The sequence below is a fragment of the Triticum aestivum genome, chromosome 2B, assembly GCF_018294505.1.
Source record: "Triticum aestivum cultivar Chinese Spring chromosome 2B, IWGSC CS RefSeq v2.1, whole genome shotgun sequence".
NCBI classification, from domain to species: domain Eukaryota; kingdom Viridiplantae; phylum Streptophyta; class Magnoliopsida; order Poales; family Poaceae; genus Triticum; species Triticum aestivum.
In genome coordinates this window covers 655658132-655802310 of record NC_057798.1, presented here as the reverse complement: position 1 = coordinate 655802310, position 144179 = coordinate 655658132, and positions in this window count along the sequence as shown.

Genomic DNA, 144179 nt, shown 5'->3' with positions numbered 1-144179 from the left:
TCCGAACAGTGTCAGCCGGGAGGCACAAGACGGCCATCAAGCCATCCGGCGTAGATTGGACAGTACCAAAATAAAATAAAATCGTGTGACCCCAATTTAGTCTTCAGTCAACACACGTGTGACCACTCTCGTACCTTGCTATTGATCTCTTAGTGTATTTCTTCAGATCAAAGAGATATGTCATTCTTAACATTATGTGTTACCTGCATCTTCAGATACACCGTCTTCCGACTCACCGCAGTTGCTCCAAGCATACACCAGAAGGGAGCTACAGTCCCCACTCAATAGTTCCCTGCATCGAATGCGCGTGCCCGACATGGACAACCACAACAACTGCAGGGCCATCGACAAGTCAGCACATGATGCTCACTCCTATGGATGGCAGCCAGATAGGTTGTACCCTCATCTTACTTGTGTTCAACATTTATGGCTTTGTTATTCATCTAAGCACGGAAAATAGATCATCACATTTCACTGTATATTCATGCTGATCTCTTACGGGTCTTGTTCAGGAGTTCACGTTGTTCCATAGTTTAGCTAAGATACTTGTTCTTTAGGTAACGCTATTCCATAGTTATCATCCATCAACCAATGTTATCCCACAGGCTGGTGATTATAGTATTATACCACTTCTAGTATTACCTATGTTGTTCTTTAATACTTTTGTGTGCCATCTAGTTAATCTCGAGTACAAACGATACATATCTATAGCTTTCATCTGTGTTCTCCCTTTATTTTATGAGACCTGTTGCTACTAGTTAACCCCAGTCCTACTATTTATGTCATCTCCTACAGACACTCATTTACATAAATCTAACTACTAGTTGTCTTCCATGCATGTCAGATATAATTGCACACACTGATATATCCACAAGAACCTCATGGAGCAATGTAAAGGCCAATAAACTTGATGTCAATGATACCCAATATGATGGAACATGTAAAGGCAGTTCTTCAGAAGACTTGTAGAAAGATGATGAATCCTCTTCACCCCACAAGGTCCTTGCTCTAACTTGGCCTGTGATATGGGTACAACATGCATATAATGTCATGGACTCATGGAGTGTATCTACACTGTTGCAATGCCATGGGCTTAGCATGCTGATCATGCATGTAAATATGTCATGCCTTCCTGTTTTTCAGTACCTATTCCATTCATGATAACATGTTTTCAAATTCAAATACTGTCATTCTACTCTATCGCAATGCCATCTGCTTAATTTGGACATCATGCTTCTAAATATCTTATGCATTGTTATTCATCAGTATGTACTTCATCTGTTTGCCATACCATGTTTTTTTACATTGAAGTGCTGTTCTATTGCTCTGTTGCAATACCATCTTATTTTCCCAATCATACACGTGTATGTTGCCTTAGTTATTTCTGTACGTATTCCGCTAGCATATAGTTTTACATTCAACTAGTGTTTCTTTTGTTGTGTTGTCCTGTCGTATCCCTAGCTCTTACACCATACTCCCTCCGTCCGGATTACATGTTGCCGAAATGGATAAAAAAGGATGTATCTATAACTGAAATACGCCTAGACCCACCCATTTTTTCTGGATGGAGGGAATACATGTCAATATGTCATGCCTTTCTATTCTTCAGTACCTATTCCATCTCTCTGCTGTCGCATGTTTTATAATTAAAGCACCATTCTTCTATACAAGGCATGCAAGGGGAAGACGACTATGTTAGAATCTGAAGGGTTACAAACAAGGCCTTTGCAAAAGATCCAAAGGCCAGGAGATAATAAACCAACTCCAGTTTTTATAGATACTGCTCCAGCATAGAGAAACCAAACTCCTACTGATAATAAGCAGATTCCAGTGGCCAAAGAACTAGTCCGCTCCAGTCTAGCAAAAATATGTCAACTCAATTCTAAGAAGCGTGTGCGTATCCTTGCATCATGAAATTTTATAGCATGCTGATCATATTTTCTACATGTTTCTTACCCATCTCTCTTTTAGAAAATAAGCTTAACAGATAGAAGAATTTCTGCAATGGTATCGTTTATGAGGAAAGATTCTTGCAGGAATTCTCTGTGCTCCAATGTAGATGTAAGTACCTGTTGTATATCACTATATTTTTACATCAGCATGTATTTTGTTAATCAGCGTGAATCCAACCTTTATCTGATCTAAATTTAGTTGTAGCAAAATGTATGATTAAAGGCCACAATGTTGATTTTTGTAAGGAAAATTGCCTGGTAGTTTTGCATCCTGAGCTGCATGAGTGTACTATCTCATATCAGTGGGTTTGAATACTTTGGTTATGCAGTGGGTTTTTCAGCGTTTTTTGTACTGTGTTGTCCTGTCGTATCCCTAGCTCTTACATCATACTCCCTCCGTCTGGATTAAATGTCGCGGAAATGGATAAAACTAGATGTATCTAGAACTGAAATACGCCTAGACCCGTCCGTTTATTTCCGGATGGAGGGAATACATATCAATATGTCATGCCTTTCTATTCTTCAGTACCTATTCCATCTCTGTTGTAGCATGTTTTATAACTGAATACCATTCTTCTATATAAGGCATGCAAGGGGAAGACGACTATGTTAGAATCTGAAGGGTTACAAACCAGTTCTTTGCAAAAGATCCAAACGCCAGGAGATAATAAACCAACTCCAGTTTTCATAGATACTGCTCCAGCACAGAGAAACCCAACTCCCACTGATAATAAGCAGATTCCAGTGGCCAAAGAACTAGTCCGCTCCAATCCAGCAAAAGAATGTCAACTCCATTCTAAGAAGCGTGTGCGTATCCTCGCATCATGAAATTTTATAGCATTATGATCATATTTTCTACATGTTTCTTACCCATATCTCTTTTAGAAAATAAGGTTAAACGATAGAAGACTTCCTATTCGAGGAAAATATCTTGCGGGAATTCTCTGTGCTCCAATGTTGATGTAAGTACCTGTTGTATATCACTATATTTTTACATCAACATGTATTTTGTTAATCGGCGTGAATCTAACCTTTATCTGATCTAAAATTAGTTGTAGCAAAATGTTGAAGGCGCCAATGTTGATTTTTGTAAGGAAAACTGCCTGGTAGTTTTGCATACTGAGCTGCATGAATGTACTATCTCATATCACGCACATTACTGAATTGTAGTGCTTCTCTGGTTGCCGATTCATTCATTGTGTCAATGTTGCTTTCGTGCTACCTTACCTGGCTGATGATAGCTATGCCACATTGTGTTAATTTGGTGTAGGCTAGTTGCCCAAACGTTCGTTGTGTCAATGTTGCTTTCCTATTATCTGACTTGGCCAATGATAACAATGCTAGTGTGTTAATTTTGTGCAGGCTGCTGAAGATAAGAAGACAAACTCTGAAAACAGCAAGGCAACCCCATTGTTTCTTTCCAGTAAATCTAGGCCAGGTAATATGGCAATAACTCATGATTAATCTGTTTGGTTCCCGTTCTAATTTATGTTATGATGCAGTGGTCGAGACACTCTCCACTATTAATAATACAAGCCTGCCAAAATCGCCATCTGAATCTGTTCAGTATCCTCTGTCTCGAATGCAATGGAATAAATGTACGTTTGTGAACCAATTAATGGCTGAAGCAATGATAGAAATGGTGGATGAATCAGAGGTGCGGAGTCGTGTGACACAACAACTTATCAATGTTTTCAGAGACGGTGTAGCAAAGCACAAAGAACTTGCCCACATGCTTATGGGCGTCATCTGTGCTGAGGTTGCAGATTGTGATGTTGTAGATGGTTACGTTCTGCTCATTTCTTTGCACTGGCATCAATCTTTGATTGCCCAGTGGATGTAATTTCCTGTAATATATGCTGGATGTGCAACGTTATTCCCTGTATGTCGTACCTTTGCTTGATCGATTTTGGTCCTGTGCATAATTGCTTGTCGTAATGGGCTCAAATTATCTAATTTGTCCTAAAGACATGTATGAACTTTAGTGGGCCCATTAAGTTAATGGGCCGTTACTAGGCCGAAAGTTAATGGTCGGCCCTCTTACCTCCTGGGTCGTTAACATGCCGACATCGAAGCGGGCAACAGGTGGCCCCAATTTATTTCACGGGCCGTTAACAGGTCGTTACTATGTTTGGGCTACATATGGCCCAACTATACTGTAGGCCTTTAGCAGGCCGAAAGAGACAGTGGGCTTGTACTGGACCATGAAGACCATGGGCCGCTAAAAGGCCGAAAGTCAGGTTGTATTGTAAATGGCCCAACTGTGTTGTGGGCCTTTAGCAGGTCGAAAGAGAAACCGGGCTAGTATTGGACCATGAAGGGAATGGGTCGTTAAGAGGCCAAAACTAAGGTCCGACTGCAAATGGCCCAACTCATTTATGGTCCGTTAACAGGCCGAAAGGCACACAGGGCCGGGAATTGGCCCAACACTTAAATGGGTCGGTAAAAGGCCAAAACTCAGGTCCGACTACAAATGGCCCAACTGATTTATGGGCCGTCAACAGGCTGAAAGTGACACCGGGCTAGAAATTGGCCCAACGCTTAAATGGGTTGCTAAAAGGCCGAAACTCAGGTCTGACAACAAATGGCCCATCAGATTTATGGGCCGTCAACAGGCTAAAAGACACACCGGGTCGGAATTAGCCCAACATTTAAATGGGTCGCTAAAAGGCCGAAAGATGTACATCCTGAAAATTGGCCCATCCATTAAATGGGCCGTTAACAGGCTGAAATCTCATCGGGCCGATATTGAGCCCTAATATATAGCGGGTTGTTAACAGGCTCGAACTGACGATGGGCTGCAAAGGTGTCAAATCTTTAACGGGCCGTTGACGGGCCAAATTGGCACATTCCGTATGGGTCGTGGGCTTAAATGGACCTGACACAAGTAGGCCTTATATGGTCTGGCCTACTAATTTTTACTGGGCCGACCTTTTCACAGGAATGGGCCTCTGTTGGGCCGTGCCACATGTCGACGTATCATAGGCGCCTTCCATCCAATGAGTGGATGACATCTGTCCCAACGATGAGCCGACACGTGTTTCCTCCAGCCAATGATGATTTTACACGTGGAAAATCCCCACTGGTCGGGGCTGTTAATGGGTTATCGGATGCAAAACCTGACCCGATAGCTTAACGACATTCCATTACGGTGGATGCCACGTGTCTGTCACCCTTGACGAAAGCTCTTCTGTGACGCGTGATTTATCGTCATGGAAGTGGACACTTCCGTGATGATAATTTTGGTAATGTCATGGAACACTTCTACGAAAGCACATGTATGACTATCTTGATTCTGTCATAAATTTGTCATGGATGTACATGCATGACAAAAAACGCGACCTACTGTGACAAACACGTATCATCACGGAAGTGTATTTTTTTGTAGTGGTGATGAGGACTTCGAGGTTGTAGAAGGGTCCGATTCTGTTTTCATTGGCTTCACGGGTGCCATCATCCCGAGGAGCAGAAGGACCTGGGTTGAAGTCAAGTCCAAATGCCTTCTTGTTCTTCACAGCAGAGTCTTTGGCAAACTTGAAGTTGCGCTTGAACAGATTGTCTTCGCGACATCAAAGCAAAGAAGATGGGTGAGCATTCTCTAGTTGTGGGCCGCGAACCATGCACGGATAGAAACCTTGATCAATAGCTTCAGACAGAGACTGGGGTGGAAGATTTTTGTATAATATATCTCCCCAGGGCTGATAAGATGGTATTCTTCACAGCATACTCAGCCGTGACAAATATGTACTTGTACTACTCTTCATCCCAATATCTGGATTTGAGTTTTGCGTTCACCATAAGTTTCTTCAGGGTCTGTCTTGTACATTTCATGCAGATCTGGTGGCAAATCCTTGGATGTATTCCCACAGCGCTGTTTGCCGCCCTTTCTAGCTGACTTTTCAGTTGCCATAAAGCTTAAACTGAATGGCTTCAGAACTTGCAAAGGCTTCCGACGACTGGTCAGACAAGAACTGGCTTCAGGAGAATTTATGTGACTCTATAAGAACTCTGCAAATGAATGCAGACTATGAGAACCAAGGGATTCTCCCACGGACATGTACATGTGACATCATTAGAGGTGCGAGGGAAGGGGAAGAGGTCATATGAATTCTTAGAAGATTTTGAAGATAAATCAGTTTGAAGACATTAACCTCATAACGCGAAGACATTCACTTATTTGTTGTGAGTTGGTTCCAAATTTGTATGAATCCAAGAATAAGTACAAGTGAGGAATCTAACTTGTAGAGAAGCATAAGTGAACAGACTAGGCATAATATGAGATGCAGAACGGGATAGATTCAACCTGGAAGTATGGAAACCACTTTCGGTAAAGAAAGATGAATCTGTCAGATCAAAAAGACGGTAAAAAGGGGTTTTAATTACCACACATAGAACTTCTATACAGAGCAAAGGTGGAGGCCGAGTAGTTCGATCTCCCATGCCCTAACTTGGCGACTGAAGATACCTACGGTGGTGGCGGAGAAGATGAGGTCCGCGGCCGGCGTGAGGACAGCATCGGTGAGGTCGCAGCAGCTAAGCGCTTTGTCACCGGCGTCGTTGAGAGCTAGCGGTGGCGCCAGGGTTTGTGAGAGGTGGCGAGGTGGAAGAAAGATTTTGACCATGATGAGATAGGTATTTATAAGGAGAGGGATGACACAGCGCAATTACGCAGGTGCCCCTTGATGAAGCCATGTACCTAGGGTAGGGTCATGGACCCGTCCAAGGTACCCTCCCCAAGGACATCTCTAGAAGAAATTGTCTTTCAGTCTACCTGGAAGAATTCCACTCGACGGACTCGAAGACACTCGACCATGAAGACTCACTCGACCACCAGAAGATCTAGGGTCACTCTGCATCCAAACGGTCTGTTATTAAGTAGTCTTTATGGCCATGATATCACTTTATGTAAGACGTTACCAGTAACGTCTGGCCTTTATGTACATTGAACCAACCGCTACATGGGCTGGCTGGGGTCCTGGCGCACTCTATATAAGCCACCCCCCTCCACAGGTAGAAGGGTTCGCACCCCTGTAACTCACACGCATATAATCCAGTCGACCGCCTCCGGGCACCGAGACGTAGGGCTGTTACTTCCTCCGAGAAGGGCCTGAACTCGTAAAACCCTTGCATCTACAACTACTCCATAGCTAGGATCTTGCCTCTCCTTTAGTACCCCCTACACTACTGTCAGACTTAGAACCACGACAGTTGGGGCCCACCGTGGGGCAGGTGTCTTAGCGACTTATTGGAGAAGTTGCATTTTTTCCAATCTTTTGGTTGAGGGCCGCGAGATCCGTCTTGGTGCGCTCACGTTCATCGCGGACGACTCTGCCTGGCTTCAGGAGGCCCCGCTCGACGTCGACGCGCTCCCAGTTCGCGGAGCGACGCACTTTCGCGCGTGCGTCCGCGACATCCTCTTGCGGCAACCGTCGATCCAGTATCGACCGGTTTTTGTGTCATCCTCCCTCCCAGCTTCCCGCCGGTGCAAGCGCTCCGGTCGGTCGAGGCTTCAGCGGTGGGTGAGGCACGCGGTGGCTCGCCAGTCGACCACCGCCCAAGTCATGGCAACCGAGCCCGACGAATCTCTCTACGGCCTGTTCGACCTGTCGACTGGCTCTGCAAAGACTGCATCCGAGTGCGACAGCAGCGATCCAGCAGCGGAGGTCCTGATGGTCAATGGACCACACGGTCCCCCCGGCTTTCCCAGTGCCGAGGGAGGCGACGGCGGAGGCGATCCGTCGCACGTCCACGAGGAATACCTCCCCGAGCCCCTCAACTCACTGCAGAGGGAAGAACTTCGCCGCCGGAACATGGATGCACTTCACACTCCTATCGTTGGAGAAACCCCTAAGGCTCGCGCCTTAGAGGACGCGCACTTGGCAAACCTGGCTGAGCGCACTCGACTGGAGAACCTTCAGTGAGCACTCGACGAGCGTGCGCGGCAACGGGTCCCGGACTCCAGTCGACGTCAGCTCTTTCCACCTCCGACTCAGGTATATCAAACTCCAATTCAGAATTTAGCAGCTGCAGCCCGTATAGCAGAATCAATTCAGCCTTCCCAGTCAGAGGCTGGCAGAGGATTGATGCAGATCAGAGATTTTCTCCGGGAAGCAGGAGATCAAAATTCAGCTGTATCACAGTCGCAGAACAGGATTCACAGCAAATCCGTGGCTGCGCATACAGTCCAGTCGGCTCATAGCCCCAGATCGCCCCCGAGGCGTGAAGGGCGTGGAGACCGGCACGATCAGTACAGGAACCGTGAGCAGTATGATCACCGATTCGATCGCGATGATCGACGTCGAGTGCCCACCCCTCCCCCTAGGGGTGGATCCTACGTACCCCGACAGCAAGATGATAGATGCCAGCACAGTGGCGGGCGAAGAATTCCAGTCGACCCCAGGGAACCAGGCTTTGATGCAAGATCCATCATCGTTCAAGGTCTAGTCGACCGGAACAAAGCTCACGGAGAGGGTCACGATAGAGATGTGCCCACCAGCAGCCGAGTGCATGTCTCCGGACCAGAGTGTTTCAGCAGAGCCATCAGAGTCGCAGTGATTCCTCCCAACTTCAGGTTGGCGACTGGAGTCAGTAAGTTCAACGGTGAGTCTAAGAGTGATACTTGGCTTGAGGACTATCGAGTGGCTGTCCAGATCGGCGGCGGAAATGACGAGGTGGCCATGAAACATCTGCCTCTTATGTTGGAGGGATCAGCCAGGGCATGGCTGAATCAGTTGACACCCGGCAACATTTACACGTGGGAAGACCTCTCCCGAGTGTTTGTCAGAACGTTCGAAGGAACATGCAAGCGACCAGCAGGACTGACAGAGCTGCAATCTTGTGTGCAGAAGTCGAATGAGACTTTGAGAGATTACATCCAGAGATGGATCATGTTGCATCACACAGTAGAGAATGTATCTGATCACCAGGCAGTCTGCGCCTTCAAGGAAGGCGTTAAGTACAGAGAGCTAAGCCTGAAATTCGGTCGAACCGGAGACATGTCTCTGAGTCGAATGATGGAGATAGCCAACAAATATGCCAATGGTGAAGAAGAGGATCGGCTCCGGAGCGGCAAGCACAAGTCAGTCGCCCAAGAAACTAGAGGAGGGAACTCCAGTTGGAAGCAAAAACAGAAAGCCGAGCCAGCTGCTCCTAGAGAAACCTTGGCCGTGACTCAAGGAAAGTTCAAAGGAAAGCCCAAAGGGCCTTGGAACCCCAAGAAAGTGAAGGATAAAGAAGGAAATGACGTGATGGATTTGCCGTGTCACATCCACACGAAGAAAGATGAAGAGGGCAATTTCATTTACCCGAAGCATACCACTAGAGAATGTCGACTTCTGATACAGCAATTCCAGGGGAAACAGTCCAAGGATAAAGAAAAGGAGTCAGACAAAGTTGAGGACAAGGGGGATAGTGACGAGGAATACCCTCAGGTCAATTCCACTCTGGTGATTTTTGCTGACGTTGAAAGCAAAAGTCGACTGAAAGTTATAAACCGAGAGGTGAACATGGTTGCTCCGACGACACCAAATTATCTGAAGTGATCTCAGACGGCCATCACATTTGACCAGTCTGATCACCCGACGCACATAGCCACCCCTGGGAGGCAAGCTCTGGTGGTCGACCCAGTCGTCGAGGGCACTCGACTGACTAAAGTGTTGATGGATGGCGGCAGTAGTTTGAATATACTGTACGCTGTGACGCTGAAAGGGATGGGCGTTCCGATGTCCAGACTCAGCACAAGCAACATGAGTTTCTACGGAGTCATTCCTGGCAAGAAGGCCGCATCACTCGGCCAGATTGCTCTCGATGTGGTTTTTGGTGATTCCAAGAACTTCCGCAAAGAAAAGTTGACATTTCAAGTTGTAGATTTCCAGAGTGCCTACCACGCTATTTTGGGCAGGCCAGCTTATGCACATTTTATGGCTCAACCATGTTACGTGTACCTCAAATTGAGGATGCCTGGATCTAAAGGCGTGATCCCTGTTATAGGTAATCGCAAGAAGGAGGAAGAGTGCTTCCAGAAAGGGTCAAAGATCGCTGATGCTCAAATGGTGGTAGAAGAGTGGCAGGAACACCAGAGGAATGCAGACCCGGGTGATTTGTTGCGAGCCAAGAAGCCCGCTACGGAATCAGCGTTTCAGTCGTCTGGTGAGACAAAACCAGTTCACATCCACCCGACCGACCCCAACGCTGCTCCGACTAATATCTCCACAACACTCGGCCCCAAATAGGAAGAAGCGCTCGTCCAGTTCCTCCATGAGAACTGGGACATCTTTGCATGGAAACCATCTAACATGCCAGGTGTACCCAGGGGGCTGGCTGAGCATTGTCTGCGAGTCGATTCAAAGGCAAAACTTGTCAAGGAACATCTGCGACGGTCCGCCGTCCAGAAAAGGAAGGCTATTGGCGAAGAGGTGGCTCGGCTCTTAGCAGCAGAGTTTATCCGAGAGATTTACCACTCCGAGTGGCTCGCCAATGTTGTCATGGTCCCCAAGAAGGACAACTCACTTCGCATGTGCATTGACTTTAAACATATCAATCAGGCCTGCCCGAAAGATCATTTTCCTCTTCCCCGCATCGACCAAATAGTCGACTCGACTACGGGATGTGAGCGACTGTCTTTCTTAGATGCCTATTCCGGGTACCATCAGATCCGTCTGTATGGACCCGATGAGATCAAAATAGCTTTCATCACCCCATTTGGGTGCTTCTGTTATGTCACCATGCCATTCGGCCTCAAGAATGTCGGAGCCACGTTCATGAGGATGATTCAGAAGTGTTTGCTCACTCAAATCAGTCGGAATGTGGAAGCATACATGGATGACATTGTGGTCAAGTCACGGAAAGGTTCCGACCTGCTGACTAACCTCGCTGAAACATTTGCCAACCTCAGGAGGTATGATATCAAGCTTAATCCATCCAAGTGCACATTCGGAGTTCCTGGCAGAAAGTTACTCGGTTTTCTCGTTTCCGAATGAGGAATCGACGCAAACCCAAAGAAAATGGGCACTATACTCCAAATGAAACGACCTGTGCGTGTGCACGATGTTCAGAAGCTTACTGGTTGCTTGGCCGCTTTAAGTCGATTCATCTCTCATCTCGTTGAGAAGGCATTGCCTCTTTACCGACTGATGAAGAAGTCAGACAAGTTCGAGTGGACTCCTGAAGCTGATGCAGCGTTTGCAGAGTTAAAAACCCTGCTTTCCACCCAACCGGTGCTTGCTGCCCTGATCAGCAAAGAGCCTTTGTTGCTTTACATTGCAGCCACAGGACAAGTCGTCAGTACAGTACTTACGGTCGAGCGGGAAGAAGAAGGGAAAACCTTCAAAGTTCAGCACCCAGTATATTATATTTCTGAAGTCCTGACCCCATCGAAGCAAAGATACCCTCATTATCAGAAGCTTGTATATGGGATTTATATGACCACGAAGAAAGTTGCTCACTACTTCTCTGAACATACCATCACAGTCGTCAGCGACGCCCCCTTATCAGAGATTCTGCACAACAGAGATGCAACTAGTCGAGTGGCAAAATGGGCGATTGAACTCCTTCCCCTTGATATCAGATTTGAGGCAAAAAAATCTATCAAGTCCCAAGCAATAGCAGATTTCCTCGCCGAGTGGACTGAACAGCAGTTACCGACTCAAGTTCACTCGGAGCACTGGACTATGTTCTTTGATGGCTCTAAAATGCTAAATGGTTCCGGTGCCGGGGTAGTGTTGGTTTCCCCCCGAGGAGATAAGCTCAGATATGTAATCCAGATTCACTTTAACTCCTTCAACAACAAAGTAGAATATGAAGCACTTTTGTATGGGTTGCGTATGGCCATTTCACTCGGCGTCCGTCGCCTCATGGTCTACAGTGACTCGGATTTGGTGGTTAACCAAGTGATGAAGGAGTGGGACGTTAGAAGCCCAGCTATGACTGGTTACTGCAACGCAGTAAGAAAGTTGGAGAACAAATTCGAGGGGTTAGAGCTTCATTATGTACCCCGACTGAAAAATCAAGCAGTTGATGACTTGGCGAAGATAGGTTCCAAAAGAGAAGCCATTCCCAGTGGCGTGTTTTTGGAACATGTCCACGTACCGTCGGTTCAAGAGGATCCTTTCACCGAAGAAGCCCCGCAGCCAAAAAGTGCTACGGATCCGACTGAAGTTATGGTCCCAGTTGTGGTCGACTTAATCATGGAAGTTCTGGTTATCACTCCCGACTAGACAGTGCCTTACATTGCGTATACCCTAAGGAAAGAGCTCCCAGAGAATGAAGAAGAGGCTCGGCAGATCGTTCCTTGACCCAAGGCCTTTACTGTCATGAAGGGACAGCTGTACAGAGAAAGTGCGACTGGAGTCAGCCAGAAAAGCATAACGTCGAAAGAGGGTCGAATGATTCTCAACGACATCCACTCGGGGACCTGTGGCCATCATGCGTCCTCTCGGACCATCGTGGCTAAAGCATACCGAGCGGGTTTTTACTGGCCCAGAGCAAATGAAATGGCGAAAGAGATAGTCGACAAGTGTGAAGGATGTCAGTTCTACTCCAATATGTCACACAAGCCCGCCTCAAGCTTGAAGACCATTCCAATCGTCTGGCCTTTCGCTGTTTGGGGGTTAGATATGGTTGGACCACTGAGAACTGGCAGGAGCGGCTTCACCCATGTACTGGTGGCAGTCGACAAGTTCACTAAGTGGATCGTAGCCAAGCCCATTAAAATCTTGATGCTGGCACTGCCATCAGCTTCATCAGAGAATTGATATTCAGATATGGAGTTCCGCATAGCATCATCACTGATAATGGGTCCAACTTCGATTCCGATCAATTCAAAGCCTTCTGCGCTTCTCAAGGCACGCGAGTCGACTACGCTTCAGTCGCCCACCCCCAGTCGAATGGACAAGCAGAAAGAGCGAACGACCTAATTCTCAAAGGACTGAAACCCCGGTTGATGCGTGACCTCAAGCATGCAGCAGGCGTGTGGGTTGATGAACATCCGTCAGTTCTTTGGGGATTGAGGACTAGTCCAAATCGGTCGACTGGGAGAACTCCGTTCTTTCTGGTCTACGGAGCTGAAGCGGTTCTGCCAAGTGACCTGCTTCACAATGCACCGCGAGTCGAGCTCTACTCTGAAGTCGAAGCAGAACAAGCCCGGCAGGACGTAGTCGACCTTCTGGAAGAAGAAAGAGAGATGGCCATGATCCGTTCGACCATCTATCAGCAAGACTTGCGCCGATTCTACGCCAGAAATGTGAAGAGCCGAGCCTTCCAAGAAGGAGACTTGGTCCTCCGAGTGGACCAACAGAAGCCACACAAACTCGCCCCTACTTGGGAAGGCCCCTTCATTGTTACCAAAGTTCTCCACAATGGAGCATACCGTCTTTACAACGTCGATCGCCAGATTGACGAGCCACGAGCTTGGAATGCGGATCTGCTCTGCCCCTTTTATACTTAAGTATTCACTCGGATGAGTTGTAATAAAAGTACTTCTGTAGTTTATTTATCAAAGACAAGAGTTCTATAATTTTCCCGGTGATTGTTGTTACTTTTGTTCACATAAATCAGTCCCCCAGTGGGTGGCTTAGCTGCGAATCCGTTTCGCCTAAGTTTGTAAAAAAAATCCTTACCGAGTGGTGAGCCAGCCTCCCGCTCGGAGGCTTAGCTGCAAATCTGTTTCGCCTAAGTTTAAACAAAATCCTACCGAGTGGTGAGCCAGCCTCCCGCTCGGAGGCTTAGCTGCGAATCCGTTTCGCCTAAGTTTAAACAAAATCCTACCGAGTGGTAAGCCAACCTTCCACTCGAAGGCTTAGCTGTGAATCCGTTTCGCCTAAGTTTAAACAAAATTCTACTGAGTGGTAAGCCAGCCTTCCACTCGGGGGCTTAGCTGCAACCTAGTGTTTGCCTAAGTATAAATACAACATGCGATCCACAAGGAGGACGAAGCGCAGGTCGACTGCTACCTTCTCCTTCCGAGCTACGCCACAAATACAACGTGCGCTCCGCAAGGAGGACTAAGCGCAGGTCGACTGCTACCTTCTCCTTCCGAGCTACGCCACAAATACAATGTGCGACCCGCAAGGAGGACGAAGCGCAGGTCGACTGCTACCTTCTCCTTCAGAGGTACGCCACAAAAATCCTACCGAGTGGAGAACAAACCTCCCACTCGGGGGCTTAGCTGCAGCCCAGTGCTCGCCTAAGTTTTTGAAAATCCTACCGAGTGGAGAGCAAACCTCCCACTCGGGGGCTTAGCTGCAGCCCAGTGCTCGCCTAAGTTTTTGAAAATCCTACCGAGTGGAGAGAAAACTTCCCACTCGGGGGCTTAGCTGCAGCCCAGTGCTTGCCTAAGTTTTTGAAAATCCTACCGAGTGGAGAGCAAACCTCCCACTCGGGGGCTTAGCTGCAGCCCAGTGCTCGCCTAAGTTTTTGAAAATCCTACCGAGTGGAGAGCAAACCTCCCACTCGGGGGCTTAGCTGCAGCCCAGTGCTCGCCTAAGTTTTTGAAAATCCTACCGAGTGGAGAGCAAACCTCCCACTCGGGGGCTTAGCTGCAGCCTAGTGCTTGCCTAAGTTTTTGAAAATCCTACCAAGTGGAGAGCAAACCTCCCACTCGGGGGCTTAGCTGCAGCCCAGTGCTCGCCTAAGTTTTTGAAAATCCTACCAAGTGGAGAGCAAACCTCCCACTCGGGGGCTTAGCTGCAGCCCAGTGCTCGCCTAAGTTTTTGAAAATCCTACCGAGTGGAGAGCAAACCTCCCACTCGGGGGCTTAGCTGCAGCCCAGTGCTCGCCTAAGTTTTTGAAAATCCTACCGAGTAGAGAGCAAACCTCCCACTCAGGGGCTTAGCTGCATCCCAGTGCTCGCCTAAGCATGATGAGGTACAAGTCGATTGCAATTTGTGATTCGTCCCTACCTGCAAAAGTGCATCACAAACACTAGTATATATTTCGAGTGAAGGACAATGATCATTCGAAGGTGAATGCAAACATATTCAACAGCAAACCCAAGTTCAGATAGCGTCCTACGGGTCCAGAAGTGCTCAGGCACCAAGGCTGTTAAAGTTTATCGGTTACAAAAACCACTCGGCATTCCGAGGCAAATTTAAGGCATCAAGCATAGAAGTTTTTTACTCCTCCTGCGGAGGACTGGATGGCGCAACGAACTCGTCCAGGTCGATTCCATCTGCGATCCGAGTGGCAGCAGCAATGAAGGTCTCCATGAAAGATCGGAAGTCATGCTTCTTGGTATTGGCCACCTTGAGAGACGCCAGCTTGTCCTCTCGCGCGTCCTTGTAGTGAACACGGACCAGAGATAGAGCAACGTCGGCACCACACCTGGCAGAAGACTTCTTCCATTCTTGCACTCGACTAGGAACTTCATTCAGTCGAGTCATCAGAGACTCGAGGTCGTTCTGAAGTGTTTCTCCTGGCCAGAGTGCTGTATCGATGCACGATGTTGCAACCTTCAGTCTCGCAACATAGTCGACCACAGCAGCAACGCGAGACTCGAAACGGAGCACGTTCATGGCGGCTTCATCCTTCACAGGAGAGTTGATGGGATCCAAGCCAGTCTCCACTCGACTAGTCTCCTCTTCAAAGTTTTGACAGAATTCTGTGGATACGATCCAAGGATGAGCTAACAGTCCTACAATAAGTCAATTATTGCAAGTCAGTCGGATATAAGGGGTTACCTTCGAGCAAGAGGAATAACTTCTTGGCAAGTCCTCCCAGATAAGCCTCTAAGTCGTTCTTCTTTCCCACCAGTTCGCTAGCCTTGTCACTCAGGGCTATCTTGTCATTCTTGAGTCGGCTGACCTCCTTGTTGGCCGCGTCGAGAGCAGCTTTCAGATTGGTATTCTCCTCTTCAAGTTTGCTGATTGAAGCCAACTTTTCTTCTGCGAGTTTCGTCTTGTCCGAAGCCGCTTTCTGCGCCTCGGCGAGGTCAAGGTCCTTCTTCTTCAGAGTACCCCTTAGTTTATCTGCAAAATGACAGTGAGATCAGACTCGGGAATGGACAAAAAATAAGGACAGTCGTCAAGGTTATCACCAAACATACCTTTTGCCTCCTCCTTCGCCTTCGTGAAGTTCTCCTGGACAAGCTTCAGATCAAGTTCGAGCTGGATATGCTTGTTCTCCAACTCAGTATAACGTCCACAAGCTCGCAAGATTTCTGTGAAAGATCAGTCGACAGACATCAAAGACAGGTCACTTCCGAGTGACTAAGAGAAAAATCGTAGCACTTCTAAGACTACAGCCGAATCAAAATATTCAATTGTAGTCTCGGGGACTACACCCAGTGGGTGCACTCAGCGTGCCCCCACTGGTTCTACCGGCTCAAGTCGATCAGTCGACCGAAAGAAGCGAACTGCCAATAGTTAGACATAGTTTCAAAAAAAAGGGGGGGCAAAGTATTCTTCAGATCATAGCCGACTACCAGCAGTCGACCATGGTCTCGGGGACTACACCCAGTGGGTGCACTCAGCATTCCCCCACTGGTTCCATGATTCCATTTGACCAGATCGAGTGAAGAAAGTAAAGGAGAAAAAAGTTCAAGACATAAAGACTACAGTCGACTGCCAGGAGTCCACCGTAGTCACGGGGACTACACCCAGTGGGTGCACTCAGCGTGCCCCCACTAATCCAGACATTTCAATCGACACACCCAGTGGGTGTATGACAAATTAAGATTTTCAGAAAGAAAAATTGTCATGTATCATATCCTAATAGAACAGCCGGTGGTCAACTAACCTGGACATTGCTCTGAAGAGCTGAACTTGCATCATAAGCTGCTTGGCTGGCATCTCGGATCGCCTTCACCTGCTCCATCATGACTCCCGCCTGGCGTATGGCTTCCTTGGCAGCACCTGCTTGGTCCTCTAGGACGTGGTGTGTGGAGAAGAGGGAAGGTGGATCAACACTTGACAACGGAGGCGGGCACTCGTCAACGGCACCGCAAAGGACACGGTAGCCCGAGCAACGTTGCCCCCCTCCGGAACCAATGTCTCAGGTGCTGACGCAACCTGAGCAGTCTTGCCAGCAGACGTTTTCCTGTTCCTCCTTTGCCTCAGTGGCTCCTCATCGTCATCGTCAGGGAGTTCAATGATAATGCTAGGTGGAGCTACAGAAAAGGTTCAAAGTTAAAAACGAAGATCTGATCGACCAAAAGTGAAACTGCACACATCATACCAGGATTGGAAGTGGCAGCATCCTCCATTTCTTGATCTTCGTACCTGGCTGAGGTCTCAGAAGTAGCAGCACTGCGATTTCAGAAATCAGTCGGTCAATGATCGGGTCGACAAAGAATATATCCATGTTAAAAGAGAAAACATGAGTTATGCCATTACGCAGAAACAGTCGGAATCTCCATCCTCATCTTTGGTAGGGCCTTCGTCGGTTTTGACGGTGCCGCTCGGGGTTGCTTCAACACTTTCTCAGTTGGCGCCAGAGAAGTCGTCCGAGGGCCCCGATATTGAAGTGGCTGAATACGCCGCCGAAGGAAAACCTCTAGAAGATCCATGCCTGTCACTCTATCGTGAATGAGCTGGACTACGCGCTCCACCAACATCCTAACCTGAGCCTTCTCCTCCGGAAGCACCTTCAAAGAAGATGGCTTGTTCGCTCGGTCCATGGAGAACGGGGGGAGGCCAGTCGACTGGTCTTGGCAGTAGAACCAGGTCGATTGCCACCCTCGAGCTGACTCGGGAAGGGTCATGGCTGGAAAGGCACTCTTACTTCTCATCTGAACTCCAAGACCCCCACACATCTGGATTACTTGGGTTCTCTCGTCACTCTGGCTAGCCTTTTTCACCGTCTGAGAGCGACAGGTGAAAATGTGTTTGAAAAGGCCCCAGTGCGGCCGGCAACCCAAGAAGTTTTCGCACGAAGACACGAAAGAGGTGAGGTAGGCAATGGAGTTGGGTGTGAAGTGATGGAGTTGTGCACCAAAGAATTTTAGAAACCCCCGAAAGAAAAGATTCGGCGGCAGAGAAAAACCGCGATCTATATGGGTGGCTAAGAGGACACACTCACCCTCCTGAGGCTGCAGCTGCCACTCCTTCCCCGGAAGCCTTGCTGACCCATGGGGGATCAGTCCTTCGTTGGCCAGGTCGTCGAGGTCCTTCTGGGTGATGGTCGAGTGGATCCAATCTCCCTGGATCCAGCCTTGCAGCAGGCCGGACCGCGACGAGGATCCGCCCCGGCTAGTCATTCTCCCCTTCGCCTTCGCCGTCGCCTTCTTCACCCGCTCCAAAGCCACCGTCTTTTCCTTCACCATCGTTGTCGGTGAGGTGCGCAAGGAGTAGCAGGGCGGAGGTGGAAGCGAGCGCAATGGATGAGTTTGAGGAAGAGGGAGAGGGCAATGATGGCGCACTGTTCGAAAAACCCCTGTCCGGCGCCATATATGAAGTCTCCTCCGAGTGGCTGACTGGTAGGCCCGGACGATCCTATCAAATCCCGCGACACGCGCGCGCGATACGTGGCGAAAAAGATGGTGCGGAGATCGAGGCGTCTTTGCCTTATCCCGTCCGAGTACTGCGGCCTCCTCCGCTTCGTGCGCTTCCCGAAATTTGGATCCCGTCAAATCCGCGGATAGCAAAGCAACCTATCAGACAGCAGATTTCCTTCGATCCGTCGCCCGAAAATCTGCAAGTTCATAAAGTTCACTCGGCAGATGCAAAGAATGGATCAAGGTGACTGAAAGAGAAGTTGACGCCATCACTAAAAAGTCATTGATCCAGAGTAAGACACTCTCGCAGCACAAAAAGTAGGTCGGAAGAATTCTCAACTCCTTCCGCACTCAAACCTCGATCCCATTCGGGGGCTAATGATGAAGCCATGTACCTAGGGTAGGGTCATGGACCCGTCCAAGGTTCCCTCCCCAAGGACATCTCTAGAAGAAACTGTCTTTCATTCGACCTGGAAGAATTCCACTCGACGGACTCGAAGACACTCGACCATGAAGACTCACTCGACCACCAGAAGATCTAGGGTCACTCTGCATCCAAACGGTTTGTTATTAAGTAGTCTTTATGGCCATGATATCACTTTATGTAAGACGTTACCAGTAACTTCTGGCCTTTATGTACATTGAACCCTCCGCTACATTGGCTGGCTGGGGTCCTGGCGCACTCTATATAAGCCACCTCCCTCCACAGGTAGAAGGGTTCCCACCCCTGTAACTCACATGCATATAATCCAGTCGACCGCCTCCGGGAACCGAGACGTAGGGCTGTTACTTCCTCCGAGAAGGGCCTGAACTCGTAAAACCCTTGCGTGTACAACTACTCCATAGCTAGGATCTTGCATCTCCTTTAGTACCTCCCTACACTATTGTCAGACTTAGAACCACGACACCCCTAGTGGTTCACATCTGAAGGGCACGTGGCAAGCATGCAACACCTTGGAAGTTGTTCCATGTTCCCACGCACACTTAGATTGTCGGGGTGGTCGTTCCGAATTCTTCGGCTTTCAAGTAATAAGAATATAGCATTAAAAGCAGATATAAATGTTTGTCAGATTGACTTCAGCTGACAAGGTCTCAGTGAAGACAATCGACAACTTTCAATAGAATGCATATGATTTGGACAGATAGAGTTGAGGTAGAAGCATAGATAGCTTAGGGTCCGATCACATTCACTTAGATCAAAAGATTCAGCAAGAAGTCATAGCTATAAGTGAATGTTGTAGAGGACATAACACAAATATGAATATAACATGTATAAGACCAAAACAATAGGATGAAGATAAATATGAACTTAAATCAAGGACGAAGAAAAATCAAGTACGAAGACTTTGCAATCATAACGCCAAGAGTAACACTTCAAATTGAAAGGGTTAGTTATCGACTAGAGGGGGTGAATAGGCGATTTTTATGAAAGTCTTCAAAACATGGGACTTTCGAAGATAAACGATAGAAATGACACTATTCGTATGCAACGGAAGGTAGACTACACTAGATAAGCCATCGTCAAGTATTCAATGAAGTGAAAGCACGAAGACTAACAGCAGGTAGGTAGTAAGGATCAAGATGGAAGATAGTATGAAGCCAATCAAACCAACTAGTCACGCAGTGAAGTCAAACAGATAATGAAAGCAAGCAATGACTTCACAAAGACAAACTGTAAGTAAAGAGAAGTGAGAGATAGAACCAGTCGCTTGGAGGAGACAGAGATTTGTTCGATCAGTTCCAGTTGTTGTGACAACTGTATGTCTGGTTAGGGAGGCTGAGATTCAACTCAGAAGACCGCGTCTTCACCTTATTCCCCTTGAGCTAAGGACACCTAGTCCCCGCCCAATCACTCAGGCAAGTCTTCAAGGTAGACTTCCAAACCTTCACCGACTTCGTTCACCGGCAATCCACAATGACTCTTGGATGCTCAGAACGTGACGCCTAACCGACTGGAGGATTCATAGTCCTCAAGTGTAACAAGTCTTCAGATCACGCGTACACAAAGACTTCAGTGATGCCAAACACTCTTTGGGCTTTGGGTGGTTTGGGCTTTGTCCTCGCAAGGATTCTCTCTCAAAAGCTTCGGAGGTGGGTTGCTCTCAAATGACAAAAGCCGTGTACTAACTCTGAGCAGCCACCAATTTATGGTGTAGGGGGTGGGTATTTATAGCCACTTGGCAACCCAAACTGATTTGTCCGAAATGACCCCTGGGTCACTAAGGAACTGACACATGTTCCAACGGTCAGATTTCAAACACACGCGGCAGCTTGACTTGGGCTACAAGTAAAGTTGACTCATCCGACTCTGGATAAGATTTGCTCTGATTGTCTTCGCTCGAAGACATAGGATTTGGTTGAGCATCACTTCAGTCACTGTGACTTTGTTCACTTGAACCCCACTTAACAGTACGGTGGTTCCTATGACTCAACAAAGAAGAAAAGGAAACAACAAAACAACTAAGTCTTCGCGCTCCATAGTCTTCATGCGATGTCTTCTCACGTCATAGTCTTCAACGTGAATAGCTTCATAGACCACCATTGTCTTCAATGTCTTCACACATTTTTAGGGGTCATCTCCAGTAGGTAAACCTAATCAATGAGGGACTACTACCTGTGTTATGCTGCAATTCTCACAATCACATTAGTCCCTCAACCAGGTTTGTTGTCAATACTCCAAAACCACTAGGGGTGGCACTAGATGCACTTTCAATCTCCCCCTTTTTGGTGATTGATGACAAACTGGTTGAAGTTTTCAACGGGGATAAAAGTATGTGAAATTGTAAAGGATTAAGATATTTTCTTCATAGGTGGTACAAAGGCTCCCCCTGAAGATGTGCATATAAATGTTTTGCGTTGGAATGCAAATGCACATGGCAGGTTGTACTTGTGGAGATCCTCTTCACCATATGAAGACAATACATCATGCATGAACAGATATACAAGAATAATGACATGCATAATGAAAAATGGACATCTGCGGAATGGCTTCATGTTGGATTTATCATCGCATCACAAAATATCAGAGAAACTAGAAGACGACCATCAAGTTTAAGTGTTACAAACCAAAGAACCAAATGTATCAAAAGCGAGAGTTGTAAACACTTGGCAAAAATATAGCAACCACCCATATGGACCCGCTTGAAAACTATCAACATATGTTCTCCCCCTTTTGTCAGTAAGGACCAAAAAGTTTTGAAGACATAGTCTCTACTCGTTCCCATGAGGAGTAGGTGAGGTAGCAGGGTCGTCGTTGAGGTTTGGTGGTGCAGAAGAACTTGGTGCAGTGTCGATGCATGCTGAAGTTGGAGGTGGTGAAGTAGCATCATCGGCATCATCAAGAACTCTGGCATTTACAATTTCCGCGGAGGAGGAATAGTCAGAATCCTCTAGTGACGGAGTTCGACGTAAGACAATATTGCTCGGAGGAGTGGTACCGAACTTGTATCTCTCTGAGAAGCCATCATCTTGAAGATCAGCTCCAGCACTGAGCAATGTCAGACTCTTCCATGTCCTCCGAATAGTTTCATGAGTGACAAATGCGTTCTTGATGGCAAGGTTGCGAATGCGATTCAAATCCATCAAGATGCTTTGCATCTGACGCTTTTGCCAGTAATGATGCTTATCATGTTTTTGATGCAAGGCCACGATAAGCTCTCGGTCATTGAGCATAGGAGATCTCCTTCGAGGTCTTGGAGCAATAGTGCTATCAGTGGCTTCAGTGCGAGCACGGCCACTATTGCTAGCCAGCGGATAAACACGAGCGGCAGCTTGAACGCCTTCAACATGCTGAGAGAAACTTTGACGATCGGCATTGTGAAGATATATTGCCTCCTTGGCAGGCTCTGGGTATATGGCTTCGAGTGACATATCAACCTCTGGCAGGAATATGAGATGGTTGCGTGCAAAGGGCTGATAGTTAACAGCGGAATGAACCTTGATCAGGCGCATTACCCATGGAGCATAGAATTTCAGCATAAATATGTCTGAGCCAGATGCAGCAAATTGACGAATGAAGAAATCCTGAGCATTGAAGCTTATGCCACTGAGAATATAGAAGACCAATGTCTTCATTGCTCCTTCAAGCTTTGCTGAGGAGGAATGTCCTTTGATGGGCCATAGAGTTTTCCTGATAATGTGATAGATGGTGCGGGACAGATACTCTAGGTATTCAACAAAGAATTCCTTGGGATATTCAGCATCCTGCGGCAGTGGCTTCATCATACTCAGCATTTGGCTCATATTGGGCTCAAGCTTCTAGAAGATGATTTCCAATGCATTGCGGTGAAGCTAACAGCCAGGTTCATATAGTTCACCTGGAGTTGACAGGCCTGTAAGCTCAATGAGATCAAGAGCTATGGCTTCATGGTGTACATTGCCTGTCATCCACTCCAGGACCCATGTCTTCGAATCTCTGTTGTAGTCGCGAATGTGGAGAGTTGCATAGAATTGCAGCAGAAGCTCTTCATTCCAATTCTCCTTATCAGTGACAAACTGGAGAAGGCATGCATCTCTGAAACAGTCAAGTGCTTCTTCTAATAGGGCAGGCCAGCAATGGCTTTGCAGTCTAGACGCATAGAACACAGGAGTAATAACTACGTTGTTGATAACTCCAGACCGACTAGATGATATTCTTGGCTTGGAATATGGGTTCTTGGATCTATCAAAGAAAGTGTTGTGTGCAATGAAGCCATTGACATTGAATGATCCTGGTGCAGATGCAGTACCTGGGAACCTTGGCAACCTTGGCTTTGGCTTCTGAACCTGAGGCCTGTGCTCCACATGATAATCAAACTGAGGTCCGGGAGCAGGCGGAGGAACCAGAATTAGCCATCTAACAGTGACCAGCTCGCCTTGATAGAATGCTTGCTCAATGGTATGAGGCCTTGGAGGCGGTACAGGAGCAGAGGCATTAGCAATGGCGTCAGGCTGCACATTAGTTGTAGGTGCATCATTGGCTTCATGCACGGTGTTGACTGGAGGTGCCACATTGGCTTCAGCCATGACAACGTCATTGGCGTCAGTAGTGTTGTTGGTGGCCGCCTCAGGATTTTCAACCGCCACTTGAGTAGCTGGAGGGTCGGGCACAGACACGTTCTCCTCGAGAACAACTTCTTCGTTAGTAGGGGGTGTAGCAACACATTCTTCTTCTTGTCTTTCATCGGCTGATGCAGCCGGAATGTCTTCAGCAGCATTAGCTTCTGACAGAGGAACCATCACAGAAGGATTTTCTTCAGGGAACACTTGACGTGCCACTGAGGTGGACTGGTTCGAATCTTCTTCTGGGATGGTTGTCATGGAGACCGATGGCCTGAGGCCTTTGCGAAGCCATTGGAACATGGGCGACGCTTTTGGTGACGGTGTGGTCTCCATGTAATTGCCGTCCTTCACCATGGGGCTGGTGACACGCGCTGGTGGAGTATGGGGTGTACTTGGTGAGTCTTGACTTGGAGTTGCTGGTTGGGGGCGATCAGCCCATGAGGCATCCTGAGAAATTCGTGTCAAAGGACGACCATGATGACTTCGCTGTTCGTGAGAATAGGCGATGATACCGGTTGGCGCTCGATCTGAGGAAGGACTTCATCATCATGTACATTTTCTTGGGGACCAATGTCTTCAGCCGTGATGGGTTCAACGACTCGAACTTCTTCAGCTTCAGGAGCCTCTGTGGAAGCAGGCTCGTGAACTATCAACTGACGTTCTTGGTTTTCTGATGCAGGGCGAGCAAAAGAGAGGGGCTCGAGAACGAGGGGCTCTTTGGGAGCCGCCCGATCTTTCTTCTTGATCTTTCTCTTCTTGGGCAATCCAGTGTCATCGGTGGTGTTCTTGAATTTTCGCTTTCTGGCTTCGGCTTCAGCTGCCCTGGTTTTCTTCAGTTCTGAAGCCACTATGGGGACCTTAGGCATCGAGCCTATCATGCTGGCAGGGAAGACTATGCGAGGTTCTTCCTGCCTTGATGCTTCAGATTGGGCCACAGTAGACTTCTTCTTCTTGGCAGCCAGCTTGGGGTCAATGCCTGGAGCCCAAGTGCCTTGCTCTTCTCAGCTTCATTGTAAGCTTGAACACACTTAGTAGCGAGGTTTTTCATCTGCTCCAAAGAGCCTTTGGCTTCTTCATGTTTCTTGCAAAATGCCTCCTTGAGGTCATTCAACATCAGTTTGAATTTCTGAACATCAGCCACACTGAGCTTGGCCATGTGCTTCTTGAACTGTTCTTTCTCATAGTCAAATTTGTTTTTCAGTTCGACAATCCTCTGAGCCAGACCAGCTTAGGTGCAATGGCGCCTTGAAAGGCGATGCTGATGCCAATTGGGAGCTGAAGATCGTCAAAACTGAGATCTGGGTTGTCAAACCACTCATCAATGAAATTGTCCAGAATGTTCACATCGAAGAGGGGCAGATCATTGAAGATCTCCGCCTCTTGCTTGCTCTTAATAATCTTCTCAAGAGCATCATCACCAAACTCATCATCTGTTAACAGATCAATGGCTTCAGTCTCGTTCCTTAGAACGGTAGCTGGAGTCAGTGCTTGAATAGAACTCTGAACATTTTTCTTCTGGGCTTCTCTTTCTTCTTAGAGACACGAGATTGATCTTCGGAATAACTTGGAGCAGGAGGAGCAGTTGCCAGTGACTTCACTCGTGAAGCTTTTGGTGCAACAGTGGGTTTTGAAGCCTTAGACTTCTTTTGCTTCTGCGGCTTAGGAGGAGCTGGAGCTTCATCAGTATCTGCATCATCAGCAGAGTGATCCACATTGCACCTTGAACGACAATGTGTGAGAGGAGGCCTTCAAAGTTGTAGAAAGGGCCGATTCTATTTTCATTAGCTTCACGGGTGCCATCTTCCTGAGGAGCAGAAGGACCTGGGTTGAAGTTAAGTCCAAATGTCTTCTTGTTCTTCACAGCAGAATCTTTGGCAAACTGGAAGTTGCATTTGAACAGATTGTCATCACGAGACCACAGCAGAGAAGAAGGGTCAGCATTCTCTGGTTGTGGGCCGCGTACCATGCACGGATAGAAGCCTTGTTTAATGGCTTCAGACCGGGACTGGGGTTGAAGATTTTTGTACAATGTATGTCCCCAAGGCTGCTTGATGGCATTCTTCTCAGCATACTCAGTCGTGACAAATCTGTACTTGAACCACTCTTCAGCCCAATATCTTTGAATCCATTGGATTCGAGTTTTGCATTCACCATAGGTTTCTTCACGGTCTGTCTTGTACATTTCATGCAGATCTGGTGGCAAGTCCTTGGATGTATTCCTATGGCGCTGTCTGACGCCCTTTCTAGCTGACTTTTCAGTAGCCATGAAGCTTAAATTGAATGGCTTCAGAACATGCAAAGGCTTCCGACGACTAGTCAGACAAGAACTGGCTTCAGGAGAATTTATGTGACTCTGTAAGAACTCTCCAAATGAATGCAGACTATGAGAACCAAGGGATTCTCCCACGGACATGTACCTGTGACAGCATTAGAGGTGCGAAGGAAGGGGAAGAGGTCATTGATACGTCTCCAACGTATCTATAATTTATGAAGCATTCATGCTATTATATTATCTATTTTGAATGTTTATGGGCTTTATTATACACTTTTATATTATTTTTGGGACTAACCTGTTAACCGGAGGCCCGGCCCACATTGCTGTTTTCTTGCCTATTTCAGTGTTTTGAAGAAAAGGAATATCAAACGGAGTCCAAATGGAATGAAACCTTTGGGAGCGTTATTTTTGGAACGGATGTGATCCAGGAGACTTGGAGTTGAAGTCAAGGAAGCTTCGAGGTGTCCACAAGGGTGGGGGCGTGCCCCTCCCCTACTAGGGGCGCCCTCTGTCTCGTGGGCCCCTCGAGCGTCCCCGACTGACTTCTTTCACCTATATATTCCCATATACCCTAAAAACATCAAAGACAAAGATAGATCGGGAGTTCCACCGCCGCAAGCCTCTATAGCCACCAAAAACCAATCGGGGCCCTGTTCCGGCACCCTGCCGGACGGGGGATCCCTCACCGGTAGCCATCTTCATCATCCCGACGCTCTCCATGACAAGGAGGGAGTAGTTCACCCTCGGGGCTGAGGGTATGTACCAGTAGCTATGTGTTTGATCTCTCTCTCTCTCATGTTCTCTCTATGGCACGATCTTGATGTATCGCGAGCTTTGCTATTATAGTTGGATCTTATGATGTTTCTCCCCCTCTACTCTCTTGTAATGGGTTGAGTTTTCCCTTTGAAGTTATCTTATCAGATTGAGTCTTTAAGGATTTGAGAACACTTGATGTATGTCTTATCGTGCTTATCTGTGGTGACAATGGTATATTCACGTGATTCACTTGATGTATGTTTTGGTGATCAACTTGCGGGTTCAGTGACCTTGTGAACTTATGCATAGGGGTTGGCGCACGTTTTGTCTTGACTCTCCGGTAGAAACTTTGGGGCACTCTTTGAAGTACTTTGTGTTGGTTGAATAGATGAATCTGAGATTGTGTGATGCATATTGTATAATCATGCCCACGGATACTTGAGGTGACAATGGAGTATCTAGGTGACATTAGGGTTTTGGTTGATTTGTGTCTTAAGGTGTTATTATAGTATGAACTCTATGATAGATCGAACGGAAAGAATAGCTTCATGTTATTTTACTACGGACTCTTGAATAGATAGATCAAAAAGGATAACTTTGAGGTGGTTTCATACCCTTCTATAATCTCTTTGTTTGTTCTCCACTGTTAGTGACTTTGGAGTGACTCTTTGTTGCATGTTGAGGGATAGTTATATGATCTAATTATGTTATAATTGTTGAGAGAACTTGCATTAGTGAAAGTATGAGCCTTAGGCCTTGTTTCCTACCATTGCAATACCGTTTACGCTCACTTTTATCGCTTGCTACGTTGCTGTTTTTATATTTTCAGATTACGAATACTCATATCTACCATCCATATTGCACTTGTATCACCATCTCTTCGCTGAACTAGTGCACCTATACAATTTACCATTGTATTGGGTGTGTTGGGGACACAAGAGACTCTTTGTTATTTGGTTGCAGGGTTGCTTGAGAGAGACCATCTTCATCCTACAGCTCCCACGGATTGATAAACCTTAGGTCATCCACTTGAGGGAAATTTGCTACTGTCCTACAAACCTCTGCACTTGGAGGCCCAACAACGTCTACAAGAAGAAGGTTGTGTAGTAGACATCAAGCTCTTTTCTGGCTCCATTGCTGGGGAGGTGAGTGCTTGAAGGTATATCTTTAGATCTTGCAATCAAATATTTTTTTCTTGTTTTATCACTAGTTTAGTCTATAAAAGAAAATTAAAAAAATGGAATTGAGTTTGTCTCATACGCTTCATCTTTTTAATATCTTTCGTGAGAATGATGGTAAGGAAAATTGTGCTCAAGTGCTAGAAGAAGAAATCTATAAAATATTTAGCACTAAATCTTTGAATGAAGAGCATGATTGCAATGTTGTTAGTATGAACTCCTTGAATATCCATAGTACTAATGATGATTGCACTAGTTATGATGAAAATATCTCTTATAACCATGTCGATTTTTGTGGATTTGATTGGGTTTGCAAGTTCACACCAAATAGGGAAAATAGATATTGCAAGTGGCATAAGTATTTAGAAAGTAAAGGGTTGCAAGAAAGGCTTAATGTTAGTGCTGAAAATTTAAGATATCTTTACCGCACTTGTGAACTTTGCAATGAACGTGGTCAGTTAAATCTCTGATGCAAATTGTTTCATGATCGAATCATGTCCAAAAATTGTGATGAATTGATTTCCCTTGCGCATCATAATGAACTTAGTTTGCTTTTGGGTTATGAAGAATTGAAACATGCAACTAAGCTTATTCCAGAATTTAACCTTGAGAAATTCCTTGATATTGATCTAGAGGATATTTATATGTATTGTGCGGTGAATTGCATTGAAAATCCTTATATTGCCAATTACCTAAAAAAAGAAAGCAAATAGAAGATGAAGAGAATACTAATGAAAGGGAAGAGACTTCCCAATATCCTCCTATTATTTCTTATGATGAATCAGGTAACGAGGAGGAGCTTTCTATTCAACCAATATCATCAATAAGGAGCTCAAAAAAGAGGGATAAACCCACACATGATGTGAGGAAGAAAAAGAAAAAAACGGAGAAGCAAAGGTAAAACGGTATCCCTCCCAAATGATGTTGCTCCTACTACTCATTGTGATGATGGTCATTGCTATACTATTGGTGCTATCCATACTATTAATGATGAGAGTGATTATGCTTATGATATGAAAAGGCCCAAGTTTGGGGATGCTATGTTTGATGAGGATGACATATTTGAGAATATATTTGATGAAATTAATGTTTGTCCCAAGCTTGGTGATGCTACGTTCAATGAAGATGATATTTTTAGCCTCCCAAGTTTTGATATGCAAAGTTGTTATAATGATAGCATGCCTCTTACCTATGATGATTATATTGATGAAAGTGGGTTTGGAAGAGTGTCAACTTTAGGAAGTAGTGTTCCCACTATTTTGGAAGATGTTGAATCTTATTGTGATGAATATGAAAGTGGATTTGGAAGAGTGTCAACTTTATTTAGTGATGATTCCACTATCTTGGAAGAGGTTTCAATCGATTATGATGAGAACAAAGTTGCTACTTATGATGATTATTGTGATGAAACTTATGCTATAAAAAGTAGTGATGATTATATTTATAAAACTTGTCATGATTATGATTACCCTTTTTCTGAACATTACTCTTTTAATATGGAAACAATTTATAGTATTCAAGTCTCTTATGATACTCCCACCATTCCGAATGAGAAGAATTTTGCTTATGTGGAGAGTAGTAAATTTTCTATGCTTGTAGATCATGAAAATAATGCTTTAGGTGCTGGTTATATTGTTGAATTCATTCATGATTCTACTGAAAATTATTATGAGGGAGGAATATATGCTTGTAGGAATTGCAATAATATCAAGTTCCCTCTCTATGTGCTTAAAATCTTGAAGTTATGCTTGTTTTGCCTTCCTATGCTAGTTGATTATTGTTCCCATAAGTTGTTTGCTCACAAAATACCTATGCATAGGAAGTGGGTTAGACTTAAATGTGCTAGTCATATGCTTCATGATGCTTCCTTTATGTTTCAATTCTTATCTTTTATGTGAGCATCATTGTCATCATCATGCCTAGCTAGAAAGGCATTAAAGAAAAACGCTTGTTGGGAGACAACCCAATATTTACCCTTAATGTTTTTGTGTGTCCACATGATTATGATACTGTAGTAATCATGTTTTATAGCTTTTGTTTCAATAAAGTGCCAAGTAATACCTTTAGGATAGCTTACGGTGATAGTTGTGTTGATCCTGCTGAAAATCAGAAACTTTTGCACCCAGTAAATTAGTTTTGATAATTCACAGAAACATGATTTAGATCTGATTCTTTTTGCTCTGGATTGGTACATGAATTTCTTAGGACTGCCTAATTTGTTAGGATTTTTAGAGTTCCAGAAGTATACGTTTGATACATATTACTACGAACTGTTCTGTTTTTACAGATTCTGTTTTCTATGTGTTGTTTGCTTATTTTGATGAATCTATGAGTAGTATCTCAGGGTATGAACCATAGATAAGTTGGAATATAGTAGATATTCCACCAATATGAATTTAGAATGACTTCATTACAGTACCTAAGTGGTGATTTTATTTTCTTATACTAACGGAGCTTACGAGTTTTCTGTTGAGTTTTGTGTTGTGAAGTTTTCAAGTTTTGGGTAAAGATTCGATGGACTATGGAATAAGGAGTGGAAAGAGCCTAAGCTTGGGGATTCCCAAGGCACCCCAATGTAATATTCAAGGACAACCAAGAGCCTAAGCTTGGGGATGCCCCGGATGGCATCCCCTCTTTTGTCTTTGTTCATCGGTAACTTTACTTGGAGCTATATTTTTATTCACCACATGATATGTGTTTTTCTTGGAGCATCATTTTATTTTATTAGTATTTGCTTGCTGTTATTTATAATAATGTTTTGAATATATATTTTCAATAAAAATGTCAAGGATAGCCTTTACCATGCTTATTTTGCAAGTATACATGTTGCTGTTTCAAAACAGAAAGTTTACCGCTGTTGCAAAAATTTCCTAGAAAAGTCAGAGAATGATATAATGTTGAAACTTTTTGCATAATGAGCTCTGATAAATATTCTACAGCATAGTATTTTCCTCATAATTTTTGGAGTTAGGGAAGTATGATGAACCTTGCATTCTTTACAGACTATACTGTTTTGACAAATTGCTATTATGTTTGCATTGTTTGCATATGTTTGCTTCTTTAATGATTCTATTTGAGGATAGGATTATTAAATATGCAGAGACATTTAGTATGAAATGTTGAATAATAATTTTAGTAATTTGTTACAGTAGAAAATGATAAGGTTTTGCATTGGTTTATACTAACTTATCTCACGAGTTCTTATTGAGTTTTATGTGGATGAAGTTTTTGAGAAATAGAGAAACCATGATATGAGAGGAATTAGGGAGACACAAAAGTTCAAGCTCGGGGACACCCAAGGCACCCCAAGATAATATTTCAAGAAGTCTCAAGCATCTAAGCTTGGGGATGTCCTGTTAGGCATCCCACCTTTCTTCTTCAACAACTATCGGTTAGTATCGGTTGAGCCTAAGTTTTTACTTCTTCACATAAGTTGTGATATCCTTGCAATGTCATTTTATTTCGCTTTGCTTACTGTTTGAATAAAATACTAAGATCTCAAATTCTTAAACGAGAGAGAGTCTTCACATAAGTTACATAATTATTTAACTACTCATTGATCTTCACTTATATCTTTTTGTAGTAGTTTGTCATTTACTCGTGTGCTTCACTTATATCCTATGAGTAAATGGTTGAATGAGTTGAATGTCATAAATCTGAAATTATATATGTCTCATTTGCTTATCTCATGGGGAGTAATGACTTTACATCTAAGAAGTAGAGGTTGTTAATTTATTGAAGGTTAGCAAGCATTGTATTGGTCATTTGAACAATTCATGAAAGAATATTGAAGGAAGAGAGATTTCACATATAAATATACTATCTTGGACATCTTTTATAATTGTGAGAACTCATTAAGTATGACATGCTGAAGAGTTGATGTTGGACAAGGGAAGACAACGTAATGGGTTATGTTTTCTCACATCTCAGTTAAAGTATATTGTCATGGATCATTCAAACATGTTGAGCTTGCCTTTCCCCGTCATGCTAGCCAAAATTCCTTGCACCAAGTAGAGATACTACTTGTGCTTCCAAATATCCTTAAACCAGTTTTTGCCATGAGAGTCCACCATACCTGCCTATGCATTGAGTAAGATCCTTCTAGTAAGTTGTCATCGGTGCATGCAATAAAAATTACTCTCTAAATATGTATGATCTATTAGTGTGAAGAAAATAAGCTTTATACGATCTTGTTATGGAAGCAATAAAAGCGACGGACTGCATAATAAAGGTCCATATACAAGTGGCAATATAAAGTGACGTTCTTTTGCATTAAGATTTTGTGCATCCAACCCTAAAAGCGCATGACAACCTCTGCTTCCCTCTGCGAAGGGCCTAGCTGTTACTTCATGTCTTTTACTTTATGCAAGAGTCAAGGTGATCTTCACCTTTCCCTTTTTCATTTTATCCTTTGGCAAGCACCTCGTGTTGGAAAGATCCTGATATATATATATCCAATTGGATGTAAGTTAGCATGAACTATTATTGTTGACATCACCCAAAGGTGAATACGTTGGGAGGCAACACTATAAGCCCCTATCTTTCTCAGTGTCCGATTAAAACTCCATAACCATAAGTATTGCGTGAGTGTTAGCAATTGTAGAAGACTATATGATAGTTGAGTATGTGGAGTTTGCTAAATAAAAACTCTGACATAGACCCTTCCTGAAAATAAGATGAATTGCAATTGTTTGATGACTGAGAATGAAGTTTGCTAGTTTTCAAGAAAGTTTATGGTCTATGCTTTAACATGTGAATAGCTTGTTACTTGATCGTGAGAAGTTTTATGAGATGAACTACTATTATGACATATAATCATCCTCGAAAAGGTGATAAATTATCATTGCTCAAACTTGTGCACCTGCTAGCATTCACACTTCATAAATTCTTTCTTTTATCATTTACCTACTCAAGGACGAGCAGGAATTAAGCTTGGGGATGCTGATACGTCTCTAATGTATCTATAATTTATGAAGCATTCAAGCTATTATATTATCTATTTTGAATGTTTATGGGCTTTATTATACACTTTTATATTATTTTTGGGACTAACCTATTAACCGGAGGCCCAACCCATATTGTTGTTTTCTTGCCTATTCCAGTGTTTCAAAGAAAAGGAATATCAAACGGAGTCCAAACGGAATGAAACCTTTGGGAGCGTTATTTTTGGAACGGATGTGATCCAGGAGACTTGGAGTTGAAGTCAAGGAAGCTTCAAGGTGTCCATGAGGGTGGGGGCGCGCCCCCCTATTGGGCGTGCCCCCTGTCTCGTGGGCCCCTCGAGCGTCCCCGACCGACTTCTTTCGCCTATATATTCCCATATACCCTAAAAACATCAAAGACAAAGATAGATCGGGAGTTCCGCCACCGCAAGCCTCTGTAGCCACCAAAAAACCAATCGGGACCCTGTTCTGGCACCCTGCCGGAGGGGGATCCCTCACCAGTGGCCATCTTCATCATCCCGGCACTCTCCATGACGAGGAGGGAGTAGTTCACCCTCGGGGCTGAGGGTATGTACCAATAGCTATGTGTTTGATCTCTCTCTCTCTCTCTCTCTCTCTCGTGTTCTCTCTATGGCACGATCTTGATGTATCGCGAGCTTTGCTATTATAGTTGGATCTTATGATGTTTCTCCCCCTCTACTCTCTTGTAATGGATTGAGTTTTCCCTTTGAAGTTATCTTATCGGATTGAGTCTTTTAAGGATTTGATAACACCTGATGTATGTCTTGTCGTGCTTATCTGTGGTGACAATGGGATATTCACGTGATTCAGTTGATGTATGTTTTGGTGATCAACTTGCGGGTTCGTGACCTTGAACTTATGCATAGGGGTTGGCACACGTTTTCGTCTTGACTCTCCGGTAGAAACTTTGGGGCACTCTTTGAAGTACTTTGTGTTGGTTGAATAGATGAATCTGAGATTGTGTGATGCATATCGTATAATCATGCCCACGGATACTTGAGGTGACAATGGAGTATCTAGGTGACATTAGGGTTTTGGTTGATTTGTGTCTTAAGGTGTTATTCTAGTATGAACTCTATGATAGATCGAACGGAAAGAATAGCTTCATGTTATTTTACTATGGACTCTTGAATAGATAGATCAAAAAGGATAACTTTGAGGTGGTTTCATACCCTACCATAATCTCTTCGTTTGTTCTCCGATGTTAGTGACTTTGGAGTGACTCTTTGTTGCATGTTGAGGGATAGTTATATGATCCAATTATGTTATTATTGTTGAGAGAACTTGCACTAGTGAAAGTATGAGCCTTAGGCCTTGTTTCCTACCATTGCAATACCGTTTACGCTCACTTTTATCGCTTGCTACCTTGCTGTATTTATATTTTCAGATTACAAATACTCATATCTACCATCCATATTGCACTTGTATCACCATCTCTTCGCCGAACTAGTGCACCTATACAATTTACCATTGTACTGGGTGTGTTGGGGACACAAGAGACTCTTTGTTATTTGGTTGCAGGGTTGCTTGAGAGAGATCATCTTCATCCTACGCCTCCCATGGATTGATAAACCTTAGGTCATCCACTTGAGGGAAATTTGCTACTGTCCCACAAACCTCTGCACTTGGAGGCCAAACAACGTCTACAAGAAGAAGGTTGTGTAGTAGACATCAGTCATATGCATTCTCAGAAGATTTTGAAGATAAATCAGTTTGAAGACATTGACCTCATAACGCGAAGACATTCACTTATTTGTTGTGAGTTGATTCCAGATTTGTACGAATCCAAGAATAAGTACAGGTGAGGAATCTAACTTGTAGAGAAGCATAAGTGAACAGACTAGGCATAATATGAGATGCAGAATGGGATAGATTCAACTTGTAAGAGTAGAAACCACTTTTGGTAAAGAATGATGAATCTATCGGATTGAAAAGACGGTAAAAAGTAGGTTTTAATTACAACACGAAGAACTGCTAGACGGAGTGAAGTAGGAGGCCGAGCAGTTCAATCTCATGTGCCCTAACTTGGCAACGTGGACGGCGTGTGGACGGTGTCGGAGAGGTCGCGGCAGCTAAGCGCTTCGTCGCCGGTGTCGTCGAGAGCTATCGGTGGCGCTAGGGTTTGCGAGAGGTGGCGAGGTGGAAGAAAGATTTTGACCGCGATGGGATGGGTATTTATAATGAAAGGGACATCACAGCGCAATTACGCAGGTGCCCCTGGCGGTTCACATCTGAAGGGCACGTGGAAAGCATGCAACACCTCGGAAGTTGTTCCATGTTCCCACGCATGCCTGGATTGTCGGGGTGGTCGTTCCGAATTCTTCGGATTTTAGGCAATAAGGATATGGCATTAAAAACAGACATAAATGTTTGTCAGATTGACTTCAGCTAACAAGGTCTCAGTGAAGACAATCGAGAGTTTTCAATAGAATGCATATGATTTGGATAGATAGAGTTCAGGTCGAAGCATAGATAGGTTAGTGTCCAATCACATTCACTTAGATCAAAAGATTCAGCAAGAAGTCATAGCTATAAGTGAATGCTATAGAGGACAGGACACAAATATGTATATAACCAGTATAAGACCAAATCAACAGGATGACGATAAACATGAGCATAAGTCAAGGATGAAGACAAATCAAGTATGAAGACTTTGCAATGGTAACGCCAAGGGAAACACTTCAAACAAAAGTTTGGTGGTGGCGTTACCCACCGTATAGGAAGTATTAGACCCAGACACGACACACAATTATCATGGCGCTCCGAAGTCAAATTCCTCATTAATGTATTCACACTTAGAGTGTATGTCTTCATTGATTGAAGATATACATTACTTCGTGTGTTGCACATCTAAGTCATCAAAATGCATAAGTGTTAGGATGTGCGTCCAATCACAGGACATTAGAGGATTCCAAGATATTGAGCTCACACCGCAACTTGCAAAACCTTTTCTCATCCAAGGGCTTTGTGAAGATATCAACCAATTGCTCTTCAGTGTTGACATGAATGATATCAATATCTTCCTTCATGACATGATCTCTGTGAAAGTGATGACGAATTTCAATGTGCTTTGTCTTCGAGTGCTGAACTGGGTTGTTGGTAATCTTGATGGCACTTTCATTATCACAGTAGAGTGGCACATTATTTAGGTGGATACCATAGTCCTTGATAGTTTGCTTCATCCAGAGAAGCTGAGCACAGCAAGATCCAGCAATAATGTATTCGGGTTCAGCAGTGGTGAGAGATACATAGTTCTGCTTCTTTGAAGACCAACAGACAAGTGATCGTCCCAGAAAGTGACATGTGCCTGATGTGGACTTGTGATCAACCTTGTCACCAGCATAATTAGCATCTGATAATCCAACTAGATCAAACTCTGAGCCCTTTGGATACCATAATCCTAGTGTTGGGGTGTAAGCCAAATATCGAAGAATTCGCTTCACGGCTAAGTGGTGCAATTCCTTTGGTGCCGCTTGGAATCGGGCACACATGCAAACACTAAGCATTATATCTAGCCTAGATGCACATAAATAAAGTAAAGAACCAACCATGGAGCGGTATACCTTTTGATCGAACTCTTTACCATTTGTGTTGGGACTCAGATGACTTTTGGTTGGCATTGGCGTCGTGTATCCTTTGCAATCTTGCATTCCAAACTTCTTCAGGCAATCTTTGAGATATTTTTCTTGAGAGATGAAGATGTCGTTGCGTTGCTGACAAATTTGGAGACCCAGGAAGAACTTTAGCTCGCCATCATGGACATATGATATTACTCTTGCATCATGTGACCAAAATCATCATTGTATTTCTTGTTGGTGCAGCCGAATATAATGTCATCCACATAGATTTGGCACACAAATAGTTCACCATCATATGTCTTTGTGAAGAGTGTAGGATCTAGTGAACCAGGTTTGAAGCCTTTGCTCTTGAGGAAGTCTTTGAGTGTGTCATACCAAGCACGAGGGGGGGGCTTGTTTGAGGCCATAGAGCGCCTTGTTGAGCTTGTATACCATATCATGATGTTTTGGATCTTCAAAGCCAGGAGGTTGTGCAACATATACTTCTTCTTCAATATTTCCATTGAGGAAGGCACTCTTCACATTCATTTGATACAGAAGGATGTTGTGATGATTTGCATAGGCTAGCAATATGCGAATGGCTTCAAGCCTAGCAACCGGAGCAAATGTTTCATTGAAGTCAATCCCTTCCACTTGAGTGTATCCTTGTGCAACGAGACAATTCTTGTTTCTGACAACTTGACCATGCTCATCCTGTTTGTTGCGATATATCCATTTTGTGCCAATGCTATTGTGCTTACGAGGATCATGACGCTTAACCAGTTCCCACACATTGTTCAGCTCGAACTGTTGAAGCTCTTCTTGCATGGCTTGAATCCATTCAGATTCCATGAAGGCTTCAGCAACTTTCTTGGGTTCAGAGATTGAGACGAATGCAAAATGCCCACAGAAGTTTGTTAGCTGAGTTTCTCTTTGCGTTGCCCTTGAACGAGTGAGTGGACCAGCTGCATTGATGATGTCAATTATCTTCTCAATCTGCACTTCATTAGCAACACGGGGATGTATTGGACGAAGATTTTGCCCTTGCGGATCATTATCTTCAGCTTCAGTATTGACTTCAGGCTGAGCATTCTCTTCTGGTTGACTTGGTGCAATGATGAGTTCATCTACAGCCAGTTAGGAGTTCATAGGATATTTTCGTCAGAAGCTTGTGAAGATAAACACGGTTGATGATGTGGCATGCAGTATCAATGGCTTCAGGCTAGAACTTTGGTGGAGTCTTGTAATCATCAAGCATCGTTCATGCCATCTCAATAAGAGTTCTGTTCTTGCGCTCCGTGATGCCATTCTGCTGAGGTGTGTAAGGAGCAGAGAACTCATGAGTGATACCCAAAGTATCCAGATAAAGGTCGAGGCCGGTGTTCTTGAACTCAGTGCCATTGTCGCTTCTAATATGCTTGATCTTGACGCCATAGTTCGTCATGGCATGATTGGCAAAGCGTCTGAAGACATCCTGAAGTATATCTAGAGTAATCATCAACGGTGACGAAGCCATAGAGGCAAGCAGTAGCATTGAGAGTAGAGTAGTGAGTAGGGCCAAATAAGTCCATGTGTAGCAGCTCGAAGGGTTGAGATGTAGCCATGATTGTCTTCGAGGGGTGCTTGGCTCTTGTCATCTTTCCAGCTTCGCAGGCACCACACAGATGATCCTTCTTGAACTTGACGCCTTCTATGCCCACAACATGCTTCTTCTTCGCGAGAGTGTGCAAGTTCCTCATGCCAGCATGTCCTAGCCTTCGATGCCAAAGCCAGCACTATGAAGCTTTTGCTAGAAGACATACGGCCATCTGCGGTCCTGCTGAGAAATCTACCATATACAGATCATCTTTTCTTTACCCTTCAAAGACTAGAGACTTGTCAGATTCCATCAGTACAAGGCAACGATATTTTCCAAATAGCACAATCATGTTTACGTCACAAAGCATTGAGACAGACATTAAGTTGAAACCAAGGGATTCAACAAGCATCACTTTATCCATGTGCTGATCCCTTGATATTGCAACTCTACCTAGACCCAATACCTTGCTTTTACCAGTGTGAGCAAATGTGATGTGACTCTTGTCTGATGGACATAGCATTGAATCCATCAGAAGACTTCGATCGCCAGTCATGTGATTAGTGCATCCACTGTCCATAATCTATTCTAAAGCATGAGATGTCGTAGCCTATAGTGCAGTTTAGGGGATAGGCTTCACCAAGCGAGTTGTGAAGCAGAAACATTTGACGAACAAGTGGAACATGGAAATTCAGGTCTTGGTTAGGATAGATAGGATGAGTGTCAAGGAATCCCGGAACGAAATACGTAGTAAGACCATTTGGGCATTTTATCTTGCGCCCTACAAGATTTTTAAGGTCTCCAACATTAGCTTTGGACGCCTTTGATTTCTGGCTGGAGACCTTTCCCTACAAAAGAGAGTTAAGTTTTCTTAACCACCCACATTTTCAGGGGTGGCTTAGAAGCAATGAGTCTAAGTGCAGCATCTGAGAACTTCGGCTTTGAAGCACTAGTAAATAGCCTAGCATGAGGTGAATAATACTCATAGGAATAAGCAAAAAAGTTCTTAGTTCTATGAACATAGCGGTTTGATGAAACACACCCATATTCATGGGTCTGAGTATGATTTCCCTGCAAAACATTGACGTTAGGGTGACTCAGATGAGTCCTCGGTCTGTATGGAGCTTTTGGACCATATGAAGCCTTTGATATGGGGTTTGTCTTCTTCACAGGTGGTGTCATGATGACATTCACTGGAAGATTCTCAAGACAGCTTTTGGGTACCCATATCTTCTTCATAGGTGGCCCATTCCTGCAGTTAGTACCAATATACCTGGAAAACACTTCGCCATTATGATTCTTGAACAGTTTATAGTTTGCATCAAAGGATTCATCAATGATAATAGGGTTAGCACAAGTGAAACCAGATAAGGTGGATGGATATACTGGGGATTCCTTTGCAGCAACGCATGTGGTTTTAGGATACTGCTCAGGCTTCCAATAAGACCCATCAACATTCATTTTCCCCTCGAACCCAACACCCTCTTTCCTAGGGTTTCGGTTCAGAATCTGCTTTTTGAGGACATCACATAATGTATGGTGCCCTTTGAGACTTTTGTACATCCCTGTCTCAAGCAGTGTCTTCAACCTAGCATTCTCATCAACAATAGTAGTGGTGTCCTCAGCAGAGGGGTTAGTTACCACATTAGCAGTTGAAGATATTGCAACACGGGTAGTAGTAGAACATTCAGCAAAAGAGGCAGCGTTATCACGCTCAATCCATTTTAAACATGGTGGTTCAAATCCTTCCTGGGTAGTACTGATTTGTTGAGCGCGGAGTGACTCATTTTCCTTTTGAAGATCGTCATGAGCCGATCTCAATTTCTCAAGTTCCTGCTTCCTTTGAAGATAATCATAGGAAAGTTTTTCATGAGAAGTTGAGAGCGATTCATGTCGACCTTCAAGTTCCTGGTGATTAACATGAAGATTTTTTATGTCTTCAATTAAGGACTGAGACTTGGTCATTTCTGCGTCCAACAGGTCATCGCTTTTGTCTAACAGTTTTTGAATATGTTCCATAGCTTTCTGTTATTCAGTTGCAATTTTAGCAAGTGTTTTGTAACTAGGTTTGGATTCACCATTGGAGTCATCTTCACTTGATGTTTGAAAGTAAGCATCGTGTGAGTTTACCTTGGTACCACGTGCCATGAAGCAGTAGGTGGGAGGTGAGTCGTCCTTGTCATTATCATCAGTGTTGGTGACGTAAGCTATAGCTAGAGCCATTGTCTTCATTGTTTAAGATGGACTTGGCGACGTAAGCTATAGCTAGAGCCAAACTAGCAACACCAGAGTCGGACTCCTCCTCAGACTCCACCTCTGCCTCCTTAGAAGCAGACTCCTCCCCTGAATCCATCTCCTTGCCAACAAAAGCACGAGCCTTGCCAGATGAGCTCTTCTTGTGTGATGAAGACTTGGAAGAAGACTTGGAAGAAGACTTTGAGGATTTCTTCTTCTTCTTGTCATCAGAATCATATTCTTTGATCTTCTTCTTCTTCTTCTCATTGTCCCACTGTGGACACTCAGAGATGTAGTGACCAGGTTTCTTGCACTTGTGACAAGTTCTCTTCTTGCTGTCATGGGTTGAAGCTTCATCATTTCTTGAGCTGGACCGTGTAGTCTTTCTGAAGCCTTTCTTCTTGGTGAATTTCTGGAACTTCTTCACAAGTATAGCAAGCTCCTTTCCAATGTCTTCAGGATCACCAGAACTGCAGTCAGATTCTTCTTCAGATGAGGAAACAGTCTTTGCCTTCAAAGCGTGAGTTCGGCCATAGTTGGGGCCATAGATATCTCATTTCTCAGATAGCTGGAACTCATGTGTGTTTAGCCTCTCAAGTATATCAGACGGATTGAGAGTCTTGAAGTCAGGGCGTTCTTGTATCATCAGGGCCAAGGTGTCAAATGAGCTGTCAAGTGATCTCAGTAGTGTCTTGACTATTTCATGCTTCGTGATCTCAGTGGCGCTGAGTGCTTGGAGCTCATTTATGATATCAGTGAGGCGATCAAATGTGAGCTAGACATTCTCATTATCGTGTCGCTTGAAGCGGTTGAAGAGGTTGCGGAGGACACTGATCCTTTGATCTCGCTGAGTTAAGACGCCTTCATTGACCTTGGAGAGCCAGCCCCAGACTAGCTTAGATGTTTCCAGAGCACCCACACGACCATACTATCCTTTGTTCAGATGACCATAGATGATGTTCTTGGCGGTAGAGTCCAGTTGAATGAACCTCTTGACATCAGTAGGGGTGACACCTTCACCAGTCTTGGGAACGCCGTTCTTTATGACATACCACAGATGACATCAATGGCTTCAAGATGCATGTGCATCTTATTCTTACAATAGGGATATTCAGTGCCATCGAAGAGGAGGCAAGCAGTGGAGACTTTGATTATCCCCGCAGTCGACATAGCTAAAACTCTAGGTGGTTAAACCGAATCACACAGAACAAGGGAGTACCTTGCTATGATACCAATTGAAAGGGCTAGTTATCGACTAGAGGGGGGTGAATTGGCGATTTTTATGCAAGTCTTGAAAACATGAGAGTTTCAAAGACAAACGATAGAAATGACACTATTCGTATGCAGCGGAAGGTAGACTAACTAGACAAGCCATAGTCAAGTATTCAATGAAGTGAAAGCACGAAGACTATCAGCAGCTAGGTAGTAAGGATCAAGATGGAAGATAGTATGAAGCCAATCAGACCAAGTAGTCACGTAGTGAAGTCAAACAGATAATGCAAGAAAGTAATGACTTCACGAAGAAAAACTGTAAGTAAAGAGAAGTGAGAGATAGAACGAGTCGCTTGGAGGAGACAGAGATTTGTTCGACCAGTTCTAGTTGCTGTGACAACTATACGTCTGGTTAGGGAGGCTGAGATTCGACTCAGAAGAGCGCGTCTTCACCTTATTCCCCTTGAGCAAAGGACACTTAGTCCCCGCCCAATCACTCAGGTAAGTATTCAAGGTAGACTTCCAAACCTTCACACACTTTGTTCACCGGCAATCCACAATGACTCTTGGCTGCTCAGAACGTGACGCCTAACTGGCTGGAGGATTCATAGTCCTCAAGTGTAACAAGTCTTCAGAACACGCGGACAGAAAGACTTCAGTGATACCAAACACTCTTTGGGCTTTGGATGGTTTGGGCTTTGTCCTCGCAAGGATTCTCTCTCAAAAGCTTCGGAGGTGGGTTGCTCTCAAACGACAAAAGTCGTGTACTAACTCTGAGCAGCCACCAATTTATGGTGTAGGGGGTGGGCTATTTATAGCCACTTGGCAACCTGACCTGATTTGTCCGAAATGACCCTGGGTCACTAAGGAACTGACATGTGTTCCAACAGTCAGATTTCAAAAACACGCGACATCCTTACTTGGGCTACAAGTAAAGCTGACTCATCCGACTCTGGATAAGATTTGCTCTGATTGTCTTTGCTCGAAGACATAGGATTTGGTTGAGCATCACTTCAGTCACTCTGACTTTGTTCACTTGGACCCCACTTAATAGTGCGGTGGTTCCTATGACTCAACAAAGAAGAAAAGGAAACAACAAAACAACTAAGTCTTTGCGCTCCATAGTATTCATATGATGTCTTCTCATGTCATAGTCTTCAACATGAATAGCTTCACAGACCACCATTGTCTTCAATGTCTTCACACATTTTTAGGGGTCATCTCCGGTAGGTAAACCGAATCAATGAAGGACTACTACCTATGTTATCCTGCAATTATCACAAACACATTAGTCCCTCAACCAGGTTTGTCATCAATACTCCAAAACCACTAGGGGTAGCACTAGATGCACTTACACAAACAAAAGTTTGGTGGTGGCATTACCCACAGTATAGGAAGTATTAGACCCAGACATGGCGCACAATTATCGTGCCGCTCCGAAGTCAAATTCCGCATTAATGTATTCACACTTAGAGTGTATGTCTTCATTGATTGAAGAGATACATTACTTCATGTGTTGCACATCTAAGTCATCAAAATGCATAAGTGTTAGGATGTGTGTCCAATCACAAGACATTTGAGGATTCCAAGATATTTAGCTCACACCGCAACTTGCAAAACCTTTTCTCATCCAAGGGCTTTGTGAACATATCAGCCAATAGCTCTTCAGTGTTGACGTGAATGATATCAATATCTTCCTTCATGACATGATCTCTGAGAAAGTGATGACGAATTTCAATGTGCTTTATCTTCGAGTGCTGAACTGGGTTGTTGGCAATCTTGATGGCACTTTCATTGTCACAGTAGAGTGGCACATTCTTCAGGTGGATACCATAGTCCTTGAGAGTTTGCTTCATCCAGAGAAGCTGAGCACTGCAAGATCCAGCAGCAATGTATTCAGATTCAGCAGTGGAGAGAGATACATAGTTCTGCTTCTTTGAAGACCAACAGACAAGTGATCGTCCCAGAAAGTGACATGTGCCTAATGTGGACTTGTGATCAACCTTGTCACCAGCATAATCAGCATCTGAGAATCCAACTAGATCAAACTCTGAGCCCTTTGGATACCATAATCCTAGTGTTGGGGTGTAAGCCAAATATCGAAGAATTCGCTTCACGGCTAAGTGATGCGATTCCTTTAGTGCCGCTTGGAATCGGGCACACATGCAAACACTAAGCACTATATCTGGCCTAGATGCACATAAATAAAGTAAAGAACCAATCATGGAGCGGTATACCTTTTGATCGAACTCTTTACCATTGGCGTTGGGACTCAGCTGACTTTTGGTTGGCATTGGCGTCGTGTATCCTTTGCAATTTTGCATTCCAAACTTCTTCAGGCAATCTTTGAGATATTTTTCTTAAGAGATGAAGATGCCGTTGCGTTGCTGACGGATTTTAAGAACTAGGAAGAACTTCAGCTCGCCCATCATGGACATCTGATATTTCTCTCGCATCATGTGACCAAACTCATCACTATATTTCTTGTTGGTGCAGCCGAATATAATGTCATCCACATAGATTTGGCACACAAATAGTTCACCATCATATGTCTTCGTGAAGAGTGTAGAATCTAGTGAACCAGGTTTGAAGCCTTTGCTCTTCAGGAAGTCTTTGAGTGTGTCATACCAAGCACGAGGGGCTTGTTTGAGGCCATACAACGCCTTGTTGAGCTTGTATACCATATCAGGATGTTTTGGATCTTCAAAGCCAGGAGGTTGTGCAACATATACTTCTTCTTCAATCTTTCCATTGAGAAAGGCACTCTTCACATCCATTTGATACAGAAGGATGTTGTGATGATTTGCATAGGCTAGTAGTATGCGAATGGCTTCAAGCCTAGCCACCGGAGCAAATGTTTCATCGAAGTCAATCCCTTCCACTTGAGTGTATCCTTGTGCAATGAGATGAGCCTTATTTCTGACAACTTGACCATGCTCATCTTGCATGTTGCGATATATCCATTTGGTGCCAATGATATTGTGCTTACAAGGATTAGGACGCTTGACCAGTTCCCACACATTGTTCAGCTCGAACTGTTGAAGCTCTTCTTGCATGGCTTGAACCCATTCAGGTTCCATGAAGGCTTCAACAGCTTTCTTGGGTTCAGAGATTGAAACGAATGCAAAATGCCCACAGAAGTTTGTTAGTTGAGTTTCTCTTTGCGTTGCTCTTGAACGAGTGAGTGGACCAGGTGCATTGATGTTGTCTATTATCTTCTCAATCTGTACTTCATTTGCAACACGAGGATGAACAGGACGAAGATTTTGCTCTTGCTGATCAATGTCGTCATTTGGAGGGTTGTCTTCAGGTTGAGCATTGTCTTCAGGTTGATTAGGTGCAGAAATGATCAGTTCCTCTTCAGTCTGAGCCTGAGAAGGTATGATCTCTCCAGTACCCATGAGCTTGATAGATTCACTAGGAGGAACTTCATCTAGCACATTTGGCAGGTGCTCTCTCTATGAGCCGTTAGTCTCATTGAACCGCACATCCATAGTTTCAACCACTTTATAGTGAAAGAGGTTGAAGACTCTGTAGGAGTGCGAATCCTTTCCGTAACCAAGCATAAAACCTTCATGTGCTTCCGGTGAAAATTTTGAAGTGTGATGTGGATCCTTGATCTAGCACCTAGCACCAAATACTCTGAAGTAACCGACATTTGGCTTCTTATCAGTTAGGAGTTCATAGGATGTTTTCTTCAGAAGCTTGTGAAGATAAACACGGTTGATGACGTGGCATGCAGTATCAATGGCTTCAGGCCAGAACTTCCGTGGAGTCTTGTACTCATCAAGCATCGTTCGAGACATCTCAATAAGGGTTCTGTTCTTACGCTCCGCGATGCCATTCTGCTGAGGTGTGTAAGGAGAAGAGAACTCGTGAGTGATGCCCAAAGTATCCAGAAAAAGGTCGAGGCCAGTGTTCTTGAACTCGATGCCGTTGTCACTTCTGATATTCTTGATCTTGACGCCATAGTTCGTCATGGCACGATTGGCAAAGCGTCTGAAGACATCCCGCACTTTAGTCTTGTAGAGGATTATATGCACCCAGGTATATCTAGAGTAATCATCAACAATGACAAAGCCATAGAGGCAAGCGGTGGCATTGAGAGTAGAGTAGTGAGTAGGGCCAAATAAGTCCATGTGTAGCAGCTCGAAGGTTTGAGATGTAGTCATGATTGTCTTCGAGGGATGCTTGGCTCTTGTCATCTTTCCAGCTTCGCAGGCACCACACAGATGATCCTTCTTGAACTTGATGCCTTCGATGCCCATGACACGCTTCTTCTTCGCGAGAGTGTGCAAGTTCCTCATGCCAGCATGCCCTAGCCTTCGATGCCAAAGCTAGCACCCTGAAGCTTTTGCTAGAAGACATACCGCCATCTGCGGTCCTGCTGAGAAATCTACCATATACAGATCATCTTTTCGATACCCTTCAAAGACTAGAGACTTGTCAGATTCCATCAGTACAAGGCAACTATATTTTTCAAATAGCACAATCATGTTTAAGTCACAAAGCATTGAGACAGACATTAAGTTCAAACCAAGGGATTCAACAAGCATCACTTTATCCATGTGCTGATCCCTTGATATTGCAACTCTACCTAGACCCAATACCTTGCTTTTACCAGTGTCAGCAAATGTGATGTGACTCTTGTATGATGGACATAGCGTTGAAACCATCAGAAGACTCCGATCGCCAGTCATGTGGTTAGTGCATCCACTGTCCATAATCCATTCTGAAGTACGAGGTGTCATAGCCTATAGTGCAGTTTGGGGGATAGGCTTCACCAAGCGAGTTGTGAAGCAGAAACATTTGACGAACAAGTAGAACATGGAAATTCAGATCTTAGTTAGGATAGATAGGATGAGTGTCAAGGAATCCCGGAACGAAATACATAGTAAGACCATTTGGGCATTTTATGTTGCGCCCCACAAGATGTTTAAGGTCCCTAGCATTAGCATTGGACGCCTTTGATTTCCGGCTGGAGTCCTTTCCCTGGAAAAGAGAGTTAAGTTTTCTTAACCACCCACATTTTCATGGGTGGCTTAGAAGCAATGAGTCTAAGTGCAGCATCTGAGAACTTCGGCTTTGGAGCCCTAGTAAATAGCCTTGCAGGTGGTGAATAATACTCATAGGAATAAGCAGAGAAGTTCTTTGTTCTATGAACATAGCAGTTCGAGGAAACACACTCATATTCATGGGTCTGAGTATGATTTCCCTGCAAAACATTGACGTTAGGGTGACTCAGATGAGTCTTCGTCTGTATGAAGATTTTGGACCATATGAAGCCTTTGGTATGGGGTTTGTCTTCTTCACAGGTGGTGTCATGATAACATTCACTAGAAGATTCTCAAGACAGCTTTTGGGCACCCATATCTTCTTCATAGGTGGCTCATTCCTGCAGTTAGTACCATGTACCTGGCAAACACTTCGCCATTCTGATTCTTAAATAGTTTATAGTTTGCATCAAAGGATTCATCAATGCTAATAGGGTTAGCACAAGTGAAACCAGATAAGGTGGATGGATCTACTGAGGGTTCCTTTGTAGCAACCCATGTGGTTTTGGGGTACTTCTCAGGCTTCCAGTAAGACCCATCAACATTCATTTTCCTCTCGAACCCAACACCCTCTTTCCTAGGGTTTCGGTTCAGAATCTGCTTTTTGAGGACATCACATAATGTCTGATGCCCTTTGAGACTTTTGTATAGCCCTGTATCAAGCAGTGTCTTCAACCTAGAATTCTCATCAGCAATAGTAGTGGTATCCTCAGCAGAGGGGTTAGTTACCACATTAGCAGTTGAAGATATTGCAACAGGAGTAGCAGTAGAACATTCAGCCACAGAGGAAGCGTTATCACGCTCAATGCATTTTAGACATGGTGGTTCAAATCCTTCCTGAGCGGGACTGATCTGCGGAGCGCGGAGTGACTCGTTTTCCTTTTTAAGATCTTCATGAGCCAATCTCAATTTCTCAAGTTCCTACTTCCTTTGAAGATAATCATAGGAAAGATTTTCATGAGAGGTTGAGAGTGATTCATGTCGACCTTCAAGTTCCTCGTACTTAACATGAAGATTTTTTATGTCTTCAATTAAGGACTGAGACTTGGTCATTTCCGCGTCCAACAGGTCATCTCTTTTGTCTAATAGTTTTTGAATATGTTCCATAGCTTTCTGTTGTTCAGTTGCAATTTTAGTAAGTGTTTTGTAACTAGGTTTGGATTCACCATCAGAGTCATCTTCACTTGATGTTTGAAAGTAAGCATTGCGTGAGTTTACCTTGGCACCACGTGCCATGAAGTAGTATGTGGGAGCGGAGTCGTCCTTGTCATTATCATCAGCGTTGGTGACGGAGCCATTGTCTTCAGTGTTGAAGATGTACTTGGCAACGTAGGCTGTAGCTAGAGCCAGACTCGCAACACCAGAGTCGGACTCCCCCTCAGACTCCACCTCCGCCTCCTCAGCAGCAGACTCCTCCTCTGAATCCATCTCCTTGCCAACAAAAGCACGAGCCTTGCCAGATGAGCTCTTCTTGTGTGATGAAGACTTGGAAGAAGACTTGGAAGAAGACTTTGAGGATTTCTTCTTCTTCTTGTCGTCAGAATCATATTCTTTTCTCTTCTTCTTCTTCTTCTCATTGTCCCACTGTGGACACTTAGAGATGTAGTGACCAGGTTTCTTGCACTTGTGGCAGGTTCTCTTCATTTGGTCATGGGTGGAAGCTTCATCATTTCCTGAGCTGGATCGTGAAGACTTTCTGAAGCCTTTCTTCTTGGTGAATTTCTGGAACTTCTTCACAAGCATAGCAAGCTCCTTTCCAATGTTTTCAGGATCACCAGAACTGCAGTCAAATTCTTCATTAGATGAGGAAACAACCTTTGCCTTCAAAGCACGAGTTCGGCCATAGTTGGGGCCATAGATATCTCGTTTCTCAGATAACTGAAACTCATGTGTGTTGAGTCTCTCAAGTATGTCAGACGGATCAAGAGTCTTGAAGTCAGGACATTCTTGAATCATCAGGGCTAAGGTGTCAAATGAGTTGTCAAGTGATCTCAGTAGTGTCTTAACTATTTCATGCTTCGTGATCTCAGTGGCGCCGAGTGCTTGGAGCTCATTTGTGATATCAGTCAAGCGATCAAATGTGAGTTGGGAATTCTCATTATCGTGTCTCTTGAAGCGATTGAAGAGGTCGCGGAGAACACTGGTCCTTCTATCTCGCTGAGTTGAGATGCCTTCATTGACCTTGGAGAGCCAGTCCCAGACTAGCTTCGATGTTTCCAGAGCACTCACACGGCCATACTGTCCTTTGGTCAGATGAGCACAGATGATGTTCTTGGCGGTAGAGTCAAGTTGAACGAACTTCTTGACATCAGTAGGGGTGACACCTTCACCTGTCTTGGGAACACCATTCTTGACGACATAGCACAGATCGACATCAATGGCTTCAAGATGCATGCGCATCTTATTCTTCCAGTAGGGATATTCAGTGCCATCAAAGATGGGGCACGCAGCAGATACTTTGATTATCCCTGTAGTCGACATAGCTAAAACTCCAGGTGGTTAAACCGAATCACACGGAACAAGGGAGTACCTTGCTCTGATACCAATTGAAAGGGCTAGTTATTGACTAGAGGGGGTGAATAGGCGATTTTTATGAAAGTCTTCAAAATATGGGAGTTTCGAAGACAAACGATAGAAATGTTGTATGCAGCAGAAGGTAGACTACACTAGGCAAGCCATAGTCAATTATTCAATGAAGTGAAAGCACGAAGACTATCAGCAGGTAGGTAGTAAGGATCAGGATGGAAGATAGTATGAAGCCAATCATACTAAGTAGTCACACAGTGAAGTCAAACAGATAATGCAAGCAGGCAATGACTTCACGAAGACAAACTGTAAGTAAAGAGAAGTGAGAGATAGAACCAATAGCTTGGTGAGGACACAGATTTGTTCGACCAGTTCCAGTTGCTGTGACAACTGTACGTCTAGTTCGGCAGGCTGAGATTCAACTCAGAAGACCGCGTCTTCACCTTATTCCCCTTGAGCTAAGGACACCTAGTCCCCGCCCAATCACTCTGGTAAGTCTTCAAGGTAGACTTACAAACCTTCACAGACTTCGTTCACCGGCAATCCACTATGACTCTTGGATGCTCAGAACATGATGCCTAACCGGCTGGAGGATTCACAGTCCTCAAGTGTAACAAGTCTTCAGATCACGCGGATAGAAAGACTTCAATGATGCCAAACACTCTTTGGGCTCTGGGTGGTTTGGGCTTTGTCCTCGCAAGGATTCTCTCTCAAAGGCTTCAGAGGTGGGTTGCTCTCAAACGACAAAGGCCATGTACTAACTCTGAGCAGCCACCAATTTATGGTGTAGGGGGTGGGCTATTTATAGCCACTGGGCAACCCGACCTGACTTGTCCGAAATGACCCTGGGTCACTAAGGAACTGACACGTGTCCCAACGGTCAGATTTCAAACACACGCGACAACTTGACTTGGGCTACAAGTAAAGCTGACTCATCCGACTTTGGATAAGATTTGCTCTCATTGTCTTCGCTCGAAGACATAGGATTTGGTTGAGCATCACTTCATTCACTCTGACTTTGTTCACTTGAACCCCACTTAACTGTATGGTGGTTCCTATGACTCAACAAAGAATAAAAGGAAACAATGAAACAACTAAGTCTTCGCGCGCCATAGTCTTCATGCGATGTCTTCTCATGTCATAGTCTTCAGCGTGAATAGCTTCACAGACCACCATTGTCTTCAATGTCTTCACACATTTTTAGGGGTCATCTCCGGTAGGTAAACCGAATCAATGAGGGACTACTACCTGTGTTATCCTGCAATTCTCACAAACACATTAGTCCCTCAACCAGGTTTGTCGTCAATACTCCAAAACCAACTAGGGTGGCACTAGATGCACTTACACCTTTTCAAAAAATGGCACTGAGAATTGCCAGTAGATCAGGCAGCAGGAAAATCTTTAGGAGGAGCATTGAGGTCCGTAATATGACTGCCCATGTTATCTCCAAACAGCAGCCACCATGCCCTCTCACCTGCAATTCTTCCTCTTCCTCTCCCTTCATCTGAATTTCCTCCTCTCCCTATCCATGCACATGCATGTCTTCCTCCTCTCCCTCTCCATATATGCACATTCCTGCCTCCTCTCCCTTTCCCAGCTTCTGCATTTGCACCTCTTCCTCTCCCAGCTTCTGCATTTTCTCCTCTCCCTCTTCCTGGAGCTACATCTTCACTGGCACCTCTTCCTGGAGCTGAGACTGCACTTGCTCCTCTCCCTCTTCCTTGAGCTGCATCTGCACTGGCACCTCTTTCTGGAGCTGAGGCTGCACTTGCTCCCCTTCCTCTTCTTGCATTTGGAGGTACCTCTCCTTTTCTTTCCTCTTGCACTGTCAGCTTCAGTTCTTGCCCTTGTCTGCCTAGCAATATTCATTTCTATAGTGACCCTGGGTTGTGGTATTTCAGCCCCAACAGTAGCAACAAATGAAGAGAGCTCAGGTAGTGGGCCATGGACCCTTTGAGGAGCTCTTCTTGCTCTTTCCCTGCTGGCCATGTTAAAAACCGTACTGGTTGGTGACTCACTAGGATCCAACCTAGGATCTAGCATGTTTGGAAAGATGTTCTGCAAAGAAAAAATGTCTTTTTTTTAGATAAGCCCATTTTAGGCTTAACCACATTTCATGCAGTAGAGCCAACTGTAAAAAATGAGATGCAAATGAAGCATACCTAAAGAAATGTTGGGCCATCATAGTTCTCATCAACAAGCTCTACTTCTTTTGCAATTAGTGCTTCCTGCCATCTATAGTGCCCTTTCCTGTTGTGTTCAGCTCTGCCACAAATTGAGCAGTGCATTGTCACACCTTTTTTGTTCAAATATCTAACACCATTCTTGCTTCCCTTCTCTTCTGGTGTTTTCTTCCTGTTTTTCTTTGGCCTTCCCTACTGTTTAGTGAAAACTGGTGGATATACTTTGTAACCATTCTGTTTCTGCCAATGCTTTGGATCTCTAAGTGGAACCAGAGTGTATCCATATGCTTTCAGATAATTCTCCACAGTGTAGCAGTCATGAACCATTGTCTCAGGGTCAATTCTCTCCTCCCTGCAGCATGCTATACTATGGCCACATGGTACTCCGGACAGCTGCCATCTCCTGCAGTCACAATTGTGCAGTCACAAGAGCATCAAGTCTTTCAATCCAGTGGAAGGTAGCTGCACTGTGTGTTGGAAATATGCCTTAGAGGCAATAATAAAATGGTTATTATTATATTTCCTTGTTCATGATAATTGTCTATTGTTCATGCTATAATTGTATTGACCGGAAACCGTAATACATGTGTGAATACATAGACCACAACATCTCCCTAGTGAGCCTCTAGTTGACTAGCTCATTGATCAATAGATGGTCATGGTTTCCTGACTATGGACATTGGATGTCATTGATAATGGGATCACATCATTAGGAGAATGATGTGCTAGACAAGACCCAATCCTAAGCATAGCACAAGATCATGTAGTTCCTTTGCTAAAAGCTTTTCTAATGTCAAGTATCATTTCCTTAGACCATGAGATTGTGCAACTCCCGGATACCGTAGGAATGCTTTGGGTGTACCAAACATCACAACGTAACTGGGTGGCTATAAAGGTACACTACAGGTATCTCCGAAAGTGTCGGTTGGGTTGGCACGAATCGAGACTGGGATTTGTCACTCTGTATGACGGAGAGGTATCTCTAGGCCCACTCGGTAATGCATCATCATAATGAGATCAATGTGACTAAGTATTTAGTCACGGGATCATGCATTACGGAATGAGTAAAGTGACTTGCCGATAACGAGATTGAACGAGGTATTGGGATACCGACGATCGAATCTCGGGCAAGTAACATACCGATTGACAAAGGGAATTGTATACGTGATTGCTTGAACCCCCGACATCGTGGTTCATCCGATGAGATCATCGTGGAACATGTGGGAGCCAACATGAGGATCCAGATTCCGCTGTTGGTTATTGGCCGGAGAGTTGTCTCGGTCATGTCTGCATGATTCCCGAACCCGTAGGGTCTACACACTTAAGGTTCGGTGACACTAGAGTTGATATGGGAGATAGTATGCAGTTACCGAATGTTGTTTAGAGTCCCGGATGAGATCCCGGACGTCACGAGGAGTTTCAGAGTGGTCCGCAGGTAAAGATTTATATATGGGAAGTCCAGTTTCAGTCACCGGAATAATTTCGGGGGTTACCGATATTGTACCGGGACCACTGAAAGGTGTCCGGGGGTCCACCGTGTGGGTCCACCTGCCACAGGGGGACTTAGCGGGCTGAACAAGGGTGGGAACCAGCCCCCTAGTGGGCTGGTGCACCCCCCCCCCTTAGGGCCCAAGGCGCCTATGGTTGAAAACCCTAGGGGGTGGGGGCGCCTCCCACCAACTTGGGGGGCAAGCACCCCAGTTGGCCGCCGCCTCCTCCCTTAGATGAGATCTAGGGGGGGCGGCCCCCTTTCCCCTTCCCCTTATAAATAGTGGGGCGGTGGGAGGGCTGCCATACCCTTCCGTTGGCGCAACCCTTCCCCTCTCCAACTCCACCTCCTCCTCCATAGTGTTTGGCGAAGCCCTGCCGGAGAACTACAAGCTCCACCACCACGCGTCATGCTGTCGAAGCTCTCCCTCAACTTCTCCTCTCCCCTTGCTGGATCAAGAAGGAGGAGACGTCCCTGGGCTGTACGTGTGTTGAACGCGGAGGCGTCGTCCGTTCAACATAGATCGGATCTTCCGCGATTTGAATCGCCGCAAGTACGACTCCCTCATCCGCGTTCTAAGTAACGCTTCTGCTTAGTGATCTTCAAAGGTATGAAGATGCTCATCCTTTCTCTTTCTTGTTGCTAGAATCTCCTAGATTGATCTTGGTGATGCGTAGAAAATTTTGAATTTTTGCTACGTTCCCCAACACTATGTCCATCCATTTTCTCACAGTTTTGGCTCCACTTCACCCTGTTTGGTGCTCTTGCAATAGCCCACAGATCATGCTTCAGCAACTCTCCTTTGTGCTTCTCATTGAAATTCTGATAAATATGCCTAACACAAAACCTATGCTCGGCATCTAGCCAGATTTTTTGCACAACATTGATCAATCCTTTCTGCTTGTCACCCATAATAGTTAAAGGAGCAGTATTTGTGATGTTAAGGTCATCTCTCAATGTAGTGAGAAACCACTCCCAAGAACTTGTGCACTCTACTTCTACATGCATCATAAGACAAATATAGAGTTTTCAGTCAACCCATTGCAATGGGGAAAATGCAGTTATTAGGATCAATACCTACAACACTAAGCAACACTCCTTTAAACCTGTTTTTCATGTGCGAACCATCAATGAAAATAATGGGCCTGCATTCCTTGAACCACCCCCTTTTACATGCATCATAATACCAATATAGAGTTTTCAGACATTTCCTGCCCAGTGGGAAATCTTTGTCTTTAACAAGATCAGTTAACAGAAGAAATGTAGACCGAGGGTTGGTATTCCTCAATTCATGCCCATAATCCCAAAGCCTACTGAACTGCTCTTCTTCATCACTATGGATCTCCTTAAGTGATGCAGTTCTTGTCCTAGCTAGCTTCCATCTGTTAGGGGTGACATGAAATTCCTTGGTGATCTTTCTTGAAAATGTACCTAGTGACATCTTCTGGTCATCTCTGAACTCATCTATGAAATACTTGCACATGAATTTTGCTGTCAGTGACCTTATCTTCCATTTCTTCTGGCATATATGTTCTCCATAGTAAGTCTTGATGACAAATCCCCCTGTCCTGTTGTCATTGCCAACAAATAGGTACCATGGGCAACCATTTTCACAAATGGCCTCAAGTCTCCTCTTGTCATTCTTTATCTTCTTGATATGCACTCTGTTTCTAACTGAATATGCAGCCAGTGCATGCCTTAGCTCAACTACATCAGCAAATACCATCCCTACTTTAAACACAGGGGAAATCATGTCCACCTTTGCATTAAAAGCTTTAAACTTGTACCTCAGTTCATCTACTTGCTCAGTTGATAGGTTGAGATCTTCATCCTCAAGCAAATAGTCAGGCTCCACATCATCCTCATCCTGATCAGCTTATTCATCAACATCAAAGTCAATGTTGTCATCATAAAGATCATCATCACCATCATCTATGTCATAGTCACTGTCACTGGAATCAAAATCTGAAACAACTACATCTTCAATAACTGTTTGTCCATCTTCAGCTAGCATGTTGTGCTCAGCACCCTCAATAAGCAAACTATGTGGGTCTGTTCCATCTGATGCAATCTCTGACAAGGGATCTTCCCCAAAGACTGAAACTAGGCTATGGGAAGGGGATGCACTTGCTGCTGCAAAACTTGTTGTTGTTGTTATCAAAGATAGGGGCAATGTGCACACCAAGTCAGGCCTGAAGTTATGATGAAATTTGTATGGTTAACCATGACTACAAGCATCTTATGCTCAACACTAGCTCTGATCATATGCTGCACACCCTCGTCCCTGCTAATTCTGATCAAACCATCTGAGATTAGTTTATTTGGTTTGCTGAAGTAAATGATGTGCTCACTCACATGATATCCCATCCAAAGCAAGTGTTGTTCAAGGAATGCATAGGAGAAAGTGCCAGAGTCAACATAGTCTAGCACATCAACAGAAGGGTTCCAGTACTCCAGTTTACTGATTGGGCCACAGAAAATTCCACCATGCTCTCCAGTGTAAAAAATGGACTGTCCACCCTTTCTTCATTTGCTGCATCACACACTGCATCCAAAACAAAGATGAATCCGTTAAGCAACATTATTCAGTTAACTGAATATTCAGTTTATAGAAAATAAGTCAATTAACAAGATGCATCAGATTTAATATATTACAATAACAGCTTTAAGGTCAAGTTAACTGAACCTTTCGGTTAACTACAGTAAGCTGAAAAAAATCAGTTAACTACAGTACTTGACAAAATTCTGATAACTATAGTAACTGAAAATGTTCAGTTAACTACGGTAACTGAACATATTCATTGAACTACAAATAACTGAACATATTCAGTGAACTAAATATAAACTAATCATAAATGAAATACAACATTAGCAAAACCATTCAATTCACTGAAACTTCGCTGCACATACCATTAGCATTACCAAAACTAAACTAAATGGTGTAACAAAATAGCCCAGTTTATACTTTGTACAAAACATTTTCAACAACAAAAAGGAGTTAAATTTGACAACACAAACAGATGCTTGAGTAGAGTACAAGCTAGAGCAGAACGAAAAGCCAACTGCAAAGGCATTAACATCTAGTTTGTCCGCCTTAAACCCTAGCTCTCATGTCAAACCCAAACCTAAAATCATCGGCCGAAACCCTAGCTCCACTTCGCCATACATGACCCTACGCAAAAAACACCACTACACGACCCCGATTTGAGCACAAATGGACCCGATTCGAGCTGGAAATGGCGGGGCGACGAGCTGAGTGCAAAGCAGAGGAAAGGAGAGGGAGGAAAGGAAAGCAGAGGCGGGGCGACGAGCTCACAGTAATCGGGAGGGAAGACACCGAACGACCGGACGAGATGAGCAGATGTCGGTGTCTCCACGCCGCCGGCGAACGGTGGCGACGACGCCTCCGTCGCTGACGTCACCATCGCCCCGCCAGCCCGTGAGCTCTGTCGCCCCGACAACGACCAAGTGAACCCTCCCTCTCGAACGGACGCGAGGATTCCTTCCGACATATTTAATTCAGGTGGAGTGAGTGCGGGTTGATTAGGGAAAAAGGCAGGTTCTTTTTTGCAAAAGTGCGTGCGTTGACCGGGCCAGCCACTGGCTGCTAGTTGTCGAGCTGTGATTGGCCTCAGACTAAAACATCACATGAGGTGTAAGTTGGAATATGATGGGATTGAGTTTTGCAAGTTTAAAACTAAATCATCATATTTTGTGCAAGTTAGGGTATGTGAGATGCTATTACCTCAAGAAAAACGAAAGTGTCGAGCCGTACGTGCTCAACTGCAAGGACGAGAGTGGCAGGAAGCAGTAGGAGCTGCGACGAGCCGGAGCAAACTGGCGAAGGGAGCGAGCCTCACAATGACCAGCGGACTGATCACGGATCACGACGCTGCGGCGGACAGCAATAAACAAATGAGCTTCAAACCTGAGAGGCGACGTGCCCTGCAGACTAGTGTCGACATAGAGCCACACGTGTCGAGACGGCAGGAGGCTGCTCGGGGTAGCGTGGGCGTGGAGCCCCGGGCAGGTCGGCGGGCACGCACGCAGCACGCTCCTCTCTTTCTATGGGCGGGGTCAGTCTCCGCTGCCACTCTCTGTACGTACTGTACCGAGCACTACCGACCTGCACTCAACGTCTGAACCACCCCCTCCTCTCCTCTGCCCAACCGCTCTCTCTGTCTCACCTGCTGCCGACTGCTGCTCTATTGACCGTGGTCTTTATCCGTGACGCCCTTGGCTTGACTTTCCCGGCAGGAACCGTGGCTCCAAGTCTCGGTTATCTTTCGTTAGCTCGGTTATCTTTCGGGAAGGGACCGCGCGACGAGACACATTGCTCAAACAGTCGGGTGGTATATGTCCCCATGGATATACAATGCAAAACAATACAACTCATATTAAAATATATATTGGGTGGTAGAAGTCTGATATCACATGATGCTGGCCTGAGATATTATCCACTACGAGAGGCATTATAGTTTTGTCTAAAACTTGGGAGGTGTTTTCGAGGGGCACTTTTGATATTACTACTTCTAGGCAGGTCGGCGAGAGCTCCAACCAAATCAATTGACTTTATCTTCGAAAGAGAAAGAAAGATAGGCTTTCTGATAGGTCATTTCCTCCCGCATTAGCTTTCCCGTCCCGTCCTAATCCATGAGCCGACGAGCCCTCTTGGCAAATATCTGTTGCTCCTGCTCCCACTTCGATCCCGAGCGTCCTCGCGGTCCCGGACATCCGTCGTTCTCGCGGAGCTGCCATCGCACACACACACTACTGAGCTCTAGTGGAGCACAGCATCGATACAAAGGTGACATGGAGGCTGCGTGCCACAGCTCATCAAGCTGGTCCAGTGTCCCGTGCCGATCGAGCAGACAGCACACTTTGAACGTTGGTTCGTGACAGGTCATTTTATAGTACATGCACTGTGGAAGCGTTCGAGCAGACCCGCTCACATGGGCTGATCGTCCGGTCATTTCGGTTCTTCTTTCTTTTCTTGAGCGCAATATGCCACTGAGGTGTACGTACCTCAGAAAACATGTCTCACTGAGGAGAGGTGTGTGCTCGCCTAGTCGCCTCTGTTCTGTTTACGTCAAAAAAAAAAGCTCTCCCTGTCTGGGTGGACCGATCATATCATTTTTTTAGGGGTACAGCCTAGCATATTTGCGTAGTTTTTTTTTGACATGATATTTGCGTACGTTGATAGCTACAGTGTATATAAAGGACTGGGTTGCACGTCCAGTCGGCAGAGATCTCTCTCTATCTCTCGTTGTTTTTTTTGAGCGAACTCTCTCTATCTCTCGTGTCTCGTTGCGATATCCGGCCCTCTTGGCCTCTTCCCTTCCGCCCCGGTCCCGTGTCGTCTGCTAGAGAGAGACAGAGATGTACCGGGCCACGCTGGGGTCCGTGTCTCATTGCGCCCCTGGGCCAGCCATGATTGACCCCGCGAAACAGATCGGATCCACGCTAAATGGATTATTGGTCAGGGCCAGTATGATGAAGTCCCAAGTCGACGATGCTTAAAAAAATGGTCCATGTCGTCAACAGGTATATATAAAACAGAGCACAAACAGCAGCCTTTTCTATTTTTTCTATTTAATAATTCTAAAAATTTCGGTTAGCAGAACTGTTAACCAAAATGACTTTATTGAAACCGAATGTTCGGTTAATCGACTAAACCGGGACAGTATTCAGTCTATACCGAAAAGGATCACCCAGTTGCATGCCTATCAATACATGCAGCCCGGTCCTATCTTATCCTAGAATTTTTAAGCTTCATTTGTTTTACAATCCCATCTAAAATTCTGAAAGAAGCTGGGGAGGGGTCGAATTTTGGAAGAGTCTTGCAAAAGATTGGGCCATATATATAGTTGAGCTCTACTTTCCTTCTGTTAACAAGGCGAGGTGGAACTGAACCCAGAACGGCACCATGCATCATGGATTCGTCCTGTGTTTTCTTTTTCTTTTTTGAGAAACGTCGCTAAGCTTTATTGATCATCAATGTTTACAGGAATGACAAAAGTATCGAAGGGCACTCCAAACCACACATGGCACCAATGCTGAAGAACGAGCATACTTAGCGATGCAATGAGCTTCGAAATTGTCAGTCCTGCGTTTCTTACATTGGCCGTTGTGTATGTGCATGTATACATATAACAGTCAAACTTGAGCAGACTCAGGCGGGCGAAGTTATGTCTCGCTTCTAGCGAGCTATATGAGAACGTCACCCCACGCGTGAGAGTGTTAGGCCTCTGTTTTTCATTCGTTTGGTTCTCTTATTATTATTGTTTTCTTCAAATTTTCGAAAATAATCTAAAATAAATCTATTTGAATAATAAAATTTACTTCAAAAATTAAAATCATGAATTTGAAGAATAATACTCGCTCCGTCCCAAAATAAGTGTTTTAAGTTTAGTACAACTTTGTACTTGTACTAGTACAAAGTTGACACACTTTTTTTGGGACGGAGGGAGTAACACACTCCCTCCGGTCCATATTAATTGACGCTACTTTAATACAACTTTGTACTAAGGGTCTACTAAAGCGGCGTCAATTAAGATCGGAGGGAGTAGTATATAATTTCTGTTCGCATAGTTTTAAAAATTGATAACTTTTCAAAAGATGTTCATGATAATGAAAAAATGTTTCGCGTTCCAAAAAAAGTATGCAACTTTTGATTTTTAAGAAAATGGTGTCCAATGTAAAAAAATATTTGCGTGAAGTAAAAATATACATTTTGTACTACTAAAAAATACATGTGAGATTTTAAATAAATATTTCCGCATTTAAAAAACTGTCCGTGTCATATTTCAAAATATTTATACGATGTAAATAAATATTCAATTGAAAAAGTGTAAGTGACATTTTAAAGAAATTTACGTGTTTGTAAAAAATGTTCATGATTTTTTAAATGTTATGCAATGTAAAAGAATGTTCGAGTAGTTTCAAAAAATGCCATTTAAAAAGTACAACGTGTATTTGGAAAATGTTTCCATGTATTCAGAATGTTTTCCAAAATATGTAATTAAAAATATTGAACGCGTATAACTTTTTTTCCATGTGTGCGCTTAAAATATACATTGTGTACTAAGAAAAAGTTGACATGTGTTTAAAAGAAAATAGATAAAACCCGACAAAGGAACAAGAAGAAAAGCAAAGAAAACCAAGAAAAAAAGAACAAAGTATAATAAAAAAAGAAACGAAGCAGTGATAGTACTCATTCCAAAATTTAATGATCTGGTACGCTTATTTGATTTCCGGCCCATAAGCTTATGTAATATCATCTACAAAATAGTGGCAAAATGCCTCATTAACAGATTGAGACCGATACTTGATGAAATTATATCTCCACACCAAAGTGCTTTTGTACCGGGACCGGGTAGATTGATAACAGATAATGCTCTGCTAGCCATTGAGTGTCTTCATTATATCCAGCATGAGAAGACCCCAGAGAATAGTTTTTGTGCATATAAGCTGAACCTGTCAAAAGCGTATGATCGCGTTGATTGGGGGTTCTTGGAGCAAGCGATACAAAAGTTGGGCTTCGCTCACTAATGGGTAATGTGGATTATGACATGTGTTACCTCGGTGAGATACTTTGTAAAATTGAATGGAGCCTGCCTGGATTCGTTTGCACCGTCCCGAGGGCTACGGCAAGGTGACCCCCTCTCTCCGTTCTTATTCTTGTTTGTTGTTGATGGTTTATCTGCGTTACTGGGATAGGGTGTGCAAGCTCAGGCTATTGTGTCGGTTAAGGTGTGTCCTCGTGCACCAGGGGTGTCCCACCTCCTCTTCCGAGATGACACACTTCTCTTTTTCAAAGCAAGTGCAGCCCAAGCTCAGTCGATAAAGGAGGTTACCAATAATTATGAGAAGGCCACTGGACAACTGATCAATCCTCTAAAATGTTCTATCTAGTTTGGGGACAACTGCCCAACCACCATCCAACAGGAAGTAAAACAAATCCTTCAAGTCCAACGGGCAGATTTTGAGGGCGAGTATCTTGGCCTCCCAACACCGGATGGAAGAATGCACAAAGGCAAGTTCCAAATATTGTAGCAGAGTCTTACCACCAGAATTCTTGTGTGGGGGGACACGTTATCACAGGCAAGGAAAGAAACTATGATAAAGGCTATCACACAAGCAATACTAGCATACATCATGGGGGTCTTTAAACTATCGTTCTCAGTGTGTGATGACCTTACGAGGCTAGTCAGAAACTTCTGGTGGGGCTCAAAACAAGGAAAAAGGAAAACACATTGGGTGGCTTGAGATAAGATGACCGAGCCCCAGGCGAGGGGTAGCCTAGGCTTCCGGGACTTTAGGGTTTTTAACCAAGCCCTTCTAGCCCGACAAGCCTGGCGACTACTGACGCATCTAGAGTCGTTGTGTGCCCATGTTCTTAAGGCAAAATACTATCCTAACAGTGAACTTGAGGACACTATTTTTTTAGGTAACGCATCTCCGACGTGGCATGCTATACACCACGATCTCGAGTTGAAAGAAGGGCCTCATTTGGAGGGTGGGGAATGGGGAACGCGTGTGTATATGGCGCGATCCATGGCTGCCGCGGCCCCTGTCCTACCGGCCAACCACTACACATGGGATATGCAGGTTACGATGAGTGGAGCTGTTGGATGAAAATGGTTGTTGGAATATGGAGCTGTTGTGGGATCACTTCAATGTTGGGGAACGCGGTAATTTCAAAAAAATTCCTATGATCACACAAGATCTATCTATGTGATGCGTAGCAGGGAGAGGGGAGAGTGTGTCCACGTACCCTCATAGACCGAAAGTGGAAGCATTTAGTTAACGCGGTTGATGTAGTCGAACTTCTTCACGGTCCAACCGATTCAAGCACCGAACGTACGTCACCTCCGCGTTCAGCACACGTTCAGCTTGGGGACGTCCCTCGTACTCTTGATCCAGTTGAGGCCGAGGGAGAGTTTCGTCAGCACGACGGCGTGGTGACAGTGATGATGAAGTTACCGCCGCAGGGCTTCGCCTAAGCACTACGACGATATGACCGAGGTGTGTAACTGTGGAGGGGGGCACCGCACACGGCTAAACAATGTCAACTTGTGTCTTTGGGGTGCCCCCCTCCCCAGTATATAAAGGAGTGGAGGAGGGGGAGGGCCGGCCCTCTATGGCGCGCCCTGGAGGAGTCCTACTCCCACCGGGAGCAGGATCCCCCCTTCCCTAGTTGGACTAGGAGATAAGGAAGGGGGGAGAGGGAGGAAGGAAAGGGGGGCCGACCCCCCACCCAGTTCGAATTGGGCTTGGGGGGACGTTCCCTCCACCTGGCCGCCGCCTCCTCCCTCCCACTATGTCCCAATAAGGCCCATACACTCCCCGGGGGGGGGGGTCCGGTAACCCCCTGGTACTCCGGTAGTGCCCGAACTCATCCGGAACCATTCCGATGTCCAAACATAGTCATCCAATATATCAATCTTCATGTCTCGACCATTTCAAGACTCCTCGTCATGTCCGTGATCACATCCGGAACTCCGAACTATCTTCGGTACATCAAAACACATAAACTCGTAATATTAATCATCATCGAACGTTAAGCGTGCGGACCCTACGGGTTCGAGAACTATGTAGACATGACCGAGACACGTCTCCGGTCAATAACCAATAGCGGAACCTGGATGCTCATATTGGTTCCTACATATTCTATGAAAATCTTTATTGGTCAAACCGCATAACAACATATGTTGTTCCCTTTGTCATCGGTATGTTACTTGCCCGAGATTCGATCGTCGGTATCTCAATACCTAGTTCAATCTCGTTACTAGCAAGTCTCTTTACTCATTCCGTAATACTTCAACCCGCAAATAACTCATTAGTCACATTGCTTGCAAGGCTTATGGTGATGAGTATTACCGAGAGGGCCCAGAGATACCTCTCCGAAACAAGGAGTGACAAATCCTAATCTCGATCTATGCCAACCCAATAAACACCTTTGGAGACACCTGTAGAGCACCTTTATAATCACCCTTTTACGTTGTGACGTTTGGTAGCACACAAAGTGTTCCTCCGGTATTCAGGAGTTGCATAATCTCATAGTATGAGGAACTTGTATAAGTCATGAAGAAAGCAGTAGAAATGAAACTAACATGATCATAATGCTAAGCTGACGGATGGGTCATGTCCATCACATCATTCTCCTACTGATGTGATCCCATTCATCAAATGACAACACATGTCTATGGTTAGGAAACATAACCATCTTTGATTAACGAGCTAGTCAAGTAGAGGCATACTAGGGACTATAGGTTTTGTCTATGTATTCACACATGTACTAAGTTTCCGGTTAATACAATTCTAGCATGAATAATAAACATTTATCATGAATTAAGGAAATAAATAATAACTTTATTATTGCCTCTAGGGCATATTTCCTTCAGTCTCCCACTTGCACTAGAGTTAATAATCTAGATTACATAGTAGTGATTCTAACACCCATGGAGCTTTGGTGCTGATCATGTTTTGCTCGTGAGAGAGGCTTAGTCAACGGGTCTGCAACATTCAGATCCGTGTGTATCTTGCAAATCTCTATGTCCCCTTCCGACACTTGATGACAGAAGGAATTGAAGCGTCTCTTTATGTGCTTGGTTCTCTTGTGAAATCTGGATTCCTTTTCCAAGGGAATTGCACCAGTATTGTCACAAAAGATTTTCATTGGACCCGATGCACTAGGTATGACTGTTGGGGGACGTAGCAATAATTCAAAATTTTCTAGGCAACACCAAGATCAATCTATGGATATTATAGCAACAAGAGAGGGAGAGGATGAGCATCTTCATACCTTTGAAGATCGTTAAGTGGAAGCGTCACTAGAATGCGAATGAGTGTAAGTGCATCTAGTGCCCCTTAGTGATTATGGTGTATTAAAGACTTATAGGTTAAGGGACTAATGTGTTTATGAGTGTACACAGGTCTATAAGTCTATGAGGAGTTTGATATTTACAGAGAAAGTCGACCCCTAAAAATGTATATCTTCGACTGAAGATTTTGGTATTCCTGAAGACTTTCATGAAGACTTTGAAAGTGAAGAAATTGGTGTGTCCGTGAAGACTTGATATTCATGCGAGGAATATGAAGCTTGAAGACTTTCGTTTTCTTAGTTTTTGTTTTTCTCTTTCTTGAGTCATAGGAAACACCGTACTGTTAAAGGGGGTCGAGGAAATACTAAGGAAAAATTTCCAAGTGATGCTCAACTCAAAATCCTAAACCTACAAAACCCTTCGAGTGAAGCCTTTGGAAATCTCATACAGTTCAGTCACTTTCTACAGTGACAGAGACGAAGTTCTTCTGGTCGCTGAGGAATTTGTTCTAACTGAGGAGTTAGGAATTTGCCTGTGCGGATTGCCTACACAGTGAGGGACATGATAGCCCTGAGGAATTTGAGAGTCAAATTTCCGACCGTTGCTGTGCTGCGCGCCAGCTGTCCCAAAATATCTTATCCACCTAACGGTCATATCAGACAAGGGCATTTATGTCTTATCATGTCGGGCTGCTCCCTAGGCTATAAATAGCCGCCCCTACAACCACTAGCTGGTTGGCTGCTCCGAGAGAAACTGACACTTGTCATTTAAGAGCAACCCATCCTCCGAGGACTTTGAGCGAAAATCATCGAGTGAGGAAAAACCCAAACCCAAACACCTACAAACCCAAAGTAATTGAGCATCACTGAAGAGATTGATCCTGCGTGGATCTGACGCTTGTTACCTTTAAAGACTGTGCTTCTTCCAGATGGTTAGGCGTCATGGTCTAGAGCATCCAAGAGGAATTGTGGATCACCGAGTGACCGAAGTCTGTGAAGGTTTGGAAGTCGCCTGAAGACTTACCACGAGTGATTGGACGAGGTCTGTGTGACCTTAGTTCAAGGAGAATACAGTGAGGACTTGGTGTCCTGAGCTGCGTGCTCAGCGACTGGGTGTCCGGGACTGTGTGTCCTCGAGTTTAAATACTTAGCCGCTCCAACCAGACGTATAACTGAGACAGCAGTTGGAACTGGTCTACCAAATCATTGTCTTCACCAACCTTACTGGTTCTATTTCCTCAACTCTTTCATTTCCTCATTACTGTGTTGAGTGATTGTTCATATCTGTGTTTGAAGACTTTGACTGAAGACTTTCTCAATTTCCTCAATTCAATTTCTTCAGTCAGTTTGTCTTCATCTTGTGTTATCCTGTGTTTATGCTTTCTATACTCTGTGTTTGTCTTCATTTCATCATGATGACTATGTCTGTATCCTGTTATGCTTACTTCTGAGTACTTATTCCGCTACAAGTAGTTCTTCGCTAAGGAATTTCCTCACCGGCAATTTCCTCAGTGAAGAATTCATAAAAATCGCCTATTCACCCCCCCTCTAGTCGATATAACGCACTTTCAATTGGTATCAGACCAAGGTACTCCCTTGTTCTGTGTGATTTTGGTTTAACCACCTGGAGTTCTAGTTATGTCGACTGCAGGATTGAGGAACGTTTCCTGCCCCATCTTTGACAGTCATGAGTATCCTCGGTGGAAGGCCATGATGAAAAAGCGACTCATGGCTATGGACAGCAAACTATGGACCGTCACCAAGATCGGTCTTACCGATCTATGCAAGATGGCTGAAGCTGATGACATTCGCAAGTACACTCTACTCAACCTCACAGCGAAGGATGTCATCTGCTCAAGTCTGTCCCAAAATCAGTTCAGGAACATCATGCATCTCAATCATGCGAAGCTAATCTGGGACCGTCTCTCTGAGGTCTATGATGGACATCTAACTCGTCATGATCCTTGGTTTGAGGATTACAAGAAATCTCTCAAAGAGATGACATTCGAACCAGAATCATCATCGTCCAACCCCTGCCTTATGGCAAAAAGTGCTAAGGTAACCGAAAGCTACCTATTCGAGTCCAGTGATGATGAATCTGGCGATGAATTTGGACCTAGCTATGATAAACTTGCTTCCCTTGCCACTAAACAACAAAGAGCTTTGGAAAAAGTTCATTACATGCTAAATAAGAGCGATGATATGTTGGGTGAAGAAATGGATCAGTCAAAAGCCTTGGCTGAAAGTCTTCAGGGACTCCATTCCAAGTTTGACGATCTTCAAGGTCATCATAACGCTCTCTTATCTGATCACGAGAAACTTTCTCTTGAACTTCTTCAAAGAAAGCAAGATCTTGAGAAGCTAAGAGTGAGTTATGAAGATCTTCAGAAGGAGCATGATTCATTGCTAGCTCAACAAATCAACGCTTCTCAAGAGTAATTTGTTCCTCCATGCTTGAAGTGCATTGAACGTGAATCTGCTAATTCTTCACCTGAATGTTCAAATGCTTCAACTGTTACAAATTCTTCACCTGCCTCTGCTATCACTAATTCCTCATCTGAGGACATTGCTAGTATCACTGACGATGCAGGGCTGAAGGAATTATACACGACAGGCATGTACAAAAGCCTCAAAGGGCATCAGATTCTTTGTGATGTGCTCAAAAAGCAGATCCTCAACAGAAACCCTAGGAAAGAGGGTATTGCCTTTGAGAGGAAACTCAATGCTGATGGAACATATTGGAAGCCTGAGCAGTACCCCAAAACCTCATGGGTTGCTGCAAAGGGACCTCTAGTTGATCCATCTAACTTATCTAGCTTTACATGTGAATCTCCTCATTCTTCTGATGAGTCATTTGACTCCAACTATAAACTGTTCAAAAATCAGAATGGTGAAGTATTTGCTAGATATGTTGGCACTAACTGCAGGAATGGTTCCTCTATGAAGAAAATCTGGGTCCCCAAAAGTTATGTTGAAAGTCTTCAGGTGAATGTCCTCATGACACCACCTGTGAAGAACAGGAACCCCAGATCCAATTCTTCATATGGACCTAATTCTTCACATGGATCAAATTCCTCAAATGGATCAAAGTCCTCATATGATCATCATCGTGCTAACAACTTTGTTTCGCAGGGTAGAGCTAAGGGCTATGAATATGCGCATTATTCTTCAAATCATTATGTTCATAAGTCCTCGAAGAATTTCTCTGCTTATTCATATGCTTACCCTAACCCATCTTATGTGAAACGAAATGGATTGGCCTCTATGCCACCTTTCTCATATGATGCTCGCAGAGTGATGAACTCGTTGCCACCCCTTCAGATGTGGGTGGTGAAGAAAAAGAACTAATTTCTTCTGCAGGGTCAGGTCTCCAGACGTGCTTTAACGTCTGATGAATTTGCTGGGGGGCTGACAAAAATGCCTGAAAGGACGCAGGCGAATCATGATAAAATGAACTTTCATTTCACACGTCCTCACACTGCTTATCTATGCTATTGCTTGATGAAATTGAACTGATGAATTTGATGTCATATTCTTCACTGATGAAGTATATGAGTTCATAAGATGCACTAATTCATCTGCAGGATGATCAACCCAAAGCAAACGAGTGGGTCCTCGATAGTGGATGTACAAATCACATGACTGGTGACAAGAACCTATTGATGGATGCTCCCTTATCACCGTCACATCTAAAGCACATCATCTTCGCTGACAAAGGCAAAAGTCAGGTATTGGGTCTAGGTAAGGTTGCGATCTCAAAGGATCGACACATGGACAAAGTCATGCTTGTCGAGTCCTTAGGATACAAAATCATGTCTGTCTCAATGCTTTGTGATCTTGATATGGTTGTTGTCTTTGGCAAGTATCGTTGTGTTGTGATCATGGAAGCTGACCATTCCAAAGTCTTCGAAGGCTTTAGGAGAGGAGATCTGTGTATTGTTGATTTATCTACAGGACCACAACCAGCCGTGTGCTTACTGGCAAAAGTTTCAGAAGGCTGGCTATGGCATCGATGACTTGGTCATGCTGGCATGAGGAATTTGCACACGCTTGCGAAGAAGAAGCATGTCATTGGCATTGAGAATGTCAAATTCCTCAAGGATTACTTATGCGGAGCTTGTGAAGCTGGAAAGATGACAAAGGCCAAGCATCCCGCGAAGACTATCATGACCACTACACGTCCATTTGAATTGCTTCACATGGATCTCTTTGGTCCTAATCATTATTCTGCTGTTTCAAATGATGCATCTCTATATGGCTTTGTTATTGTTGATGGCTATTCTCGTTACACATGGGTACACATTGTTACTTTCAAACATGAAGTGCAGGAAATCTTTAAACGATTTTCCTCGAGGGCTTCAACCAACTTTGGTGTGAAGATCAAGCACATCAGAACTGACAATGGGACTGAGTTCAAGAATACCGGTCTTGATGGCTATCTTGATGAACTTGGTATTACTCATGAGTTATCCGCTCCTTATACTCCTCAGCAGAATGGCGTCGTGGAGCGCAAGAACAGAACCCTCGCTGAAATGGCTTGCACTATGCTTGATGAATACAAGACGCCTCGTCGTTTCTGGATTGAGGCAATTGATACTGCATGCCACGTCATCAATCGGGTATATCTTCACAAATTCTTCAAGAATACTGCCTATGAACTCCTCACTGACAAGAAACCCAATGTGAGTTATTTCAAAGTCTTCGGTGCTAAATGTTGGATTAGAGATCCTCATCACAATTCTAAATTTGCACCGAAAGCACATGAAGTTTTATGCTTGGTTACGGAAAGGACTCGCACACCTACAGAGTCTTCAACAACGTTCTTCACAAGGTTGTTGAAACTGTAGATGTGCGTTTCGATGAAACTAATGGCTCGCAAAGAGAGCACCTACTTTCTGTGATAGATGAACCAGCACCTGAGGATTCTATCAAGTTCAAGGCTACTGAGGATGTTATTCCTACCGAAGAATCTACTTAAGAATTCATTCCAGAATGTGAAGAAAATCGAGCTGGTGCACCTGATGAAAATGCTGAAGAAAATGGTGCTGAAGAAAATGCTGATCAAATTCCTCAACGACAACCAGCTCATCCTCGCATTGCAAAAGAAGTGCAAGTTGAAAAGATCATCGATGACATTCGAGCGCTGTAAGTGCATCTAGTGCACCTTAGTGATTTTGGTGTATTGAGGACTTATAGGTTAAGGGACTAATGCGTTTATGAGTGTACACAGGTCTATAAGTCTATGAGGAGTTTGATATTTACAGAAAAAGTCGACCCCTAAAAATGAAGTTCTTCAACTGAAGACTTTGATATTCTGAAGACTTTCTGAAGACTTTGAAAGTGAAGAAATTGGTGTGACCTTGAAGACTTGGTATTCATTTATGGAACATGAAGCTTGAAGACTTTTGTTTTCGTAGTTTCATTTTCTCTTTCTTGAGTCATAGGAAACACCGTACTGTTAAAGGGGGTCGAGGAAATACTAAGGAAAAATTTCCATGTGATGCTCAACTCAAAATCCTACACCTACCAATCCCTTCGAGTGAAGCCTTTGGAAATCTCATACAGTTCAGTCACTTTCTTCAGTGAAAGAGACGAAGTTCTTCTGGTCGCTGATGAATTTGCTCTGACTGAGGAGTTAGGAATTCGCCAGTGCGGATTGCCTACATAGTGAGGAACATGATAGCCCTGAGGAATTTGAGAGTCAAATTTCCAACCGTTGCTGTGCTGCGCGCCAACTGTCCCAAAATATCTTATCCACCTAACGGTCATATCATTGAGGGGCATTTATGTCTTATCATGTCGGGCTGCTCCCTAGGCTATAAATAGCCGCCCCCTACAACCACTAGATGTTTGGCTGCTCCGAGAGAACTTGACACTTGTCATTTGAGAGCAACCCATCCTCCAAGGACTTTGAGCGAAAATCATCGAGTGAGGAAAATCCCAAAAACCCAAACACCTCCAAACCCAAAGTGATTGAGCATCACTGAAGAAATTGATCCTACGTGGATCCGACGCTTGTTACCTTTGAAGACTGTGCTTCTTCCAGACGGTTAGGCGTCAAGGTCTAGAGCATCCAAGAGGAATTGTGGATCGCCGAGTGACCAAGTCTGTGAAGGTTTGGAAGTCGCCTGAAGACTTACCACGAGTGATTGGACGAGGCCTGCGTGGTCTTAGTTCAAGGAGAATACGGTGAGGACTAGGTGTCCTGAGTTGCGGCTCAGTGACTGGGTGTTCGGGACTGCGTGTCCTCGAGTTTAAATACTCAGCCGCTCCAACCAGACGTACAACTGAGACAACAGTTGGAACTGGTCTACCAAATCATTGTCTTCACCAACGTAACTGGTTCTATTTCCTCAACCCTTTCATTTCCTCATTACTGTGTTGAATGTTTGTTCATATCTGTGTTTGAAGACTTTGACTGAAGACTTTCTCAATTTCCTCAGTTCAATTTCTTCAGTCTGTTTGTCTTCATCTTGTGTTATCCTGTGATTACGCTTTCTGTACTCTATGCTAGTCTTCATTTCATCATGATGACCATGCTTGTATTCTGTTATGCTTACTTCTGAGTACTTATTCTGCTGCTAATAGTTCTTCGCTAAGGAATTTCCTCACCGGCAAATTCCTTAGTGAAGAGTTCATAAAGATCGCCTATTCACCCCCCCTCTAGTTGACATAACACACTTTCAATTGGTATCAGAGAAAGGTACTCCCTTGTTCTGTGTAATTTTGGTTTAACCGCCTGGAGTTTTAGTTATGTCGACCGCAGGTATGATCAAGGTCTCGGCTGGGTGTCCTACCTTTGATGGAACGGACTACCCCTACTGGAAAAACAAGATGCGAATGCATCTCGAGGCAATTGACAACGATCTCTGGTATGTTGTGGAAAATGGTGTTCCCTCTGTCACACCCTCACTGAACGCTACCGATGTGAAGAGATTCAAGCAACTCGATTCTCAAGCGAAGAATATCATATGTGGCCATCTGAGTAAAGGACAGTATGGAAGAGTGAGTGCTTTGGAAACTGCTAAGCTTATCTGGGATAGGCTGTCCAAAGTGAATGAAGGAGTCTCAACTCAGCGCGACTCTCGAGTTGATGTTCTTCAGAATCTCTTCAACCGCTTCAAAAGACCCGACAATGAAAATGTTCAACAAACCTTCGATCGCCTCACTAACATCTCAAATGAGCTTCAAGCGCTTGGTGCCACTGACATCACCGACCATGAGGTGGTGAAGAAATTGTTGAGATTGCTTGATTCCTCATTTGATACTCTGGCACTGGTGATACAAGAGCGTGCTGACTACAAGTCTCTTGATCCTGGCGATATCCTTGAAAGCTAAATACTCATGAGTTCCAGCTTGCTGAAAAGAGAGATCTCTATGGTTCTAGCTATGGCAAACCACGTGCCCTGAAGGCCAAGGCTGTGTCTGAATCTGAGTTCGAAGACTCAGGTAGTAGCCTTGGAGATCCTGAAGAATTGAGCCAGGAGCTAGCACTGTTCGTGAAGAAATTCCAGAAGCTCTCAAGACGTGGTCCCTTTGGAAAATCCTCAAGAAGCAGTGATTCCTCATCAAGTGACTATAAGAGAAGGCTGTGCCACAAATGCAAGAAACCTGGTCATTATATTCAAGATTGTCCTCAGTGGGAAAAGGAGTTGAAGAAGAAGAAATACAAGGATTACTGTTCTGATGATGTGAAGAAAAAGAAGAAATCGTCAAAATCTTCGTCATCAAAATCCTCGAAGTCTTCATCTCACAAGAAGAGCAGCTCCAAGAAGGCTCGGGCATTCATTGGCAAGGAAATGGACTCTGAAGCTGAATCTGAGGAACATGAGGAAGAGGAGGAGTCTGAAGAATCTGAATCTGGTGTGGCTAGTCTGGCTTTCGCTACTGCTTTCGTTAGCAAGTCCATCTTCAACACTGAAGAAACTGACCCCGCCGACATGCCTGATGAAGATGATGATGACTACGCTCCAACCTATTGCTTCATGGCAAAAGGTGCCAAGGTACTCAAATACACCTCCTCTGAATCTAGTGAAAATGAATCTGATGAGGATCTCAAGCCCAGCTACTCTAAACTTGCTAAGATTGCTATAAAACAACAAAGGGCTTTTGAAAAGGTTCAAAACATGCTAGACAAAAGTGATGATATGTTGGGTGAAGAAATGGATCGCACTCAAGCCCTGACTGAAAATCTTCAGAGACTTCAGTCTAGGTTTGATAACGTTCAAAGTCATCATAACACTCTCTTATCTGATCATGAGAAACTTTCTTATGAATTTCTTCAAAGAAAGCAAGATCTTGAGAAGCTAAGAGTGAGTTATGAAGATCTTCAGAAGGAGCACGATTCATTACTAGCTCAACAAATCAGCACTTATCAGGAAGAATTTGTTCCTCCATGCTTAAAGTGCATTGAACGTGAATCTGCTAATTCTTCACCTGAATGTTCAAATGCTTCAACTGTTACAAATTCTTCACCTGCCTCTGCTATCACTATTTCCTCACCTGAGGACATTGCTAGTATCACTGACGATGCAGGGCTGAAGGAATTGATTTCGATGAAACTTTTGCACATGTTGCTAGAGTTGAGGCTATTCGCATATTACTTGCTTATACTAACCATCATGATATCATCTTATATCAAATGGATGTGAAAAGTGCATTCCTCAATGGTAAGCTTGAGGAAGAAGTATCTGTTGCTCAACCCCCAGGTTTTGAAGATCCAAAGAATCCTGACAAAGTCTTCAGACTTAATAAGGCTCTCAATGGCCTCAAGCAAGCCCCTCGGGCGTGGTATGATACATTGAAGGAATTCTTCGTGAAGAATGGCTTCACACCCGGTTCACTCGACCCTACTCTCTTTACTAAATCTTATGATGGTGAACTGTTTGTGTGCCAAATATATGTTGATGATATTATCTTTGGCTGTACTAACCAACGTTATAGTGATGAATTTGCATATATGATGAGTGAAGAATATCAAATGTCTATGATGGGAGAGTTGAAATTCTTCTTAGGTCTTCAAATTCGTCAATAGCGCAATGGCATATTCATATCTCAGGAGAAATCCTCAAAGATGTACTGAGGAAATTCGGCATGCAAGATTGCAAAGGCGTCAAAATTACTATGCCCACAAATGGCCATCTATGCACTGATGAAAACGGTATTGACTTCGATCACAAGGTATACCGCTCCATGATTGGTTCCTTATTGTACTTATGTGCATCTAGGCCAGATATAATGCTTAGTGTTTGCATGTATGCCCGATTTCAAGCTGCACCGAAGGAATCACACCATAAGGCTGTGAAGCATATTCTTCGATATCTAGCTCACACACCAACACTAGGATTATGGTACCCCAAGGGCTCTGTTTTTGATCTGATTGGATATTCTGACTCTGACTATGCTGGTGATCGTGTGGACCGCAAGTCAACTTCTGGCACTTGTCATTTCCTCGGACGATCTTTGGTCTGTTGGTCCTCGAAGAAACAGAACTGCGTATCGCTGTCCACTGCGGAAGCTGAATACATTGCTGCTGGCTCTTGCTGTGCTCAACTGCTTTGGATGAAGCAAACACTCAAGGACTATGGCATCAACGTGAAGAATGTGCCTCTCCTCTGCGACAATGAGAGTGCCATCAAGATTGCTCACAACCCATTTCAGCACTCAAAGACAAAGCACATTCAAATTCGTCATCATTTTCTTCGTGATCATGTGTTGAAGGGCGACATCTCCATCGAGCACGTGAAGACTGAAGAACAGCTAGCTGATATCTTCACTAAGCCCTTGGATGAGAAGAGATTTAGCAAGTTGCGGTGTGAGCTAAATATCTTAGAATCTTTGAATGTTCTTTGAAAAGGACACACATCCTAACACTTATGCAAAATTGATGACTTAGATGTGCAACACATGAAGAAACGTTTTTCTTCAATCAATGAAGAATAACACTCTAAGTGTGAAGAAATTAATGAAGAATTTGATTCTCAGAACCCTACGACAATTGTACGCGGTGTCTGAAATCATCATTCTTATACGGTGGGTCACGCCACCACAAAAGTTGAAAATCTTCAATTTGAGTTTTTCCTCAGTTTTGAAATTCTTCAGTTTTTCAAATTCTTCAACTTTTCAAAATCTTCACTGTTTCCGTCATTTTTCTTCATTGGCTATATATATATAAGTTTATGTCCTCTACATCATTCACTTATAGCTAATTCTTCAAGTTGCTTCTTCTGCTAAGTGAATGTGATCGGACCCTTCCCCCTCTATGCTATACTCAACCCAATCTATTTACAAATTCTTCATGTGCGTTCTATTTGAAACTCGTTCAAAATCTTCACTGTGTCCTTGTCAGCTGAAGAAATTGCGAACGAAACTTTAAAACAAATGATATCCAGATTTTCGATTTTACCGCTCAAACCGTTCTGCATCCCACGATGCATTATTATATTCACCCACGATCTTACATGATCTCATCTACACAGTGCGTGGGTGACACATGTCGCGTGAAGGAGAAAGGGCAGGGGCATGTTCGTCCCAAAATCTTCGGGCGAACAGTTTTTCACCGTGGCTATAAATACCCCTCTCCCCTTCCTCACTTCATTTACTCCGCTCGGTCGCTGTCTCTCGCTCGAGCTCCTCAAACCCTAGCGCCGCCGCTACTCCATCATCACTGGTGAGGAAGAGCTTCGCTGCCTCGACCTCGTCGCCGTCGTACTCGCGCCGACCGCGGAAATCTTCACTCCGCCGCCGCCGTAGCTGTCTTCCTCCGCCAAGTTAGGGCAAGGAAGATCTAACCTGACGAACTTCCCATCTGTTCTTCTCAGTTCGTCGTGTTCTTCACTTCGGGTAATTAAAAGTTACTTTTATTACTCGCCTTGATTCTCAAGCTTTCCTGAAAATCTTCAAAGGTGTTTATTCTTCAAATCTTCATACACATGAACACCTCACACGTTATATGCTCTTGATTAGTTTTTCTAAGCATCATTTTTCTTCAAGATTCCTCAATTGTGTGGATTTTCAATCTGTACAACTCTGGAACCTAAGACAAAGAACGCTTAGTGAAATTCCTCAAGGCTCATCTGGTCAAATTCCTCAAAACTTGTCTTTTCGAAAAACCTTCTAAGAACGCATATGATCTCTTCAAATTCCTCGCACCTACACTCTGTTCACAGGTACTCATGTCCACTGCTGAATCACTAGGTTCTCATCAACTTAACTCATTTGCAGCGTTCCTCGAAGAAAAACTGCATACTTCTTCAGAGTGTTCAATTGTTCAAATTCCTCATCTGAAGAATATGGCAGATGGTAAGAGACCGTAGAAAGGAGGAAAGAAGCCTGAGGTCATGACTGCTTTCGAGATCCCTGATGAAATATATGCTGGTTATTGCACACCTGATGAAGCAAAATTTGGCAAAGAAACTAAAAATCAGCGCAAGGTGCGCATATAGAAGATTGAACGGAGATGGGCAAGAGAGTGGAGGGAGTACAGATATGCTACTCCAAAGTATATGAAGAAATTCGCTTTAAATCCTCCATGCCCAAGAGCTCCATTGGCACCTGGCCAAGTAGCTGATCCTACAAGCATCAAACGTGGTGAGGACTTTCCTGATGAATGGGCTAAGCGCCAAGCAAAACTGGCAAGGCAAGCCAAGGAGGCAGTGAAGAAATTCAATGAGGATTCTTCCGCCGCTGCTGCTGCTGAGACCTCGGACAGACTGAGGAAATCAATGCCAAAGAAGCCTGCTCGTAAGACTAGTGCTTCACCAACAGCGCCCTCACGGCCAAGTTCCTCAGCTATGCCCTCACGGCAAATTCCTCGCACTGCCACAGCTCCACCAAAGTCCTCAACAGCTCCTTCAAAGTCCTCAGCTCCTGTGCATCTGGCTACATGTCAAAGGACTGCTGGTTTCTCGATTGCCTCTGGTGTTTCAGCAAGTTCCTCAGCTGCACCACAATCATCATCTGGCCCGACTTTGCTGAAGACCAAAGCAACAGCTGGACGAGGTCCTCGGCCAAGTCCAAAGAAGAAACAGGTTGTATTCCATGTGCCTTCTGATGATGAAGCGTCTGATGAAGAACTCGCAGAAATCATCAGAGACAGACAAGTGAAGGCCGCTAGAGCCAAAGGCACATCTGTGCCACTGCTTTTGGATCCGAAGAAGATCCTCGACTACATTGATCTCTGGCATAAGGACCCAGACACCCCTATGCCTGATTTTCCTTTGACTCCTGGACAAAGTCACATGCTGACCCATTTCATCGCTGAAAAGAAATGGAAGTTTGAAAAGGCAAGAGAGATCAAGAAAGCTCAATATAGGAAGGAGAAGTTCCTGAAGAAAAACGTTGTCAAAATGACACCTGAAGAACTTCTCAAGGTCTAGACTGAAATTCAAGACCTCAGCAAAAACTTTGATGCTTATTATGCTGATTGGCAAGGGGCCAAGGTCAGATTCGTCAACCTGACGAAGAAATTCACCAATGTTGCAGCCTTAACGCAACATGAAATTCCTCAGGCTGAAGCCTCAGTTCAGCCGACTGAAGAACATGCCAGCACCGCTGATGAAGTTCAGGCTGCTGATGAAAATGCTAGTTCCAGGGCTGATGATCCCATTCCAGCCGCTGAAGAAATTGCCAGGGCATCCACTAGTGGTGCGCCTGAAGAAATTGAAGAGATCAGGGCAACTGCATCAGTTGCGCCTGAGGAAAATCAACCAAATTCCTCAACTCCTCCCGCACCTACACCAACTCCAATTCTTCCTTTTGCCTATGAGGTGAAGAAGACCAAGGCTGCAGAGCGAGCTGCAGTGAAGAAAAGGAAGGCATCAGCTGCGTCAAATTCTTCGGCTGCGATGAAAATGAAGCCAATGACCAGCTCACTTGAAAATCCTATTGATGCTGTTCCAATTTCCTCCATGTCATCGAAGGAAATCGTTCCTTTTGGAGAAGACTATAAGATCCCAAGCGGATCTGATGAAGAAAATCATTCTGCTGCTTCGTCAGAGCAGATTGATGAAGAAATTGAAGTGGACGCAATCCCTTCAACGCCAGTCATTTCCTCACCTATGCCTCAGTTCACAGCTGAAGAGGCTGGTGTTGAGGAAATTGAAGATGAAGATGTGGATATTGTATGCACCACACCTGTGATGAATGATGACTTTTGGGAAAGTCAGCATCCCAATACTCCTCTCTTCACCCTGATACAACAGATTCCTCAGTCCCCTGCACCAACAGTTCAAATGGGATCTGAAGAAACTCAACCCATTCTCTTTGTTCATGAAGATATTGCAGCCGCTAGTGCTGAAGAACCTGAGCTCGCGATTCCTGAGGTTGTGCTACAAATCACTGACACTCCTCTGCCCAAGCCGAAGAATCCGTTCTCAAGCAAGCAAAAGTTCAAGGCTGAAGACTTCTTTTCCGAGCATGTATTCTTCACTGATTACAACCCCTATGACTCTGCTCGCATAAGGAAGAGGCGTTTCTGGACTGCTAGTCAAGCCAACTTCTATTCCTCAGTGCTGTTTGACAAGGACAAAATCTTCGATCATGCACATATTCCTCATGTGGATATGGAATCTCTGCCATGCTTCGAGCCAGTCCTCAGTGTTCTTCACGATGCAGGATTACTCAATTTCTACACTGACATCTGTGATTGGAATGAAGAACTCATTCTTTAGTTCTACGCCACACTGCATATCATCGGAGACGCTGAAGATGTCAATTCATGGGTGTTGGACTGGATGTCTGAAAACACTCACTACAAGGCACCAACAACTGAATTGCTTCGTGTCCTTCCTCTCAGTCCTCCACTTGATGGTGCTCGTTGCATCTACAATGAACCAGAACTGTCAGATCACTATATGCAAGTACTGATGAAGCCTTTGAAGCCAAGGCAGGCCCCATGAACCAAATTCCTCGTCAAGGAATTACTCTATGTGCCTCAGACTATCTATCGAATTCTGACGAAGACAATGAGTCCTATCAAAGGCCACGACTCAAATGATGAAGAAGTCGTTGGCATCATGAAGAATATGCTTTTCAACATCATTCATGGCGTTCCAGTCAACTTCCATGATTTCTTCATAAGGACTCTGGCCAATATTGCTATGTCACCATTCAAGCTGAAGCCCTATGCTCCTTGGATTATGAGATTCATCAGGGCAAGATCTTCACTGAATTACAAGGCTGACACTCTGAACCACGGTAGCTACTTGCCTCCCATTGAAGTCCTCAAACGGACAGTTTCATCAGCTGATGCTAAAGGCAAGGCCGCTGCTGTGATCGATGAAGGCATTCGTCCATTGGATGGTCAATTTTGCAAGGCAACATCTTACTCTACCAATGACGATTCTGCCACACATGACTCTGCCGCAAATACCTCAGCCAAGCAAAATCCTCAAGCCACAGCTCCCAGGGTGATGACTGATCGTGAGTTACTCCTCAGTCTTCATCAGAAGGTTGATCGCAATCATAACTGGGTAAAGCGTCAGTTTGGTTCAATTCTTCACAACATGACCTCAACACACAATGCAGTGAAGAAAAACCAATACTACCTCCATGAAACCTTCAACCGTACCTGGGCTGTTCTCTCTCATGTCTACAGCGCTGCAGATCTGAAGAAAATGGGTCTCAAGGAAGAATTTGACTGGTCTGCACCTCCACCGAAGAAATTCAAGAAGGTCAAAGTTCCTTCCTTGGTGGCCAGCTCCTATTCTTCATCACGTGAGACTGATGAGTATGAAGATTTGGACGACACTGCGGCAGGCCCTGCTACAACAAACAACCCCAACAACGCTGGCGCTCCTCCATCAACTTGATATTCTTCAGGGGCGTTAGTCCTTAGTTTCGATCCTTTTGGTCATTTGATGACAAAGGGGGAGAAATCTGAGTTAGTCTTCAAGCGGGTTTATATTAAGGGCATTTTTTAAGTTACAACTCTCGCTCTTCAGAAACTTTTATTTGGATCGAGTTGTAATCTTAAACCCGATGGTGCGCTGATACTTTTGTTGCATTATGCTTTGCATGCTTATTCCTCGTTAATGATATTGCACGCATGCTGAATCTCATCAGGCACCATATTTCATCATGCATTTCAAATTCTTCATATTATATATCAAATGCGTGTATGAATTACAAGATATAGGGGGAGATCTCCATGATTTAACTCTTCAAGTGTGCATTGCTTCAAAAGCAAATTCCTCACTATGCACATCTTCAGGGGGAGTTCTACTATATCTTGTAATCAAATTCCTTAATATCAGTGTATACACTTCATATGTTTATCCCCGTTGAAAACTTAACCTATGTTGTCATCAATCACCAAAAAGGGGGAGATTGTAAGTGCATCTAGTGCACCTTAGTGATTTTGGTTTATTGAGGACTTATAGGTTAAGGGACTAATGCAGTTGTGAGTGTACACAGGTCTATAAGTCTATGAGGAGTTTGATATTTACAAAAAAAGTCGACCCCTAAAAATGAAGTTCTTCAACTGAAGACTTTGATATTCTGAAGACTTTCTGAAGACTCTGAAAGTGAAGAAATTGGTGTGACCTTGAAGACTTGGTATTCATTTGTGGAACATGAAGCGTGAAGACTTTTGTTTTCGTAGTTTCATTTTCTCTTTCTTGAGTCATAGGAAACACCGTACTGTTAAAGGGGGTCGAGGAAATACTAAGGAAAAATTTCCAAGTGATGCTCAACTCAAAATCCTACACCTACCAAACCCTTCGAGTGAAGCCTTTGGAAATCTCATACAGTTCAGTCAATTTCTTCAGTGACAGAGACGAAGTTCTTCTGGTCGCTGAGGAATTTGTTCTGACTGAGGAGTTAGGAATTCGCCAGTGCGGATTGCCTACACAGTGAGGAACATGATAGCCCTGAGGAATTTGATAGTCAAATTTCCGACCGTTGCTGTGCTACGCGCCAGCTGTCCCAAAATATCTTATCCACCTAACGGTCATATCAGACAAGGGCATTTATGTCTTATCATGTCGGGCTGCTCCCTAGGCTATAAATAGCCGCCCCCTACAACCACTAGCTGGTTGGCTGCTCCGAGAGAAACTGACACTTGTCATTTGAGAGCAACCCATCCTCCGAGGACTTTGAGCGAAAATCATCGAGTGAGGAAAAACCCCAAACCCAAACACCTACAAACCCAAAGTGATTGAGCATCACTGAAGAAATTGATCCTGCGTGGATCCGACGCTTGTTACCTTTGAAGACTGTGCTTCTTCCAGACGGTTAGGCGTCATGGTCTAGAGCATCCAAGAGGAATTGTGGATCGCCGAGTGACCAAGTCTGTGAAGGTTTGGAAGTCGCCTGAAGACTTACCACGAGTGATTGGACGAGGTCTGCGTGGTCCTTAGTTCAAGGAGAATACGGTGAGGACTGGGTGTCCTGAGTTGTGGCTCAGCGACTGGGTGTCCGGGACTGCGTGTCCTCGAGTTTAAATACTCAGCCGCTCCAACCAGACGTACAACTGAGACAGCAGTTGGAACTGGTCTACCAAATCATTGTCTTCACCAACCTTACTGGTTCTATTTCCTCAACTCTTTCATTTCCTCATTACTGTGTTGAATGTTTGTTCATATCTGTGTTTGAAGACTTTGACTAAAGACTTTCTCAATTTCCTCAGTTCAATTTCTTTAGTCTGTTTGTCTTCATCTTGTGTTATCCTATGATTACGCTTTCTGTACTCTGTGCTAGTCTTCATTTCATCATGATGACCATGCTTGTATTCTGTTATGCTTACTTCTGAGTACTTATTCCGCTGCTAATAGTTCTTCGCTAAGGAATTTCCTCACCGGCAAATTCCTCAGTGAAGAATTCATAAAAATCGCCTATTCACCCCCCCTCTAGTCGACATAACGCACTTTCAAGCGCCAGGTCCTCTCACACGCTCAAAAGCTTCACATTTATCTAACTTCTATGGGCACTATGCTTTTGTCTCTATCACAGAGCCCACTAAGGTAGATGAAGCATTTCTGGAGCCTGAGTGGATTCAGGCCATGCAAGAAGAATTACATCAGTTCGAGCTCAACAATGTCTGGGAACTGGTCAAACGTCCAGATCCTCGCAAGCATAATATCATTGGCACAAAGTGGATCTACCGCAACAAGCAAGATAAAAATGGCCTTGTGGTGAGGAATAAGGCACGACTTGTAGCTCAAGGCTACACACAGGTTGAAGGAATTGATTTCGATGAAACTTTTGCACCTGTTGCTAGACTTGAGGCTATTCGCATATTACTTGCTTATGCTAACCATCATAATATCACTTTATATCAAATGGATGTGAAAAGTGCATTCCTCAACGGTAAGCTTGAGGAAGAAGTATATGTTGCTCAACCCCCAGGTTTTGAAGATCCAAAGAATCCTGACAAAGTCTTCAGACTCAACAAGGCCCTCTATGGCCTCAAGCAGGCCCCTCGGGCGTGGTATGATACTTTGAAGGAATTCTTCGTGAAGAATGGCTTCACACCCGGTTCACTCGACCCTACTCTCTTTACTAAATCTTATGATGGTGAACTGTTTGTGTGCCAAATATACGTTGATGATATTATCTTTGGCTGTACTGACCAACGTTATAGTGATGAATTTGCCTATATGATGAGTGAAGAATATCAAATGTCTATGATGGGAGAGTTGAAATTCTTCTTAGGTCTTCAAATTCGTCAACAGCACAATGGCATATTCATATCTCAGGAGAAATACCTCAAGGATGTTCTGAGGAAATTCGGCATGCAAGATTGCAAAGGCGTCAAAATTCCTATGCCCACAAATGGCCATCTATGCACTGATGAAAATGGTATTGACTTCGATCACAAGGTATACCGCTCCATGATTGGTTCTTTATTGTACTTATGTGCATCTAGGCCAGATATAATGCTTAGTGTTTGCATGTGTGCCCGATTTCAAGCTGCACCGAAGGAATCACACCATAAGGCTGTGAAGCATATTCTTCGATATCTAGCTCACACACCAACACTAGGATTATGGTACCCCAAGGGCTCTACTTTTGATCTCATTGGATATTCTGACTCTGACTATGCTGGTGATCGTGTGGACCGCAAGTCAACATCTGGTACTTGTCATTTCCTCGGACGATCTTTGGTCTGTTGGTCCTCGAAGAAACAGAACTGCGTATCACTGTCTACTGCTGAAGCTGAATACATTGCTGCTGGTTCTTGCTGTGCTCAACTGCTATGGATGAAGCAAACCCTCAAGGACTATGGCGTCAACGTGAAGAATGTGCCTCTCCTCTATGACAATGAGAGTGCAATCAAGATTTCTCACAACCCAGTTCAACACTCGAAGACAAAGCACATTCAGATTCGTCATCATTTTCTTCGTGGTCATGTGTTGAAGGGCAACATCTTCATCGAGCAGGTGAAGACTGGAGAACAGCTAGCCGATATCTTCACAAAGCCCTTGGATGAGAAGAGATTTAGCAAGTTGCGGTGTGAGCTAAATCCTAGAATCTTCGAATGTTCTTTGAAAAGGACACACATCCTGACACTTATGCAAAATTGATGACTTAGATGTGCAACACATGAAGAAACGTTTTTCTTCAATCAATGAAGAATAACACTCTAAGTGTGAAGAAATTAATGAAGAATTTGATTCTCAGAACCCTACGACAATTGTACGCAGTGTCTGAAATCATCATTCTTATACAGTGGGTCACGCCACCACCAAAGTTCAAAATCTTCATTTTTGAAATTCCTCAGTTTTTCAAATTCTTCAGTTTTTCAAATTCTTCAACTTTGGAAAATCTTCACTGTTTCCGTCGTTTTTCTTCATTGGCTATATATATATATATATATATATATGGGTTTATGTCCTGTACAGTATTCACTTATGGCTATTTCTTCAAGTTGCATTTTCTGCTAAGTGAATGTGATCGGACCCTTTCCCCTCTATGCTATAATCAACCCAGTCTATTCACAAATTCTTCATGTGCGTTCTATTTGAAACTCATTCAAAATCTTCACTGTGTCCTTGTCAGCTGAAGAAATTGCGAACAGAACTTAAAAACTTATCTTATCCTAATTTTCGGTTTTATCGCTCAAACCGTCCTGTATCCCACGATAAACTTATCTATGCACCCACGATCTAACACAATCTCCACTTCTCAGTACGTGGGTGACACATGTCAAGCGAATGAGAAGGGTCAGGGGCACGTTCGTCCTAAATCTTCGGGCGAACAATTTTTCACTACTACTATAAATATCCCCTCACCCCTTCCTCACTTCCTTTACTCTGCTCGACCGCTCTCTCTCTCTCGCTGGAGCTTCTCAAACCCTAGCGCCGCCACTACTCCATCGTCACCGGTGAGGAAGAGCTTCACTGCCTCGACCTCGTCGCCGTCGTACTCGCGCCGACCGCGGAAATCTTCACTCCGCCGCCGCCGTAGCCGTCTTCCTCCGCCGAGTTAGGGCGCGGAAGATCTACACCGACGAACTTCACTGTTCTACTTCACAGTTCGTCGTGTTCTTCATCCAGGGTAATTAAAAGTTACTTTTACTACCCCCTTTTGATTCGAACTTTCACAACAAAATCTTCAAAGGTGTTTTATTCTTCAAATCCTCACACACAAAACACCTCATTAGTCATTTGTTCTTGATTCGTTTCTCTAAGCATCATTTTTCTTCAAGATTCCTTAATTGTGTGGATCCTCGATCTATACAACTCTAGAACCTAAGACAAAGAACGCTTAGTGAAATTCTTCAAGGCTCATCTGGTCAAATTCCTCAAACTTGTTCTTTTTGAAAAACCTTCTGAGAACGCATATGACCTCTCCAAATTCCTCGCAACTATACTCTGTTCACAGGTACTCATGTCCGCTGCTGAATCACTAGGTTCTCATCAACTTAACTCATTTGCAGCGTTCCTCGAAGAAAAGTTGCAAGCTTCTTCAGAGAATTCGATTGTTCAAATTCCTCATCTGAAGAATATGGCTGACGGTAAGAAGCCGTAGAAAGGAGGAAAGAAGCCTGAGGTCATGACTGCTTTTGAAATACCTGAGGCCATCTATGCTGACTATTGCACACCTGATGAGGCCGAGTTCGGAAAAGAAAATAAAATCAGCGCAAGGTGCGCATACAAAGGATTGAAAGGAGATGGGCAAGAGAATGGAGGGAGTACAGATATGTAACTCCGAAGTATATGAAGAAATTTGCACTGAATCCTCCATGCCCAAGAGCTCCATTGGCACCTGGCCAAGAAGCTGACCCCACTAGCATCAAGCGTGGTGAGGATTTTCCTGAAGAATGGGCCAAGCGCCAAGCCAAGTTGGCGAGACAAGCCAAAGAAGCAGTGAGGAAATTCAATGAAGACTCTGCTGCTGCTGCTGCCACTAAGGCCTCTGTCAAGCCTCGAAAATCAATGGCAAAGAAGCCCGCTCACAAGCCAAGTGCTTCACCAACTATGCCCTCAGGCCAAGTTCCTCAGCAATGCCCTCACGGCCAGAATCTTCAAAGCCCTCACGGCCAGATTCTTCAAAGCCCTCACAGCCAGTCCCTCATGCTGCTCCTGCTCCTCCAAAGTCCTCTGCTCCTCCTCCAAAGTCCTCAGCTGCTCCGGAAAAGTCCTCAACACCTGTACATCTGGCCACGTGCCAAAGGACTACAGGTATCTCCATTGCCTCTGGTGCCTCAGCGAGTTCCTCAGCTGCACCAAAATCTTCATCAGGCCCCACTCTACTGAAGACAAAGGCAACGACTGGTCGAGGTCCTCGGCCAAGTCCGAAGAAAAAACAGGTTGCCTTCCAACTGCCGTCTGACGATGAAGCTGATGATGATGAACTTGCAGAAATCATCAAAGACCAACAAGAAAGGGCCGCTAGAGCCAAAGGCACAAATGTGCCACTGCTTTTGGATCCAAGGGAGATCCTCGATTACATTGATCTCTGGCACAAGGATCCAAATACTCCTATGCCTGATTTCAATTTGACTCCTGGTCAAAGTCACATGCTGACCCATTTCATCATTGAAGAGAAATGGAAATTTGAGAAGGCCAGGCAGATCAAGAAGGCTCAGTTCAGAAAGGAGAAGTTCCTGAAGAAAAACGTTGTCAATATGACAACTGATGAACTCCTCAAGATCCAAGCTGAAATCAAAGCCCTCAGCGATGATTTCCATGCTTATTATGCTGATTGGCTAGGAGCCAAAGTCAAGTTTGTGAAACTGACTGAGATGTTCACCAATGTTGCAGCCCCATCGCAACAAGAAATTCCTCAAGCTGAAGCATCTGCTCAGCCAATTGAAAAACATGCCAGCACCGCTGATGACATTCAGGCTGCTGATGAAAATGCTAGTTCCAGGGCTGATGACTCCATTCCAGCCGCTGAAGAAATTGCCAGGGCATCCACTAGTGGTGTGCCTGAAGAAACTGAAGAAGTCAGGGCAACTGCATCAGTTGCGCCTGAAGATAATCAACCAGATTCCTCAGCTCCTCGTGCGCCTACACCAACTCCTACCCTTCCATCTGCATCAGATGTGAGGAAGACCAAGGCTGCAGAGCGAGCTGCAGTGAAGAAAAGGAAAGCATCAACTGCTTCAGAATCTTCAGCTCCGAAGAAGATGAAGCCTATGACCATCTCACTTGAAAATCCAATTGATGCTGTTCCGATTTCCACCATGCCATCAAAGGACCTTGTTCCTTTTGGTGAAGAATATGTGATCCCCAGTGGATCCGATGAAGAAAATTATTCTGCTGCTTCGTCAGAGCATATTGATGAATAAATTGAAGTGGATGCAATCCCTTCAACGACTGTTGCTTCCTCGCTAATGCCTCAATCCACAGCTGAAGAGGCTGGCGTTGAAGAAAATGAAGATGAAGACGTGGACATTGGCTGCACAACGCCCGTGATGAATGATGACTTTTGGGAAAGTCAGCACCCCAATTCTCCACTCTTCACTCCAATTCAACAAATACCTCAGTCCCCTGCACCAACCTTTCAAATGGGCTCTGAAGAAACTCATCCCACCTTGTCTGTGCATGAAGGCATTCCAGCCGCTAGTGCCGAAGAAACTGCTATTGCTGATCCTTTGAACACGCAGACTGCCACTGAAGAGGAACCAGAAATTCCTCAGCCTGAAAAACCTGAGATTGCGATTCCTGAGATTGTGATACAACTCACTAACACTCCGGTGCCAAAGCCAACGAATCCATTCTCAAAGAAGCAAAAGTTCAAGGCTGAAGATTTCTTCAGCGAGCATGTATTCTTCACAGATTACAACCCCTATGATTCTGCTCGCATAAGAAAGAGGCATTTCTGGACTGCTAGTCAAGCCAATTTCTATTCCTCAGTACTGTTCAACAAAGACAAAGTCTTCGATCATGAACATATTCCTCATGTGGACATGGAATCCCTGCCGTGCTTCGAGCCAGTCCTCAGTGTTCTTCACGATGCTGGATTGCTAAATCTCTGCACCGACATATGTGATTGGAATGAAGAACTCATTCTTCAATTCTATGCGACGCTGCACATCACAGGAAACTCTGAAGATGTGAATTCATGGGTGCTAGACTGGATGTCTGAAAATACTCACTACAAGGCACCAGCTACTGAATTGCTTTGTGTCTTACCACTCAGTCCTCCCCTTGACGGTGCACGTTGCGTCTACAGTGAACCTGAGCTTTCAAATCATTACATGCAAGTGCCGATGAAGCCTTTGAAGCCAGGACATGTCCCTCAAACCAAATTCCTCGTCAAGGAATTACTGTATGTGCCTCGGACTGTCTATCGCATTCTGACGAAGACAATGAGTCCTATCAAAGGCCACGACTCAAATGATGAAGAGGTCGTTGGCATCATGAAGAATATGCTTTTCAATATCATTCATGGCGTTCCCGTCAACTTCCATGATTTCTTCATGAGGACTCTGGCGAATATTGCTATGTCACCATTTGAGGTGAAGCCTTATGCACCATGGATTATGAGATTCATCAGGACAAGGTCTTCACTCAATTACAAGGCTGATACTCTGAACCATGGCAGCTACTTGCCTCCAATTGAAGTCCTCAAACAGACATATTCCCCAGCTGATGACAAAGGCAAGGCAACTGCTTTGATAGATGAAGGCATTCGTCCATTGGATGGTCAATTCCGCAAGGCTGCATCCTACTCCACCAATGATGACTCTGCCACACATGATTCTGCCTCTAAGCAAAATCCTCAAGCCACAGCACCCAGGGTGATGACTGATCGTGAGTTACTCCTCAGTCTTCATCAGAAGCTTGATCACAATCATAAATGGGTCAAGCGTCAGTTTGGTTCAATTCTTCACAACATGATATCAACACACAATGCAGTGAAAAAAACCTTCAACCGTACCTGGGCTGTTCTATCTCATGTCTACAGCGCTGCAGATCTGAAGAATATGGGTCTCAAGGAAGAATTTGACTGGTCTGCACCTCCATCGAAGAAATTCAAGAAGGTCAAGGTTCCTTCCTTGGTGGCCAGCTCCTATTCTTCATTGCGCGACACTGATGAAAATGAAGACTTGGACGACACTGCGGCAGGCCCTACTACGACAACCGACCCCGACAACGCTGATGCTCCTCCATCAACTTGATATTCTTCAGGGGCGTTAGTCCTTAGTTTCGACCCTTTTGGTTATTCGATGACAAAGGGGGAGAAATTTGAGTTAGTCTTCAAGCGGGTCTATTATATGGGCGTTTTTTCTAAGTTACAACTCTCGTTCTTCTGAAACTTTATTGGATCGAGTTGTAAACTTAAACCCGATGGTGCTCTGATACTTTTGATGCACTGTGCTTTGATACTCTTGATACGTTATTCTGCATGCTTGTTCCTCATTAATATTATTGCACGCATGCTGAATTTCATCAGGCACCATATTTCATCATGCATTTCAAATTCTTCATATAATATGTCAAATGTGTGTATGAATTACAAGATATAGGGGGAGATCTCCATGATTCAACTCTTCAAGTGTGCATTGCTTCAAAATCAAATTCCTCACTATGCACATCTTCAGGGGGAGTTCTTCTATATCTTGCAATCAAATTCCTCAATATCAGCACTTACACTTCATATGTTTATCCCCATTGAAAACTTAACCTATATTGTCATCAATCACCAAAAAGGGGGAGATTGTAAGTGCATCTAGTGCCCCTTAGTGATTTTGGTGTATTGAAGACTTATAGGTTAAGGGACTAATGTGTTTATGAGTGTACACAGGTCTATAAGTCTATGAGGAGTTTGATATTTACAGAGAAAGTCGACCCCTAAAAATGAATATCTTCGACTGAAGATTTTGGTATTCCTGAAGACTTTCATGAAGACTTTGAAAGTGAAGAAATTGGTGTGTCCGTGAAGACTTGATATTCATGCGAGGAATATGAAGCTTGAAGACTTTCGTTTTCATAGTTTTGTTTTTCTCTTTCTTGAGTCATAGGAAACACCGTACTGTTAAAGGGGGTCGAGGAAATACTAAGGAAAAATTTCCAAGTGATGCTCAACTCAAAATCCTAAACCTACCAAAACCCTTCGAGTGAAGCCTTTGGAAATCTCATACAGTTCAGTCACTTTCTTCAGTGACAGAGACGAAGTTCTTCTGGTCGCTGAGGAATTTATTCTAACTGAGGAGTTAGGAATCCGCCAATGCGAACTGCCTACACAGTGAGGAACATGATAGCCCTGAGGAATTTGAGAGTCAAATTTCCGACCGTTGCTGTGCTGCGCGCCAGCTGTCCCAAAATATCTTATCCACCTAACGGTCATATCAGACAAGGGCATTTATGTCTTATCATGTCGGGCTGCTCCCTAGGCTATAAATAGCCGCCCCCTACAACCACTAGCTGGTTGGCTGCTCCGAGAGAAACTGACACTTGTCATTTAAGAGCAACCCATCCTCCGAGGACTTTGATTGAAAATCATCGAGTGAGGAAAAACCCAAACTCAAACACCTACAAACCCAAAGTGATTGAGCATCACTAAAGAGATTGATCCTGCGTGGATCCGACGCTTGTTACCTTTGAAGACTGTGCTTCTTCCAGACGGTTAGGCGTCATGGTCTAGAGCATCCAAGAGGAATTGTGGATCGCCGAGTGACCGAGTCTGTGAAGGTTTGGAAGTCGCCTGAAGACTTACCACGAGTGATTGGACGAGGTCTGTGTGACCTTAGTTCAAGGAGAACATGGTGAGGACTTGGTGTCCTGAGCTGTGTGCTCAGCGACTGGGTGTCCGGGACTGTGTGTCCTCGAGTTTAAATACTCAGCCGCTCCAACCAGACGTACAACTGAGACAGCAATTGGAACTGGTCTACCAAATCATTGTCTTCACCAACCTTACTGGTTCTATTTCCTCAACTCTTTCATTACCTCATTACTGTGTTGAGTGATTGTTCATATCTGTGTTTGAAGACTTTGACTGAAGACTTTCTCAATTTCCTCAATTCAATTTCTTTAGTCAATTTGTCTTCATCTTGTGTTATCCTGTGTTTACGCTTTCTGTACTCTGTGTTTGTCTTCATTTCATCATGATGACTATGTCTGGATCCTGTTATGCTTACTTCTGAGTACTTATTCCGCTGCAAGTAGTTCTTCACTAAGGAATTTCCTCACCGGCAAATTCCTCAGTGAAGAATTCATAAAAATTGCCTATTCACCCCCCTCTAGTTGATATAACGCACTTTCAATGAGGGAGTCGTACTGGAGGTGATTCAAATCACGGAAGATCCGATCTAACGCCGAACAGACGGCGCCTCTGCGTTCAACACACGTACAGCACGGGGACGTCTCCTCCTTCTTGATCCAGCAAGGGTAGAGGAGAAGTTGAGGTTGAGCCCCGGCAACACGACGGCATGGTGGAGGAACTTGCAGTTCTCCGGCAGGGCTTCGCCAAGCACTACAGAGGAGGAGGTTGAGTTGGAGAGGGGGAGGGTTGCGCCAGGGGAAGGGTATGGCAGCCCTCCCACTCCGCACTATTTATAGGGGAAGGGGAGAGGGGCCGACCCCCTTATATCTCATCTAGGGGGGCAAGGGGGGGAGATTGCCCCCCAATTTGGTGGGAGGCGCCCCCACCCCCTAGGGTTTTCAACCCTAGGCGCCTTGGGCCCTTGGGGGCGCACCAGCCCACTAGGGGGCTGGTTCCCACCCTTGTTCAGCCCATTGAGACATCCGTGGCAGGTGGACCCACCCGGTGGACCCTCGGACACCTTTCGGCGGTCCCGATACAATACCGGTAACCCCCGAAATTATTCCGGTGACTGAAACTGGACTTCCCATATATAATGCTTTTCCTCCGAACCATTCCGGAACTCCTCGTGACGTCCGGGATCTCATCCGAGACTCCGAACAACATTTGGTAACCACATACTAATTCCCATAACAACTCTTGCGTCATCGAACCTTAAGTGTGTAGACCCTATGGGTTCAAGAATCATGCAGACATGACCGAGAAAGCTCTCTGGCCAATAACCAACAGCGGGATCCGGATACCCATGTTGGCTCCCACATGTTCCACGATGATCTCATTGGATGAACCATGATGTCGAGGATTCAATCAATCCCATATACAATTCCCTTTGTCAATCGGTACGTTACTTGCCCGAGATTCGATCGTCGGTATCCCAATACCTCGTTCAATCTCGTTACCGGCAAGTTACTTTACTCATTCCGTAATGCATGATCCTGTGACTAACTACTTAGTCACATTGAGCTTATTATGATGATGCACTACCGAGTGGGCCTAGAGATAGCTCTCGGTCATACGGAGTGACAAATCCCAGTCTCGATTCGTGCCAACCCAACAGGCACTTTCGGAGATTCCTGTAGTGTACCTTTATAGCCACCTAGTTACGTTGTGACGTTTGGTACACCTAAAGCATTCCTACGGTATCCTGGAGTTGCACAATCTCATGGTCTAAGTAAATGATACTTGACATTAGAAAAGCTTTTAGTAAACAAACGACACTATCTTGTGCTATGCTTAGGATTGGGTCTTGTCCATCACATCATTCTCCTAATGATGTGATCCCGTTATCAATGACATATGATGTCCATAGTCAGGAAACCATGACCATCTATCGATAAACGAGCTAGTCAACTAGAGGCTCACTAGGGACATGTTGTGGTCTATGTATTCACACATGTATTACAATTTCCGGTCAATACAATTATAGCATGAACAATAGACAATTATCATGAACAAGGAAATATAATAATAACCATTTTATTATTGCCTCTAGGGCATATTTCCAACAGTCTCCCACTTGCACTAGAGTCAATAATCTAGTTAGATTGTGATGAATCGAACACACATAGAGTTCTGGTGTTGATCATGTTTTGCTCGTGGAAGAGGTTTAGTCAATGGATCTGCGACATTCAGATCCATGTGCACTTTACAAATATCTATGTCTCCATATTGAACATTTTCATGAATGGAGTTGAAGCGACGCTTGATATGCCTGGTCTTCTTGTGAAACCGGGGCTCCTTGGCAAGGGCAATAGCACCAGTGTTGTCACAGAAGAGAGTCATCGGACCCGCACATTGGGAATAACTCCTAGGTCGGTAATGAACTCCTTCATCCATATTGCTTCGTGTGCTGCCTCCGAGGCTGTCATGTACTCCGCTTCACATGTAGATCCCACCACGACGCTTTTCTTGCAACTGCACCAGCTGACCGCCCCACCATTCAAAATATACACGTATCTGGTTTATGACTTGGAGTCATCCATATCTGTGTCAAAGCTAGCATCGACGTAACCCTTTACGACGAGCTCTTCGTCACATCCATAAACGAGAAACATATCCTTAGTACTTTTCAGGTACTTCAAAATATTCTTGACCGTTGTCCAGTGTTCCATGCTGGGATTACTTTGGTACCTTCCTACCAAACTTACGGCAAGGTTTACATCAGGTCTAGTACACATCATGGCATACATAATAGACCCTATGGCTGAGGCATAGGGGATGACACACATCTTTTCTCTATCCTCTGGTGTGGTCGGGCTTTGAACCCCTTCTTGGACTAATCCATATTGAACTTCTTCAATATCTTATCAAGGTATGTGCTTTGTGAAAGACCTATGAGGCGTCTCGATCTATCTCTATAGATCTTGATGCCTAATATGTAAGCAGCTTCTCCAAAGTCCTTCATTGAAAAACACTTATTCAAGTAGGCCTTTATGCTTTCCAAAAGTTCTATATCATTTCCCATCAATAGTATGTCATCCACATATAATATGAGAAATACTACAGAGCTCCCACTCACTTTCTTGTAAACGCAGGATTCTCCATAAGTCTGCATAAACCCAAACGCTTTGATCATTTCATCAAAGCGAATGTTCCAACTCCGAGATGCTTCACCAGCCCATAGATGGAGGGCTGGAGATTGCATACCTTATTAGCATTCTTAGGATCGACAAAACCTTCCGGCTGCATCATATACAATTCTTCCTTAAGGAAGCCGTTAAGGAATGCCATTTTGGCGTCCATTTGCCATATTTCATAATCATAGAATGCGACAATTGCTAACATGATTCGAAATGACTTCACCTTCGCTACGGGTGAGAAGGTCTCATCATAGTCAACCCCTTGAACTTGTCGATAACCCTTAGCGGCAAGCCGAGCTTTATAGATGGTCACATTTGTTGGGGATCGTTGCAGAAATTAAAAAATTTCTATGCATCACCAAGATCAATCTATGGAAATACTAGCAACGAGAGAGAGGGGAGTGAACCTTCATACCCTTAAAGATCGCGATACAAAAGCGTTACAAGAACACGGTTGGAGGATTCGTACACGCAGCGATTCAGATCACGGTCGATTCTGATCTAAGCGCCGAACAACGGCGCCTCCGCTTCAACACACGTGCAGCCCGGTGACGTCTCCCGTGCCTTGATCCAGCAAGGAGGAGGGAGAGGTTGGGGAAGACAACTCCAACAGCAGCGCGAAAGTGTGGTGGTGGTGGATCAGCGTGGTTTCCAGTAGGGCTTCGCCAAGCACTACAAAGGATGAGGATGTGGAGAGGTAGGGCTGCACCGAGAGAGAGAAGGACTCGTATCTCTAGCAACCCCAAAAACCCCACTGTATATAGGAGGAGGGGAGGTGGCTGCACCCCCTCTAGGGTTCCCACCCTAGGGGGTGCGGCAGCCCTAGATGGGACAGGAGGGGGCGGCCAGGAGGGGGAGAGAGGGGGGCGCACCCTTGGGTGGGCCTTTAGGCCCATCTGCGCCTAGGGTTTCCCCTCTCTCCTCCTGGTTGTGCCTTGGGCCTTGGTGGGAGGCGCACCAACCCACTCAGGGGCTGGTCCGTTCCCACTCTTGGCCCATGCAAGCCTCCGGGGCTAGTGGCCCCTCCCAGTGGACCCCCGGAACCCTTCCGGTGGTCCCGGTACATTACCGGTGACGCCCGAAATACTTCCAGTGGCCAAAATCTCACTTCCTACATATTATTCTTTACCTCCGGACCATTCCGGAACTCCTCGTGACGTCCGGGATCTCATCTGGGAATCCGAACAACATTTGGTAACCACATACAAACTTTCCCTATAACCCTAGCGTCATCGAACCTTAAGTGTGTAGACCCTACGGGTTCGGGAGGCATGCAGACATGACCGAGACAGCTCTCGGGCCAATAACCAACATCGGGATCTGGATACCCATGTTGGCTCCCACATGTTCCATGGTGATCTCATCGTATGAACCACGATGTTGGGGATTCAAGCAATCCCGTATACAATTCCCTTTGTCAATCGGTATGTTACTTGCCCGAGATTCGATCGTCGGTATCCCAATACCTCGTTCAATCTCATTACCGGCAAGTCACTTTACTCGTTCTGTAATGCATGATCTCATGACTAACTTAGTCACATTGAGCTCATTATCATGATGCGTTACCGAGTGGGTCCAGAGATACCTCTCCGTCATACGGAGTGACAAATCCCAGTCTCGATTCGTGTCAACCCAACAGGCACTTTTGAAGATGCTTGTAGTGTGCCTTTATAGCCAACCAGTTACGTTGTGACGTTTGGTACACCCAAAGCATTCCTACGGTATCCGGGAGTTACACAATCTCATGGTCTAAGGAAATGATACTCATTAGAAAAGCATTTAGCAAATGAACTACATGATCTTGTGCTATGCTTAGGATTGGGTCTTGTCCATCACATCATTCTCCTAATGATGTGATCCTGTTATCAATGACATCCAATGCCCATGGTCAGGAAACCATAACCATTTGTTGATCAACGAGCTAGTCAACTAGAGGCTCACAAGGGACATGTTGTGGTCTATGTATTCACACTAGTCTGCAGGGCACGTCGCCTCTCAGGTTTGAAGCTCATTTGTTTATTGCTGTCCGCCGCAGCGTCGTGATCCGTGATCAGTCCGCTGGTCATTGTGAGGCTCGCTCCCTTCGCCAGTTTGCTCCGGCTCGTCGCAGCTCCTACTGCTTCCTGCCACTCTCGTCCTTGCAGTTGAGCACGTACGGCTCGACACTTTCGTTTTTCTTGAGGTAATAGCATCTCACATACCCTAACTTGCACAAAATATGATGATTTAGTTTTAAACTTGCAAAACTCAACCCCATCATATTCCAACTTACACCTCATGTGATGTTTTAGTCTGAGGCCAATCACAGCTCGACAACTAGCAGCCAGTGGCTGGCCCGGTCAGCGCACGCACTTTTGCAAAAAAGAACCTGCCTTTTTCCCTAATCAACCCGCACTCACTCCACCTGAATTAAATATGTCGGAAGGAATCCTCGCGTCCGTTCGAGAGGGAGGGTTCACTTGGTCGTTGTCGGGGCGACAGAGCTCACGGGCTGGCGGGGCGATGGTGACGTCAGCGACGGAGGCGTCGTCGCCACCGTTCGCCGGCGGCGTGGAGACACCGACATCTGCTCATCTCGTCCGGTCGTTTGGTGTCTTCCCTCCCGATTACTATGAGCTCATCGCCCCGCCTCTGCTTTCCTTTCCTCCCTCTCCTTTCCTCTGCTTTGCACTCAGCTCGTCGCCCCGCCATTTCCAGCTCGAATCGGGTCCATTTGTGCTCAAATCGGGGTCGTGTAGTGGTGTTTTTTGCGTAGGGTCATGTATGGCGAAGTGGAGCTAGGGTTTCGGCCGATGATTTTAGGTTTGGGTTTGACATGAGAGCTAGGGTTTAAGGCGGACAAACTAGATGTTAATGCCTTTGCAGTTGGCTTTTCGTTCTGCTCTAGCTTGTACTCTACTCAAGCATCTGTTTGTGTTGTCAAATTTAACTCCTTTTTGTTGTTGAAAATGTTTTGTACAAAGTATAAACTGGGCTATTTTGTTACACCATTTAGTTTAGTTTTGGTAATGCTAATGGTATGTGCAGCGAAGTTTCAGTGAATTGAATGGTTTTGCTAATGTTGTATTTCATTTATGATTAGTTTATATTTAGTTCACTGAATATGTTCAGTTATTTGTAGTTCACTGAATATGTTCAGTTACCGTAGTTAACTGAACATTTTCAGTTACTATAGTTATCAGAATTTTGTCAAGTACTGTAGTTAACTGATTTTTTTCAGCTTACTGTAGTTAACTGAAAGGTTCAGTTAACTTGACCTTAAAGCTGTTATTGTAATATATTAAATCTGATGCATCTTGTTAATTGACTTATTTTCTATAAACTGAATATTCAGTTAACTGAATACTGTTTCTTAACGGATTCATCTTTGTTTTGGATGCAGTGTGTGATGCAGCAAATGAAGAAAGGGTGGACAGTCCATTTTTTACACTGGAGAGCATGGTGGAATTTTCTGTGGCCCAATCAGTAAACTGGAGTACTGGAACCCTTCTGTTGATGTGCTAGACTATGTTGACTCTGGCACTTTCTCCTATGCATTCCTTGAACAACACTTGCTTTGGATGGGATATCATGTGAGTGAGCACATCATTTACTTCAGCAAACCAAATAAACTAATCTCAGATGGTTTGATCAGAATTAGCAGGGACGAGGGTGTGCAGCATATGATCAGAGCTAGTGTTGAGCATAAGATGCTTGTAGTCATGGTTAACCATACAAATTTCATCATAACTTCAGGCCTGACTTGGTGTGCACATTGCCCCTATCTTTGATAACAACAACAACAAGTTTTGCAGCAGCAAGTGCATCCCCTTCCCATAGCCTAGTTTCAGTCTTTGGGGAAGATCCCTTGTCAGAGATTGCATCAGATGGAACAGACCCACATAGTTTGCTTATTGAGGGTGCTGAGCACAACATGCTAGCTGAAGATGGACAAACAGTTATTGAAGATGTAGTTGTTTCAGATTTTGATTCCAGTGACAGTGACTATGACATAGATGATGGTGATGATGATCTTTATGATGACAACATTGACTTTGATGTTGATGAATAAGCTGATCAGGATGAGGATGATGTGGAGCCTGACTATTTGCTTGAGGATGAAGATCTCAACCTATCAACTGAGCAAGTAGATGAACTGAGGTACAAGTTTAAAGCTTTTAATGCAAAGGTGGACATGATTTCCCCTGTGTTTAAAGTAGGGATGGTATTTGCTGATGTAGTTGAGCTAAGGCATGCACTGGCTGCATATTCAGTTAGAAACAGAGTGCATATCAAGAAGATAAAGAATGACAAGAGGAGACTTGAGGCCATTTGTGAAAATGGTTTCCCATGGTACCTATTTGCTGGCAATGACAACAGGACAGGGGGATTTGTCATCAAGACTTACTATGGAGAACATATATGCCAGAAGAAATGGAAGATAAGGTCACTGACAGCAAAATTCATGTGCAAGTATTTCATAGATGAGTTCAGAGATGACCAGAAGATGTCACTAGGTACATTTTCAAGAAAGATCACCAAGGAATTTCATGTCACCCCTAACAGATGGAAGCTAGCTAGGACAAGAACTGCATCACTTAAGGAGATCCATAGTGATGAAGAAGAGCAGTTCAGTAGGCTTTGGGATTATGGGCATGAATTGAGGAATACCAACCCTCGGTCTACATTTCTTCTGTTAACTGATCTTGTTAAAGACAAAGATTTCCCACTGGGCAGGAAATGTCTGAAAACTCTATATTGGTCTTATGATGCATGTAAAAGGGGGTGGTTCAAGGAATGCAGGCCCATTATTTTCATTGATGGTTCGCACATGAAAAACAGGTTTAAAGGAGTGTTGCTTAGTGTTGTAGGTATTGATCCTAATAACTGCATTTTCCCCATTGCAATGGGTTGACTGAAAACTCTATATTTGTCTTATGATGCATGTAGAAGTAGAGTGCACAAGTTCTTGGGAGTGGTTTCTCACTACATTGAGAGATGACCTTAACATCACAAATACTGCTCCTTTAACTATTATGGGTGACAAGCAGAAAGGATTGATCAATGTTGTGCAAAAAATCTGGCTAGATGCCGAGCATAGGTTTTGTGTTAGGCATATTTATCAGAATTTCAATGAGAAGCACAAAGGAGAGTTGCTGAAGCAAGATCTGTGGGCTATTGCAAGAGCACCAAACAGGGTGAAGTGGAGCCAAAACTATGAGAAAATGGATGGACATAGTGTTGGGGAACGTAGCAGAAATTCAAAATTTTCTACGCATCACCAAGATCAATCTAGGAGATTCTAGCAACAAGAAAGAGAAAGGATGAGCATCTTCATACCTTTGAAGATCACTAAGCAGAAGCGTTACTTGGAACGCGGATGAGGGAGTCGTACTTGCGGCGATTCAAATCGCGGAAGATCCGATCTATGTTGAACGGACGACGCCTCCGCGTTCAACACACGTACAGCCCAGGGACGTCTCCTCCTTCTTGATCCAGCAAGGGGAGAGGAGAAGTTGAGGGAGAGCTTCGACAGCATGACGGCGTGGTGGTGGAGCTTGTAGTTCTCCGACAGGGCTTCGCCAAACACTACGGAGGAGGAGGTGGAGTTGGAGAGGGGAAGGGTTGCGCCAACGGAAGGGTATGGCAGCCCTCCCACCGCCCCACTATTTATAAGGGGAAGGGGAAAGGGGGTCGCCCCCCCTAGATCTCATCTAAGGGAGGAGGCGGCGGCCAACTGGGGTGCTTGCCCCCCAAGTTGGTGGGAGGCGCCCCCACCCCCTAGGGTTTTCAACCATAGGCGCCTTGGGCCCTAAGGGGGGGGTGCACCAGCCCACTAGGGGGCTGGTTCCCACCCTTGTTCAGCCTGCTAAGTCCCCCTGTGGCAGGTGGACCCACACGGTGGACCCCTGGACACCTTTAAGTGGTCCCGGTACAATACCGGTAACCCCCGAAATTATTCCGGTGACTGAAACTGGACTTCCCATATATAAATCTTTACCTGCGGACCACTCTGAAACTCCTCGTGACGTCCGGGATCTCATCCGGGACTCTAAACAACATTCGGTAACTGCATACTATCTCCCATATCAACTCTAGTGTCACCGAACCTTAAGTGTGTAGACCCTACGGGTTCGGGAATCATGCAGACATGACCGAGACAACTCTCCGGCCAATAACCAACAGCGGAATCTGGATCCCCATGTTGGCTCCCACATGTTCCACGATGATCTCATCGGATGAACCACGATGTCGGGGGTTCAAGCAATCACGTATACAATTCCCTTTGTCAATCGGTACGTTACTTGCCCGAGATTCGATCGTCGGTATCCCAATACCTCGTTCAATCTCGTTATCGGCAAGTCACTTTACTCATTCCGTAATGCATGATCCCGTGACTAAATACTTAGTCACATTGATCTCATTATGATGATGCATTACCGAGTGGGCCTAGAGATACCTCTCCGTCATACAGAGTGACAAATCCCAGTCTCGATTCGTGCCAACCCAACCGACACTTTCGGAGATACCTGTAGTGTACCTTTATAGCCACCCAGTTACGTTGTGATGTTTGGTACACCCAAAGCATTCCTACGGTATCCGGGAGTTGCACAATCTCATGGTCTAAGGAAATGATACTTGACATTAGAAAAGCTTTTAGCAAAGGAACTACATGATCTTGTGCTATGCTTAGGATTGGGTCTTGTCTAGCACATCATTCTCCTAATGATGTGATCCCGTTATCAATGACATCCAATGTCCATAGTCAGGAAACCATGACCATCTATTAATCAACGAGCTAGTCAACTAGAGGCTCACTAGGGACATGTTGTGGTCTATGTATTCACACATGTATTACGGTTTCCGGTCAATACACTTATAGCATGAACAATAGACAATTATCATGAACAAGGAAATATAATAATAACCATTTTATTATTGCCTCTAGGGTATATTTCCAACAGTCTCCCACTTGCACTAGAGCCAATAATCTAGTTCACATCACTATGTGATTGTAATGAATCCAACACCCATGGTGTTTGATCATATCTCACTTGTGAGAGAGGTTATTAGTCAACGGGTCTGAACCTTTCAGATCCGTGTTTGCTTTACAAATCTCTATGTCATCTTGTAGATGCAGCTACCACGCGCTACTTGGAGCTATTCCAAATAATTGCTCTACTATAAGAATCCGGTTTACTAGATTAGTGTCAAAGTTTGCATCGACGTAACCCTTTACGACGAACTCTTTTACCACCTCCATAATCGAGAAAAATCCTTAGTCCACTAGTTACTAAGGATAAGCTTGACCATTGTCATGTGATCCATTCCTAGATCACTCTTGTACCCCTTGACTGGCTCATGGAAAGGCACACTTCAGGTGCGGTACACATCATAGCATACTATATAGCCTATGTCTAAAGCATAGGGGACGACCTTCGTCCTTTCTCTCTCTTCTGCCGTGGTCAGGTCTTGAGTCTTACTCAATACTCACTCCTTATAACATAGCCAAGAACTCCTTCTTTGCTGATCTATTTTGAACTCCTTCAAAATCTTGTCACGGTATGTATTCATTTGAAAGTACTATTAAGTGTTTTGATCTATCCTTGTAGATCTTGTTGCTCAATGTTCAAGTAGCTTAATCCAGGTTTTCCATTGAAAACACTTTTCAAATAACCCTATATGCTTTCCAGAAATTCTACATCATTTCTGATCAACAATATGTCAACAACATATACTCATCACAAATTATATAGTGCTCCCACTCACTTCTTTGGAAATACAAGTTTCTCATAAACTTTGTACAAACCCAAAATCTTTGATCATCTCATCAAAGCATATATTCCAACTCCGAGATGCTTACTCCAGTCCTTAGAAGGGTTGCTGGAGCTTTGCATACTTATTAGCATCTTTTAGGATTGACAAAACCTTCTGGTTGTATCACATACAACCTTTCCTCAAGAAAATCGTCGAGGAAACAATGTTTTGACATCCTATCTGCAAGATTTCATAAATAATGCAGTAACTGCTAATATAATTCCAACAGACTCTTAGCATCGCTACGAGTGAGAAAGTCTCATCGTAGTCAACTCCTTGCACTTGTCGGAAAAACATCTTAGCGACAAGTCGAGCTTTCTTAATGGTGACACTTACCATCATTGCCCGTCTTCCTTTTAAAATCCATCTGTACTCAACATCCTTACGACCATCAAGTAGTTCTTCCAAAGTCTACACTCTGTTTTCATACATGGATCCTCTTTCGAATTTTATGGCCTCAAGCCATTCGTCAGAATCCGGGCCCACCATCGCTTCTCCATAGCTCATAGGTTCATTGTTGTCTAGCAACATGACCACCAAGACAAGATTACATACCACTCTGAAGTAGTATGCATCCTTGTCGACCTACGAGGTTTGGTAGTGGCTTGATCCAAAGTTTCATGATCACTATCATTAGCTTCCACTTCAATTGGTGTAGGCGCCATAGGAACAACTTCCTGTGCCCTGCTACACACTAGTTGAAGTGATGGTTCAATAACCTCGTCAAGTCTCCACCATCCTCCCACTCAATTCTTTCGAGAGAAACTTTTCCTCAAGAAAGGACCCGTTTCCAGAAACAATCAGTTTTGCTTCCGGATCTGAAATAGGAGGTATACCCAACTGTTTTGGGTGTCATATGAAGATGCATTTATCCGCTTTGGGTTCGAGCTTATCAGGCTAAAACTTTTCCACATAAGCGTCACAGCCCCAAACTTTTAAGAAATTACATCTTAGGTTTTTCTAAACCATAGTTCATACGATGTCATCTCAACGGAATTACGTGGTGCCCTATTTAAAGTGAATGTGGTTGTCTCTAATGCCTAACCCATAAACGATAGTGCTAATTCAATAAGAGACATCATGGTATGGACCCTATCCAATAGGGTGCATTCATGATGTTCGGACACACCATCACACTATGGTGTTCCAGGCGGTATTAGTTATGAAACAATTTCCACAAGGTCTTAATTGTGTACCAAACTCATAACTCAGATATTCATCTCTATGATCATATCATAGACATTTTATCCTCTTGCCACGATGATCTTCAACTTCACGCTGAAATTGCTTGAACCTTTCAATAATTCAGACTCGTGTTTCAACAAGTAAATATACTTAGAATCTACTCAAATCATCTGTGAAGTAAGAGCATAACGATATTCACTGCATGCCTCAGCACTCATTGGATTGCACACATCAAATGTATTACTTCCAACAAGTTGCTCTCTTGTTTCACCTCACTGAAAATGAAAACGAGGCCTTTCAGTCATCTTGCCCATGTGGTATGATTTGCATGTCTCAAGTGATTCAAAATCAAGTAAGTCCAAACGATCCATACATATATACCAATAGACATGGTTCGCATGTCTCAATCCTTTCAAAAACGAGTGAGTCCAAAGATCCATCAACAAGGAGCTTCTTCATGCATTTTATACTAATATGACTCAAGTGGCAGTGCCACCAGTATGTGGTACTATCATTACTATCTTATATCTTTTGGCATGAACATGTGTATCACTACGATCGAGATTCAATAAACCATTCATTTTAGGTGCAAGACCGTTGAAGGTATTATTCAAATAAACAGAGTAACCATTATTCTCCTTACATGAATAACCGTATTGCAATAAACATAACCCAATCATGTCTATGCTCAACGCAAACACCAAATAACAATTATTTAGGTTTAACACCAATCGCGATGGTAGAGGGAGCATGTGATGCTTGATCACATCAACCTTGGAAACACTTCCAACACATATCGTCATCTTACCTTATCTAGTCTCTGTTTATTCCGTAGCCTTTTATTTCGAGTTGCTAACACTTAGCAACCGAACCGGTATTTATTACCCTGGTGCTACTAGGAGTACTAGTAAAGTACATATTAATATAATGTATATCCAATATACTTCTGTCGACCTTGCCAGCCTTCTCATCTACCAAGTATCTAGGGTAGTTCTGCTTCAGTGACCGTTCCCCTCATTTCAGAAGAACTTAGTCTCGGTGAGGGAGTCCCGGATTAGGGGGTGTCCGGATAGCCGGACTATATACTTTGGCCGGACTCCTGGACTATGAAGATACAAGATTGAAGACTTCGTCCCGTGTCCGAATGGGACTTTCCTTGGCGTGGAAGGCAAGCTTGGCGATACAGATATGTAGATCTCCTCCCATTGTAACTGACTCTGTGTAAACCTAGCCCTCTCCGGTGTCTATATAAATTAGAGGGTTTTAGTCCGTAGGACGAACAACAATCATACCATAGGCTAGCTTCTAGGGTTTAGCCTCTCTGATCTCGTGGTAGATCTACTCTTGTACTACCCATATCATCAATATTAATCAAGCAGGAGTAGGGTTTTACCTCCATCGAGAGGGCCCGAACCTGGGTAAAAACATCGTGTCCCTTGTCTCCTGTTACCATCCGCCTAGACGCAGAGTTCGGGACCCCCTACCCGAGATCCGCCGGTTTTGACACCGACATTGGTGCTTTCATTGAGAGTTCCGCTGTGCCGTCGCCATCAGGAAGGATGCCGCATCCCGTCTTTAAAGACGGCGCTGTTGCTAAAGGAGCTTTGGCTATCGGCCAAACTCTCCGGCTAGGCGGTTTTCTTATGACCGCCTGTTCGGCCGCTGCGCCGACGATGACTTCTCGGGTCATCGAAAGCAATCTCCATGTCAACTCGGAACTCGCCGAGCAGTTAGATCCGATGGAGCTCTCTTCCTTAAACGAGCTCTTGGATCGCATCGCCGCCCTGGGAGTCGCTACAGACTACGATCAGATTGGGCTTAAACCCGATCCGAGAGAGATTGACTCTCCCCAGGTCACCCACCACGTCGCAGTGGTGGAGGAACAATGCGGCGAATCTTCACCCATCTTAAGGACCAGATATGTCCGGATTCCTGATCCCTCCAAGCCGGATACCCGCGGAGGGGAGGACGTCACTCAAGCCCTGAACCTAAAGTCAGGCAGCGGGCTAGATTCATTGGACAACATCCAAGAACCCAAGCTTCCGAGTTCGGAAACTCCTTGGCCCCTGAGCCTCAAATCGGGCGAGGTTCCGGATCTAACTCCTCCCGCCCACCCAAATATAAGGGATCTATCCCAAATTCGGCAAGAGCCCATAGAAACAGTACACCATTACTGGGCCAGAGTCTTCCTGGTTATGAACAGGATAGAGGACTGCCACGAGGAGGATGCAATTTCATTCTTCTGCAATAATTGCACGGACATCGGAATCCTCAACGCCATAAGTCGCCGTGAAATTACACGCTTCGCTGACTTGGCATCCATAGTACGAAAATACCGTGCGATGGAAAGCGTCCGGAAAACCGAAATAAAATTCTGGGACGATCCGGCCCTGAATACAACCCCAGTCCAAAATAAAAGGGCGCATTATCGCCAGGCACCTGGGCTAAACACCAAAAAGCAAAAACCCTCTATAGGGTATGGAACCGTACTGGAGGGATGGCTCAATGGACCCTGTAAAATTCATAGTACAGAGGGCGCCACACCAACTCATAGCCTTAGAGCATGTTGGATACTCCGGCAGGTGGCCAGAAGTGGCGAGGAGCTTCTAACTCCAGAATCCGCAGAGCACCAGCCCAGGAATACCAGTACGGTATCAACAGTCTTCGAGACTTTCGCATCAAACAATATGCGGAAACGAACACTCCGCAGCCTTACCGAAGTCTACCAGGTAGCAACAATAAACCCATGGAGTGACACGGCTATTACCTTTAATGCCAGTGATGAACCTAAATTCCGAACAGCCCGAGCACCAGCCGCATTGGTCCTCAGTCCAATAGTGGACGGCTTTCGACTTACCAAGGTACTCATGGACGGTGGCAGCGGATTGAACCTCATTTATGAGGAAACCCTTCGAAAAATGGAAATAGACTGGAGCCGCATTGAGCGAAGCAACACAACCTTTAGAGGAATAATCCCCAGTCGGGAAGCGTGCTGTACAGGAAAAATCACACTGGATGTGGTGTTCGGCACGCCGGATAATTACAGGTCCGAGGAGGTCACATTTCAAGTGGCCCCGTTCAGCAGCGGATACCACGCTCTGTTAGGGCGAGAGGCATTCACAATTTTTCAAGCTATACCCCATTACGGGTACATGAAGCTCAAAATGCCCGGACCCAACGGAATCATCACTCTTGCTAGTGACCCGGACATAGCACTCCGCGCCGAAAACAAGACAGCCGCACTGGCCCTTGAGGCACTATCCGAAGCCCTAGCGGCCGAAGAACTGACTGCGCTGCGCTCCACGGTGAACAGGGACGACGTGATACTCGATAAAAGATCCAAGTCCACCTCCTTTAAACCGGCGGACGAAATAGTCAAATTCCAAGTCCATCCAACGGACCCTACAAAAACGGCCTCCATCGGGGCGCAATTAAACCCTGATGTAGACGCCGCACTACGAGAATTCCTACGCGAAAATTGGGACATTTTTGCCTGGCACCCTTCAGACATGCCAGGAATCCCACGCAGGCTGGTCGAGCACAGCCTAAATATCCTAAAAGGATTCAAGCATGTCAAGCAGGCTCTTCGGCGTTTCTCTGAACCTAAGAGACAAGCCATGGGAGAGGAGCTAGCCCAACTACTGGAGGCCGGATTCATCAAAGATATAAAACATCCGGACTGGCTAGCAAACCTGGTGATGGTACCAAAGAAGGACAAATCCTGGCGCCTATGCGTCGATTTCAAGGACCTCAACAAGGCTTGCCCAAAGGATCCCTTCCCCCTCCCCCGCATCGATCAAATCATCGACGCTACCTCAGAACACGATTCATTGTGTTTCCTCGACGCATACTCTGGCTACCATCAAATTAAGATGGCAGAGCCAGACCAAGCCGCAACGGCATTCATCACCCCATACGGCCCATTCTGCTTCAACACAATGCCCTTCGGGCTCAAAAACGCCGGCGCAACATATCAGCGCATGATTCAGACATGTCTGGCAAACCAGATCGGCAAAACAGTTGAAGCATACGTAGATGACGTGGTCGTCAAAACCAAGCATGTCGAAACTCTAGTAGACGACTTGAGGCTCACATTCGATAACCTCCGAACATATGACATCAAGCTTAACCCGGAAAAATGCGTTTTCGGCGTACCAGCCGGAAAGCTCTTGGGCTTCATTGTATCCGGTAGAGGAATTGAAGCAAACCCAGCCAAGATCCGAGCTCTGTCACAATTGGATATTCCAAAGGACCTCAAACAAATACAAAAATTGACTGGATGCGTGGCGGCTCTAAGCCGCTTCATCTCCCGCTTGGGAGAAAAGGCATTACCCCTTTATCGCCTCCTCCGGCGCACCGAACACTTCGAGTGGACGGATGCTGCCACGGCCGGACTCGAAGAAATAAAAGCCATATTGGCAACAAACCCGGTCCTGGCCGCGCCTAACATCGGCGAACCAATGCTATTATACATTGCGGCAACTCATCAAGTTGTAAGCGCAGTGCTCGTCGTCGAACGAGAAATGGACGGACACAAATTCCCCCTTCAAAAACCAGTTTACTACGTGTCCACTGTCCTCACTCCATGCAAGTCACGGTACCCGCATTATCAAAAGATAGCGTACGCGGTGTTCATGGCATCCCGGAAGCTACGACACTACTTTCAAGAGTGTTCAATAACAGTAGCCTCTGAAGTACCTCTTAACGATATTATAAACAACCGCGACGCGACGGGCCGGATTGCTAAATGGGCCATTGAGCTCCTCCCATTCGACATAACCTATAAGCCACGACGAGCTATCAAGTCACAAGTTTTGGCCGACTTTGTCGGCGAATGGACTGAAGCCGAACTCCCTAAAGAGTACGACACATATTCCAACTGGATCATGCACTTCGACGGCTCCAAAATGTTAGCGGGTCTGGGGGCTGGCGTCGTTCTGACGTCCCCAACAGGAGATACAGTTCAATACGTACTCCAGATAATGTATACAAACTCCAACATTGCAGCCGAATACGAGGCCCTTCTACATGGTCTCCGGATGGCAGTCTCCATGGGCATCCAACGCCTAGAGGTGCGCGGGGATTCGAACCTTGCGATATCCCAAATAAATGGAGACTTTGATGCCAAGGATCCGAAAATGGCAGCTTATCACAACGCCGTCCTAAAAATGTCTGCTCGGTTCGAGGGGCTCGAATTTCACCATATAGCCCGGGAAAACAATCAGGCAGCAGACGTCTTGGCACGCATCGGTGCAAAGCGCGATGCAGTCCCCCCTAACATTTTCTTGGAAAGGCTACTCAAGCCATCCGTACAATGGGAAGCGGAATCCGGAAATAACATCCCAGACCCAGCAGCACCGCCTGACACCGAACATTCTAACACAACGGGAGGCTCTGCCAACGAAGTAACATCCTCAGCCCACGTAATAATGGCAGTCATTGCCCCGTGGATAGAACCATTCCTAGCCTACTTAACTAGGCAGGAACTTCCCGAGGACCAAAACGAGGCACGCTGCATAGTGCAGCGATCTAAAGCCTATAAAGTCCATGAAGGAGAGCTTTATAAGAAAAGCACCACCGGAGTTCTTCAAAGGTGTATCTCCGAGGAGGAAGGGCGGAACCTTCTGGCTGAAATTCATGCCAGACTCGGCAGGCACCACGCCGCAGCCCGGGCCCTTGTCAGCAAGGCCTTCCGTACTGGATTTTATTGGCCGACGGCCCGGGCAGATGCTCAGGACTTAGTCCAACGATGCGTCGGTTGCCAATTATTTGCTAACCAAAGCCATATGCCACCCACCGCCCTCCAAACTATACCCATCACCTGGCCCTTCGCGGTCTGGGGGCTTGACATGGTTGGACCCCTTAAAGGAGGAACCCACAAGCAAAAATACCTACTGGTCATGGTTGACAAATTCACCAAATGGATAAAGGCCAAGCCTGTTAAGACGGTCGAATCCGGACCCGTGATAGACTTCATATCAGGGGTCGTACACCGTTACGGCGTCCCCCACAGCATCATCACTGATAACGGCACGAACTTTACGGCCGACGAGGTAAAACTCTGGTGCAAAAACATGGGCATCAAGCTCGACTACGCTTCAGTCTATCACCCACAAACTAACGGTCAAGTCGAGCGAGCAAATGGTCTAATCATGAGCGGCATCAAACCCAGACTAGTGTGGTCCCTCAAGGAATCTAACACACACTGGGTAGAGGAGCTCGACTCCGTACTCTGGGGGTTGCGGACCACGCCGAATCGCACTACCGGATTCACACCATTCTTTATGGTATACGGCGCAGAGGCAGTTCTGCCCTGCGACATAATTCATGACTCACCTCGCGTGCGCATGTATGAAGAAAGAGAAGCCGAACTCGATCGGCAGGAAAGTTTGGACGCCTTGGAGGAGGAGCGCGACGTGGCAAAAGCCCATTCCACATTCTATCAACAGCAGGCTCGAAGATATCAAAGCAGAGAAGTACGGGCCAAAACTTACAATGTTGGCGAATTAGTTCTACGCCTGCCGGACAAGAAAAAGGACAAACTCAAGCCCAAATGGGAAGGTCCCTTCATAATCGACCAAGTCCTGACTGGTGGAGCGTACCGTCTGCGAAATGCATCGGATAACCGACTCGAGCCGAACCCATGGAACGCAGCCCGTCTACGAAGATTCTACGCCTAGCGCCGGACTCTCTGTTCGTCTCCTTCCTCTATCCATTTTTTACACATTAGCTGTCTTATATTTCTCTCCTTCTCCCTCCTTTTCTCTTACAGCCTTTTAAGGTCTCATTTTCGCCTCGTTCGCACACAATTGACACGCTATCTGCGCTCATTATACCTGGGGGCTTCTTTAACAGAAGCTTATTTATACGGGCCTCATGCCCAACACGTGCATCACACTTCCGCATGTACCTTTTATTCACCGTTATATGCATCGATATGACTTAAGTTTTGGCCAAGCTGGGTTGTCTGGCTCCTGTGCTTACCCCTACGTTCCCGATTGTTCGGCTAGGCGGTAAAGGGAGCACCTCTGCGATTGTTACTGCCGGGTCAGCCGGATGTGTACCTCAGACTGGGTGAAGCCAAAAGCTAGCGTTCTTAAGGGAATATTTGGTCGGTGAACTAAAAGATGATTTCTTACTCGTTTATTTATCTGCCCCCAGATGCTTTTCTGCTTTTTTCGCAGTCCAGACATGCACTTTAGGGCATGCCTCCCAGGGAAAGGAACCCCTAACGGAACTATTCTCCCTGGAAGATGTTTCTTACTAACCATGTAATATAACATAACTAGTTGGGCACTTGTCTGATAAAGCACTAATGACCCCTACGCCTGGTCTCCACGCATGCCCCGGTTCTTACATAACCGAGAGGGTATTCGGACACACTCCGGACTATCGGGTCCCGAGGTTGAAGCGAAAAGGTCCGCCATGACAAACGATCTACAATCCGGCTAGAAGGCATTTTACATGTCATTTTAAATTACATAGTCAATTTGACTGGGTATATTCCTCTTCAATACCATCCAACAGACCGTCTAGTTTACAGTCCTATTGGGAATATTTGGCGGCCAACTCTACCTGGCCGTACACTAAACTGACAGGGATCTCCTTCCCATCGGGCCCTACAGGTCCGACCTCGGCCATGTGGTTTGGGTCAGCCTTCGTGTACCGCGTCTTCACCATGGCCCAGGCCTCCCTGGCGCCTTGACGGCAGGCCGATATCTTCCATAATCGGAAGCGCCGCCGCGCTCCCTTTAGCTTCTCTGCAAGCTCTCCAAGGCCTTCGGGCATGGAGACGGACGGCCACAAGGCCTGGGTGACGCCTTGCATCACCTGCCGAACTCGTTCGTGCAGTTGGGAGAGCTCGGGAAGAAGGTCACCCGTAGAACCGGGCATTTCCTCCGCAGGTCGACCTGTCAGCATACCTACAGACATAACTCTGTCAATCGACTTCCTCGCCGAACTCTTCTTTTCGTAGTTCGTTCAAGCACTTACTAAAAATGCCGCGTCGAAGTCGCCGATTCTCTTTCACAGAGTCCGACAGCTGAGCACGAACATCTTTTAGTTCCTCGCCCAGCTGGGTGTTGGCATCTTGGAGCTTATTCTTCTCTTGCCTCACCCTTGTAAGCACGCTCTCGCCGGCCTTTAACCGGCGCAAGAGTTGTTGCTTGTTCGGATCTACTCCGGCGCCATCTGTAATGTTATTGTCAGATTTGCAAGCATGCCGCACTTTTCAACATACTTATCTTTCGAAAGCATATATTACCAGAGGGGGTCTCCTTGGCCTCCCCTGTTGCGGATACTGCGGCCTCAAGTTGGGCCTTGCACTCTTCCAGCTCCTGGGACAGTTGGGTATTCTTTTCTATAAGATCCTGCATAACAAATGATCCTTAATTCAGTTGTTCTAACTGTTTCAAGTCTCGGGGGCTACTGGCATATATAACCATCAAATTTTCTCACCCGTATGTCTTTTACATACTGCTCTGTGGCTCTGGCTAGACCATTTTGAGCGGCACGGAGGTACGCATCTCCCGTATTAAAGGCATCCAATGCCTCTTGGGAGAAACAAGCGTCACGCAGAATTGTCCGACGACGCCTGTAGTTCATGGCACTCTCCACCTCAGAATTGGTGGCAGACAGCCCGTCCGCATCCTCTGTCGGAGGAGCGTCCAGTGCGCGCCTCGTGTTCGCCTCCGCTTCCGGACCCGGCCTTGGAGCCTGGCCGATAGAGGCGCGATTAGCAACCTCTCCGGATATAGTCCGACGAGCGCTCTTCTTCCTGTAAAAAGCACGAGCATTAGTATGCCTTGAGGGAATACAATCTGGGAATAAAATGGCACGCCATACTGTTGCGCCGGCGTCTCAATCCAGACCGCACTTCTTTTCAGCCTGCTAGGCCTTGATGCCCCTTGTTGGCTAGCCGTCGCAGGCTCAGCCCTCCGCCTCAAGGACTTCCCCTGCAAAAACGCCATTGATATACGGTGATCAAAAATAAGCACGGGTGGATCATCTTAAAGGTACTGGGACTTCGGTCTCGGTTACTTGGGAGGCTGGAAGTAGTCCGGGATAATCAGCCGTAATGGCCACTAAGGTGTTGTCCTTGCTCAATTGATGAAACACCCCATCGATCAGCTCCACACATAAGTCCGGGTCCTCTTGGGAGTCCGGGTCGAGGGACCGTTCCGGGTCCTCGGGTTGTGGAGGAGGGCTGTTTATCTCCTTTACGGTCTGGCGTAGCTCCTGTGTTGAAATTTCTTGACTAAGTACTTAACTATGGGAATATGAAACGGATGGGCAAGTGAAAGTGTTCGCTTACCCAGCTTGGAGGATTGTACATAGAAAATCCGCCCCGTGGGTTGACACGGAGGAATTCCTCCTCTTCTCCCTTGTACAAAGTGGATAAGATCTTTATTAGAGCGGCGGCTGATTCCGGCCCCTTACGACCGCACTGGGTGGCGTCGTCCTACCCGTTGAAATCCCACATGGGGTGGCCTTTGTACTGAAGCGGTTGCACCCCCCGCATAATGCATGTGGCCATGACCTCAATCATGGTCAGTCCGGAATGAGCTAACAACCTTATCCGGTTCATCAGGTAAAGGACGTCCTTGTAATTTTCCTTCTGAGGGCTCCGTGGACGCCAGCTTAGGCGCTTCTTCATAGGAGCATTGTCGAACTCAGGGATGCCGATCCGAACAGGGTCCGGCAGGGGGACGTCTTCTATATAAAACCATTCTGAAGGCCAGTCTTCGGACGCCTTCTTTGGGGTTCCGGATAGATATCCGGTCCCAGCGATGCGCCATAGTTCGGCTCCGCCCACTTGATATATCGACCCTCCTGAGAACGGGGCACGAGGCAGAACAACTTCTTCCACAACGTGAAATGGGCCTCGATGCCCAAAAACGGCTCGCAAAGGGCTACGAAGCCCGCACTATGCAATATGGAGGCAGGCGTAAGGTGGTGCAACTGGAGGCCATAGAACTCCAGGAGCTCCCGGAGAAACGGATGAATTGGAAATCCGAGCCCTCTTATCAGATAAGGGACGAGGCATACCCGCTCTCCTTTGGAGGGATTGGGGACGCTCTCCGCTTGCTCTCCGCCGTTATAGGTGGCAAGCCCGGCTCGAACCGGGACCATGTAAGCTGGGGGAGAAGCCCCTTGGCTTGGAGTGCCACTAGCTCGTTGTGCGGGACGGAACACCTCTCCCAGTCTCCAGACTAAGGGCTGGGGGCGAGAGGAGGAGTTGCATCGACCGGCCATGATGGAATGGATCTCTGTCGAATGTGCTCCGATGAATGCTCGCGGGGGGAAGATGGTGTGATTCGGATATAAATCCCCGTCTCTTTTATAGGCGGCCCATTGGCGCAGCTAGGGGGTAAATGAAAAAAACACCCTGTCTTTTCGCATTCGTTGGACACGTGGAAGATGGCCATTATTGGGCGCAGAAGCCAAGGAGCGCAACATTCACCAGAAGCCGGACACTATTCAACAGGTATATGGGATTTGGAGAAGAACCCGCCTTGCAATGCCGAAGACAAATTTGCGCGCCGGACTCATCGTCATTGAAGCCTGGTTCGGGGGCTACTGAGGGAGTCCCGGATTAGGGGGTGTCCGGATAGCCGGACTATGACCTTTGACCGGACTCCTGGACTATGAAGATACAAGATTGAAGACTTTGTCCCGTGTCCGGATGGGACTTTCCTTGGCGTGGAAGGCAAGCTTGGCGATACGGATATGTAGATCTCCTCCCATTGTAACCGACTCTGTGTAACCCTAGCCCTCTCCGATGTCTATATAAACCAGAGGGTTTTAGTCCGTAGGACGAACAACAATCATACCATAGGCTAGCTTCTAGGGTTTAGCCCCTCTCATCTCGTGGTAGATCTACTCTTGTACCACCCATATCATCAATATTAATCAAGCAGGAGTAGGGTTTTACCTCCATCGAGAGGGCTGGAACCTGGGTAAAAACATCGTGTCCCTTGTCTCCTGTTACCATCGGCCTAGACACACAGTTCGGGACCCCCTACCCGAGATCTGCCGGTTTTGACACCGACACTCGGGTTTGGGTTCAACCTTGGGTTTCTTCACTAGAGCAGCAACTGATTTGCCGTTTCATGAAGTATCCCTTCTTGCCCTTGCCCTTCTTGAAACTAGTGGTTTTACTAACCATCAACAGTTGATGTTCCTACTTGATTTCTACTTTCGTGGTGTCAAACATTGCGAATTGCTCAAGGATCATCATGTCTATCCCTGATGTGTTATAGTTCATCACGAGCTCTAGTAGCTTGGTGGAAGTAACTATGGAGAACCATCACTATTTCATCTGGAAGATTAACTCCCACTCGATTTAAGCGATTGTAGTACTCAGAAAATCTGAGCACATGCTCAACGATTGAGCTTTTCTCCCTTAGTTTGCAGGCTTAAGAAACTTGTTAGAGGTCTCATACCTCTTGACGTGGGCACTAGCCTGAAATCCCAATTTCAGTCCTTGGAACATCTCATATGTTCTGCGACGTTTCAAAAACGTCTTTGGTGCCTCTATTCTAAACCGCTAGCATTACACACTGAACTATCACGTAGTCATCAAAACGTGTATGTCAGATGTTCGCAACATCCACAGAGGACACTCGAGGTTCAGCACACCGAGAGGTGCATTAAGGACATAATCCTTCTATGCAACAATGAGGACAATCCTCAGTTTACAGACCCAGTCCACATAATTGCTACTCTCAACTCCCAACTAAATTTTCTCTAGGAACATATCTAAACCAGTAGAACCAAAACGTGAGTTATGACATAATTTGCAAAGACCTTTTGACTATGTTCAAGATAATTAAGTTCATCTAATCAAACTATTTAATGAACTCCCACTCAGATAGACATCCCTCTAGTCATCTAAGTGATACATGATCCGAGTCAACTAGGCCGTGTCCGATCATCACATGAGACAGACTAGTCATCATCAGTGACATCTTCATGTTGATCGTATCCACTATACGACTCATGTTCAACCTTTCGGTCTCTTGTGTTCCGAGGCCATGTCTGTACATGCTAGGCTCGTCAAGTCAACCTAAGTGTTTTGCATGTGTAAATCTGGCTTACACCCGTTCTAGGCAAACGTTAGAATCTATCACACCCGATCATCACGTGATGCTTCGAAACAACGAACTTTCGCAACGGTGCACAGTTAGGGGGAACACTTTCTTGAAATTTTATGAGGGATCATCTTATTTATGCTACCGTCGTTCTAAGCAAATAAGATGTAAAACATGATAAACATCACATGCAATCAAATAGTGACATGATATGGCCAATATCATTTTGCTCCTTTCGATCTCCATCTTCGGGGCGCCATGATCATCATCGTCACCGGCATGACACCATGATCTCCATCATCGTGTCTTCATGAAGTTGTCTCACCAACTGTTACTTCTACTACTACGGCTAACGATTAGCAATAAAGTAAAGTAATTACATGGCGTTTTCATTGACACGCAGGTCATACAATAAATTAAGACAACTCCTATGGCTCCTGCCGGTTGTCATACTCATCGACATGCAAGTCGTGATTCCTATTACAAGAACATGATCAATCTCATACATCACATATATAATTCATCACATCCTTTTGGCCATATCACATCACACGGCATATGCTGCAAGAACAAGTTAGACGTCCTCTAATTGTTGTTGCAAGTTTTTTACGTGGCTGCTATATGTTTCTAGCAAGAACATTTCTTACCTATGCCAAAACCACAAAATGATATGCCAATTGCTATTTACCCTTCATAAGGACCCTTCTCATCGAATCCGATCCGACTAAAGTGGGAGAGACAGACACCCGCTAGCCACCTTATGCAACTAGTGCATGTCAGTCGCTGGAACCTGTCTCACATAAGCGTACGTGTAAGGTCGGTCCGGGACGCTTCATCCCATGATGCCGCTGATGTCTACTACACAACCTTCTTCTTGTATACGTTGTTGGGCCTGCAAGTGCACAAGTTTGTAGGACAGTAGCAAATTTCCCTCAATTGGATGACCTAAGGTTTATCAATCCGTAGGAGGCGTAGGATGAAGATGGTCTCTCTCAAACAACCTTGCAACCAAATAACGAAGAGTATCTTGTGTCCCCAACACACCCAATACAATGGTAAATTGTATAGGTGCACTAGTTCGGCGAAGAGATGGTGATACAAGTGCAATATGGATGGTAGATAAAGGTATTTGTAATCTGAAATTATAAAAACAGCAAGGTAACTAATGATAAAAGTGAGCGTAAACGGTATTGCAATGATAGGAAACAAGGCCTAGGGTTCATACTTTCAGTAGTGCAAGTTCTCTCAACAATAATAACATAGATAGATCATATAACAATCCCTCAACATGCAACAAAGAGTCACTCCAAAGACACTAATAGCGGAGAACAAACGAAGAGACTATGGTAGGGTACGAAACCACCTCAAAGTTATTCTTTTGGATCAATCTATTCAAGAGTTCGTACTAGAATAACACCTTAAGAAACAAATCAACCAAAACCCTAATTTCACCTAGATACTCCATTGTCACCTCAAGTATTCGTGGGCATGATTATACGATAAGCATCACACAATCTCAGATTCATCTATTCAACCAACACAAAGTACTTCAAAGGGTGCCCCAAAGTTTCTACCGGAGAGTCAAGAACGTGTGCCAACCCCTATGCATAGGTTCATGGGCGGAACCCGCAAGTTGGTCACCAAAACATACATCAAGTGGCATATGATATCCCATTGTCACCACAGATAAGCACGACAAGACATACATCAAGTGTTCTCATAAAAGACTCAATCCGATAAGATAACTTCAAAGGGGAAACTCAATTCATCACAAGAGAGTAGAGGAGGAGAAACAACATAAGATCCAACTATAATAGCAAAGCTGGGGATACATCAAGTGTTGGGGAATGTAGTAATTTCAAAAAAAATCCTATGCACACGCAAGATCATGGTGATGATATAGCAACGAGAGGGGAGAGTGTTGTCTACGTACCCTCGTAGACCAAAGCGGAAGCGTTGACACAACGTAGAGGAAGTAGTCGTACGTCTTCCCGGTCCAACCGATCCAAGCACCGTTACTCCGGCACCTCCGAGTTCTTGACACACGTACAGCTCGATGATGCACCCCAGGCTTCAATCCAGCAAAGCCTTGGGGAGGAGTTCCGTCAGCACGACGGCGTGGTGACGATCTTGATGTTCAACTGTCGCAGGGCTTCGCCTAAGCACTGCTACAATATGACCGAGGTGTAATATCGTGGAGAGGGGCACCGCACACGGCTAAGGAACGATCACGAAGATCAATTTTGTGTGTCTATGGGGTGCCCCCCTCCTCCGTATATAAAGGGGGAGAGGAGGAGGGGGCTGGCCAAGAGGGGAGGCGCGCCCTAGGGGGGGGCAAACCTACTCCAAGTAGGTTTGGCCCCCCTTTCCTATTAGGAGTAGGAGAGGGAAGGAAGAGAGGGGAGGGAAGAAGGAAAGGGGGGCTGGCCCCCCTCCCAATTCGGATTGGGCTTGGGGGGGGGGGGCGCGCCCCCTCCTTTGCTCCTTCTCCCTCCTTTCCACTAAGGCCCAATAAGGCCCATATACTTACCGGGGGGTTCCGGTAACCTCCCGGAACTCCGGTATAGTCCCAATCTCATCCGGAACCTTTCTGGTGTCCAAATATATTCGTCCAATATATCAATCTTTATGTCTCGACCATTTTGAGACTCCTCGCCATGTCCGTGATCACATCCGGGACTCCGAACAACCTTTAGTACATCAAAATACATAAACTCATAATATAAATGTCATCGAAACCTTAAGCGTGCGGACCCTATGGTTCGAGAACAATGTAGACATGACCGAGACACGTATCCGGTCAATAACCAATAGCGCGACCTGGATGCCCATATTGGTTCCTACATATTCTACGAAGATCTTTATCGGTCAGACCGCATAACAACATACGTTGTTCCCTTTGTCATCGGTATGTTACTTGCCCGAGATTCGATCGTCGGTATCCAATACCTAGTTCAATCTCGTTACCGGCAAGTCTCTTTACTCGTTCCGTAATACATCATCTCGCAACTAACTCATTAGTTGCAATGCTTGCAAGGCTTAAGTGATGTGCATTACCGAGAGGGCCCAGAGATACCTCTCCAACATTCGGAGTGACAAATCCTAATCTCGAAATACGCCAACCCAACAAGTACCTTCGGTGACACCTGTAGAGCACCTTTATAATCACCCAGTTACGTTGTGACGTTTGGTAGCACACAAAGTGTTCCTCTGGTAAACGGGAGTTGCATAATCTCATAGTCATAGGAACATGTATAAGTCATGAAGAAAGCAATAGCAACATACTAAACGATCGGGTGCTAAGCTAACGGAATGGGTCATGTCAATCAGATCATTCAACTAATGATGTGACCTCGTTAATCAAATAACAACTCCTTGTTCATGGTTAGGAAACATAACCATCTTTGATTAACAAGCTAGTCAAGTAGAGGCATACTAGTGACACTCTGTTTGTCTATATATTCACACATGTATTATGTTTCCGGTTAATACAATTCTAGCATGAATAATAAACATTTATCATGATATAAGGAAATAAATAATAACTTTATTATTGCCTCTAGGGCATATTTCCTTCAGTCTCCCACTTGCACTAGAGTCAATAATCTAGATTACACAGTAATGATTCTAACACCCATGGAGTCTTGGTGTTGATCATGTTTTGCTCGTGGAAGATGCTTAGTCAATGGGTCTGCAACATTCAGATCCGTATGTATCTTGCAAATCTCTATGTCTCCCACCTGGACTAGATCCGGATGGAATTGAAGCGTCTCTTGATGTGCTTGGTTCTCTTGTGAAATCTGGATTCCTTCGCTAAGGCAATCGCTCCAGTATTGTCACAAAAGATTTTCATTGGACCCGATGCACTAGGTATGACACATAAATCGGATATGAACTCCTTCATCTAGACTCCTTCATTGGCTGCTTCTGAAGCAGCTATGTATTCCGCTTCACATGTAGATCCCGCCACGACGCTTTGCTTTGAACTGCACCAACTGACAGCTCCACCGTTTAATGTAAACACATATCCGGTTTGCGATTTAGAATCGTCCGGATCAGTGTCAAAGCTTGCATCAACGTAACCATTTACGATGAGCTCTCTGTCACCTCCATATACGAGAAACATATCCTTAGTCCTTTTCAGGTACTTCAGGATGTTCTTGACCGTTGTCTAGTGATCCACTCTTGGATTACTTTGGTACCTCCCTGCTAAACTTATAGCAAGGCACACATCAGGTCTGGTACACAGCATTGCATACATGATAGAACCTATGGATGAGGCATAGGGAATGACTTTCATTTTCTCTCTATCTTCTGAAGTGGTCGGGCATTGAGTCTCTCTGAACTTCACACCTTGTAACACAGGCAAGAACCCTTTCTTTGACTGATCCATTTTGAACTTCTTCAAAACTTTGTCAAGGTATGTGCTTTGTGAAAGTCCAATTAAGCGTTTTGATATATCTCTATAGATCTTAATGCCCAATATGTAAGCAGCTTCACCGAGGTCTTTCATTGAAAAACTTTTATTCAAGTATCCCTTTATGCTATCCAGAAATTCTATATCATTTCCAATCAACAATATGTCATCCACATATAATATTAGAAATGCTACAGAGCTCCCGCTCACTTTCTTGTAAATACAGGCTTCTCCAAAAGTCTGTACAAACCCAAATGCTTTGATCACACTATCAAAGCGTTTATTCCAACTCCGAGAGGCTTGCACCAGTCCATAAATGGATCGCTGGAGCTTGCACACTTTGTTAGCTCCCTTTGGATCGATAAAACCTTCTGGTTGCATCATATACAACTCTTCCTCCAGAAACCCATTCAGGAACGCAGTTTTTACATCCATTTGCCAAATTTCATAATCATAAAATGCGGCAATTGCTAACATGATTCAGATAGACTTAAGCATCGCTACGGGTGAGAAGGTCTCATCGTAGTCAATCCCTTGAACTTGTCGAAAACCTTTTGCAACAAGTCGAGCTTTGTAGACAGTAACATTACCATCAGCGTCAGTCTTCTTCTTGAAGATCCATTTACTCTCAATTACTTGCCGATCATCTGGCAAGTCAACCAAAGTCCATACTTTGTTCTCATACATGGATCCCATCTCAGATTTCATGGCTTCAAGCCATTTTGCGGAATCTGGGCTCACCATCGCTTCTTCATAGTTCGTAGCTTCATCATGATCTAGTAGCATGACTTCCAGAATAGGATTACCGTACCACTCTGGTGCAGATCTTATTCTGTTTGACCTACGAGGTTCTGTAGTAACTTGATCTGAAGTTCTATGATCATCATCATCAACTTCCTCACTAGTTGGTTTTGACGTCACAGAAACCGGTTCTTGTGATGTACTAATTTCCAACAAAGGAGTAGGTACAGTTACCTCATCAAGTTCTACTTTCCTCCCACTCAGTTCTTTCGAGAGAAACTCCTTCTCTAGAAAGGATCCATTCTTAGCAACGAATGTCTTGCCTTCGGATCTGTGATAGAAGGTGTACCCAACTGTCTCCTTTGGGTATCCTATGAAGACACATTTCTCCGATTTGGGTTCTAGCTTATCAGGTTGAAGTTTTTTCACATAAGCATCGCAGCCCCAAACTTTAAGAAACGACAACTTTGGTTTCTTGCCAAACCATAGTTCATAAGGTGTCGTCTCAACGTATTTTGATGGTGCCCTATTTAATGTGAATGTTGCCGTCTCTAAAGCATAACCCCAAAACGATAGCGGTAAATCAGTAAGAGACATCATAGATCGCACCATATCAAGTAAAGTACGATTACGACGTTCGGACACACCATTACGCTATGGTGTTCCGGGTGGCGTGAGTTGCGCCGCATTGTTTCAAGTGTAGACCAAACTCGTAACTCAAATATTCTCCTCCACGATCAGATCACAGAAACTTTATTTTCTTGTTACGATGATTTTCCACTTCACTCTAAAATTCTTTGATCTTTTTAAATGTTTCAGACTTATGTTTCATTAAGTAGATATACCCATATCTGCTCAAATCATCTGTGAAGGTGAGAAAATAACGATACCCACCGCGAGCCTCAATATTCATCGGACCACATACATCAGTATGTATGATTTCCAATAAATCTGTTGCTCGCTCCATAGTTCTGGAGAACGGTGTTTTAGTCATCTTGCCCATGAGGCATGGTTCGCAGTACCAAGTGATTCATAATTAAGTGATTCCAAAAGTCCATCAGTATGGAGTTTCTTCATGCGCTTTACACAAATATGACACAAACGGCAGTGCCACTAATAAGTTGCACTATCATTATCAACTCTGCATCTTTTGGCTTCAACATTATGAATATGTGTAACTACTATTGAGATTTAACACGAATAGACCACTCTTCAAGGGTGCACGACCATAAAAGATATTACTCATATAAATAGAAAACCATTATTCTCTGATTTAAATGAATAACCGTCTCGCATCAAACAAGATCCGGATATAATGTTCATGCTCAACGCTGGCACCAAATAACAATTATTTAGGTCTAATACTAATCCCGAAGGTAGATGTAGAGGTAGCGTGCCGACCGCGATCACATCAACTTTGGAACCATTTCCCACGCGCATCGTCACCTCGTCCTTTGCTAGTGTTCGCTTAATCCGTAGTCCCTGTTTCGAGTTGCAAATATTAGCAACAGAACCAGTATCAAATACCCAGGTGCTACTGCGAGCTCTAGTAAGGTACACATCAATAACATGTATATCACATATACCTTTGTTCACCTTGCCATCCTTCTTATCCGCCAAATACTTGGGGCAGTTCCGCTTCCAGTGTCCAGTCTGCTTGCAGTAGAAGCACTCAGTTTCAGGCTTAGGTCTAGATTTGGGTTTCTTCTCTTGAGCAGCAACTTGCTTGATGTTCTTCTTGAAGTTCCCCTTCTTCTTCCCTTTGCCCTTTTTCTTGAAACTAGTGGTCTTGTTAACCATCAACACTTGATGCTCCTTCTTGATTTCTACTTCCGCAGCCTTTAGCATTGCGAAGAGCTCGGGAATCGTTTTATCCATCCCTTGCATATTATAGTTCATCACGAAGCTCTTGTAGCTTGGTGGAAGTGGTTGGAGAATTCTGTCAATGACGCTATCATCCGGAAGAGTAACTCCCAGTTGAATCAAGTGATTACAATACCCAGACATCTTGAGTATATGCTCACTGACAGAACTATTCTCCTCCATCTTGCAGCTATAGAACTTATTGGAGACTTCATATCTCTCAATCCGGGCATTCTTCTGGAATATTAACTTCAACTCCTGGAACATCTCATATGCTCCATGATGTTCAAAACGTCGTTGAAGTCCCGGTTCTAAGCCGTAAAGCATGGCACATTGAACTATCGAGTAGTCATCAGCTTTGCTCTGCCAGACGTTCTTAACGTCGTCAGTTGCATCAGCAGCAGGCCTGGCACCCAGCGGTGCTTCCAGGACGTAATTTTTCTGTGCAGCAATGAGGATAATCCTCAAGTTATGGACCCAGTCCGTGTAGTTGCTACCATCATCTTTCAACTTTGCTTTCTCAAGGAACGCATTAAAATTCAATGGAACAACAGCACGGGCCATCTATCTACAAACAACATAGACAAGCAAGATACTATCAGGTACTAAGTTCATGATAAATTTAAGTTCAATTAATCATATTACTTAAGAACTCCCACTTAGACAGACATCTCTCTAGTCATCTAAGTGATCACGTGATCCAAATTAACTAAACCATAACCGATCATCACGTGAGATGGAGTAGTTTTCAATGGTGAACATCTTATGTTGATCATATCTACTATATGATTCACACTCGACCTTTCGGTCTCCGTGTTCCGAGGCCATATCTGCATATGCTAGGCTCGTCAAGTTTAACCTGAGTATTCTGCGTGTGCAAAACTGGCTTGCACCCGTTGTAGATGGACGTAGAGCTTATCACACCCGATCATCACGTGGTGTCTGGGCACGACGAACTTTGGCAACGGTGCATACTCAGGGAGAACACTTCTTGATAATTTTTAATGAGAGATCATCTTAAAATGCTACTGTCAATCAAAGCAAGATAAGATGCATAAAGGATAAACATCACATGCAATCAATATAAGTGATATGATATGGCCATCATCATCTTGTGCTTGTGATCTCCATCTCCGAAGCACCATCATGGTCACCATCGTCACCGACGCGACACCTTGATCTCCATCGTAGCATAGTTTGTCATTTACGCCATCTATTGCTTCTACGACTATCCCTACTACTTAGTGATAAAGTAAAGCAATTATAGGGCGTTTGCATTTCATACAATAAAGCGACAACCATATGGCTCCTGCCAGTTGCCGATAACTTTGGTTACAAAACATGATCATCTCATACAATAAAATATAGCATCATGTCTTGGCCATATCACATCACAACATGCCCTGCAAAAACAAGTTAGACATCCTCTACTTTGCTGTTGCAAGTTTTACGTGGCTGCTACGGGCTTAAGCAAGAACCAATCTCACCTACGCATCAAAACCACAACGATAGTTTGTCAAGTTGATGCTGTTTTAACCTTCGCAAGGACCGGGCGTAGCCACACTCGGTTCAACTAAAGTTGGAGAAACTGACACCCGCTAGTCACCTGTGTGCAAAGCATGGCGGTAAAACCAGTCTCGCGTAAGCGTACGCGTAATGTCGGTCCGGGCCGCTTCATCCAACAATACCGCCGAACCAAAGTATGACATGCTGGTAAGCAGTATGACTTATATCGCCCACAACTCATTTGTGTTCTACTCGTGCATATAACATCAAACCATAAAACCTAGGCTCGGATGCCACTGTTGGGGAACGTAGTAATTTCAAAAAAATTCCTACGCACACGCAAGATCATGGTGATGATATAGCAACAAGAGGGGAGAGTGTTGTCTACGTACCCTCGTAGACTGAAGCGGAAGCGTTGACACAACGTAGAGGAAGTAGTCGTACGTCTTCCCGGTCCAACCGATCCAAGCACCGTTACTCCGGCACCTCCGAGTTCTTGACACACGTACAGCTCGATGACGCACCCCGGGCTTCGATCCAGCAAAGCCTTGTGGAGGAGTTCCGTCAGCACGACGACGTGGTGACGATCTTGATGTTCAACTGTCGCAGGGCTTCGCCTAAGCACCGCTACAATATGTCCGAGGTGTAATATCATGGAGAGGGGCACCGCACACGGCTAAGGAACGATCACGAAGATCAATTTTGTGTGTCTATGGGGTGCCCCCCTGGGGGAGAGGAGGAGGGGGCTGGCCAAGAGGGGAGGCGCGCCCTAGGGGGGCAAACCTACTCCAAGTAGGTTTGGCCCCCCTTTCCTATTAGGAGTAGGAGAGGGAAGGAAGACAGGGGAGGGAAGAAGGAAAGGGGGGGCTGGCCCCCCTCCCAATTCGGATTGGGCTTGGGGGGGGGCGTGCCCCCTCCTTTGCTCCTTCTCCCTCCTTTCCACTAAGGCCCAATAAGGCCCATATACTTACCGGGGGGTTCCGGTAACCTCCCGGAACTCCGGTATAGTCCCAATCTCATCCGGAACCTTTCCGGTGTCCAAATATATCCGTCCAATATATCAATCTTTATGTCTCGACCATTTTGAGACTCCTCGCCATGTCCGTGATCACATCCGGGACTCCGAACAACCTTTAGTACATCAAAATACATAAACTCATAATATAACTGTCATCGAAACCTTAAGCGTGCGGACCCTACGGTTCGAGAACAATGTAGACATGACCGAGACATGTCTCCGGTCAATAAACAATAGCGCGACCTGGATGCCCATATTGGTTCCTACATATTCTACGAAGATCTTTATCGGTCAGACCGCATAACAACATACGTTGTTCCCTTTGTCATCGGTATGTTACTTGCCCGAGATTCGATCGTCGGTATCCAATACCTAGTTCAATCTCGTTACCGGCAAGTCTCTTTACTCGTTCCGTAATACATCATCTCGCAACTAACTCATTAGTTGCAATGCTTGCAAGGCTTAAGTGATGTGCATTACCGAGAGGGCCCAGAGATACCTCTCCGACATTCGGAGTGACAAATCCTAATCTCGAAATACGCCAACCCAACAAGTACCTTCGGTGACACCTGTAGAGCACCTTTATAATCACCCAGTTACGTTGTGACGTTTGGTAGCACACAAAGTGTACCTCCGGTAAACGGGAGTTGCATAATCTCATACTCATAGGAACATGTATAGGTCATGAAGAAAGCAATAGCAACATACTAAACGATCGGGTGCTAAGCTAACGGAATGGGTCATGTCAATCAGATCATTCAACTAATGATGTGACCTCGTTAATCAAATAACAACTCCTTGTTCATGGTTAGGAAACATAACCATCTTTGATTAACAAGCTAGTCAAGTAGAGGCATACTAGTGACACTCTGTTTGTCTATATATTCACACATGTATTATGTTTTCGGTTAATACAATTCTAGCATGAATAATAAACATTTATCATGATATAAGGAAATAAATAATAAATTTATTATTGCCTCTAGGGCATATTTCCTTCATCAAGATCGTGCCATAGAGGGAACACGAGAGAGAACACAAGAGAGAGAGAGAGATCAAACACATAGCTACTGGTACATACCCTCAGCCCCGAGGGTGAACTACTTCATCCTCGTCATGGAGAGCGCCGGGATGATGAAGATGGCCACCGGTGAAGGATTCCCCCTTCGGCAGGGTGCCGGGAAGGGATCCCGAGAGGTTTTTGCTGCCTACAGAGGCTTGCGGCGGCGGAACTCCCGATCTATCTTGATTTTTCGATGTTTTTAGGGTACAAGGGAATATATATAGGCAAAAGAAGTCGGTCGGGAGGTGCTCGAGGGGCCCATGAGACAGGGGGGCGCGCCCTCCTATCTTGTGGCCTCCTCGTGGGTCTACTGACGTGAACTCCAAGTCTCCTGGGTGTTATTCTTCCAAAAAATCACGTTGCCGAAGGTTTCATTCCGTTTGGACTCCTTTTGATATTCCTTTTCTTCGAAATACTGAAACAGGCAATAAAACAACAATATGGGTTGGGCCTTTGGTTAATATGTTAGTCCCAAAAGTAATATAAAAGTGTATAATAAAGCCCATAATCATTCAAAACAGGTAATATAATAGCATGAATGCTTCATAAATTATAGATACGTTGGAGACGTATCAGCAACCCCAAGCTTAATTCCTGCTCATCCTCGAGTAGGTAAATGATAAAAGAAAGAATTTATGAAGTGTGAATGCTAGAGGTGCACAAGTTTGATCAATTATAATTTCAATCACCTTATCTAGCATGCTTATATGTCATAACAGTAGTTCATCTCATAAAACTTTTCATGATCAAGTAACAAGCTATTCACATGTTAAAGCATAGACCATAAACTTTCCTGAAAACTAGCAAATTTCATTCTTAGTCATCAAACAATTGCAATTCATCTTATTTTCAGGGAGGGTCTATGTCAGAGCTTTGATTTAGCAAACTTCACATACTCAACTATCATATAGTCTTCTACAATTGCTAACACTCACGCAATACTTGTGGTTATGAAGTTTTAATCAGACACAGAGAAAGATTGGGGCTTATAATGTTGCCTCCAAACGCATTCACCGTTGGGTGATGTCAACAATAATAGTTCATGCTAACGTACATCCAATTGGATATATATATCAGGATCACCCTAACACAAAGTGCTTGCCAAAGGATAAAATTAAAAAGTGAAAGGTGAAGATCACCTTGACTCTTGCATAAAAGTAAAAGACATAAAGTAAAAGATAGGCCCTTTGCAGAGGGAAGCAGGGATTTGCAGAGGTGCCAGAGCTCGATTTTGAAATAGAGATAAATAATTTTGAGAGGTATGATCTCTTTGTCAACATAACAACCAAGAGTTCCCAATATCTTCCATACTACATACATTATAGGCAGTTCCCACGCAGAATGGTAAAAGTTTATACTCCCACAACCACCAACAAGCATCTATCCATGGCTTTCTCGAAACAACGAGTGCCTCCAACTAACAACAATCCTGGGGGAGGTTTGTTTAATTATTTTGATTTGATTTTGATCTTTTTGATCATGGGACTGGGCATCCCGGTTACCGCCACTTTCTCGTGAATGAGGAGCGGAGTCCACTCCTCTTGAGAATAACCCACCTAGCATGGAAGACACTGACATCCCCTAGTTGCTACATGAGCAATTCGGGCATACAAAACAGATTATAATTTGAAGGTTTAGAGTTTGGCACATGCAAATTTACTTGGAACGGCAGGTAAATACCGCATATAGGTAGGTATGGTGGACACTCATGGCAAAAACTTGGTTCAAGGAATTTGGATGCACAAGCAGTATTCCCGCTTAGTACAGATATTTAGGCTAGCATGAGGGAGAAAGGCAAGCTCAACATGTTTGAATGATCCATGACAATATACTTTAACTGGGATGCGAGAAAACATAACCCATTACATTGTCTTCCTTGTCCAATATCAACTCTTTAGCATGTCATACTTAATGAGTGCTCACAATTATAAAATATGTCTAAGATAGTATATTTATATGTGAAATCTCTCTTCCTTCAATATTCCTTCATGAATTGTTCAAATGACCAATACAATGCTTGCTAACCTTCAATAAACTTACTATTCCTACTTCTTAGATGTGAAGTCATTACTCCCCATGGTATAAGCAAATGAAACATATATAATTTCAGATTTATGACATTCAACTCATTCAACAATTTACTCATAGGATATAAGTGAAGCACACGAGTAAATGACAAACTACTCCAAAATGATATAAGTGAAGATCAATGAGTAGCTAAATTATTATGAAACTATGTGAAGACTCTCTCTCATTAAAGAATTTCAGATCTTGGTATCTTATTCAAACAACAAGCAAAACAAAATAAAATGACATTGCAAGGATAGCACAACTAATGTGAAGAAGCAAAAACTGAGGCTCAACCGATACTAACAGATAGTTGTTGAAGAAGAAAGGTGGGATGCCTACCGGGGCATCCCCAAGCTTAGATGCTTGAGACTTCTTGGAATATTATCTTGGGGTGCCTTGGGAATCCCCAAGCTTGAAATTTTGTGTCTCCTTAATTCCTCTCATATCATGGTTTCTCTTCTTTATATCAAAGGCTTCATCCACAACAAACTCAACAAGAACTCGTGAGATAGGTTAGTATAAACCAATGCAAAACCTTATCATTCTCTACTCTAACAAATCACTAAGATTATTATTCAACATTGAATACTAAATGTCTCTGCATATTTAATAACCCTATCCTCAAATAGTATCATTAAACAAGCAAGCATATGCAAACAATGCAAACATAACAGCAATCTTCCAAAACAGTATAGTCTGTAAAGAATGCAAGATTCATCATACTTCCCTAACTCCAAAAATTATAAGAAAAATACTAGGCTGTAAAAGATTTATTAGATCTCATTATGCAAAAATATTCAACATTATATCACTCCCTGACTTTTCTAGGGAATTTTTGCAACAGCGGTAAACTTTCTGTTTTCAAACAGCAACATGCATATTAGCAAAATAAGCATGGTAAAGGCTATCCTTGACATTTTTTTGAAAATAAAGATGCAAAACATTATTCTAACTAACAGCAAGCAAAAACTAACAAAATAAATTGACTCTCCAAGCAAAACACATATCATGTGGTGAATAAAAATATAGCTCCAAGTAAAGTTACCAATGAACGAAGACGAAAGAGGGGATGCCTTCCGGGGCATCCCCAAGCTTAGTTGCTTGGTTGTCCTTGAATATTACCTTGGGGTGCCTTGGGCATCCCCAAGATTAGGCTCCTGCCACTCCTTATTCCATAGTCCATCGAATCCTTACCCAAAACTTGAAAACTTCAACCACACAAAACTCAACACAAAACTCGTAAGCTCCGTTAGTTTAAGAAAATAAATCACCACTTAGGTACTGTAATGAACTCATTCTTTATTTATATTGGTGTAATATCTACTGTATTCTAACTTCTCTATGGTTCATACCCTTACATACTAGCCATAGATTCATCAAAATAAGCAAACAACACAATGAAAACAGAATCTGTCAAAAACAGAACAGTCTGTAGTAATCTGTATCAAACGTATACTTCTGGAACCCCAAAAATTATCAAATAAATTGGTGGACCTGAGGAATTTGTCTATTAATCATATGCAAAAAGAATCAACCTAAAATCACTCTTCTGTAAAAAAGGGCAGCTATTCTCATGAGCGCAAAAGTTTTTGTTTTCTACAGCAAGATCATATAGACTTCACCCAAGTCTTCCCAAAGGTTCTACTTGGCACTTACTCTAATTAAAACATGAAACCACATCTAACCAGAGGATAGATGAATTATTTATTACTAAACAGTAGCAAAAATTAAATAACAAAAATAAAGTTGGGTTGCCTCCCAACAAGCGCTATCGTATAATGCCCCTAGCTAGGCATGGTGATGGCAATGATGCTCACATAAAAGATAAGAATTGAAACATAAAGGGAGCATCATGAAGAATATGACTAACACATTTAAGTCTAACCCACTTCTTATGCATAGAGATTTTGTGAGCAAACAACTTATGGGAACAATAATCAACTAGCATAGGAAGGTAAAACAAGCACAACTTCAAAATTTTAAGCACATAGAGAGGAAACTTGATATTATTGCAATTCATACAAGCATATGTTCCTCCCTCATAATAATTTTCAGTAGCATCATGAATGAATTCAACAATATAACCAGAACCTAAAGCATTATTTTCATGATCTACTTGCATAGAAATTTTACTACTTTCCACGTAAGCAAATTTCATCTGATGGATAATAGTGGGAGCAAACTCAACAAAATAACTATCATGTGAGGCATAATCCAATCGAAAACTAAAATCATGATGACAAGTTTCATGGTTATCATTATTCCTAATAGCATACAAGTCATCACAATAATCATCATATATAGTAACTTTATTCTCATAATCAATTGGAACCTCTTCCAAAATAGTGGAATCATCACTAAATAAAGTTGACACTCTTCCAAATCCACTTTCATATTCATCACAATAAGATTCAACATCATCCAAAATAGTGGGATCACTACTTCTTAAAGTTGACACTCTTCCAAACCCACTTTCATCAATATAATCATCATAAATAGGAGGCATGCTTTCATCATAACAACTTTGCATATCAAAACTTGGGGGACAAAAAAAATATCATATTCATCAAACATAGCTTCCCCAAGCTTGTGGCTTTGCATATCATTAGCATCATGGATATTCAAGGAATTCATAATAACAACATTGCAATCATGCTCATCATACAAAGATCTAGTACCAAACATTCTAATGCATTCTTCCTCTAGCACTTGAGCACAATTTTCCTTTCCATCATAATCACAAAAGATATTAAAAAGATGAAGCGTATGAGACAAACTCAATTCCATTTTTTTAGTTTTCTTTTATAAAATAAACTAGTGATAAACAAGAAACTAAAAGACTCGATTGCAAGATCTAAAGATATACCTTCAAGCACTCACCTCCCCGGCAACGGCGCCAGAAAAGAGCTTAGTTGACGGGTGTGAGTGCCGTTTACCTTGCCTCCCCGGCAACGGCGCCGGAAAAGAGCTTGATGTCTTCTACACAACCTTCTTCTTGTAGACATTGTTGGGCCTGCAAGTGCACAAGTTTGTAGGACAGTAGCAAATTTCCCTCAAGTGGATGACCTAAGGTTTATCAATCTGTAGGAGGCATAGGATGAAGAAGGTCTCTCTCAAACAACCTTGCAACCAAATAACAAAGAGTCTCTTGTGTCCCCAACACACCCAATACAATGGTAAATTGTATAGGTGCACTAGTTCGATGAAGAGATGGTGATACAAGTGCAATATGGATGGTAGATAAAGGTATTTGTAATCTGAAATTATAAAAACAGCAAGGTAACTAATGATAAAAGTGAGCGTAAATGGTATTGCAATGATAGGAAACAAGGCCTAGGGTTCATACTTTCACTAGTGCAAGTTCTCTCAACAATAATAACATAGATAGATCATATAACAATCCCTCAACATGCAACAAAGAGTCACTCCAAAGATGCTAATAGCGGAGAACAAACGAAGAGACTATGGTAGGGTACGAAACCACCTCAAAGTTATTCTTTCGGATCAATCTATTCAAGAGTTCGTACTAGAATAACACCTTAAGACACAAATCAACCAGAACCCTAATGTCACGTAGATACTCCATTGTCACCTCAAGTATCTGTGGGCATGATTATACGATAAGCATCACACAATCTCAGATTCATCTATTCAACCAACACAAAGTACTTCAAAGAGTGCCCCAAAGTTTCTACCGGAGAGTCAAGAACGTGTGCCAACCCCTATGCATAGGTTCATGGGCTGAACCCGCAAGTTGGTCACCAAAACATACATCAAGTGGCACATGATATCCCATTGTCACCACAGTTAAGCACGACAAGACATACATCAAGTGTTCTCATAAAAGACTCAATCCGATAAGATAACTTCAAAGGGGAAACTCAATTCATCACAAGAGAGTAGAGGAGGAGAAACATCATAAGGTCCAACTATAATAGCAAAGCTCGGGATACATCAAGATCGTGCCATAGAGGGAACACGAGAGAGAACACAAGATAGAGAGATCAAACACATAGCTACTGGTACATACCCTCAGCCCCGAGGGTGAACTACTCCCTCCTCGTCATGGAGAGCGCCGGGATGATGAAGATGGCCACAGGTGAAGGATCCCCCCCTCCGGCAGGGTGCCGGGAAGGGCTCCCGAGAGGTTCTTGGTGGCTACAGAGGCTTGCCGCGGCGGAACTCCCGATCTATCTTGATTTTTTGATGTTTTTAGGGTACAAGGGAATATATAGGCGAAAGAAGTCGGTCGGGAGGTGCTCGAGGGGCCCACGAGACAGGGGGGCGCGCCCTCCTATCTCGTGGCCTCCTTGAGGGTCTTCTGACGTGAACTCCAAGTCTCCTGGGTGTTATTCTTCCAAAAAATCAAGTTGCCGAAGGTTTCATTCCGTTTGGACTCCATTTGATATTCCTTTTCTTCGAAATACTGAAACAGGCAATAAAACAGCAATATGGGTTGGGCCTCCGGTTAATAGCTTAGTCCCAAAAGTAATATAAAAGTGTATAATAAAGCCCATAATCATTCAAAACAGGTAATATAATAGCATGAATGCTTCATAAATTATAGATACGTTGGAGACGTATCAGCCACCGAATCAAGATAAGACTAGTAACGGCAAGTAAATTGACAAAATCAACACCCACAACAACTTGTGTTCTACTCTAGCATAGAAACTACGCATAGACCTAGCTCATGATGCCATTGTTGGGGATCATTGCAGAAATTAAATTTTTTCTATGCATCACCAAGATCAATCTATGGAAAGACTAGCAACGAGAGAGAGGGGAGTGAATCTTCGTACCCTTGAAGACGTGATATGAAAGCGTTACAAGAACACGGTTGGAGGAGTCGTACATGCAACGATTCAGATCGCGGTCGATTCCGATCTAAGCGCCGAACAACGGAGCCTCCGCGTTCAACACACGTGTAGCCCGGTGACATCTCCCGCGCCTTGATCCAGCAAGGAGGAGGGAGAGGTTGGGGAAGACAACTCCAGCAGCAGCACGACGGCGTGGTGGTGGTGGAGCAGCATGGTTTCCAGCAGGGCTTTGCCAAGCACTACAAAGGATGAGGATGTGGAGAGGTAAGGACTCGTCTCTCTAGTAGCCAAGCGCCAAGAGAGAGAAGGACTCGTCTCTCTGTTAGCCCCAAAAACCCCACTATATATAGGAGGAGGGGAGGTGGTTGTGCCCCCTCTAGGGTTCCCACCCTAGGGGGTGCGGCAGCCCTAGATGGGACTGGAGGGGGCGGACAGGAGGGGGAGAGAGAGGGGCACGCCCTAGGGTGGGCCTTTAGGCCCATCTGCGCCTAGGGTTTCCCCTCTCTCCTCCTGGCTGCACCTTGGGCCTTGGTGGGAGGCGCACCAGCCCACTCAGGGGCTGGTCCCTTCCCACTCTTGGCCCATGCAAGCCTCCAGGGTTGGTGGCCCCTCCTGGTGGACCCCCGGAACCCTTCTGGTGGTCCCAGTACATTACCGATGACGCCCGAAATACCTCTGGTGGCCAAAACCTCACTTCCTATATATTATTCTTTACCTCCGGACCATTCCGGAACTCCTCGTGACACCGAGATCTCATCAAGCGCCAAGAGAGAGAAGGACTCGTCTCCCTGGTAGCCCCAAAAACCCCACTATATATAGGAGGAGGGGAGGTGGTTGTGCCCCCTCTAGGGTTCCCACCCTAGGGGGTGCGGCAGCCCTAGATGGGACTGGAGGGGGCGGACAGGAGGGGGAGAGAGAGGGGCACGCCCTAGGATGGGCCTTTAGGCCCATCTGCGCCTAGGGTTTCCCCTCTCTCCTCCTGGCTGCACCTTGGGCCTTGGTGGGAGGCGCACCAGCCCACTCAGGGGCTGGTCCCTTCCCACTCTTGGCCCATGCAAGCCTCCAGGGTTGGTGGCCCCTCCTGGTGGACCCCCGGAACCCTTCCGATGGTCCCAGTACATTACCGATGACGCCCGAAATACCTCTGGTGGCCAAAACCTCACTTCCTATATATTATTCTTTACCTCCGGACCATTCCGGAACTCCTCGTGACACCGAGATCTCATCCGGGACTCTGAACAATATTCGGTAACCACATACAAACTTTCCCTATAACCCTAACATCATGGAACCTTAAGTGTGTAGACCCTACGGGTTCGGGAGGCATGTAGACATGACCGAGATAGCTCTCCGGCCAATAACCAACAATGGGATCTGGATACACGTGTTGTCTCCCACATGTTCCACGATGATCTCATTGTATGAACCACGAATACAATTCCCTTTGTCAATCGGTACCTTACTTGCCCGAGATTCGATCGTCGATATCCCAATACCTCGTTCAATCTCGTTACCGGCAAGTCACTTTACTCGTTCCGTAATGCATGATCCCATGACTAACTACTTAGTCACATTGAGCTCATTATCATGATGCGTTACCGAGTGGGCCCAGAGATACCTCTCTGTCATACGGAGTGACAAATCCCAGTCTTGATTCGTGTCAACCCAACAGACACTTTTGGAGATGCCTGTAGTGTACCTTTATAGCCACCCAGTTACGTTGTGACGTTTGGTACACCCAAAGCATTCCTACGGTATCCGGGAGTTACACAATCTCATGGTCTAAGGAAATGATACTTGACATTAGAAAATCTTTTAGCAAACGAACTACACGATCTTGTGCTATGCTTAGGATTGGGTCTTGTCCATCACATCATTCTCCTAATGGTGTGATCCCGTTATCAATGACATCCAATGCCCATGGTCAGGAAACCATAACCATTTGTTGATTAACGAGCTAGTCAACTAGAGGCTCACTAGGGACATATTGTGGTCTATGTATTCACACATGTATTACGGTTTCCGGTCAATACAATTATAGCATGAACAATAAAAAAATTATCATGAACAAGGAAATATAATAATAACCATTTGATTATTGCCTCTAGGGCATATTTCCAACAACATTACCATCCGCGTCAGTCTTCTTCTTAAAGATCCATTTATTTTCTATGGCTCACCGATCATCGGGCAAGTCTGTCAAAGTCCATACTTTGTTTTCATACATGGATCCTATCTCGGATTTCATGGCTTCAATCCATTTGTTGGAATCTGGGCCCACCATCGCTTCTTCATAGTTCGAAGGTTCACCATTGTCTAACAACATGATTTCCAGTACAGGGTTGCTGTACCACTCTGGTGCGGAAAATGCCCTTATGGACCTATGAAGTTCAGTAGCAACTTGATCCGAAGTACCTTGATCGTCATCATTAACTTCCTCTCTAGTCGGTGCCGGCACCACAGAAACATTTTGTTGAGCTGCGCTACTTTCTGGTTCAAGAGTAAGTACTTCATCAAGTTCTACTTTCCTCCCACTTACTTCTTTCAAGAGAAACTCTTTCTCCAGAAAGGATCCGTTCTTGGCAACGAAGATCTTGCCTTCGGATCTGAGGTAGAAGGTATACCCAATGGTTTCCTTAGGGTATCCTATGAATACGCATTTTTCCAACTTGGGTTCAAGCTTTTCAGGTTGAAGTTTCTTGACATAAGCATCGCATCCCCAAACTTTTAGAAATGACAGCTTAGGTTTCTTCCCAAACCATAATCCACACAGTGTGGTCTCAACGGATTTAGACGGTGCCCTATTTAAAGTGAATGTGGTTGTCTCTAAAGCGTATCCCCAAAATGATAGCGGTAAATCGAGACATTATAGATCGCACCATATCCAATAGAGTGCGATTACGATGTTCGGACACACCATTACGCTAAGGTGTTCCATGCGGCGTGAGTTGTGAAACAATTCCACATTTCCTTAAGTGCGTACCAAACTCGTGACTTAAATATTCTCCCCCATGATCTGATCATAAGAACTTTATTTTCCTATCATGTTGATTTTCCACCTCACTCTGAAATTCCTTGAACTTTTCAAAGGTCTCAGACTTGTTTTTCATTAAGTTGACATACCCATATCTACTTGAGTCATCAGTGAGGGTGAGAACATAACGATAGCCACCACGAGCCTCAACACTCATTGGACCGCACACATCAGTATGTATGATTTCCAACAAGTTGGTTGCTCGCTCCATTGTTCCGGAGAACGGAGTCTTGGTCATCTTGCCCATGAGGCATGGTTCGCATGTGTCAAATGATTCATAATCAAGAGACTCCAAAAGTCCATCTGCATGGAGCTTCTTCATGCGTTTGACACCAATGTGACCAAGGCGGCGGTGCCACAAGTATGTGGTACTATCATTATTAACCTTACATCTTTTGGTACTCACACTATGAATATGTGTAACATCACATTCGAGATTCAATAAGAATAAACCATTGACCAGCGGGGCATGACCATAAAACATATCTCTCAAATAAATAGAACAACCACTATTCTCGGATTTAAATGAATAGCCATCTCGCATTAAACGAGATCCAGATACAATGTTCATGCTCAAAGCTGGCACTAAATAACAATTATTGAGGTTTAAAACTAATCCCGTAGGTAAATGTAGAGGTAGCGTGCCGACGGCGATCACATCGATCTTGGAACCATTCCCGACGCGCATCGTCACCTCGTCCTTCGCCAGTCTCCGCTTATTCCACAGCTCCTGTTTTGAGTTACAAATATGAGCAACCGCACCGGTATCAAATAGCCAGGAGCTACTACGAGTACTGGTAAGGTACACATCAATAACATGTATATCACATATACCTTTGGTATTGCCGGCGTTCTTGTCTGCTAAGTACTTGGGGCAGTTTTGCTTCCAGTGACCATTTCCCTTGAAATAAAAGCACTGAGTCTCGGGCTTGGGTCCATTGTTTGGCTTCTTCCCGACAACTGATTTATCGGGCACGGCAACTCCCTTGCCGTCCTTCTTGAAGTTCTTTTTACCCTTGCCTTTCTTGAAACTAGTGGTCTTATTCACCATCAACACTTGATGTTCCTTTTTGATTTCCACCTCCGCTGATTTCAGCATTGAATATAACTCAGGAATGGACTTCTCCATCCCCTGCATATTGTAGTTCATCACAAAGCTCTTGTAGCTAGGTGGGAGTGATTGGAGGATCCTGTCAATGACTGAGTCATCTGGGAGATTAACTCCCAACTAAGACAAATGGTTGTGTAACCCGGACATAGTGAGTATATGCTCACTGACAGAACTATTTTCCTCCATCTTACAACTGTAGAACTTGTCGGAGACTTCATATCTCTTGACCCGGGCATGATCTTGGAAAACCATTTTCAGCTCTTGGAACATCTCATATGCTCAGTGCTGCTCAAAACGCTTTTAGAGCCCTAGTTCTAAGCTGTAAAGCATGCTGCACTGAACCAGGGAGTAATCATCACTACGCGACTGCCATGCGTTCATAACGTCTTGAGTTGCTGGGAAAATGGGTGCTTCGCCTAGCGGTGCTTCTAGGACATATGCTTTCTTGGCAGCTATGAGGATGATCCTCAAGTTCCGGACCCAGTCCGTATAGTTGCTACCATCATCTTTCAGCTTGGTTTCCTCTAGGAATGCATTGAAGTTGAGGGCAACATTAGCGTGGGCCATTTGATCTACAAGACATATTGCAAAGATTTTAGACTATGTTAACGATAATTTAGTTCATCTAATAAAATTATTTAATGAACTCCCACTCAGATAGACATCCCTCTAGTCATCTAAGTGATACATGATCCGAGTCAACTAGGCCGTGTCCGGTCATCACGTGAGACGGACTAGTCATCATCGGTGAACATCTTCATGTTGATCGTATCTGCTATACGAATCATGTTCGACCTTTCGGTCTCTTGTGTTCCGAGGCCATGTCTGTACATGCTAGGCTCGTCAAGTCAATCTAAGTGTTTTGCATGTGTAAATCTGACTTTACACCTGTTGTATGCGAACGTTAGAATCTATCACACCCAATCATCATGTGGTGCTTCAAAACAACAAACTTTTGCAACAGTGCACAGTTAGGGGGAACACTTTCTTGAAATTTTAATGAGGGATCATCTTATTTATGCTACCGTCGTTCAAAGCAAATAAGATGTAAGCATGACAAACATCACATGCAAATCATAAAGTGACATGATATGGCCAATATCATTTTGCGCCTTTGATCATCATCTTCGAGGCGCGGCATGATCACCTTCATAACTGGCATGACACCATGATCTCCATCATCATGATCTCCATCATCGTGTCTTCATGAAGTTGTCTCGCCAACTATTACTTCTACTACTATGGCTAACGGTTAGCAAGTAATTACATGGCGTTATCATTGACACGCAAGTCATACAATAAATTAAAACAACTCCTATGGCTCCTGCCGGTTGTCATACTCATCGACATGCAAGTCGTGATTCCTATTACAAGAACATGATCAATCTCATACATCACATATCATTCATCACATTCTTTTGGCCATATCACATCACATAGCATACCCTGCAAAAACAAGTTAGACGTCCTCTAATTGTTGTTGCATGTCTTACGTGGCTGCTATGGGTTTCTAGCAAGAACGTTTCTTACCTACGCAAAAGCCACAACGGTGATATGCCAATTGCTATTTACCCTTCATAAGGACCCATTTCATTGAATCCGATCCGACTAAAGTGGGAGAGACTAGCACCCGCTAGCCACCTTTATGAAACAAGTGCATGTCAGTCGGTGGAACCTGTCTCATGTAAGCGTACGTGTAAGGTCGGTCCGGGCCGCTTCATCCCACAATACCACCGAAACAAGATAGGACTAGTAACGGTAAGAAAATTGAACAAACCAACACCCACAACTACTTGTGTTCCACACGTTCATAGAATCTACTCAATAGACCTAGCTCATGATGCCACTGCTGTTGGGGAATGTAGCAATAATTCAAAATTTTCTATGCAACACCAAGATCAATCTATGGAGATTCTAGCAACAAGAGAGGGAGAGGATGAGCATCTTCATACCTTTGAAGATCGCTAAGCGGAAGCGTCACTAGAACGCGGATGAGGGAGTCGTACTCGCGGCGATTCAAATCGCGGAAGATCCGATCTAACGTCGAACGGACGGTGCCTCTGTGTTCAACACACGTACAGCCCGGGGACATCTCCTCCTTCTTGATACAGCAAGGGGAGAGGAGAAGTTGAGGGAGAGCTCCGGCAGCACGACGGCGTGGTGGAGGAGCTTGCAGTTCTCCGGCAGGGCTTCGCCAAGCACTACGAAGGAGGAGGTGGAGTTGGAGAGGGGGAGGGCTGCGCCAGGGGAAGGGTATGGCAGCCCTCCCACCGCCCCACTATTTATAGGGGGAAGGGGAGAGGGAGTCGGTCCCCTTAGATCTCATCTGGGGGGGCAAGGGGGGAGCTTGCCCCCAAGTTGGTGGGAGGCGCCCCCACCCCCTAGGGTTTTCAACCCTAGGCGCCTGAGGAGGCGCACCAGCCCACTAGGGGGCTGGTTCCCACCCTTGTTTAGCCCATTGAGCCCCCCTCCCCCCCGTAGCAGGTGGACCCACCCGGTGGACTGAAACTGGACTTCCCATATATAAATCTTTACCTCCGGACCATTCTGGAACTCCTCATGACGTCCGGGATCTCATCCGGGACTCTGAACAACATTCGGTAACCACATACTAATTCCCATAACAACTCTTGTGTCATTGAACCTTAAGTGTGTAGACCCTACGGGTTCGGGAATCATGCAGACATGACCGAGAGAGCTCTCCGACCAATAACCAAAAGTGGGATCTGGATACCCATGTTGGCTCCCACATGTTCCAGGATGATCTCATCGGATGAACCATGATGTCAGGTATTCAATCAATCCCGTATACAATTCCCTTTGTCAATCGGTACGTTACTTGCCCGAGATTCGATCATCGGTATCCCAATACCTCGTTCAATCTCGTTCCCGGCAAGTCACTTTACTTGTTACGTAATGCATGATCCTGTGACTAACTGCTTAGTCACATTGAGCTTATTATGATGATGCATTACCGAGTGGGCCTAGAGATACCTCTCGGTCATACGGAGTGACAAATCCTAGTCTCGATTCGTGCCATCCCAACAGACACTTTCGGAGATTCCTGTAGTGTACCTTTATAGCCACCCAGTTACGTTTTGATGTTTGGTACACCCAAAGCATTCCTATGGTATCCGGGAGTTGCACAATCTCATGGTCTAAGGAAATGATACTTGACATTAGAAAAGCTTTTAGCAAACGAACTACACGATCTTGTGCTATACTTAGGATTGGGTCTTGTCCATCACATCATTCTCCTAATTATGTGATCCCGTTATCAATGACATCCAATGTCCATAGTCAGGAAACCATGACCATCTATTGATCAACGAGCTAGTCAACTAGAGGCTCACTAGGGACATGTTTTGGTCTATGTCTTCACACATGAATTACGGTTTCCGGTCAATACAATTATAGCATGAACAATAGACAATTACCATGAACAAGGAAATATAATAATAACCATTTTATTATTGTCCAGTGCTCCACTCCGGGATTACTTTGGTACCTCCCTGCTATGCTTATAGCAAGACATACATCAGGTCTGGTACACAACATTGCATACATGATAGAACCTATGGCTAAAGCATAGGGAATGACTTTCGTTTTATCTCTATCTTCTGTGGTGGTCGGGCTTTGAGTCTGACTCAACTTCACACCTTGTAACACAGGCAAGAACCCTTTCTTTGACTAATCCATTTTGAACTTCTTAAAACTTTATCAAGGTATGTGCTTTGTGAAAGTCCAATTAAGCGTCTTGATCTATCTCTATAGATCTTGATGCCCAATATGTAAGCAGCTGCTCCAAGGTCTTTCATAGAAAAACTCTTATTCAGGTATCCCTTTATGATATCCAGAAATTCTATATCATTTCCAATAAACAATATGTCAGCTACATATAAGATCAGGAATGCTAGAGAGCTCCCACTCACTTTCTTGTAAATATAGACTTCTCCAAAAGTCAGTATAAAACCATATGCTTTGATCACACTATCAAAGCGTTTATTCCAACTCCGAGAGGCTTGCACCAGTCCATAAATGGATCGCCGGAGCTTGCACACTTTGATAGCACTCTTTGGATTGACAAAACCTTCCGGTTGCATCATATACAACTCTTCTTTTAGAAATCCATTCAGGAATGCAGTTTTGACGTTCATTTGCCAAATTTCATAATCATAAACTGCAGCAATTGCTAACATGATTCGGACAGACTTAAGTATCGGTACGGGTGAGAAAGTCTCATCGTAGTCAACTCCTTGAACTTGTCGAAAACCTTTCACAACAAGTCGAGCTTTGTAAACAGTAACATTACCGTCTGCGTCGGTCTTCTTCTTAAAGATCCATTTATTTTCTATGGCTTGCCGATCATTGGGCAAGTAAATAATAACTTCATTATTGCCTCTAGGGCATATTTCCTTCATTCAATGCGACTGTTGTGGAAAGCATCACGACCATCATCCCCTCACCTTGGCTGCTGGAGGATGTTATTGCGCGGGCGCCTGATCCGTGCGGTATCTTCACCATGCCTAGCGCTTACTACATCGGTCTTCAGGAAGAAAATAGCACAAATCGGTGCGGCACGAGCAGGGCACCGGACGGTATACATGCCGTTTGGAAGGCATTGTGGGGGTGCCTTGCCCCCCCCCCCAAGGTACGTGTGTTCGCTTGGGGAGTGTCATCAAACTCTTTGGCTACTATGGAGAATAAACAAAAGAGAGATCTTTGGAAGTAACTGATATATGTGTTGTTTGTGGGGTGGAATGCGATGACACCTTCCATGCACTTTGCACGTGCCCACGGGCGCGTGCTCTATGGCTGGCAATGGCGGACGAATGGGATCTTCCAGACGTTGATCAGCTTCGAAACACTGGTTCGGATTGGCTACTTCATCTTCTTAACCAGTGTGATGAGCACGTTCGGCTACCAATGCTCATGACAATGTGGAGCAGTTGGCATGTGAGGAATGAAATCACGCATCACAAACCAGCACCTCCCATTGAAGCTTCCACCAGATTCTTATCAAGCTACATGGACACAATACTTTGTATCCAGCAATACCCGAAGGCCGATATGACGAAGGGCAAGATGGTCGTCTCGCGATTTCAGCAACGACTAGAGAAGCTCAGACTGGTGAGGGAAGCATGCACTAGACCACCGGAGCGCTGGTGCAAGCCACCGGCGGGCTGGACTAAACTAAACGTCGATGGAGCATTTCTACAGTCAGATGGCACATGGGGCGCAGGTATGGTGCTACGTGATGAACATGGTGCAGTCATCTTTGCTTCATGCAGATACCTAAGGCAATGTACCAGCATGCTAGAAAAGGAGGTTGAGGTGATCAGAGAAGGAATCGAGCTGACACGGGAGTGGAGCACACTGCCATTTATTGTTGAGTCTGATTGCTCTAAGGCGATAGATATGATCAGGAGCTCAAACAAGGATCGATCGCCATCTGTGGCAACGACGGGTGAAATAAAAAATTTGTTAGTTGAGATAGGTAGAGAGCATCTGAGCATGTGCTATCACATGTGAGTAGAGACCAGAATAATGTAAGCCATCTTCTTGGGCAGATGGGTCGCTCGGGGACGCAAACTGCAGTTTGGCTTAGGCATGCGCCTGTTGAGATTGTTGAGCTCATTGCTAGGGACTGTATTGATCCCAGTTGATTGAATAAAATTCTTTACCCCGCAAAAGAAGAAGAAGAAAGAAAGCAGTGAAAAAACAAAGAAAACCAAATTTTTATATACCACCAGAAACCTAGAAATTCAGTTTCTTTAGTTTCAACATCGACACGGTCTTCAGTTTGTCGATTTTTATGCCCTCCCTGAATCCCATAGTGTATCCTTATCCATGGCATCCAAATACTTCAATTTCCTTGTAGCGACGACAAGTGCAAGAATGTGAGTTTTTCTCCGAGCGTTTTGTCCCCTGCCCCTCGACAACTACACTACAAAAAAAATACACTTCCGTGATGATACGTGTTTGTCACAGTAGGTCGCGTTTTTTGTCATGCATGTACATCCATGAAAAATTTATGACAGAATCAAGATAGTCATACCTGTGTTGTCGTAGAAGTGTTCCATGACATTACCAAAATTATCATCATGGAAGTGTCCACTTCCATGACGATAAATCGCGCGTCACAGCAGTGCTTTCGTCAAGGGTGATCGACACGTGGCATCCACCGTAACGGAACGCCGTTAAGCTATCGGGTCGGGTTTTGGATCCGATAACCTGTTAACAGCCCCGACCAATGGGAAATTTCCACGTGTAAAATTCTTATTGGCCGGACGAAACACGTGTCAGCTCGTCAGTGGGTCAGATAGGCGCCTATGATATGTCGACACGTGCCACGGCCCACCACTGGCCCATTTAGCTTAGAAAGCCGGCCTGTTTGACTTGGTCAAAAGTTAACGGGCTGGCCCATGAAAAGCCTATTAACGGTCTCTTCCCAAATAGCCCATTTTACGGCCCGTTAGGCACTAAAGGAAATCGGCCCAACAACGTCATGTGGCCCGTTGAATATAATACCAGTCCATTTCACTTTCGGCCCATGTATAGCCCACGACGTCTTTCGGCCCATATGAGGCCTTCGTATCTTTCGGCCCTTTACAGGCCCACGGTGACTCTAGCCCATAATGAACAGTAATTTTCTTTGTACCCGTTAACGGCCCGTGATTTACATGGGTCGTTTCCAGCCCGTGTTAGCTTTCGGCCTATTGACGGCCCATACATTCTTGGGCTCCTTTTCGGCCTCGATTACTTCCGGCCCGTTACTCGCATGTTCCCCTAATGGGCCAAATACGGCCCATGGCAAGAGTCGGCCCGTTACTGGCATGTTTCCCAAATGGGCCAAATTCGGCCCATGGCAAGAGTCGGCCCGTTACTGGCCTGTTACCCTAATTGGCCAAATTCGGCCCATGGCATGAGTCGGCCCGTTTCTGGCCAGCCCGTCCTATATTCTGGCCCATTAACGACCCGTTATGCCTGTGACAGAATTAAGCTTTTGCAGTCCTACGGCCTGTTAACGGCCCGTTACCGTGCTGGGCCGATACCAATTACGCCCGATTACGGCCCATGTAGACCCATTTATCCGACGGCCCGAGGCCCATTTATCGACGGCCCGAGGCCCACCGATTACAGGCCCATTTATCGACGGCCCGTAGGAGACCCATGGATCCTACGGCCCGTATATGGCCCATGGGTAGTTGCGGCCACTAGCAAACCAGGGAAAAAGAAGACTAGGAAATAAATAAGGCCCAAACTAACGCTAGGCTATTAAGGCGATTACACAGATTACATCCACTCAGCATCAAAGATCGCCACCAGTGCAAATATAGGGAACACCCTACACTATACAAAAATGGCTTGCTGTTTTCTTCAGCCGGTGGCTGCACGTTAAGAATAAATTTTGTATCGCACCAAAACAAATTACAACTATATAACAAAAGGAAGGTTGGCATAGAACTTAACAGTCTAGCAGATAAATGCACCACCGGAAGTTCAGAAGCTCGGTTCATTTGACCTGACTGTTACGTTTTCATGTTGTATTATCCGATGGAACACCATAACCCTCGCCTTCATTTCCCCTAGGCTCCTGAACAACATAGCAAATGTCTGATAGTCTGGTTTCAAAACCATGCATATCTTGACGACATTGAGCAATGTTTCTCCTTGTTTCACAAAGGGCCTATGTTAGGGAATGGACTTGTGTCTGGAGCGCAGATACAACATTGCTTTGAGCTTGCATATCTTGATCATGAGGCAGTTTGGACGATATTGCCTTAACAACCAACCCAGTATTACGCAGGAACGTGCTTTTGGCACTGTTAGTGGACAGGTACTGACCCACTGCAGCAAGAGCTGACATTGCAGTTATATTTGCCTCGCCACCTTCAGAAGGTAGCGGTTTCACCGTTTTTCCATAGCTCGCTGAAAAGTTGAGGTTTTACATTAGTAGTACCAGAACAGAAGATATTAAGGAGGCAGCAAAACCAAACAAAATAGCTTTGGTCTATATACATAACTTATTCTGGTGAACCCATGTAAAATATTAGTTGTATTTTATTGCAAAGTACATAATAAAACCAGGTTCCAAACATATGACCATGTACCATCGCTAATGTATTGTCTATTTATTCACATTATATTGAGGGCTAAGGATAAAGAGACGAAGTTTATAATACCGTAAGCATAATATGACATCATTCATATCACAAAACAACTGAGAACAGACAAACAGGCAATTGTAACGTTGTGTGGGCAAGTCCAGCACGGAACTAGATTACGGGTCAAGATCAAAGGAACATCACTCCTCCCTTTTAAACCTTGTAAGGTGCAATGATACGCTAAGACAATTGTGTATAAAATTGAAAAGAGTAATAGACATTGGCTGCAAACCATGCAGTTCAAGGCACAAGTCAGAGTAAGTAGTAGTTAAAAGGCATGAGGATTAAGGACTTACAACAGCGGCTTTGACTGGTGTAGTCATGCCCTTCTTCTTGCTGGTGTGACAGTCCTTGAAGATTTCCACAGCATTTGGTTCAGGTACTTTTTGGTCCTTGCGGGCTTTCCTCTGCATTTCGAACAAGTCAATATAGATCTGATAATATGGTACAGCGAAAAGAGTGAAACAACAGCTAATTACAAGAGCCTCGCAGTGTGCAATATAGCTACGAGATCCTGTCGTCTGTTGGAATTTCACTTTCGTACGGTTGGCCTTGTTCTTTGAACAGTTCACCTACAAGAAGATAGATTTGTGTGGCACATGCGTCAATAGGACTTCAACATGTGATCTGATCACATATATATAATGTACCTGATACTTCGGATCAGACCAGTGTTTAACAAGGCCCCTCCAGTCTTCATCCGATATATTTTCCACTGGAGATGTTTGGGAAAGTTCACTGTTAGCCTTGCCTTCAAAGTGAGTTTTCCTCAAGTTATACCGATACTGTCGCAGAGCAGACTTGAAAACATGGGTGCAAGCTTGTCTGGTTGCATCATCTTGGCTATCCAACTTGAACCTCATCTGTTGAAAATTATGGGAGTCTCATTATCAGCAACCTATAAAGTATGGGACAGAGCAAGACGATATTACTAGTTTCCATACATAACCATACTTACAGATAAATGGTCGAGGAAGGTGTTGAACTGGGTTTCGTCTTTGTCATTCCTGTACTGAATCCATGTTGGGAGGATACGTACATGACACCTAACGGCAACCGCTGCCTCTGATACTAACTTGGCTGACTCTGTAGCATCACGTGGCCTTTTTAAACCTAGCTCAAAACGGATCTCCATTCTTCCTCCTCTAGATTTAGTTAACCTATCGAGCATTATCCCTGATGTTTGTTTCCTCTTGCGCCTAGGTGCTAGTCCAACAACAAACATAGGAAGTGTTAGTGTACATCAAACTGTGAGACTACATATAAAGAAGCATGCAACTGTAACTTGACTCCAGCAACTACCTTCTTGCTGTTGAAGCTCACAAGGTTCATCTGATATTGCCAACTCGTCTTGTGTCAAGAGTGCTTGGGAAGTAGTGTCAGGTGGCAAGGGAGCTTGGGAACGTGCTGCTAGCTCAGTTGACGCACGAGTATGTCGTGCAGCTGGTAGTACTGTGGTAGGTGTTGCAAGAACTAGGGTTGTCTCTGCTTGTTTGGTGGCAGCTATTTGTTTCTGTTTGGCTTTTTTTTGCAGTTCGTGTAGCATGGGATGCCGTGTTTGTAGAATTTTCCGCTGGACTTTCACCTTCTATTGCACCATCAGTACCAGCAGAATCTGCAGGATTCATCCGCTTCTCATTCCCTGCCATTCTCTGTTTCTTCCTCTTTCTCTGTGCCATGTTAAGTCAAGCCGACAAGAAAAACGAATAAAATTTAGTTCTTCAGAACAAATTGATGCGTGATGCAGACGA